The sequence below is a fragment of the Pempheris klunzingeri genome, chromosome 10 (genome assembly GCF_042242105.1).
Source record: "Pempheris klunzingeri isolate RE-2024b chromosome 10, fPemKlu1.hap1, whole genome shotgun sequence".
NCBI classification, from domain to species: domain Eukaryota; kingdom Metazoa; phylum Chordata; class Actinopteri; order Acropomatiformes; family Pempheridae; genus Pempheris; species Pempheris klunzingeri.
In genome coordinates, this window is record NC_092021.1 from 23447444 (window position 1) to 23591100 (window position 143657).

Consider the following 143657-nt stretch of genomic DNA (forward strand, 5'->3'; position numbering starts at 1 on the left):
GGACTTCCAGCCCAAACTTAGTGCAGATGTTCCTGTACACTCTTCCAGCCACTTGGTTATGACGTCCCATGTACGCGGTTCCTGCCTGCATCTTCCACCCTGCTGTCATAAGACTGTTTCAGGAGCATCTCTGCACAGCCTGAACCCAGGATCCTACATTCCTGCTCTGGTGCTGCCATGATTAGAGCTTCTCTGCTCTTTTTCCAGCCACTTGTAGGATTTCTCAGTCACCTCTTCTATCTGTTGGTGGTTCATGTCATGACGGTGCTCATCCCTCCAGGAAGGTTCATCCTCCTCTTCTGCATTATCAGCTTCCTGCTGCCTGAGGTTTTCACTCAGAAGCTCATCTTCGGGGTTCATCTTCCTGCTGATGTGTTTCTGGATCTTGGTTGTTTCGTCCTTGTATGCAAATGTATGCATATTAAATTATCCTACTGATCCTCTTTATATGTTTCATTCTAACCTCATCAGGACACTTTTCTCCATTTAGTCCTTATAATCACCATGTCTACCCTTTAAAAGGGACACAATGTTTCCTCCTGTCTGTCTATTTCTGATCATGAGGTGTTGTGACAAGTAGTTACAAGATGAGCACAGACTTCAGAGGAGGAGGAGGAGGAGGAGGAGGAGGAGTTCTTTGGTCTTGTCTTGGATAAAGGAGGTATGAAGCCTCAGAGAAATCCTGCAGAGAGAAGCTGACACGGCTCCAGCAGGAGGAAGTTCTTATTGTTGTGATCTTGTCTATGTGTTAGTAGTTTTTACACCTATTTTAATAATAGAATTGTGGCAAAGTAATACTAAAAAGTTTAAAACTACATTTTGCATTTCTAGTCATTCTAGTTGTCATAGTTAGTCGGTTAATAAACAAAAGTCAAGACTGTAGGTGTGAAATTAAAAGAGTGTAAGTGGAGTCCAGTGAAATGCAGGACTATGAGGAGTCGGTGTCGTTCCTGGGGACCTGGGGCCCCTTCCAGAGGAGAGTCTTCTTCCTGCTCTGTCTCACCAGCGTCCCATGTGGATACCACCTGCTGTCCGTCATCTTTCTGCTGGCTACCCCCCCACACCAGTGCCACATCCCCCACCACAGCAACCTGAGCCAGGACTGGATCCAGGCCAGCATCCCAGTGCAGGTCAGTCCTGTTGGAACTGATTCTTAATTAAGAGAAAAAATGAAATGACCTTTAATCAGTGAATCAAGTATTTTGAAATGCACCTTTTTAATTTTAATTCGTTTTCTGATCTTGCGCCATGATCATCAGAACAATATAATTTTTCTGTGACTTCCAAAACTGTTTAAAATCTCTGCTGAAAAATATACACACGTCGTGATGTGACAACGCTCTGGTTAAGGTTTTGTCTTCGTCTTGGTTACGTTTGGGCAACATTATGTTTTCCTACTTCCCTCAGGTTACAGGATCTTTATTGCCATGGCTACAATAAAATGACTGTTGTGTATCTCCGTCACTGAGGCTGATGGGATACGTTACATACATATGACGATACATACGAAGTGATTGACACTGTGTGATTCACCCCTAATGTGATTCGACACGATTTGACGTGACGCTGCACTTCAGTGTGGTACAAAGAGTTTGATTTTATTTCTTTGGTTGTTCTTAAGCAAACAGAAAATCATAAACAAAGTGAAAAAGTGTTACAAACGTATTTCAAGAATTAAAAGTAGAAGTACTTGTTATGGCTGCTGTCAGTGTTATATAAGTATAAGTTAAATTATTTTATTTGTTTGTGGGTGGAGCTCTTTTTCTCTACTTTGTATACGGATTGTTAATTTAATTTATGTTTTGGATAAAAATCTTTGAGGTAAAGAGTAACATAAGTATAGGTGTCAAATAAAAGTAGTGGAGTTAAGGGTATAAAATGTAGAGTACAACATGTTTTGGAGTTTTATAAGTATACATATATATAGATAGTATAAAGTATATATTAAGTATAAAACAGCAGAATTGATCCTTCTAGTGTTCTTTTACTTTCCAGCAATGTGATGTAAGTTATTTTTGTCTGGGTTTAATGTTAACATAGAGTTGAAGTTAAATTTAAAGTCAGGTGTTTAGTTTAATGTTATCAGATGTCCATGTTACATTATGCAGGACAGCAGTAATTAAAAATGGGCAGATCTAATTTCTTAAATCCAGTTGAGACACAAACAGCTGAATAAGTCCGAAACCTTGGAAATACAGTCAGCTAATAATTCAGCTTTGTACTGGATCCAGACTGGGATCCTCCTGCAGGTTAGAACTGGTCTAGTGTGGACTGATGTGGTCCTCGTGGGTGCTGTTCACCTCCCCAGACTGTTGTTACATCACAGCCTGGAAATAACGATGCTGTTGTTTCCTGCTCAGCAGGCGGCCGGGCGGCTGGAGAGGAGCAGTTGTAGCCGGTACGAGCTGGAGCTGGTGCAGAACCTGTCTGCACTGGGAACCAGACCCAGCCTGAACCTGGTCTACAACCGGTCTGCGCTGGGATCAAGTCCAGAGGTCCTCGTCTCCAGCCTGAAGCAGGAGGGCTGTAAAGATGGATGGGCCTACAGCACTGAGTTCTACCAGTCCACTGTAGTCACTGAGGTACTGAGCTGCTGTCGTTACTACTTTTAGTTTTTTATCAGCTCCCCGTTAATGTTTAGACTCCAGTGTCCTATATTAGGATCCGATCTGGTCCGAACAGCTTCTGTCTGTGAAACACTGAGGGGTCGTGACCTCTCTCAGTGGCCACCAATCATTGACTTGCCTCAGGCGGAGATGCAGGAAGCTGCCACCAGAAACTGGAAACGACCGGATCGGCGTCTCCTGCATTTGTGTCATCTACCTGTGAGGTGTAATGCCAAAACCTTTTGTTCAGAGAGTTAAGAGTTAAGAAGGTGTGCACCCTGCATGGCCTGATACTGAACGACCTTTATACACACGAATGCACATGTTTAATGCACTTTTTAATCAAATTATTTTCATGTGCAAATACAAAGAGGAAAAAAGAACATAATCTAATCTAAAATGACCCATTTATACATATTAAATGACTACTGAGCTCACTGGGCAAAAGTGATCAGATCAAGCGCACTTAATTAAGTGTAATTATGCTTCACTCATTTGGTTTGAGGACGCTGTTTTAATGATGCGTAAAGTAAAGAAAGAAGTATTATTCCTTTAGTGTTTTTCTTTTTTTTTAAGTTTACTAAATGTCTGTGTATTAGCGTCTTGTGTGTTCACTATATTGTCCATTGTTTCTTGAATTCATACAATAAGTGATTAAAGAGCAGGTCTAGTTCACATCTCCAAGTTTGTAGAAGTGCTTGTTTGGTTCTTGTGTGTAAGATACTTTCACAAAGCAGCCAAACTTCTGGCACAAGAAGGTAATGACCAGAGCAGCTCAGACCGGTCAGAGGTCACAGACGACGTCCAGACCAGCAGTCTGGACAGGAGGAGTCCAAGGGACGCTGGAGGTTTGGGGCTCTGAAAGCTGGACACCGAAGGATGGTCTCAAAGATGACTGACCGGAGTTGGATTCTGTAGGGATGTGTTGAGAGTGATGGGACATTTTAGGATCATTTATGAGAATGTGGAGACCAGAGGATTGCTTGGGCAGAAGACTGACAGAGTCTCAGTCACAGAGACTCATGACGAACAGACTCAGGATAATCACCAGCACAGGAACAGAACAATCAAGCACAGACAGATAAGGTCAAAGGACCAACTGCTGATGACCACATTTTTAATATGTTTAACGTTTGCTGTATTATTCCAGGTTGCATATCCAGGTTTGCCTGATATTTGAGTGTCTGTATCTGCTGCTGAGTTATTCTACCTCACACTTTTATGTCTTCAACCATATTTGTCTTCCAGTTTAACCTGGTGTGTGACGACCAGTGGAAACAGCCTCTGACCTCTCTTGTTTACTTCCTGGGGGGGCTGTGTGGATGCTTAGTGTCTGGACAGATCTCTGACCGGTAATTTTCAGTTTTACTTCAAACTGTTAGCTGTCAGCTGCTAAGTATGTTTAAAGGTTCGCGCTTCATGGGGAAAAAAAAAAATCTGCTGGATTAAAGATGTGTATCCTGAAATCCAATAACATCAGCGTCTCTCTTCTTGGACATTAACATTAACATCACCACGTGGTTGTATTTGTACTTCAGGTTTGGCAGGAAGCCCGTGCTGTTCGGTGCCATCGCCATGCTCAGCGTCTTCAGCAGCGCTGTGGCCTTCGCTCCGTCCTGGCCCGTCTTCACCGTGCTCTTCTTCATGATGGGCATGGGTCAGATCGCCGGCTACATAGTCGTGTTTGTCCTGGGTATGGCTTCTTCATTATTGGTATTCTGCTGATCTCAATAGATTACCACTGGAGGACAGGATAAGACCATGTGTATACTGATGAGGAGATGTTTACGAATCCATCTTCTTCTGTCCGTTTTGGCCTTGAGTGCTGTCAACTCCAAAATGAAGTTTTGTTTTATATTGAGAAAAGATAACTTCATCAATAATGCTGACTGTCACAAATCCTTCCTGATCTCTCTATTATTCATTCATTCATTCATCCCTCACTCTCCTGTCAATGCAGACTCTCCATTTCTTCACTGCCAGTTTGTCTTTTGCACTTTACTAAACATTTTCTTTGCTGTGTTTTCTCTGTTTACCTGATCTTGAGCCCCTGCCTGGTTGAGTTCTTCTAGTTTGTCCACCTGATTATGACCTTTGATCGCCTGATTACTGAATTAAAGATGTTGGAGGTTGCTTAGTACGACTCCCTGATGTTTTTTTAAACATGTTTGCTCCACAGGTTCAGAGCTCCTGGTTGGTTCCACCAGAGTTCTCTTCTCCAGCCTGGGCCTGCCTATCGTGTACACCATTGGTATGATCCTGCTGCCTGGCACCGCCTACCTGGTCAGGTACTGGAGACAACTGTCGCTGATCATGGCCGTGCCAGGTCTGGCCTGCATCCCCCTCTGGTGGTGAGTACATGATGTAGATGCACCTGCATCTTGTGTGCTGCTTCAACACTCCATACTTGAAGTTGTAATTTGTATGACATGAAGGAGGGAATGAAATCTGTGCAGAAGATGAAGTCGTCCAGATGTGGAATGATAACTCTACCTGCTGATCCAAATTTGTACCTTGAGGAACCACAAACAAAACACTTCTGCGAACCACATTCAGAAGAACCACATGAAAAAAACAAAGCCCTGTCATTCATTTGAGTAGGAACATGCCTTGAAGGTGAGCTACGGCAAGATATATAAGTTGAACCTGGCTCAATTTTTGCTGCGACACAATGCAACATAATCAAGATCAAATATATGCAAGTGCACAGTCCTGGTGGATTAATTTGTCACACGAACACAGTTTATCTGCTTCCTATCTCCACCATGGCTTGATTATTGAGAAACAGTCGATATGACGCACAGGTGGATGAACCAGGAGGATCCAGAGTCCTTCCCTGGTTTCTGTTTTCATCTGATACACAGTAGAGGTTGTGTTTGTGTCTGCTAGGCTGGTTCCAGAGTCTCCTCGCTGGCTGGTTTCTCGCGGCCGTTTGTGGGAAGCTGAACTCGTGCTGAGGTCGGCAGCTCTGGAGAACCGAGTGGAGGCTCCACATGTGATCTTCCCCTCGGTCAATGTAAGACCCTCTAACGTTAACAGACTTCCTTCACACGCTAAAGGCTGTTGTACTACAGCTGTGTCTCTCCGCAGGCTGAAAAAGCAACAAGCCAGAAGACGGAGTCCCTCAGCGTTCTGGACCTCCTGAGGACCAAAAACATTCGAAGTATCACACTTGTGCTGTGGCTCATCTGGTGCGTAAAAATGCTTTTCCACCACAAGGGTTTTCCCCTGGAATTCAGGAACTTTCCCTCTTTTAGCTGATAGCGAGATTGATTGGTTCGTCCATCCAGATAAAGATAAAGTATCCCAACAACTAGTCGTCCATCTCATTGTCCCCACATGATGATCACTAATGAGTTGGTTGAAACTCTGACCTTTCCTCCAACACCAGAATCAGGACAACGCTTTCTTCTCATCCAACGTTCAGATTATCATTCCTGCTCCCCAGAGGATGGTCACTTTAGTTCTTAATGACCACATGACCTTTCCTTTTGCATCACCCTCAGGACCAACCTGACATTTTTAGCTCTATTGCATGTAAATCTTTAAGAAAATATGTTGTTCTTTTCTGTCTGTTCCATCTTATTGAGATTTAGAGGGGCGCTAACATGACTGCAGAGTTTACATCTTGTTCTTTGCAGGTTTTCTATAAGTGTAAGCTACTTCGGACTGTCATTCAACACGTCGAGCCTCTATGGCAACCCCTTCCTCAACTACTTCCTGGTGTCGGCTGTTGAGTACCCAGCGTACACTGCCAGCTGGTTGGCGACACGCAGTCTTCCTCGCCGCCTGTCCTTCATCAGCTTCACCCTGCTGGGGGCGCTAGCTCTGCTCCTTATCCAGATCACTCTGCACAGTGAGTAAGACCAAGCTAGCTGTACTCCTCTAAAAGTAGGCTCTTTTTCTCATAGACTTCCACACATTCTGACCAGTGAGCCGGTGGAGTCGCCCCCTATTGGCCTTTAGAAAGAATGCAAGTTAAAGGCTCCTCAGCATTGACTTTACTTTTACGTACACTAATTTTTTACAGTCCATGATGCAAATGCATCACTAAAACAGACACGTAGTCATAGAAAAACAGCACTATGGTGCAACTAGAAGACTGCAAACATGATGCTCTGCTAACAGGCTAAAGTTGTACGTCCAATTCAAAAAGTCACGACTCCACCTGTTGATGAGCCATGTAGAGGACCTGTGAAGAAAAAGGATGAATTACAGAGTATTATTTGTAAGCCACAGTATTGTAATACAGTAGTATTATGAATAAAAGTGTAATTAAAATGTTAGGTGTTTTGATATAAAACCCTGTTTGGATTCTTACTATAGAAAAACATACCCACAAGCAACAGATTGATATTGTTTGTGTGTTCAAACTGCTAAAATGCTTTAACCTGACAAATCTGCCGAATGTGAAGCTGTTGAGGGAACAGTCTTCAGCTTCATATTGGTTCAGTGCATCTTCAACGCTTTCTTGATCACCAGCTTAAAGCCTTCGTCCTCCCTGCAGGTCATCCAAGTCTCACCCTGTCCCTGGTGCTGCTGGGTAAATTTGGCATTCTGGTCGGCAACGGGGTGTTGTACATGTTCACCGGTGAGCTCTCCCCCACAGTCATCAGGAACACAGCGATGTCGTCCTGTGCCATGTTCTCCAGGTTGGGGTCGTCTGTTTCCCCGTACCTGCTGCAGCTGGGTGAGACCTTTCACTGCATACACACTACAGACGATACTGCAGTAAAGGGCCAGTTCACCCAAACGACAGAACACATTTTCTCAATTGCTCAAACTTGAATCTAAAGATACAGAGTTTTAGTTTTTATGTGTTGTATTCTTTATTGTTCTTTATAGGACAAATCTTTACTGATCTGCTCTGGTTCTGTCTCCAGCTGTGTTCAACACGTTCCTGCCGTGGATCATTGTGGGCTCACTGTCGCTGCTCTGTGTTCTGCTCTGCGTCTTCCTGCCTGAGACCTTCAGACAGCCGCTGCCGGACACCATCCAGCAGATGCCGCTCATACGGGGGTCAGTCTGCAGTCACTTTTCACACCTTGCTGTCGGTGTTCTGCTCGGCCCAACGTGGCGGCCTCCTCCATTAAATCAAAGCAGTGTCTTTGGTTCTATTCGGGTGTCCCAACACTTGACTAGAAGGGAAGTGGAGACACTTTCGGGTCAGCTTTATAGGATTCAAGATTCAAGATGTTTATTGTCGCTCCGGTTGCACCAGGACACTTGTGTGAGCTCTGTTAATACACATACATATGACAGAAAAACATATATGAAAATAAAATAAAGACATATAAAGATACATAAAGAAACAGATATGGATAACAAACAACGAGTGTTTTCAGAGTCCTGTATCTCCTCCCTGAGTGAGACGGGCCGTTGTGTTGGGTCCTTAATGATGATTAGAGGTGTTCAGCACATGTTTGAACAAACCTTCATCAGCACATCTTTAAACTGAACCGGCTGCACTGAATCACCATCGTCAGCGAATCAGCAGCTTGTAGCAGTGGAGCTCCTCACTGGAGCACCATCGTCAGCGATGATAGACAGTACACGACTTCCTCTTTAAGAGCTTATTAAGAGACCACAGAAACCACAGAGACAATCATGGTGGGATAACTCTGTAAATAATGGGCTGCTAAGCCATTAATCTTAAGTACAGTGCTGGAGGAGGCTGGTTTTTATACTGAACTGAACAAACAGACTGAGCTGAACTAAAGACGGTCCTGGCTGTGTGAGCCGTGATGCGTTCACTTACATACTGAAGTGCACTTGAGACTTGACCAGGGTTTGTCTAAGACTTTAGTGACTGATTTTTAGAATTTAATGCCACAGTTTGATTAAATTTAAGGCTGTTTTGCAATAAAAGAATAAAAATGAAATCTGAAAATATGGTCCTACAGATACATATGCTGTCAGTTAAAAAGGAGAAGTACGACAAAGTGATAATAACTGGTTCAGATAAAGAACATTTCTTGCGATATGTTTATTAATGTGAAAAAATATATATGTCCTAAATGTCGCAGAGGAACTCTCACAGGATGACGATGATTTAAGACATTTTAAGACTTTTTAAGAGCAAGTTTAATAAATATCCTGTAAACTTACAGTGGTTATATGTTTTGTTAAATGGTTAAATGTCGTATTGAAAGTGTGAATGTAACATTTTGGTCAAAATACTAAGCAAATGAATCAAAATAGAAATGCAAACAGAGATTCTTGTCATATGCAGTGATTAGGGTAGATATAATCCGCAATTAATCACGTCAATTTACTCCACAGCTGTTTTTACATTTGGGAACGTATCATATTATCCTTTTTACATTACAGCCCTCGTGCTCCTGACGATTTGACAGTGGAACAGCACCAAACCCTCACAGACACACTCAGATCAAACTGATGAAGTCTTTAATTCTGTTGCACAATACTGCTCCCTTTGCACAAATGTAAAAAGTTGGAGTAGTCGGGCCACTTCCACTGTCACTCCCCCTTTTTAGCCAATTGCCATGAACATAAACACACACTTGACCGCACTTGATCTCTGAGGCAAATTTCAGCCTCTTAGGGGAAAAACTGTGGGGAAATTTTACTCAACCAGACCGATTAAAAGTAAAGTTTACCAGTTTGAAGCACACAACCATCACAAAAAAAGTGTTTAAAAGGCATATCTACACTGTAGACTCATCCATAGGATGAAAAAACACTGTAAGTGCAGCCTGAATGATGCTGCTCTGCTCTGACTTCCAGGTTCAGGTGGCCACAGGCCTCCACGCCTCCTCCAAAGGATGATGGGAAATCAGCTAAAGACCAGACTACTGCTCCTGAGATCATCTGCTCAACTCATCTATAACAAAAAAGAAAACTGCAGCATTGCCACACTGACTTTTTTTTTATCCTTTTGCTCTCAAAAAAACAAACACTTTGCTGTATACTTTTGGGTTCTCCAGTGATGCATTCACTGACACCTTATGTATTGCAATAACAGTTTACAGCCGGAGCAGAGTGCTGTGCAAGAGCAGGTCAACAAAAGAAAACATTGCAAAGCTTCACTGAAGATAGGGAGTCACATTATTTATCTATTTTTTCCTGTTACAATCAAAGGAAAGTGAGCAGGACATTAAAATCACCCAGCAGTTTGCTTCACTTGCTGTAGATCTTATTTACCAGGTTTCCACTTAAGATGATAAACATGACATCAATCAATCCCAGCATGTAAAAGAGAGCGGGAAGGAAAAAGAATCATAAATAAGAGGTGAATGTAAATTCTGTACAGACTTGAGGAGATTTATTTTCCTCCTACATCAGCTGCAATGCTACGTTACAAGATTCATAACTATAAACTTGAATATTTGTGTTTGTGTGTGTGTGTGTGTGTGTATTGTTCATCTGCTTCCAGTCGATCAAGTCGTACTAAAGATGAATGTGATGAATATATCTAAATTAAGTCATTCACAGCCTCTATATTCATTATTAACAGATTAAACTGACAGACAGTTTTACTTATGAATCATATTTGATATTTTTATTTTATTGATTATGACTGGCTGACATATGAAGTTCTTTTTTTTATTTTATTTTGAAAATAAATCTGATCCTTACTGTTGGATAGTACAGTTTCTGAGGGCACATGAACGCCTCAGTGGTGTGGAATCAGTGGGCGTGGCCTGTGGCTCCGCCCCGGGCTTTACCGGAACACAACCAAACAGGCCTTCAGAATAAAAGCATGTACAATATATTTTTTTCTAGACTTTTGCTACTTTACCTCAAATAAAGAAAAAAAACATCTGAATTCTTCATCCAGATCTGTTTGATTAAACTCTAATGCCAAAGCTGCCAAAACTTTATTATAGGCTGAGTTTAATTGCCAATGTGGCTACACACACACCCAGATAGTATATTTTGTGTTTTATGCGCCGCCTTTTATGTTTATGTATGACTTATTATTTTAACCTAAACCATGATCTTTTCCTAAACCTACCCAAGTAGTTTTGGTGCCTAAACTTAACCAAAATGTGGCTGAAAACAATAAGAGAAAACTGAAATATTTAAGTCATCAAAGAAACTGATGCATTTTATCATTGCTCTTACACGGGACTTTAATCCCTGAGTGTAAGTCCAGTAACTAAACCATTTATCCATCACGCCCACATCATCATTCTTTATATTGAATGACAGGACCAGGTGGAAATAGCTGAATAGCAGCTGTCTGACTATTTGCACCAAGGGGCAGGTTTGGCTAACTTTACGTACTGACAATAGCAATGAATAAAATACATTGGCTAAGCTGATATCAGTCATGAACAACACTTCTCACCTCCTGCATGAGACTGTGGGGGCCTGAAGCAGCTCCTGCAGCCACAGACTAGCTACACCCATCACATGTCCTTCATCCCACCTGCAATAACACTCATTAATTCAACGTAACACAGCACAACTGGTTATTATCACCATCTGTCACCTCTGTCACTATAATCACTTTACTCCATACAATCTGCAGTGTGAAATAATATTTATTGACCGTTTATTTACATATTTATGGAAATGGCAATGGCAATTTATTTAGCTAGTGCAACTTAACAATCCATAGGTATATCTGTATATCTACATATATGTGGGATGTTTATGGTGTATTTATGTTGATGAGTTTTTTATGTTATTTACGTCTTTTACATTTTTATGTTTATTTTTTTGCACTCTCTTTCCACTTGAGCTGCTGTGAATTTCCCCAAAGTATCTTATCAAATCTTTGTATGTATCAAAATAGAAAACATTACATAGAAATCGTACAAAATCTAAATAAAAACTAACAATAAACTTCAGATGTTTTTCTTTATTTATACATGAGGCTTTTATTTGGAAGGTCTCTCCGCCGGAAGTCGTGTTCTTCTTTTCTGCGCTTCACTGCGGCTGCGCAGAGCAGCGAGACCCACCGCCTGCTTTCTGCGCGTCTCCACTGTTGTCTGAGGAGGACGGACGACAAACCGAGGTCTTCTGAGTGTTTTTACCAAATGGAGAACAGGTCAGACATCCGCCGCTAAACCAGCCTGAGAGGAGGAAGAGGAGGAGGAGGAGGAAGAGGAGGAGAGGAAGAGGAGCTGCGGGAGAGAAGGAGGGACAGAGGAGAAGAGGAGGAGGAGGATTGGGAGGAAAAAAAAATCGGGACAGTAACGTTAAAATGCTGCAGATCTGACTGGAAGGTAAGAAAACCCGCCTGATCGATGCTGATAGGTGATCGATGAGAAAGTTGTTCGATGCTGAGCGGATCGAAGCTGAGTTTTCCGCTCCTGCATCCGCGGGTCAGAGGCGCAGCAGCCCGCAGCTGCTGAATGTAGGTCATTGTGTCTGTGGGCCGAGCCGAACCAGCCCGAGGATAACCGAGCCGAGCCGGGCCGAGCCGAGCCGAGCCGTCCTGCAGCTGTAAGCCAGGCCGCGAGCTGGCTGATGAGGAGGAGGAGGAGGATGATGAAGATGAAGCCATGCAGCAGGACTGACTGGTGCTGCAGTGCATCGTTTATCATCACTAATACTAGAATCACTCCCAGTAACACTGATAATGGATCAATAATGGAAGTAAATGAGCTGAATAGTTCAGAAAAATACTAAAAATAAAAGTTTTTATTAACAGAATGAGAAAACCAGCTGTCTAAGTTTGAGTATTTCTCTACAACAGCAACAAATATACACAACAATTAAAGTTTTATTCCGTTTATTAGTAGTTTAATTTGACAAACAGCACAAAACAACTGCCGCCAGGTTTTAATTCAAGTATTTAATTAAAAAAAATCTTGTTTAATGCATATAAATACATGACTTTGTGGTTTTTTACCCCAAGAATCACCTCAGGCACAAATGAGAAACGTGGATTTCTCATGTTAAATAACCAAAACTGATGCAGCTTTGGCTGAGAACGTGTTCATGTAGGAGAACGTCACTCTGATGACTGAGAAAATAAGTTTTTAGGCCTTTGAATCATTAAAAAATGAGCATTAAAGTGAGACTGAAGACTCAAACATGTTAACATTAGTCTGAACTAAGAGCCTAAATACTAAGATCAGCGTTAAATCTTAGTTTGAATCTTAGCAGTCACTTTACAAAAGAAGTACATATAATTATAAGATCAATACCACTCATATCCGTGCTTAAATACAATGCTGTTGCCATGGAGACAGTTAGCTTAGCTTAGCTTAGCTTAGCTTAGCGTAAGGACTGGAAACAGGGAAACAACTAGTCTGGCTTTGTCCAAGTGTAACTGAATCTGCCCACCAGCACCTCTGAAGCTCACTGAACACTCAACCTGTTTATCTTGTTTGTTTAATCTGTACAAACGTCACTGCTCCAGCCAAGAAATAGGCACAAAACCTCCTGCCAAACCTGGATATGTGGGCCGAACCGTGGACGTGGACTAGCTGTTCATGCTAAGCTAAAGTAGCCGCCTGGCTGTGGTTTCATATAATGAGCACAGACGTGACAGTGAAATCACCCATCACTCTTTAAATAATAAAAAAAAAAAACACAGTATACAAACCAGTGTCATTGATCGAGCAACGAAAACAAAGAGGGTTAAAACAAACACAGATGTTGAACCAGCATGTGTGTTTGTTCAGGTCACAGATTTCTGGTTTAGTTTCCTCCTGCAGTTTAAAGGAGAGCTGCATCTAACGGTTACATTCATTTAAAATTAATATCAAGTGATAGAAATGTTACCCGACTGATTTGCTGACTGACAGATTTTACTGCACTAACGCCCCGATTAAACAGACGGTAAATCACAGGCCGAACGTGAAGCCAAGAATCTGAGTCTGCAGGGAGAAATGCCAGCTGGGAGAAAATCCTTATGGAAAATGTCTGTGCTGTCTGTGTAATATTCCTTTAGTGCTTTAGCTGAGGTTTGTAGTGTGTCTCTGCTGCTGCAGTGATTTAATACTGAGCCTAAAGTCCTTTATTTTATCACATGACTTTCAGTGTGTTTGTCATCTGATCAGGGACATCAGTGGTGTATTTGACTGAATGTTCCTTTAATTGATGTTGAATGATATTCGCACAGTAACAGCAGTGAAAACAGAGTTTCCCGTTTGTTTTCTAACCCTGCAGTGACGGGTAGCACACAAAGCTGTGGGCTACAGCACAACGACTAGCGTCTGAGCCTGCTGGCTAGAGACTGAGCCTGCTGGCTAGCGTCTGAGCCTGTTGGCTAGCGTCTGAGCCTGTTGGCTAGAGTCTGAGCCTGCTGGCTAGAGTCTGAGCCTGCTGGCTAGAGACTGAGCCTGCTGGCTAGCGTCTGAGCCTGTTGGCTAGCGTCTGAGCCTGTTGGCTAGCGTCTGAGCCTGTTGGCTAGAGTCTGAGCCTGCTGGCTAGAGTCTGAGCCTGCTGGCTAGAGTCTGAGCCTGTTGGCTAGCGTCTGAGCCTGCTGGCTAGCGTCTGAGCCTGCTGGCTAGAGTCTGAGCCTGCTGGCTAGAGTCTGAGCCTGTTGGCTAGCGTCTGAGCCTGCTGGCTAGCTGTTGGCTAGCGCCTGAGCCTGTTGACTTGAGCCTGTTGGCTAGTGCCTGAGCCTGTTGACTAGTGCCTGAGCCTGCTGGCTAGCGTCTGAGCCTATGTGCTAGCGTCTGAGCCTATGTGCTAGCGTCTGAGCCTATGTGCTAGCGTCTGAACCTGTTGGCTAGCGTCTGAACCTGCTGGCTAGTGCCCGAGCCTGCTGGCTAGTGCCCGAGCCTGCTGGCTAGTGTCTGAGCCTGCTGGCTAGCGTCTGAGCCTGCTGGCTAGCGTCTGAGCCTGCTGGCTGGCATCTGAGCCTATGTGCTAGCGTCTGAGCCTGCTGGCTAGCGTCTGAGCCTATGTGCTAGCGTCTGAGCCTATGTGCTAGCGTCTGAGCCTGCTGGCTAGCGTCTGAGCCTATGTGCTAGCATCTGAGCCTGCTGGCTAGCAGTTCAGTGAAGAAACACTGTCCAGGGAAATAAAACGAAGGGATATTATACATCACATCACAAACAATATCATAACTTTGTGAGATGCCTGCTTCCTTTGGCCGTGTGAGACTACTGCAGCGTCATAACTTTTGGACCAAGTGAGGGCTGAAATGTTGTCCTCCATCTCTTTATAGCCAGCGTGGACATTAGTGATAATAACTGTAAATAAAAAGTTGTGTACATGTGTGTCTACAGATGTCTGACGTTACCATGGAAGCGACCACCATCCTCCCCATCCTCAAGAAGAAACTGGCTTTTCTGTCTGGTAGAACACACACACACACACACACTATGAGATAATCTCAGTGTACATGCAGTTTGCTCAGTAATCACATGTCTCTCTGTAGGGGGAAAAGACCGGCGCAGTGGTCTGATCCTGACCATCCCTCTCAGTTCAGATCAGACCAGCATGGAGGAGCTCAGCGCCACACTGGACTACCTGCTCAGCATCCCCAGGTACACACACACACACACTCAGTTGTGTTAACAAAAGACTGGTTTGTCTCATTTTTAAAGCCTTTGGCCATGTTTGGAGTTCACTTGTCTCTGAAGAGCTGCTGGATTTGTGTTTTGTATCTTGGCTTCATCTTAAGAATCCTGCATGTTCAGCTGTATGGTAAAAGACTTAAAGGATGATTGCAGTCTATTACAACTTGGGTTTTGGCCTGAATAAATGAGACGACCCTGACCTCTCCAACAGCGTTTTGAAGACACAAACACTTTCAGACTGGTGCTGTTGGGAAAGTCTCCCATAGATACTAACTATGAGAGTCCTCATCCTTGAAGACTTTTCTCACATAAAGGGAAAACATGAAAACCCACTCCTGAAAAGCATAATCTAAATCCCACAATTCAGCTTGTTTTTCTCTCATCATCTCCTCTTAAAAGAGGCCAAAAATTTTCCTTCCTGGCATTTTTTTTTTCGCTCCTCATCATGATGTTCTCTAACAACACTCGTTTCTGGCAGCTTGACAGATGATCCAGTCCCTGTTTCATTTGCGCTGTAAAAATGTCAGGAGATGATTTAAACTCGTTATCACCTAGCAGGATTTTATTTACACCAAAACAACATCAGACAAGCTGTTTTAAATTCCTGTTATATAAACTGGGCATCATCAAACCTTTAAGGCTGACGAAAGACACCATAACCCACCAGGCGATCTCTGCTATGCCTAACCATATGCTAAACTAAACATAACTCCAACTTCAGAGGGCACCGCTACGGGAAACTCTATCTGATGGGGAAACAAAGTTCAACACGACAGCTGCTAATGCCGCCTCACTTACAGTCAAGATGGCAGCGAAGATTAAAAAAACAGGGATTTATTCATGTGGTGTGTGCTCATACTTAGTGGATCATAACATATATCGGGTATGGAACTAATCTGTAGATGCCCTGGTTCAAAACCAGTTTTTGAGCCACGTCGAAGGTCAAAATGTGGCCTGAACAGACGAGGTAAGGCTTTTTTTTTTTTCCTAGCCGACTGCTGCTGTTGCCTTTTGCTCTGTGATGTCAAACTTGCGGCCCCAACCGGCCAGTCAAGAGGCGAGAAGAGTCAGCAGTCACGGACAGTATCCACTCAATAAGAGGAGTTTTTGAATCACAGCCATCGTGAGAGGTCGTTCAGCTTACAGGCATAAATGTGCAGAAAAAGATTAGACTGATTGATCCAGTAGTTTAAGAGATTAGCTGCGGACATACAGACACACGGACCAAATGCATGACCAAGTAATAATGAAATTTATTTGCAGCGTCAAAGCTACAAACAACCCATAATGCAACACACTCGCTATTTAGAAATAATATCTGATGCCACAAATACATAAAGTCATTCAGATCTAATATAATCCCAACTTTTTCAAACACAATTTCCAGGGAAAATGTCTTATTTATTTGGGCCAATACCACGTTTTTGGTTTTTAGTGTTGCAGCTTTGAACATGGTTTTTATCGGTTATGATGACATTTAACCGGCCAGTGTAAATGCTGAGACAGAACAGTAACTTGGCGATAGAAATGAACTCCCAGAGCATGAAAATAAGACCCGAGTCGTCTTAAACTTGAATTATCCTGACATAAATCTGCTTGTCGTTACGGTTTAAAGTCTGCTCCAACGTCAGCATTGCAATTAAAAGCTAACGTCTGATTAGGAAACTCATTTCTCCAAGATTTTTGGAAAAGAAGGAATACAACACACTCTCTTTTATTGGGAAGAGTCCGTCTGTGTTTGGACGATCTTGTTCTTTTAAATGCTTCCTCTCCCCCTCAGTGAGAAGTGTAAGGCTCGTGGTTTCACCGTCATCGTGGACGGACGGAAGTCTCAGTGGAACATTGTGAAGACCGTGGTGCTCATGCTACAGGTACAAACCTTTACAACAACACGGCTCCCAAAAGTGACACCCGTGGCTGCGTTACTCAGTCGGGTCGGTGATGCTGTCGGTGCCGTTTCAGAATGTGATTCCAGCAGAGGTGTCGCTGGTCTGCGTGGTGAAGCCCGATGAGTTCTGGGATAAGAAGGTCACACACTTCTGCTTCTGGAAGGAGAAAGACCGCCTGGGCTTCGAGGTGAGTCTCTCAGCTGCTGCTCACTGAACTGCTTTTCGTCACTGAGCTTTGCGGAGTTTAAGTTTGTACTTGACTTGAAAATGACTCGTTTTTGTCTCAACGTGAACGAGAGATTTTCGCACTTGAGCTGATCAGTGGTTTTCTCAGTCTGAGGCCAGTTTTTTATTAAGTGTGAAAGCCATTCATGGGCTCAGGTGACATACAGAGGTCAAATACAGTTCAGCTCAAGACACAATACATCAGGGGTGTCAAACATACGGCTGACAGCTGAAGACAAATTTCAGGTCGGTCATAATGTTTTGCAAAAAGATGGTTCATTAAATGTGAACGTTTTCAGAATGTGCTTGTACTTTTAGGGAAATTCTTTATAGGTTATTCTGCTGTGATTTTACTGGTCCGGCTCACCCCTGCAATACATGAATAAATGATTTTGATGCTTTCTTGCTGATTTATTTTGACACAGTCCAGAAAAACATCTCTGGTGAATCCCAAATCATTGGGGTTGTGTGAGGTTTGGTTCTCTTTCCCCCCCCCAGGAGTTTAACAACCTGTAAACTTGGGCTTAACATAGTCTGAACTTTTTCAAGAACCCTGTTAGGCTTTGGTTCGAGGTTTGTCCACATGTTTTTGCTGAGTTTTATAAACTGTGAGGCTGCAGATACACAGTATGTTCTAAATATGGCCGTCACGACCACAGAAAGGAGCAGTTGGGCTCAACTGTGGTGACAATACCTGAGTTTGTCTGGAGGCCTGGACACAAAGAATAAACAGGATGGAGGAGGTCTGGGCGAAACCAAACAATGGGCCATTAGACCCAGAACTTCCACTCATAACCCCACAAAACTGTAAAGAAACTAAATTAATAAGCAAAGTCAGAAAAACTAGACTACCAGACCTCCGTCCTCAAAACAAACAAACACAACAGGAGTCAGGAAGGCGGCTTCATCCGGGAGAGAGAGCATAGATATAGAAATGTAGATGACTCATTGGCCGTGGCTGCATGTTGTCGGCCATATTGGGGCAAGATCTGCTAGTGTGTATAACGAGAGACAAAGACTGTGACTCGCTTGATTCTGAACTGATTTTCATTGGACAGATAGCCGTGATTTCTTTTTTTCCAGACATGCTAACATGTACAGCCGTACAGAGCTGCTGGCGTGGCTGCAGACTCTTAGTGTTGTATCTGTACTGGGTGCAGTAAGAGGTTGTGGGTCTGTCCCACAGTGGGAAGTGGTGCTGAGATTTCTTGTAACATTCTTGCGTCCGCTGTGTCGACACCGTTACTCAGTTTGCTCCAGTGTGACCTCTCGTCTTTCTATAATCTTGTCTCATCATCTGAACTCTTTGAATGTGTGCAGTGTCCCCACTTAGCCGGCCACCTTTTGGCCTCCTCCCGCCAAACACTCAAGTGTTTGTGACTCGTTGTCCCAACATGTCCACACACAAAAGTGTTTAGAGCTGCTCTATGATGAAAAGCCTGCTGGCACACAGAGCAGCGAGGCCAGTTTGAGTTTTTTTTTTTTTTCAGAAATGAGAATTTAAACTGGGTTCTTCAGAGACAAATGGAGTGTGTCTCCAGTTTTTGCTCTTGTGTGGACAGCTGGGTCCAAAACACACACACACAAAAGAGGAGTTGGTGCCTGACGTCAAACTGAGGGAAACTTATAACCTTGAGCATCGTTAACTGTCCTTAGTGCTGCTAGAAACCTGAGTCAGGACTGATGGAGAGTGTGTGTGTGTGTGTGTGTGTGTGTGTGTGATTTTTCGGCCAGTCTCTTGCTCTATTACAACAGATGGATTTACTGACGGAGATCAGTAGTCACAGTGACCCAGATTCCTGCAGCCATGTTGGCTCTACGCTCGTTGTCACAGTAACCGGGGTCTGTAGCGACTGGAAAGTCGTCGCAGCTAAATAATCGATCACCGTCGGCGTTTGGATGACTTTATGTGTTTTAATCAAAGTGGAGGTATCGTTGCGTGCTGAGAGCAGAGGCTGATGGGGAAACTCTCCCTGTTGGTGCGTTCAAGGACGCTCCGACATTTAACCGCCGGCGAATCAGCAGCAGCAGCACAGTTTTCATACAAGGGATGCCTCAAAGTCACTTTATTCTGTTCACAATGTCCATGTTTGCTCACGTGTAAGTTGTGAGTTCCTAAACATGTTGATTGTTTGACTACTCAATATATTTTTAAAGAAGAAATCTTGCTGGTACTTTGATAAATAATTTGCTGGGACTGATGATTGTTTTCTATTTGCTGGAGGGGAGATTCCAGTTACAGTGTTGATATGTGACTCATCTAAACTATGGAGTGTGTGTGTGTGTGTGTTAGTGTGTGGATGTCACAGTGGGGTGTGTGTCGCACAGCTGCTCCATCCTAACATTTAAATAAACACACACGCTCTGAGTTGAGACAGCTGGAGGACAGACTCACTGCCAGCTGTCTGTCTGACTGTCATTTCATACAAACACACACTTCTATAAGTGCTTTATTGACTGATGTATAATATAAAAAGGCTAAAACATGCTGTATGTGCAGACAGACGCAGAAATGGATAAATGTCTGTAAAAGTATTGATGTGAAGTTTATCTTCATCCTGTGAAATCTCAGATCAGCTGAACACTGAACACACTATCTCCAGATTTAGAAAGTGCTCTGGGAAGCTGACGGAGAGGTTTGTCTTGTGATCCAAGACCTCTGTTGGGTAGAAACATACTCTGTGACGAACTCTGGTGTGTATAAAATGTAGAAACAGCCCTAAGAAAGGTCCTAAAGGTCCTTTGATTTACAAGGCAGAAAGTCATAAGTTAAAAGAGAGCTTGAAGAAGATTCTGCTTCTCGCTCAGCGTTAAAGAAACAGACTATAGTTATGTGTACCCAAAACGCCCTCCTTCCAATACTGAGTCAACCAGCAGCAGGACGGAGAAGCGAGGAAGGCAGGAAGTATAATGTGGAGAATAAAAAACTACCCATCATTCACTGCATTCAAACAACACATTGAAACCCACGAGAGCTCATAAAAGATGTTAGAAAATGTGTTGTTTGTGGACACATGAGGCATTTGAATCATCTGTGGAGGTCAAATAAAGTGTTTGTATGTGAGTCAAATATTGCTGATGGAGCACTGATGAAACATTTCTATGGAGAAGTTATGATTTGTCCTTCAAACTCACCAGTATTGTTGTATTTCACAGCTCAGACAATGTAATCATTGTGAGTGTTTAATGTGTAAAAGAATCACACTAATGATGTTTTATATTGAAGCTGACTGAGTGTAATTATCCAAAATATAGAGCAGCCACTTTAATGACATTAGACTGCACACATTATGCCTTCATGACCTGTAAATGTGCTCAGCTGTGGCTAATTATCATTAATTTCACGTGTCGGCCAAACCACAAAATGAAAGTCTGATTAATCTGCTCTTTGCACGCTGCTGTCTGTGCTTCCTGTCAGGTGATCCTGGTTTCGGCCAATAAGTTGACTCGTTACATCGAACCGTGTCAGCTGACGGACGACTTTGGGGGAAGCCTCGACTACGACCACAGCGACTGGCTCAACAAGAGGCTGGTCTGTTTGGATTAATCCATATGTTTGATATTTTCTGTAACTTAACAAATGCTTGTTGCCATGGTTACCTGGCACAAGGTCTGAGGATGTTTTTTTATTTTTTTTATTTTTATTGTTTTATTTGTTGCAGGTTTTCGAGAAGTTCACCAAAGAGTCGACGTCGCTGCTGGACGAGCTGTCGATTATCAATGAGAGTGACAAAACCAGCACGGTGGACAAGGACAAGTACGATCATACACACATGTACACACACACACACACACACACACACACACACACAGCAGCAGTCACAGTGTGTTAACATTAGACAGATGAAATCTAGAGCTGTGTGTGTGTCTGTTCTCTGCAGGTCAGCTGACTGTGCCCTCCTGCCGTCCTTTGACCCTGAGACTGTCCTTCAGACCGGTAAATATCACCTCGTCACTGAAACCCCTTTCAGACACGTTATGCTAATGAGACGGCCGTGAACAGAGAAACGGTGCCCAGGAGGCACACAGAGGAAACTTTGGAAGACTTGATTTGAATATCTCAGACTGCTGAGGCTTAATATTTACTTCAGATAAACCTCTGAGTACTAAACAGGATTTTCTACCATCTTCACCTACCAGGCCATTATGAACAGAGGGAATAACAGAAAATTAGTATTATAGTGTAAAATAAAAAATAAATTAATTTAAAATCAGTATAACAAAACTGTGACTGAGCTGATTTTATGTTGTTGAGGAGATTCCTCTCATGTAAAAGTATTATGTCAAACTCATAACAAACCAGCGTCCTATTTATAACTTGCTTACTCACTGTGTACACAACCACATATCTGTGTGTCTCCTCTCGCTGGTGGTCATGAGCGCTGAGAACAGACTGAAGGAACATAAACGTGGATCTGAGCGGCTAAAAGTTTCCTCGGCAGGTTGTCGGGCTCGCCGTGACCCGAGGGGGGGAGGGTCTGGGTGGAGAGGAGCGGGAGGTAAATAGACACTAAGGACGGATGAATGGCGGACGGCTGCGTCCAGTGTACTGAGCAGCCTGTGTCTGTGTGCTGGTCGGAGGTGAAAGGAGTCTTTGTCTGCGGTACCACCCTCCTCCCTCTACCAGCTCCCTTCATAATGTAACAGCATGTGCACAAACACTGGTGCATTATTGTCTCCGATGCTTTTGGATCTCAAGCCAACGCTCTCCCTCATCCTCCCGTCTCTTTGTCTGCAGGTCATGAGCTGCTGTCGGAGCTGCAGCAGCGTCGTTTTAACGGCTCGGAGGGAGGAGGAGGAGGAGGACAGGGAGGTGAGGAAGCAGCTGTCAGTCGAGCAGGTGTCGCTGAAGCTAGACAAAAATAATCCGACGCATCCACTGTGTAGTATCTCCCCCCTGTGAGGAAGCTGACGTTAGCGGCTCTGCCCTGCTCCTTATTGGCCTGAGGGAAGTTTACAGTCAAACATACTGTTTGAAAATATGATTAAATATATAAGATTAGGAGGCAAACAGTGTTGTGTTCGAATGAATAACGGTCCGATGTTTTTCCTCATCATACTCTTAAAGGTCCCATATCGTACAAAATGGCCTTAAGGCCTTTCCAACATAAATATACGTCCCTGGTGTGACTGGACGGCGCCAAAGACCGTCCTCCTGCTCCATCTTTCAGTAGATGTGTGAGGAAAAACGCATTTCCTCCAAATAAAAGCCTGAACCTTTAAACGATCACTATATGGGACCTTTAAAGAAAGGACTAACTAGGACAGCGCTTCTTTATTTACACGTCTTCTGCACGGATCATCGACTGTGAAAGGATGCTGACATTCAGACTTAGTGAATGATTCAGATGTCCCACTCTGAGCTTCACCGAGTCAGAGGACCTCTTTAATTACCAAATAAAAAATTGATCCTTATCTAAAATGTACTTATCCTCACCTGAAATGTGTCAGATATCTTTTAAACTGATACGTCCTTATCAGATTTTTTAAGTCTTAGGTATTTATATTTAACGAAATCTGGTGGGAAACCTGCAAACAGCTACAGCAGCAGAATAAAAGCGCATCGTTTTGCTGGACTATCACTGCCGTGTCTTGAGTGTCCTCTCTGACCTCCGACCTCCAGGTCCGGCCTGGTGTCCCATGGAGGAGGAGCTGCTGGCTCAGCCTCAGGTGATGAAGCTGCTGGACTCGCTCAGGGAGCAGTACACCCGATACCAGGAGCTCTGCAGGCAGCGGAACAAACGCACCCAGCTAGACGAGATCCACGCCAAGGTCATGCAGGTAACACACACGCCGCGTCTCCGTCTGAAAATGTGACCACAGTTTGGAAATTCTTACGTTTTATCCAGAATCTTAAATTCTTGTTTTTTTTTTTCTCTTTTTCAACCTTGAGTTTGATCCGTGGTTTTGATTTTATTTTTTTCAGCAAAATGCATCAAGACTAAAACATGACTGAGGCGTCATGATGTTAATGATCTTGTGAAAGCTGTAAGATTAAGCAAAGGAGAGATGTAAAGGGAGCAGCGGACATTATTGTAAAACGACTGCAAAACGTCCTGCATCACTGTCGGGGTTTGTTTATTACACAGCTTTGTGCTAAAGAAAGAAAATAGTAACTTAAAAATGATTTTATAGGTTTAAAAAATACAAACATTTTATTGCTTGCGCTATCAGAGCAGTACCCATATCAGAAACAACAGACCGTAAAATGCCATAAATGACCAAACAGAATCAAGTATTCAGCCAAGCCGTGTAATAAATCGTGTTAATTAATGAGCCCTGTTTCAGTTTGTATGTCAAGCTAAGCCGACTGATCTCTTGTTATATTTTATTTACCGGGCAGAAATTTTGAAAGCTGATGTGATCTTTTCATCCGACTGACTAAACGCATTCCACAAACGTCGAACTGCTCCTTTAATAATGTTCATACACCGTTTCACGCTGCAGTTTATCAAACGGGGCACGAATGTGTAAACGTGACGTCGTCCTCGTACTCGCGGCTCTCAGTTTAATCTACTTAAGCCTCCCCGGCCTTTGACCTTTGACCCCCAGAATCGGTGTCACCGCTCCGTAGCGCTGAACTAGACTCTAATGTGGTTACTGGGGGCTGATGGGTAACACCGCTGTCTTGAAGATGAGCCCCGGGGTTGCCATGGTAACGGCTTCATATTGGTCGCTAGCCTGGAGGATTTGAGGTGGGGTGGTTGGCCTAGTTCTTCATCGAAGTGTGTGTGTGTGTGTGTGTGTCTGTGTGTGTGTGTGTGTGTGTGTGGGCTCTTTAAGGCATCACTGACCTGATAAATACAATTAAATTACAATACACACACACACACACACACATCTGGAGCAGATAGGTCCAGATGTTACTGCACTGTACTGAGGAGTATTATGGTGAATATTTAAAATACATTATCACTCAGAATGATCTTATTTTGTAACACACAATATGTATTTTACATTTTTTTTATCAATAAACTTCTGTTAAACATTAGGTCACAACCAAACAAGGCACAGAAACAGTTGTCATTTACTTTAATTTTATTTTTAGATAGTTAGATGATAAAAGAGTATTGATTGTAAAAAGGCATACAAAGCTTCCATTAATTCCTGGTTTTATCAGAGGAACTTAAAGTTTAAAGGGCCACTCTTTTCTCTCCTTCGGTGTAATGAATAAATCTCTGGGATTCCCCTTTAATAGACTGTTCATATGTCAAGTTGTACATTGATGAGGTCTGTATGATCTGATTTAACAATCAACTTCCAATTTCACTTTTTCTATTTTGGTTGGCTTTACTGTAACATGTTCATGTGTTTGTGTTGCAAAAAATCTAAAGGAAAATGTCAAATTTTTTTTAGAAGAAAAGAGTTATAGACTGAAAATGTTGCTGTGATAACATGTTGGACCACATGTGAGAGACTAGCAGAGCCTGAGCGCCTCCTGCTGGTTGTTCTGCTGCACTGCAGCGCAGAGACTCGCTGAGACTCGACAGAGATCCTCACAAACCGCAACATGTCTCCTTTTTCAGAGCCGGACGTTTGACGTGTCTCAGTAGGAAAAGATTCAGTGTAAACAGTAACATGAATGGTGGTTGTTTCAGGGTCTTTTACTTCTGGAACCAGCCTCCCCCAGCTCTCCCTCTACGGGGGATCACCGAGTCTGATTTCTCTTTCTCTTCATGTCAGGTGGTCACCTGGCTGCAGGGTCCAGGTTCAGAGCTGCTGAAGACTCAGCAGGAGATCGGAGACTCGATTCGAGCCGCTCAGGCCCTGCAGCAGAAACACGAGGAGATCGAGAGCCAGCACAGTGTAATGCAGCACACACACACACACACACACACATATACATATCCATCTTCTCATCCTCCGCTCAGCAGGAAAGCCAATGAACTTGTTTCCCTACATGTCAAAGTTTTCTCTTAAACTAACCACAACTGCTACCTGAGCTTCCGGGTCGACTGAAAATCACTTTCACAGTATGTGGACTCTGTTTATATCAGTGAGAGTAGACGAAATATAGATAGTGATAGTAGTAGTGATATAATAGACTGATTTTGTTTTAACACAGTCTACTTAGAAAGCTGGTAAAGAAGTGTAGGTTAGTTCTGTTTCGTGTCACTGTGGGAAATGAAGACATTGTAGTTACAACGCTGGTCTGATTCTGTGTGTGTGTGTGCAGGAGTGGTTTGCGGTGTACGTGGAGCTGAACCAGCAGATAGCTGCCTTGCTCAGTGCCGGGGAAGAGGAGGAGGTGGCCGAGCTGAAGTCGCTGCAGCAGCAGCTGAGCGACGTCTGCTACAGACAGGCGGCTCAGCTGGAGGGCCGACAGAACGTCCTGCAGGCGGCGCAGAGCTTCCACAGCACCACACAGGAGGTGGAGCACACACACACACACACACACACACACACACAGACTGTATCAGCTGCTGTTTAGGCTGCATGTTCAGACTAGAAACAAACACAATGGCTGTTCTGTGTTTCATCTTTGTGCAGAGGAAGATCTAGGATGTGTTTAGCTTAGCTTAGCATAATGACTGCAGGCAGAGGGAAACTGCTAGCCTTGTCCAACAAACGAGAAAATATAAAATGCACAATATGATTTCTTGGAATTTCAGCAGCTCTTCTGGAGGTAAAGTGGTTGAACTAAAAACTAAAAACTGTATGAAAGTGGAAGTGATTCATTCTGAGTAATCAAAGCTGTGTGCCTCTGCAGTTGTCCCAGCAGTTGGACGGTCTACTGGGCATGCTCTGTGCTGACGTGGCTCCAGCTGACGGAGCTTCGATTCAACAGAACCTCAAACTGTTGGAGGAGAAGCTGCAGACAGTTGGTTCGTAAAATCTTATGGATTTTCATGATGGGTCGTTAAGTGATGGGTGAAGTAAAGTTCCTTTTGTGACACTAACCGTCTCTGCTCCACGCAGAGGCAGGTCTCACTTCTCTGCGTCAGAAGGGGGCCTTGGTGCTGGAGCAGATGTGCAGCCAGCAGCCGTGGGCTCTGGAGGATACAGAGAGTCCAGCTGGAGAACAGCAGGACAACATTCAGCACATCCAGGCTGTGATGGAGGAGATGCAGCTCCGCAAGCAGAGGTAACTTTTTTTTTTACAGCGGAGTTCAGCAGGGAGCAACTTGGGGTTTCTTTTGCAAGTCTTTCTGAAAGCCAAGACACTATATCTTAAAGCTCTGTATCTTTATGTCAGTGTCTGAAGTGTATCTACTACTAAACTAGATCATCAAACTTTTGCGTCAGATCAAAGCACACCCAATGAAAGTGAAAGAAATAGCCGTCATTTTGGTTAGTTCAAAGCCACCAGACTCCATTGACAAAAACAGTAATTTTACACAAGAGTTGCTGCTCTACTTCTGCCTCGATCAGTTAGTTTGTTTGTGTTTTGTGTGACTTAGGTGTCTTTAAAGGGTTAGTTATCAACCAACACAATATTTGTGCAACAGACAAAAACACAAACAAATTGACCAATCAAAGCAGCAGTAGACCAGCTACTCCCATTTATGCAAGGTAAAATTGCTGTTTTTGTCAATGGAGTTTGGAGGGTTTGAATAGCACAATGTAATGGCTGTTTCTGTCTATCCCTGTAGGGATGCTTTCTGTGATGTTGTCAGACACTAACAAACAGAGCCTGTCAGTGGCAAAAACAAGCACTTTTAGTAGATATGAGGCTTACGTTGCAGTCATTGTAGCTCATTCGCAATTCAAAAGTTTTTGGAACCAGTCGTTTCGTACCCAAAATATGTAAAAAAATAAGGCCCAGATTTAAAAATATATCCTTTTGACACTGAAATCAGTACTGCAGCACTTTATACTGGTGATGTGACTGAAGCCTTCAACTATATATATATATATGTGTGTGTGTGTGTGTGTGTGTTGCAGGTGTGAGGACATGGTGGACGTCAGGAGGCTGAAGATGCTGCAGATGGTCCAACTGTTCAAATGTGAAGAAGACGCTTTGCAGGTAGGACACACAACAGCAACAACAACACACACACACAGATGTACTTCCTGTATTGATGTGTGTGTGTGTGTGTGTGTGTGTGTGTTCCCTCAGTCAGTAGAGTGGCTTGGCGAGCTGTTGGACGCTCTGTTGAAGACTCACGTCAGACTGGGCGATGAGTCTCAGGAGACCAGGACCATGTTGGACAAACACAGGAAGTTTGTGGACGTCGCACAGGTGAGACACTTCCTGACTACTCCGTCTTTTGATCTATTGTTAACATGAAAACATATTTATACACATTAAACAATTTTACTACCTAGCTTCCGTCTAAATCTGTCTTCCCGTCTCCTCCTTCAGAGCACCTACGATTACGGCCGCCAGCTGCTGCAGGCGACCGTCGTCCTCTGTCAGTCTCTGCGCTGCACGACGCGCTCGTCCGGCGACACTCTGCCGAGACTCAACCGAGTGTGGAAACAGTTCAGCGTCAGCGCTGATGAGAGGCAGCAGAGACTGGAGCTGGCTCTGGGCTTCCACACCGCCGCCGAGAAGGTGAGACAGGGTGAAGGAGAGAGAGAGAGAGACCTCACTCGACGAGGAGGCTGGAGCTCGACCTGTAGTAGAGATTATGTGAACTTCCCTTCGGTGTGTGTTCTTACTGCGTTTCAGGTGCTACAGCAGGAATGTGTGGACTTAGAGCCTCTGGATGAAGCGGACTCTTTAGGGAAAACTCTGCTGGACAAACTGACCACGCCTGTTATCTTCCCTGATGGGTAGGTACACACTCAGACAGGTGCAACTGTTCCATTCAGCCCAAAAGAACTTGGCTTTTTTCTTTCTTCTTTTGTCAAACCATTTGATGAATTGATTTTTGTCGGGTTGTTATGAGAATTGAGAGCTGTTTCTCAAACTGTTTCTAAAATAAGTTTAGCCTTTAAGCCGACATAAGCGACATAACTGACATGTAACTGATCATAGCCCTTAAAATTCATCGATTAACCAGCTTTTTGAGTCCCCATAACGTGACTGTGTTGGCATGTTTGTGTCCTCACATGTCCTCACTCTTGAATCGTTGTTGCTCCAGGACCGAGCAGTACTTTGGGACTCCCAGCGACACGGCGGCGGCGGCGGAGGGCGTCAGAGAGCGCCTGCTGCTGGTGGAGGAGCGGCGGCTGCAGCTGCAGGAGGCGGGGGTCCATCGTGTCGACGAGGAAGGTGGGGGGGTGCTGAACGGGCAGGAGGCGCGGCTCGATGTGATCGGAGAAGAACTGAGCGAGAAGGAGGAGCAGGATGAGGAGGACGAGGAGGAGGCGGGGCACCAGGATGAAGACTTGGAGAGGCAGACGCAGGACTGCTAATGGACTGCTGATGAGGTTAAATGGAGCAGCCTTAATGAAGCTCGTGGACGAAGGGCTGCAGATTAGTGCCCACTGAAACCTCCGGAAAGCCCTCGACTTGGTTGCCTCTGTCTCACGGCAGCAGTGGGTTGTTCTGATGGTATATCTTCATGTTGAGACTACATTTCCCATCAGGCTCAGTGCTTACCCTTCCTGAAAGAGGACAAACACGCTGGATGTGATTTCTCTTTTGTTCGGCAGAAGCCGTCAAAGCTTTCCCACTGTTTGCTCCGGAACAGCAGCGCCCTCCAGCTGATTTTCTGCCATTAAGCGATCCAGCAGATTTCCTTCCAAACGTGACCCACTGGATCCCACGTGTAAAAATCCTGGAAATATTTACTGGAATTATTAACATTCATGTTTCTAAATGCTCTGACGATTGAGTGTAAAATAATCCGTTTGGACAAGAATGCTCCTCATGCTTGCCTAACACCGCCGCCTCCTTCCCAGCATGCCGCTTCTTCACCCGAGCGGCCGGAGCTTCCATGTCGCCAACGTGGCCACGACCGTTTCTGTCTGTGCCTCCTCTCACCTCCCAGTAGATGTTACTTTTTTTGTTTTTTTTGCTCGTGTTATTTCCGGCAGCTCTCACACGTAAAAGGACGCGATCCAGACGCCCCGGGTCCACGTGTGCTTGGTGTCAGCTGACCATCGCAGCGACCAGCAGTGCTGTGACCTCAGCACGCCGTACTCCGCTATTCTGGGTCTGAATAACCGAAGTACAGAGCGCCGAGGTCACAGACGGGGCGCCGAGCTGTGAGATGCAGCGTCTCCCCAGAAACCTCAACAGTAGTGCGCTCAAAAAAAGTGATCTAACCAACGTTTTTTAGTGCCTGTCACACAGATATTCCACCAATCAAATTACAATTTGGTAATTCACGCTCTCAAGTTTACAGTTTGTGCTCACAATTAAGAACCATTAATGTCAGTACTGTCGTCATGAGTGTACTAACACAGTTTTATTTTGATGTTGGGCAGAAAGGTGTGGATATCCTTCAGTGTTCACCACAAAGCAGGAGATCCTTTGAATGTATTTTACAACATAACGGATCGTTTCATTTTAAAAACTGTGACTCTGCAGCCATCTTCATAAGCAGGCTAAATATTTAATATATTAAATTGACAGCACAGATTAAGTAACGAGGGATTATTATTACATTGTGCACATAAATTATTTTTTTTCATATTTTGGTAACTACAGATTTGATCCCTCGTGGAAACACACACTGAGGAGATGAATGAATTTGTTAGCAGAAAGAGTTTCAGTATCAGTTCAGAGTCCAAGTTGACTGGACGTTTCTTGGTGGATTCATCTGTGGGACTTGAAGTCAACATTAATGAATCAGTGACCCAGAGGCTCCGACCGCTTCGCTGCTCTAAACAAACCCTCTGCCTTCATGATGGAAATCAGACCCGCGCCGCTCGATCCACTCCAGACTGACCCACGGGGACTGAGGTGACCTCTGACCTCAAGCGGCGGCCCAGTGAGCGCTGACACTGGCGGTGATCCGCCGACGTGGTAACACCGGATAGGACAGATTCCTTTTCTATTTATTTGAGTTTTTTTTTTAAAGCAAACCTCGCTGTGATTGGTTGGCATTTTTGACCAATAACTGCTGCTGTAAGTGTAACCGCTAAACGCTGCGTCTTTCTCTCTGTCCACCGACATCAGTGTGATCCATCATAACATCATCCTCTCAATAAAGAAGCGTTTTGAAGTTGCTGTCTGAGGTGGGTTTTTTTTTTTTCAAAAAACAAAGACTGACATCATGGTTCATCGATGAGGCTTCATCGACCTGCTGAGGCTGAGTGAAGCGTCACATCAGACCAGTGAGTTTCCAGATTTATGTGGTTTAATAATTAATTCCACTTAGCTCCGCTAAGAAGTAAAACCGTCTGCAGAGGGGCAAGTAGATTTCTGACCCACTTGCCCCCCAGAAGAAACTTTAATATCTGAAGATACAACAGAGTGATTTGTGTCTAAACTAGTTTACACATTCTTCTGTAAGCAGTCTTTCTGCTCTAACCTGATCTTTTAAATGTCATTTATATTGAAATAACCTGGTTTCCTTAATCAGGGCTAAAAAAGGCTCTAATCTGAAGTAGGAGAAACTCCAGGATGTCTACATGTATCAGCAATTTAAATTTAACATTTCTTTCATTTCTCTTTTAATGCCACAATTTAAATTTAAACAATAGCTGCAATTAAACTAAACAAATGCGACCATTTAGATGTTCAAATACCTGTTTGTGGTAAGGCGATCATGACGGTAGCTGGTTCAGTTAAAGAACATTTCGCCAAATACATTCATTAATGTGAAAAAGATATTTGTCCTTTAATTATATTAATCACAGCAACGGTCTTACAGGCGGAGACACAAACAGGATGTCAGAGACGTTTGAAGGCATTTTGGTCTTGGAGCTGCTTTTAGACCAGACTGACAGCATGCAATGAATAAATATAGAAGACACTCCCACACAGAACTTAAGGCTAGATAATACTTTTAAGGCCTTTTATCAGTTAATGAGAATTTAAGACATTTTAAGGAGCTGCAGCCTCCCTGAACTCCTAAATTTAAGACTCCTATTTTTTGTTTGGTTTAAGTGTAATTCCCCGAAACTAAAAGTAGCTCTCACTTTGAGAGAGGTCACACAGTCCAGGGTAATTCACCTTCCTTATCGTATTAAGAGTTAAACAGCATAATTCAATTTCCAATGAGTTTAAAAAAACTCGAAGAGGAGTAGAGACACAAAGGGCCCTTCAGAGAGTCATGGCCAGCTGTCCTGAGGAGGAGACGCTGCTGTTTTTCAGGACTAAAATACCTCATTCAGTGAACCTGGTTCCTCCAAATTTAAACACTGTTGATATTTGAACTCAACAGCAAAACAAAAGTATCTCTCACATCAGTGCGGCACTGGAGTTTGTTTTTTTTCCTCGGTACACACAGAGCGGGACACTAACGAAGTGTATTGAATTAGGTTTGCTGACTACACCTTTAATTTGGCGCGGCCACTCATTCTAATACAAATACACAAATACATGTTGTCAAATTCTGTTTATTTAAAAAATGTTTTTCGTCACTTCCACATTTTACTGTTCCAACTTGGGAATGTATTTTTCTATTATTCTTTAAATAGATTACATCATTATATAATACCTTTACATACTGACATTTGTACACAGAGAACATGAACCCAGCAGCACCATTGTTCCCTTTATTAGCTGCTGTCAGAGGAAACTTTACCCAAACAGGACCTCAAGTTTAACACCTAAACTTAAGGGACTGTCAGTCATTTCAAGACTACATCCTTCACTCCACTTCATATTTATGTTCACAACGTTGACAAATTAAGTCTAAAATAAGTTAAGAAGGAAACTGACATGAGAGTTTATGTTTGCCACCTTCCAGGATCCAGCGGTGACGTCGATGTACAGAGCTGAGAGCTGAGATGGTGCACGAGTGCGGGTCATCGCCGGGTCTCCTTTTCCATAAGATCTTTGGCTTCATTGATCTTAGCGGCGAGATACGGTGACCCACCTACACACACACACACACGCGTTACATTAATTGACTCTGTGATCACTACTTCAACACTCGACCATTCAAACATTGTTTAACATTAGCTAGTTAGCATGAGGTTGACCAGCAGTGTTAGTTTAAATGAAGGACTACAAATAAAACCGTTCTCATAAACAAATAAAGTTACAGTCCTTTGTTTAGGACATCATCCGTTTTATATGTGTGGTAAATCGTTCAGAGTTAATGGATGTTATTTGGTTTCCTAATGTGAAATAGTTATTTAAAAAAAATAAACAGGCTGTCCTGTACAGTTACACATACGTATAAATAAGCATCAACATCTACTTTAATAATTAGTTTGACCTTGTGTATATATTTACCAAAGTTAATGTGAATATAATGAATTGAGGCAACTTTCCTGTGTGAAAATGAATTTCAACATTTTAGGCATCAATAGAAAACAGCAGGTTTGGCTGCAGGCTCATAGACACCTGACTTTAGTTTCTGTCACTTTAATGGGGCAGAGTTTCAGCTTACCTTTATCTGGATGGTTCAGGACCATGACCCGCCGATGGGCCTCTCGTACCTTGGCCTTGGTGCTGGTTGGGCTGGACATAAAACAAACAACACACCCATGTGAGCAATCATCACATCCTGTGACCAGTGAGAGACCCACATTACAGGACTTGACTGACAAGTTAACAGATAACACACGGAACTATCTACTAAAGCGCTTTCTGTTACCTGATGCCGAGAACGAGGCAGGCCTCTCGTCGGGACATCTTCTGTTCAAAACCTCCTTTGTAATACGTTGAGAAAGCCTGAGGTGACAGAAAACAATTAGAGCATTAATCTGTAGTCTGAATCTCACGGGGGCTCATTCCAAAAACTTTGGGACAGACTTTATTTTGTTTGTTCATGTTTTTTCCCAAAAAATGTAGAATGTGAAGCAGTGCCAGTGTTTCTTTGTACCATCTACAGCTTGTACGCAAAAACTAAAAGCCTGAGCACAACACGGTACAAAGACTAATGAAAAATTAGATTTATATGCCAGAAAGCAGGCTGCATGCAGTGTTTTTCAGCTTTAGTTTGAATCTGAAGACCATCAGCAAGAAATAAATCAAGGTGTACATCACAAAGCCCTGGAATGGCCATAAAGAGAAAAAAAAAAAAAAGTATTGAGGCCCAATTTACTACATTCAGCACTGTGGCCATATTTGGATTCATTTGTGTGCACAAGATAAGTGTAGAGAGCGAGTACAACAAAACATTTCTCCTGAAATACAGACTCAGTCTGGGTGAGCCGGACCGGCCGTGAGCTTGTGCGTCACATACAAAAGGACTTAGCATATATGAGCATCACAGCAGGTGTACAACAGGTTAATCATTTACTCACTGATGTGGGCATCCTCTTGACTGTTTGAGAGAAGACTTGTCCAAGAGGCTTCCACAGCTGGAATGCATAGCGGCCTGAGTACCAAACACACACACACGAGACAGTTCAGTAAACAAAAACCTGAAAACAATACCGCACATGCACATCTAAATGTTACCACCTTGGCACTGAAGAAGAAGTTTTCTTACCTGCAAAACCTGCAGCAGCGACGCCAAGACCGACTGCTACCAGAGTCCCTCCCTGCCACCAGAACAAGACATCCAGCAGTTACCACAAAACACACACACACACACACACACCTGAGGGTTCAGCTTCAGGACGCTGGACGTGATCTACTGGCTGTTTGATAGTGTGATTTGTTTGTTACTCTGTGTATCAGATTAATGCGTCTACCTGAAGAGATTAATTGGATTCCCCTCAATGACCAAACAGCTTTTCCTCTTTTTTTTAAAACTTCATTTAATTTTCTCAGGTTCAGAAGATTAATTTGAAAGTTCAGTTATATAATTAAATTGGTTCAAATTGTCAGTCATCAGGTGAAAAACCTTTTAATAGAGAAAAAAAACAAACATACATATAGAAGTATGTATATAAGCTACTACAAATAAATGCAAACAGCAACAGATAATTTGCAAAATGATTTGACGATTAGTAATTTATATTCTTCACTGCCTTTAAATAGAATTTAAAAGAGAATAATTGTTTCAGTTAAATTCAATAAACTTAAATGAGTATTTCCAGAAGTCAGTGGATGAACATTGGATACTAAGAAAGGGAAAACTGTGATATGAGCTTCATAATAAATCTGATCACACTTTTGGCCTAAACAAATACTTAATAATGTCCCATATTGTGCTTTAAGTTTAGTGACTAACCAGCTTGTGTTGTTTCAAGACTAGTTGCATAATAATCATTACTGAACAGTCTTGCAGAGATCTCATTATGAGTTTTCCATAATGCTCATCTTCTTCAGAAGTAGTCAAACCACATTTATCTACTACTGCAGACTGCAGACTGAGCATCAGGTGTGAATGCAGCACAACATCTTTTACTTTTGGCACCATAATATACCATAAACATGTAAAGAACCTTAAGTGATGTGGAGGAAGCTAATTTACATTTATTATTTCACAACTAATCATCATACTGTAATTTGTGAAGCAACAGAAATTTAAATGACACTAAAAAAGTGATATATAATATTAATAATCCAGTCATTAGTGAGGTTACTGTGGAGTTTAAGTCTTTAATCGTTATGAGGACTCATTAATCAGGCTGATTGATTAATGTTAAGTGTGACAAGCTAGCTAGGATGAATGCTAACATTCAGTTTAATTGGCTCGTTTGAAAGGTTCCCAGTTGATAATAACAACTGTACGAGATTGTCCTGAAAGCTGACATGTGTCTAACTACTGCAAAACATTATTATTATGATATTATTAAACATTTATTTGCTTACTTTAGCTAATTAGTTCGCTAATGCTCCTGATGCAACAGCAGCGGTGTGTTAGCGGTCATTCAGGTTAGCAAACACACGCGTTAGCAGGTAAAACACCAGACTAATTTAGTTTAACTGACTAAACTAACCTCCTCCGGGTGGAAACAGATACTCACCAGCCGTCTGTCTATCTCTGCGTCGCTCCTGACCTTCGTTTTTGGGGAATATTCAGCATCTCGCATAAAGTCTCCTCCATCCACGGTCACTGCGCCGGTGTTCGCCATGTTGCCTCGGAAACGTACGTCACCGGGACGTCATAACATCCGGTTGTAAGATTTCAAAATAAAACTAAAGCAAAGCAACTTCCTGTGTAGTGTCAGCTTCTCTTGGAGCCTCTGAAAGTCAGACATATTCTTACATATTTTAAGTTAAGTGAGTAAAAACGGCACCACTTACCGTTTATATGTTTTTTATTTCTTATGTCTTCTTTTTTCACTTGACACTTTTCTTCAGTGTAATATTTGTATAAGTTCTCCTTGTTCTTGTGAGGGTTTCCTCCCACAGTCCAAAGACATGCAGGTCAGGTTAATTGGTGACACTAAATTGCTCTTAGCTGTGAGTGTGAATGGTTGTCGGTCTATACGTGTCAGCCCTGTGATTGATTGATTGATGATCAGTCCACGCTGTACCCCACCTCTCGCCACAACAACTAGATTTCACACTGATTGATATGGATTCAGTCTCAGCTGTAGGCCTTTGTCAGCTGCTGGTGATCATATCGTCACCCCAAAATCACAGAAATCAGCTCTGTCAACTTAAAAACTTCCCACCCCATCAAAAGTCCCATCTGAAAAATGTAAATTCTTGGACTGTTATTATTTTCTTTTTTATTCTTTCACAAAACAATAGATTTTTATTTAAAGGAGAAAATAATCTGTGTTTAATCTCTGTACTGGAGCTTTCAATCATATTACATCCTCCTCATCACAATTGTAGATGTTCAAATTTCCATTTTTACTGAATATTTCATTACTGAAACTCCACTGAAAGTCAATAATCAACTCTGAAGCTCAGCTGTTTGCCTCTTTTGTGTAACTGATATTAACAGTGATTATGAAACTGTTTTGTTAGACATATTCCTGAAGTTATTCTGGTCCCCACTGGATAAACAATCGTTGTTTCATATCTTCATGCCGCTAGATGGAGCCATTGAGAAATGAACCATGTGGTGGTGTAAAGCGTGTTTGTGCTGCACAGAACAGGAGCTACTACTATTGTGATGAATATTGAATTTAGTGTGTTGAGAATATTGCTGCAAGTTACCAGTATTCAGTGTCACGCTTACATTTTATACATTTGTGTTTGCGTGGACGTTTTATTTGTATCTGTTATGTTTGTTTTGTATCCGCTTGTGTTACTTTATTACTCTTTGTGTGTTCTTCTTGCATCAGTCACATCTGCTACATGTTCTTATTTATATTTGCTTTTATCTTTTGTCGACTGTTGCGCCCGCACGTGTTTGTGTGTTTTATTTGTTTGCATTTGTGCTTGATATGAGTTTGTGTTTGTGTTTCTCTTTGTACTTGCATGTGTGTGTGTGTGTGTGTGTGTGTGTGTGTACAGGTGTACTTTGTGGCCCTTGTGGACCCTCGACATGATTAGGGATCCAGCAGGAGTCTCGGAGCAGGGAGCAGCGGGCACAGAGGAGCTGATGGAGTCCTGAGCCTGGAGCTGGTTTCTATTGTCCCCGGTAATTGGATTTGGTCCGGGAGAAAAGATGGCTGTCAGTGAGAGGCTGCGATCATTAGGTGTGAATGAGATGTGTTGTGCCAGGGCTGAACACACACACACACACACACACACAGATTGTTATTGTGCTGTGCTGTTCAATAGTCACCAAATACACACACACACACACACACACGTCTACACTGATCCAGATAAAACTGAAATTACTGTTTTCATGTCAAACACCATTCTGCCCACATGTGTTTTCAGATCATTTTCTGGAAGCTCTCCGTCTCATTGAGACATTAAAACAGGACAACAGCTAAATCTCTTCCTCCTCGTCCCCTTTACGGACCCCTGCCACAATAAAACAGCCAAACACAGTAAGAGAGGATGTTTCATGCAGGAATCTCAGCTCCTTAAAGCAGGTTATCTGTCCCAAGTGACCATATAAAGTTATTTCTCTAAAGTAGCCCAGTCCTGGTCAGATTAGCTTTCAGACTTATTATCATCCCATGTCTCATAATCAATCAGTCTAATCTTTTCAATTTAGTGGCAGCAGTTTGTCCTTTTTTTGGTCCATTGTCAGAAAGAGTCTGGTGTTTTACTCTTTTATCCTTTCGTTTACCTGTTGCAGCATCATGGGAGTTTACAGCTCTGTCTGGATGCTCAGTGCACTGCATCTTACAGGGGAACTCCACCGATGTTACACATGGAGGTGTGTTTCCACAGGTGTTGGAGAGAACTGCTGCATATGTGGAAAAGCTGCAAAAAAGGCTTTCGTGATCCCTTAAAGAGTCTCGAGTCAAGTGACGTCACTGGAGTCAGCGTCAGTTGGACCTGAAGAGTTTGAAAATGAAAAAAAGTCTGTGTGGATTTAGAAAGAAGGGACTGAACCTGACCTCTCCGGGCTACATTAGCCGCTACGTTAGCACAACACACGCAAATCTCTGGTTGAACTGTCAAGTTGCATCGTTTGTAATGTAGGAAAAAGAAGTAGAGCAGATAGAATAAAGAAAATATACTGTTTTTTTTCCTTCAACAACAGATTGCATCTAGAAAAAATGCTGCAAATAAATAAAACACAAGCAAATTAAGAAATACATCCAGTCTAAGAGCAGAAAGGTGTCCAATGTTCATCCAACCAAAATCATAAGAAGCATTAAAGCCTCACAGGGAAATAAAGGAGGAGACTCCACAGGTGAATGTGGTAAAAATCAGATATCACCATCAAACTTCTCCTGTTGATTACTTCCATTGAGACAACTGTTTTGGATGACAAGTTTTCTAAAATTATATGTTTAAAGATGTAAATGAGGCATCGTCACATTAAATATGTGATAATTCACATTAATTTCCAGAACAGAAGTCTGAAACTGAAACACTGGATAAGATCAGGTGTGTTAGTTAGTTAGTTTGCCATGTTATTAGGAACAAAATGTCATGTAAATGTATGAATAATGATGTGAACAAATCCTCAGTAAAAACCTTCAGAACATAGAGAGGAATAAGAAAGTTTGTATCTGTTGGTGTTACTGAAGTGGAAATACCTGCCTCAGAGAAATCTACCGACAAAGTAGTCAAATAAACACCTACAAGTGCATTTGGGATGTTTTCGTTTCACTGGTCATCAGCAAAATAACCCAAAATCTCAAAACTGACCTGTGCATGAAAAGCAGTGTTTCTGCACATAGAGTCTGGCTGTAAACAATCATCAGGTGCACATGTGGATACTGAAACAGCCACTGTTCATACTGTCCCTCCCCAACATGTAAGTAACGGGGGGCAAAATCCACCATCCATCCATCTTTGCTAATATGTACTCCAAAGTTTGTCCTGTTTTTGTTGCTGCTGAAGCATCATTAACTTCAGATAAACTTTGAAACGTAAAGACAAGACCGCCAAATTTTGTCCCCGATCGCTTAATCTGAAATGTTTTTTTTTTTAAAAGGAGAAACAAGTACAAGCAAAACCTGCCTCACTGTTCAAATGGGCTCCTGACACTTGTTTTAAATCAAGAAAAACTGTGAATGTGTCCTTTAAGCAGCACTAGTGTTGCTTTCAAGTGTTTTTAAAATTATTGCCCCTATTAAACGCCTCAGTTCAAATACAGACCCATAATGCATCTGTACACAGGTTGCATTAGAAGAGAGCAGATTATTTGCATATTAAAAAATATTTGTGTGTGTGTGTGTGTGTGTGTGTGTGTGTGTGTGTGTGTGTGTCCTCAACTTAAGGGAGGGAGAAACATTTACTGAACACACATACACGCATTGCGTTTCCATGGGAACCAAGCAGCCACTCTGCTCTTCAATGAGTGAGTCGAGGTAGATGGCCATTGTGTGGTCTGTGTTTGGGGGGTCGGGGTGGCGGTTCGAGAGGGGTTGGGTGGAGGGTGGAGGTTGAGAGGAGGAGGAGGGGGTGGCCAATATTAAACAACACACTAGACAGATGAAAGCACTGCACATCTTTAAATCTAATCATAATTTAGTCATCAGGGGGAGATGGTATGATCAAAATAAAGAAGGAAATAGGCAAGACTGACGGCACAGAGAGAGACCTGAGTGCACGAGTCAAGGGAAGGGGGATGTGAGATTGCTGTTAGATGGAAAATGATGGAGCCTCATGGGTAGAGATGGTCTTATACCTGAAGTTGATGCTTATTTGCTGCATCAGTCCCGATATCCAGGCACCGGCACTTAGCTTAAAAGGGTTTCTAAAGCTCAGGCAGCAGCCACACTGCAGCAAAGACAGAGGACTTAGTCATAACCAGTACCTGGACTTCCATTCATGCTTTTCACTGATGTAATATCATGACAAATACAATTACGATAGCTGAATGGAAATGGACAAAATATAGTTCAAATCTCCAAATATCATTTTTTTTCTCCATGCTGCCAATTTATGATTTATTCATGAACAAAGGGCATTTTTTAATACACTGGATGATGTCCCTGTTTTCATTTATTTGGCTTTTTCTAAACATATTTTCAGAACTAACAAGAAACAAAGAAAGAGAAGAAACATCAGCAGAACACTGAAGTCTATCAGTTTTTATCTGAGACGTGTTGGATTATCATCCTGTGAGATTACTGCAGATTTAGGCTGTGGCCTCTTGGTGCTTTATTTATGGGACTACTTTATGCTGGCTGATTTATTTGACTTTCTATTTTATTTTTATTCTTATTCTGTATTTCATTTTTTGGCGTCTTTGCTTGACACTCAGTGCTGTACTGGATTAACTGTCACTTAAGGTTGTTTTAAAAGATTTTTGTTAAAAAAGAGACTAGTTATTATTATTGTGGGTGTTTTTGTTGTGACCAGAGCAGACTGGAGGACGGCGCCCTCCAGAGGATGAGCTGGATAAGACCAGTGTTACTGGAGGACACTTTTTAAAAACTCCTCACCTTTTTAAAACAAATGTTTTTAGTAAAGACCTCTTTCACACTTTCAGCATGCCTCCGTTCTGACTGTGTTTTAGCTTCTGTGATAATGTATTTGCATGACTCTGCCTCCCTTGGACTCATTTCTCTGCTCACCTGCTAAAAGAGTCCCAGGCTCTACAGGTGGAGTTTCTACGACTCTGAGTCCCCTCACTCAGCGGCTGCTGACAGTAACACAGCGGAGCTCATTAGGGCGGCCCGGCCCTCCTCTCCTTCACCGGGCAAAACCTTTCAAACGAATTCAGACAAAGAGCATTCAGAGAAAGAAGGAGGAGGCGCCCAACCAACCAGGGCTTTCACCAATGGGCTTTTGAAAGCTGACAATGATATTTTGTGGATTGAAGCTTCTTATAATCAGTAATGTGTGTGCTGTTCTTTCTATGTAAGGTAACCTGTGCGTTATCATCCTATATTTAGTCCAGCATCTTTGCACTCTGCATCACTGCACTACTGCCCCTCTCACATCCTTTTTCATAGTTTCTTTTTACATAACAATGAAATTACCTGCATGTGTTCACTTACTGATTCTGATTCTATTCTTAACAAAATATCCACAAAACTTCATTTTTTCTGTATTTCCATTAGAATATGTTGAACAAATCGATTATGCCCGTGAAACTACATTCATCATTTATCATGAGACAACATTTCTGCATATGAAACAAGGCCTTCAAACAAGGCATCACATTTCATTGTTTCATTGTTGATTTCACAGTTTTTTTTTCTGGCTCAGTGGCGTAGTTTGCCGTCCAAATTGGCCCGATCTGGGGAGCCCCCCGGCTACTGCCAGTCCTGTTTAGCTCTGGCATTAAGCCTCAGCAGCTCTTGAGAGGTAGTTGACTTTTCTGTCACAACGCTGAAGAGGAAGGCTGTGACCCTGGATGAAGGCCCCGTGTTGAGGCCTCAGACAGCAGATTTGTGAAGCCTGCAGGCTGCTTGGACCTTCCTCACCTCTGTGTTAACACACCTAAAGGCTTGTATTTGTCCAGCTGGCAGCCAGTTTGGTTTGTCGGACATGTGGATGCTGCTGACAGGGTTTTTGTGCCCACAGCCGTGGAGGGTCTTGAGCAGATATGGTGGGCGATATCAGCCCGGCTCTGGAGGCCACTGAGGACTTTATCCACTGCATGGACGGGATACAAGGCGAAAATCCAAACCAAGACTAGCAGAGAACCCTGCAGCCCTCCAAGCAGCCAAAGCAGCTGGAGGAGGTGCTCAGTTAGTCATATTTTCTGGTCAGGGTTGACAACTTCAGCAGAATATGTTTTATATTTCAGATTTTTCAAAGCAGCCGCACCTTTTGCTTTACATTAACATTTTAAAAATAAAATACTGGCTCATACTTACTTCCCTAATGCACTAATTTCTAATTGATGTATCTAATAAATGAATAAAATTGCGACCACAGCTTACTGGATATAACGGAGTAATATTAAGCGGAACCTTTATCCTGTAGCCTCGGTTGCATTCAGGGCTCTTTATCGCCGACGGACTTGTCAAAATGACATAATGGTAAACACAGTAAGGTGAGTCTCGATTTATGTTTTACAGCTTGTGAACGGCACCAGTTGCACCTTAAGACAAAACCAGCACAGAGCCACCGAAACACGACGGTCACGACCTGATCGGTTTGATTTCTTTTTTTTAAAATCAAAGTGTCATTGATCAAGGATGGAGAGAGGAGGCTAGCGTTAGCTGCTAGCTCACTAGCCCCGGCTCACATCACATTAGCTGGGGACAAAAACAGGCCGTGTTCCGGCAGCTCTCAGGATAGTTAATCAGACGTATATACGAAGCTATAAACATTATATTTGTGGTGAGAAATTGGACGTATTAGCGAGCTGTGTCATGTAAAAGTTGATGTAAGTTAGCTGCCCGAAACGCTGACCGTGGCTTCACCTCTGCCACTGTTTACTGCTCAGATGCTGACTGTGTGTTTATGGATGAAGGAGCAGAGACAAACCACAGCACGGAGGCTTTAATCCACTGTGGGGCTTTAAAAGTTTCTCATCACTGCTAGTTTTATTAAACTAAAGTAGCATCATGCTGTAACAATACTTAAGGAATTAAAGATGAGATGAGACGTCCAGCTGAGGACCAGTGATGCATTCAGGGTCTTCACGGAAGCTGCCAGTTAGTAATCACATTTTCCACTAGAACTTATTAAAATACACCACCTGCATGCAGGATATACACACATGAAAAACATCAGATAAAACACACAAAGATGTGAGTTTAATGCGGTGGTTAAGTCTGAGTGCATGAAGCAAGATGGGAATAAGTAAATGAAGCAGCAGTAATAATGGTTTCATGTGTGAGTATTAATATAGATGAAGGTGCTGAGTGGCAATGAGCGTTCAGCAGCCTGAGAGGAAGAATTATGATAGATTAAAGTTGAATTAAAATACACATTAATGCAGCTGATGGTTGTTGCGTCACATGTGCAAGTGCTTTCATTTACATGCATTTTTATTTTACATATTTTAAAGCCGTTCGAGGATGTTTTGTATGTGAACCTCACAGTCCACGTTGTGTTCAGGTTCTCTGTTTTTTTTTTTTTTTGTATGTTCGTGTCATGAGGTTTTATTAGTGGAAAAGGCAAAATGACTTCTGTGGTGAATCAAGTGCAAAACCTGCAGTTTCAACCTGAATATGAGATCAGAAAATCATTTCAAAGCTGATCAGATCTTTGTTGTGGGAAACGTAAGGTCAAATGAAACAGGATGTGTGCCTTTTTATGTACTGTTTGTTTCCGGCTTCCCTAAATATAGAAATCTTTATTTTAGTTTTAATAGAAAGTAGTTTATCTTAAATAGAATGAAAATACATTCTGTACCACGATGTCTAAATAACCCCAAAGAGAAGGGGCCTTTTTACAGAGTGTTCATGTATATTGAGTGAAATATAGATTATTCAAATAAGGAAATGAAACAAAATGACAGTTGAGTCTGATTAACAGGCCAAATACAGCTTAGGCAGTGTTCACATTAAGGCTAATCAGTGGTTAAGTCATTAATTCAGCTCTTTTCCTTGCAACAATCTCAGTTTTCAGGGCATTTTTTCCAAAAATCATAATTACAAAAGTATTGCAATGTGTGCTTTCCTGGCTAATGTTGGTTTTAGTGGCTCGACAGCATGTGTGAGTCAACAGGAGTTCAGTGGGAAGCTCGATGAGTAAGAAACCTGGATGACGACGCTCAGTTAGGTCAGAGCTGTGTCTGCAGGCGGATGATGTCATGGTAGATGTGTTGGTGTATGAACAAACAGCGTGTGAAACAGTACAGTGGATTTCTCCAAGCTGCTCCGCTTGTATTTTTGCACTTAGTGCTTTTTAACTGTAATGAATCAGAAGAGAATAGGATGAATAAATATTTGGCTCGTGTTTAATGTAGTTTTTGGCCCCTTTTATTATCCTCACACAAACATGCAAACTGTATTGCTAACAATATGTCATAAAGGGATTAGTGCAGTTATCTTATTTTTATTGTTTTCATTCTTTCCATGTATCATCTCAAATTAAACGGAAACAGCAAACAGCTTCAGTGTAATGTTGCTACTGTTTACCAGCACTAATTTTCTGACTGTATGGTCTTACTCGTGTGAGCGTAACACATTTAAGTTAATGAACGCTCAGATAAAATCCATAAAGAGCATTAAAATCAATATTTAGCATAATATCCTCATTTGTATATCCAACTAATACTTATGGGTAAATTGTTGATATTCAGTTTATCACCCTGCATGACTAGAAATTGAATTGTAGTGATGTAATGGCCTTTAAATAATTCATATGCAGAGAAAAGTAAAAGAGGCCGAGCTGTGGAGGAGAAGAAAATCAATCAGAGCGACTGAGCACAAATGAGAGAGAGACAGAGAGAGAGAGAGAGACAGACAGAGAGAGAGAGAGACAGACAGAGAGAGAGAGAGAGACAGAGAGAGACAGAGAGAGATAATCAGAAGAGACGGGCGGTCAGGCAGATGGATGGGAACCCCACCCAGGCCTGCTTCCTCTCTGCCCGCTCCGTCCACTGATAGATAAGCAGCTGAGGAGGAAGTCAAGTATTATTTCATCAGGGGATGTGAGGGAGGATGGCCGTCTGTGTTTGCTGAGGAGGAATCTGTGAAGCTCTGCTCTCAGTGTGGTGAAGATGCTGTAGGTGGGTTGGTAGTTTGATGCTTAAACTACATGATTCATGATCCTCTTCTCAAACTTTTGCTCTCTGCAAAGCGTCTGCTTGAATTCTAAGAGATAAACTGGGACGCAAGTCTGATTTATGTATAAATGACCCAGAGTGATTTTACTGTCGGCTGTGTTTCCATTCTTTTTTATTTGCATGCTTCCTCTTTACTGTTTCCTCTTTCTGTCTTCTCTTTGTTTCAGTGAAGCCACAAACTGCCTCCATTTGAAGACCTCTCAGCCACCAGTAGCCAAATAAATTGACAGACTTTGTCTTCAGCCCCTGAACATGTCAGTCTGAGAGGAGGGATTTTACTGATTTTTCTTGCCCGCAGTGTGTTCGTCTGGCTCAGTGGCGTAGTTTGCCGCCCAGATTGGCTCGATCTGGGGAGCCCCCCGGCTACTGCCATTCCTGTTTAGCTCTGGCGTTAAGCCTCAGCAGCTCTTGAGAGGTAGTTGACTTTTCCGTCACAACGCTGAAGAGGAAGGCTGTGACCCTGGATGAAGGCCCCGTGTTGAGGCCTCAGACAGCAGATTTGTGAAGCCTGCAGGCTGCTTGGACCTTCCTCACCTCTGTGTTAACACACCTAAAGGCTTGTATTTGTCCAGCTGGCAGCCAGTTTGGTTTGTCGGACATGTGGATGCTGCTGACAGGGTTTTTGTGGCCACTTTGGAAAACCATCTAGCTGTGAGACTCGTAGCTCAGAGGACGGCCCAGCCATGGAGGGTCTTGAGCAGCTTGATATGGTGGGCGATATCAGCCCGGCTCTGGAGGCCACTGAGGACTTTATCCACTGCATGGACGGGATACAGAGCCAAGGTCCGAGCCAAGCTCCGCCGGGGACCCTGCAGCCCTCCAAGCAGCCAAAGCAGCTGGAGGAGGTGTCCAGTGCCGCGCTGGGGAAGCTGAGCTCCAGCGGCGTGTGGAGCCTGCTGGCCGGAGAGCAGCCAGAGGTGGGGCCCTTAGGCCTGGCCTGGGCCGACAACTTCAGCGTGCTGGGGCTCGGGATGGGCTTGAGACACGGCAAGAGAAGCCGAGCGCGCTCCACCAATGACCTGGCGGCCCACACCAAGGAGTGCGCAAACAACACGGCCAACTGCTCGTCCAAGTCGGCCTTCAAGAAGGGACACAACCGGTCCAGGTCAGACGTCAACTACCGGCCGTCTGCGTACACAGACAACGGGCTGCCCACTGTGGACTGCAACACTCTGAAGAACATGATCCTCAACCACCAGCAAGATGGTGAGTTCACTGACACGATGGGGAGTCGTATATGTAGAAAGTGGCTGTTCGTGAGCCAAAATCTTTCAGGTCTGCAAATTCACTTATTGATCATTTTCCTATTTTGTCTCAGATTTGTATATTTAGCATAAATTCAAATATTTTACTGAAGGTTATTACGTTTTCTTCTTCATTTTTTGTCTGCAATATTCATTGGCAACAGGAGCGAGATATATGATGAAGTATTCCATGAAATGATAGAAACACAGTTAAGTCAGTTCATGTAGCCTAAAATAACAATGTCTCTGGGTGTACTTAGCCATTGCACTAATGTTTTAAATAAATACTCAGTTTTCTTCCTGCCAGTACTGGACTTCTACATGAATGTGATGTCTTACCTTTGTGGGACACTGTTTCTGAATACACATGCTGCTGTTGAGTTTTCTGAATGCAGCTTTTAATGCTGGAGGCACCACAAACAAATTTCCATTAACCTCCATTCTATTGAGGTGGTGGCACAACTCTCGTATGTCAAAACCTTGAGAAATGAAGCCCAAACTACTGCCACTAAGTCACTAAGGAAATTGTGTGTTTTCTAATTTGGGTGAAGTGACTTTTGACCCACATTTGATTTGCTTAATTGGGCGTTTGTGGCATGGAGAGGTGGAGGCGATTCTTAGCCAACAGGCCGGCCCCTACCTGTCAGAAACACGCACACCTCCTCCTCCTGTGCCCTGATCGACTGTCCACTCGCTGGAAAGCTTTCAGCCTTTGAGAAGCTCTCAAAGGACAGAAGTCCTGGACTATTTGTGCCGCAGATCGGGGCATATGCTGTACTTATGTTGAAGCATCCTCAGAGAAAGCAATAATGACAGAAGATGATGATAACTTGAAATGACACAGCTGTGCTATGACAGTTAGTATTCAGGCAGAGAGCCCAACACACACACACACACACACACACACACACACACACACACACACCATTTGTTTGTGTATTTTGGCCATCTGAAGGCCTAAGGAGATCCTAAGGGATCCTGAGGGATAATAGCCCGTAATCCTGTCAGCAAATGGACTCAAATGAGGCGAGAGAAGAGGCAACCCAATTACCGGCCCCCGATACGGACAGGATTATTTAGTATTAGCATATGTGTGAAAAGGCATCAGGCTATTTAGTTTGGCTGGATGTGCGCTGAAAGGAGAGAAGTAGGAGAAGGAGGACGGCAGACGGCAGAGTGATTTAGCTCGGCCTCGCTGTGTCTCTTCATTCGCACTGGAGGAAGAAAGTGGCTGTTCCATTAGCGAGCTCAGGCGGGGATGTTTAGACGGTGGAAATGGAAATGATGATCATTATTACATACACTATAAACATATCTATTTAACCCCCCCTCCTCAAGTCCCCTCTCTCAAGCCCAGTTCCTCCACCAGAGGTCTGGGAGTCTGAGGGTCTTGCTCAGTATCTTAGCTCCTGAACCTGGACTCTGCTGCAGACTCTCTGGTCACAGCCCCCAGTGCTCCCAGTGCCCCCATCACCTCTGGCACCTCTGTCGCCTTCACTCCTCACATCTTTTCCAGCTCCTCTTCGGTATTTTTCCAGCTTCTCGTGTTCCTTAATTCCAGATGTTGCTGTAGCTCTGGAGTGCTACGTCTATCACCACTACATGTATATGGAGACTTTTATTCTAAGTCTCTTACGCTGTATCAAGTCAAATCAATTTCATTTATATATATATCATATATTTATATCCATTTAGACCCTGAACTCGGACGGGGAACTATTCCCTCAGTTTTCCCTAAATATATTTGACATGAGCGGATAAAGCTGCTCTGTTCATTCACACTTCCTCTATGTTTCAGTTCCTGTTGTGTCTAAACTTACTGTAATACATCAGTCATGACGCACATATTGTTCCCCACAAAATTCTGGCTTGACTCAACATGAGGATTCACCACTGTGCATGTGTGTGCGTCTCACACACACACACACACACACACACACTCAAATGCAGCAATTAGATGTTGTTGCTTCTGTAAAAAAATAAAATAAATCTCTAAATTTAACCGTAGATGTAAGTATGTTTCTCTGTGCATGTTAAAGTCTAAGTCGGTCTAGTGTTTAGCTCTGCTGCACCTCTCACCCAGTGCATGCTGGGATAGCTTCAGCCCACATCCAGGCCCTGACGAGGATAAGTGTTGGGATGCATGGTGTAGCTGCGTGTGGCGGCGGCAGGCCCCTTTTTCATTTGCAGTCAGTGGGCACTTTGGTATCGAGGGGGGGGGGCGACCGTGGGAGTCGTGTTAGATTGTAAAACAGCAGCTAATATTATGATTGGCTTCCTAATCAGAGGGTGAGGCTGCTTTATTTCAGGCTGAAGTGAAGGCGTCTTAATTGACTGGAGGGCAGCAGTGCTGGATAGTTAGTTTGCAGCGCTGAGAGAGGAGTGTTAATTGTGGCTGAAGGCTTGCGTGTGTGTGTGTGTGTGTGTGTGTGTGTATTAGACTATAACTAGAGTGCGATGTCAAAACCTACCAGGTGGAGTTGAAGGCTAATTGAACAGAGCAGTTTTCTTCGCCACAGTGCCTCGTTCTCATCGCGACCCTCCCGAGCGCGAAGACTGCTAATCAGCCCAACTTGATTCCGGCTAAACTTATTTGCATATTCATTTGTTCGCTAAGCAGAAGGTTTGTTAACATGCAAAGTCGGAGGCCCGGAGTGACGCCATGTCCGCTGCTGTTTGATAAGATTGATGAGGCACTTGACTCGCCACCGTTCAGTTAACGGGAGGTGTGAAGGGTTTAGCTTTTCCTTTTCCCTCCTTGATTGATTTAGCGTGTTATAAAAACAAAATGCAATATCTGCCAATTAGACGGGTGCGGGTGGGGGTTCACAGCTAAATCAGTGTGTGGGATTGGTTTAGGGGATGGGAATAGGTGACTGTAGGATTTCTTAAGTAAACCTGTCACCCTATTACATGACATCTAGATATAAAGGTTAAAACTGGGCTGAATTATGCTGAAAAGGCTTTTACATTTTATTTAGATGTCTAGGTATCGACAGGCTCAAACTATTGAAAACATGTTCAAATATCGTAGACGGATCACTGTATAAGTAATGATCATATATAACCTAGATAAACTTTTAGTTTATAAGCAAACATACCACCTTATTGTAGATGTGTATGTCTTTAAACTCACAAATCACAGCTCAGAGGATCCGTCACAGTTGATTAGTTCTCAGTCTTTGTTGCTGCATCTGAAGTCCTAAAGCTTCACCTTTTTACCACCACTCTCACACCATAGTTTCCTGTTTTTGCTGCCTTGTTCTGTGCAGCAGGTGCTTCTCTCTCTTCCTCGTTTCAGTGGCGACGCGTTGAGTTTGGACCCAAAACTGAACTTTCAGGAACGATGAAATGTTTGTCCAGAGTGTGGTTTCTTTGGGTGATGTGAAACGCTGGGTGCTTAAACCACTGAAGTGTGACTAAAGGTCCCAAATGTTCAGCCACAGGTCACTGGCATTTGGTGAAGTTTGTTTTTCGAATGATTGGGATGCCTGACAAGCTGAATCATCATCAAGCTACACCTCAAGTTTGACCTTTGTGTGCAGTTCAGAAAGTTTGTACAAAGGCCCGTACGGACTCCAAAAAGTTATGATTTGTTGCTACAACTGATTTAAAGTTTTAATAAGAACTCTTGATACTGTTTTATTTAGTACTCTTGCATTGACATTCTCTTTTTGCTCTTGTTTGCGGTGCCTTTTTTGTGAAAAGCGCTGGCTGACTAAAGGTTATTATCATTATTAGTGCCCAGCAGTGCATCAGCAGGCCCAGACTGGCTTTTCTCAGAAATACTGCAAATGTGATGGTGGATGCAAAAAGAAGTTGCAGGACAGTGAACTGCAAAAACACATGTTTGCTTTTTAAAAGTGTGATTGACACAGATTTGAGTTTATTGTATCAAAGCATTTTTAGCTGATTTACAGCTGTGCAAAGTTTCTGTTTTATATTGAAGGATTATCTTATATTTACTGGTGCTTACTTTGATGGGAAGTTGAATGCAAATGCTATGTTTACTCAGCATATCTGTCCCAAAATATGTTTAAGTATTAAAAATCCAGTATCAATCAGCCTCTAATCTTTAAGTTTACATACATCTTTATGTTAATCAGTCACGTAACTTCTTTGGATGTCTGGTATCACATAGGTCAAGTTTTGGTCAATAGGATGTATTTGTCGTTGGCTGGCATCTAGCCAATATGTTTTTTTTTTTTTTTAGGTATTTTTCAGGTAGGGCAGTGAATGCAGCACAGCTCCTAACAAAGGCTGTCCCAGTTTGATGTCCTTGCAGAGGTCACGCCTGTTATCCTCCTGAGCCTGAACCCTCCTTTATCAAGGAGTAAACATGCTGTAATCACAAAAGAGACAGAGAGAGGAAAGACATAAATGAGAGTTAAACAAACCTCCTGAGCAGCAGGCAGTGAAAGAACGGACAGAATGGGCCAAAACAGGGGGAGGGTGGAGCTCCTTCAGATTGGGAAAGTGGGACAGTTCACCCAGTGGCCTCTTTAACAGCCTGTTTCTGCTTCCTCTGTGATGAGAAAAGTTCTCAGAGGGGCACCCGAGCCCGGCTATCTCCTACCAAAATACCAACGTTCATGTCAGATTAGATACCTCGTGGAGGAAACCATCTAGATTTAAGGTCCCTGGTTAATGTTCTTACGATTCAGGCGAACTGAGAGTAAACAAACAACGCAGTTCATTTTCATGCCACAGATCGAGTCGTGATGTCCACAAATGTAACTCAGAGTGATCCAAATGTGTCCTGAAAACTCCCAAACTGTTATAGCTTTAGATGCACTTCATTAAAGCCTCATACGGAGACCCAGAGTCATGGCAAAAAACATGAGAATGTCCACAGAAGTTTCTCCCACCACCTCTGCAGCATCATTGTAGAGCTTAACGCACTAATCCTGTGAAGTGCTGTTGCATCCGAAGTGTAAAGCTCATCTGGAAGTGGCGTATTTGGCAATTTACTGGCTAAATGGTCATTATTTAGAAGGTACGGATCAGTGGCTTAGAGGTGGATTATGGTGCAGGAGTGGTTAGAGAAGCTGGATATTATGATCCCAACTCATTTTGCAGCCACACCGGAGCCTCTCAGGACGGTGTGGTGTGGCTTTAGGTGCAGCCACAATATGCACAACACCATCGGTGAAAAGATGGGGCTAAAAAGTAACACGCTGCATTGTTTCGTCCCTCTAAGGGCCGCACCGGCATAACTGATCTGTAAAGTTTCATGTCACCGCAGAACCGTCAGTTTTCAAGAAGAGAAAGGACATTTTCCTACAGCTCCAGCACCCTACAGCCATTATCTTAGAATAGAAGGAAGTGTGTCTCCTAAACAGTCATTTCTGAAGTGGCTTATCAAACCAATTCTGGATAAAAAGTTACCTGTAACATGACATTTGCTGTTGATTGTTCATATAATGTTTCTATAATGACTGCACTAAAAATATAAGACATACTTAAGTAGAAAACAACTTTAGCAATTACAGAAACATCCAAAAACTAGAGCTGCCAACATCCAGGAAGGAAGAAGCTGCAAACTTCCCAGAGCAGAACTGTTAATCTACTGTGGGGTGACTGTTTGTTTGTGACACGGATCCAGTGATGAGGTCTTAGTACCAGAATATCAAAACAAACAAGGCACATTTTTTAGAAATAAATAATAGAATCTGACTTGTTATTTGTGTCCACAGGAGATTAAATGAGCTGTACCTGTTAATTCAGAATAAAACTGTTTGGTGATCATTACTCATCTGTGTCTGGTTTCCCCCTCCTCCTCTGTATCCTCTGCCCAGCTGATAAAAGCAGCAGTAGCAGTGTGGTGAGGCGTGGTGAGATGGAGCAGCGTGAGGGGCCCCGGGGCCGCTGGACACCCTGCCACGTGGAGCTGACGCCCTGCGAGCTCCGGCTGTACACCCTGGACAGCAGCGCCAACCGCCAGCTGGGCACCGCCTACTCTCTGTCACACTGTCAGAGCGTCATCTCGCCAGCTCCCTGCAGCCAGCCCGGCCAGATCACCCAGCCCGCCGATCAACGCACGCTCCAGGCTCTGTTCTTCAACAGCACGCACCTCCAGCTGAGGGCGGCCAGCCAGTGGGAGGCCATGGAGTGGAGACTGCTTATATGGGAGAAGGTGCAGGCAGCCAGACCCGTGAGGCAGGACAACCGCCAGCGTAAGACCGGAGTGGAAAACCAACAGGTCGTCAAATTTCCCGCACCCATGTCGCCCTCCTCGTCGCCCTCTCCGTCGGGGCTCGACACCAGGCCTGACGGTGACGGCGACACCCCGACCTCAGCGGAGGCGTCACTCTGTCTCCAGCCTAATTCTGGCCTGAGCAGACCTACCACCCTGCCTCTGTTCACCCAGCGCTGCCAGGACGTCCTCAAAGCAGGTCTGCTCCACCAGCTGGTGGATCAGAACAACTGGCAGGCCTTCACCTTCGTCCTGACCAGATCTTCTCTCCGGGCCTTCCCCACCGAGGGCCGAGGGTCCGTGTCCCAGCCTGTCCTCCAGTACTCGCTGGCCTCCTGCTTGGCCACGCAGCACGACCGGGAGCCAGAGAACGGAGAGCCGTGGACAGACACGGGGGACTGTTTCCAGGTAGTTTTCCCCAAACAGGTACTCAGACTTCGGGCGGACGATCGCATCAAGGCAGAGGAGTGGGTCGAGGCGCTGCGGGAGGCGGTCGGAGCACAGAGGCCTGCCCGGGAAGGAGAGGGAGAATCGGGAGAAGGCGCTCCAGGCCTCCAGGGAGTGCTGCTGAGATCCAAACCGTCCAGGGAGAGGAGACAGCGGGAGGCCCAGAGAGCCAAGCGGCAGTCAGTCACCACCAGCTTCCTCAGTATTCTCACCTGTCTGGCTGTGGAGAAGGGGCTCACTGCTCAGAGCTTCAGGTGTGCAGGTAAATGACCTCCCCACACACACACACACACACACACACACGATACCTTTATAGCTGTTGGTAGTTATCTGTTTTAGTGTGAATGGCCCTTTATAGTCAGATTTAAGCTGAGCACAGCTCACAGCTTCAGGGTCTGAAAAGTGAAGCCAATGTGGAAGAGCCTTAAACCTGCACTCCCTCTAACAGCCAGCAGGGGGCGACTCTGCTGGTTGCAGAAAGATGTCAGAATGAATGGAAGTCTATGAGACAATGAGCCGACTTCTCTCCTGATTTATTAGCTCAGTCAACGTTTTCCTGATGAGTTTATGGTCTCAGTCGTTAGTTTACAGTCTTCTTCAACACAGCAGGATGTTCATTCAGTAAATTAAGGTCCCATTTAGAAGAAAATAGACGATAAAGTAGAGGACGCTTTGGGGGGGGGAAGCTCATCTGTCACTTCTGGGTCCAAAATCAAGATGGCGACCGGCGTTAAACCAAGATGGCAACATGAGCCTATGAAGCAGCAGCCAACAAACCAACGGGTGGCATCACGTTGGCTTCATCCACGTCTTTCATACAGTGTACGAGCACAGAGAAACTTTCCCCTCCGGTAGATGAATGTCTTATTTGATATGAAGCCACGATGTTTGAAGTGGTTTTATTATTTTTAACCTTCTTATTAAACATATATATGGAGGATGTCGTGTCTCTGCATCTACCTGAGCTTCTCTGCCAGTGGTTTGTGGCGTTTTTTTCATCTTCAGCCTGAACCCCTTACAGCCTCTCTCCCTCCTTTTATTATTATTATTACTCCTGTTCGTCTCCATCCCAGGCCCTTGGACAGCCCTATAAATGGCAGGCGGTGCTTTTACTCTCCCTGGGTGTGAAACGTGGGCTTCCTCCCTCTCTCTCTCTCTCTCCCTCTCTCTCTCTCTTAGGAGGGCTTTGAATAATCCCCGCTCACCTCCTTTTTTATTTGTAACAACTGGCTTATTAATGCAGGGCTGTTTGAAAGGCCAGCTGAAACAGGAACAAGGACGGAGGCCGTCTGGGGGCAACTGATGATAATTGGTATGCTTAAAGCACCGGAGGAGAGGGAAAAATGGATGAATGAATGAATGAATGAGAGCGAATGAAAGCGGCCTGGGGATGCAACAGTGGTCAGGCTTGATCGTAGTTGTTTGATTGAAGGGTTTCTGGGTAGAGCCGGAGGGAAGGGACAGCTGGATACGTCCATTTTCTATACAGAACACACCTCTGCTCACTCAGTCTGTTTATTTCCCTCCTTTTCTTTCTTTCTCCTTTCACCACTTCATTCAGACACACAGCTTTTCCCTCTTTTTGTCCCCCTTTCTCACTCTGCACCCCCCCCGTCATTTCTTTGACTGTATCCCTTCTTAGCCTCCTGCCGTGTTGACTAGCAGGTCCAGAAAAGTCTTTTTACACCGTTCGAATTCAATTCATTCATGTCCACACGTGCTTGTTAGAGTTTTTTATTATCAGGGAGTTGGTCTTAAAAAATCATTCTCACCAGCTTTAAAAGAAGAATCAGAGATTTAACTGTTTTTTCTGGACATTGTCATCATCTTCTTCATCTTCTTCTTCTTCTTCGTAGCGCGCCGCCTCCTCTTTATTGAGATGAGGCCAGTTTTTTTTTTTTTTTTGTACAACACGTCAACAATTCTGTGCTAAACAAATGAACAAGGCTCTGTCACGCTGTCAGAGCAGGATGTTTGAAAGAAGACTGACCTTCTAGTCATTTCTGAAATGAGTAGGTAATAAATTATGTATCAATCAAAAGTGCTGATATTTGCTGATTCTCAGATGTGAGGAATTAGTGTCTCTCTTTGTCGTCGTCACTGAGTTTTGGGCTGTTGGACAAATATTTTCTCTATTTACTGACATTTTATAGACTAAATATTTAATGGAAAACAGTCCTATTACCATATAAATCAATGAAAAAAAGATCATTGTTGCGGCTCTACTGGTTAATCTGTGCCATCTGTCTATTGTGATGCACTTATTGTGTTATTGTATAATGATTATTACACTGACACGTGGATTCAGATGGACGGCAGATGGACGACAGCCTCACACAAACAAACAGTCCAACTGATTTACAGGACGACAGAATGAAACATGCTTGATGATATTTTGCTACGAAGGTGTTGAAATGTTAACAAAAAGATTAAGAAAAATGTTTTTCGTGCTGAACAAATCAAGAATCTGACACAAAATACTGGCTTGAAAATGATTTTATTGCTTCTGCTATCAGAACGGTGCCCATAGCAACGATCTCCTAAACAGAAATAACCAATCAGAACTGAGTATTCAACAATCAAAATATAGTATTATACTTATGTATTTTGCATAACTGCATGTTTTCTCCTGGTGTGAGGAAGCTACGTAACATCTGCTTCTAAATTCAAATATTTTAACATTGGACAGCAGGATTCTCACCTAATTCTACCGTCCTGCTCTCGTCCAATAAAATGACATCCGATTCGCTGCCTGTCTGAATCCATGTGAACGCAGCATTAGTCTTTTTTTTTTTTTTTAGAAATGAAACTACACGCCAATGAGCTGTTTGTAGTAGGAACCAATGGGCTGAGTGCCGCACACAGGGGGGAGGGAAGTATTTAGGGACGGACTGAGGTGCGTCCCGCCTTCTCTCTCCGCCAGGCTTTGGATGGGAAGAGCTGAATAGTTTGTGCTGCACCAGTGAAAAGTTTGGACACACTTTGAAGAATCTAAAGAATAAAACATCTTCTGGATTGTTTAACACTTTTTTTTATTCACCACATAACACATAATGTGTTCCTTCATAGTTTCGATGTCCTTGATATTAATCTAAAATGTCTAAAGTGTCCAGACGTTTGAATAGTACTGTATATCCTGTGTGTTCTACAGTCTATGGTATGTTGGTGGTAGACGTTCTGAAACCATTAGCTGATCAGTCCATTAGCTGATTGGTTGGTTTTGATCTTTTCATGGTTGTTGTTGAGCAGCAGCCTGTTTCTTTACCGTAGCACAATATTCACATCACTTTGGCTGTTTTGGTCTCTTATTGGTGAATATCGGCAGTTGGACGACTTTGTCTGGCATGTTTTGGCATTTTATGTCTTGAGGAAGAAAAAAACATTGACACAAACTGCATCCTGCCCGACCTGCACACCTGACTATGGACGGTCAGCGCTCATTTTGGACTCCCATAAGCTGAACTCATCAAAAACATTCAGATTGGGTTGTTAATGCGTCATGGATTATTCATATACGAAGCCACTAATCTAAACAAGATCTCCTGATGGAAGCGACCGCGGAGCCTAATGTTCAGTACGCTACTTTAGTGTCCGCTGGTTTCTCTTTGAACTTGTTTTAAGTCACCCTTTGCATATGCATGCTACGTCCGTCCGTACATACAGAGCGATTGGTGGTTTAACATCAAAATGTAAAACGTATTCAACAAATTACACATGGGAATTGCTGCGGTTTTGATTCCTTTTGAAGGAAACGGTTAGTGTTCGTTTGAAGACCGTGACACGCCATCGTCCCTCATCTCTCACACACACACACACACACACACATATATACACACACACACAGTGCAGAGTGCAGAGTGTGTCCTCAGGTTTGGTGACCCCTGTTGTTGCACTGGTGCACATTCTCAGGCCCCCGACAGACCATGTGAATCTGTTGGACGTGGGGTTGGGGGGGTGGGGGCTGAAGTGGGAATCAGCAGATATGAGGAATCGAGGTAGTAGGAGGTGGGCTCACATCAAAAGATGGACAGTTTCTCTCTCTCTCTCTCTCTCTAACACACACACACACACACACACACACACTGTCTCATAGTACTCTCCATTTGTGCACAATTTCATTCGAGTGTTTGGTCGGTGTGAATGAGACACATCAAAGCTCAGGCTTCTCCTGTCTTTTCAGTTTTAATTCAAAAACATGTACATCTGACACACACACACGCACACACACATGCACACACACATGCACACACACACCAGGGTCCTCGCTGAGGTGTGGTGGTTTAAAACCAGGGTCGGGCAGATGAAAGCGTGAGCCCCTTTTTGCCCTGATGTCATCTCTCTCTCTCTTCCTGTGTCTGGATGTCTCTCCATCGCTCTCTCTCTCTCTCTCTCTCACCCCGGGCAGGTCAAAGTGACCCTCTCTCACTACAGAGAGCCGCGGTACAATCGGTAGACCTTTGAGCTACGTTTGAATTCCCATTCATCTTTCCCTCTGTCCCTCTTTCTCTTCGTCCCAGAAAAGAACCATAAAAGATCAGAGGCGAGTGGAGGAAGCCGCTGTTACTGTGTGCTGCTGGTGGAGGAAGTAGTTGGCAGCAGAAAGTATTAATAGTTACTGCTTAGATTGATAAAGCAGGGTTGCAGTAGCTCTGACGGACCGAGAAAATAGTTTAACATTGGTTGAAGTTGGTAAAATGTGGTTGAGATGGTGCCTTTACTTAAAGGGAGTGTCTGCGCTTTATTTTAGATGCACGTTTTGCCGTAAAAAGTTTGGCAACAAACAAAAGAAAAAATAATCCAGTGTCAGATGCCACATAGAACATAAACTAAACATCATTGCCTGCAGGTGGCAAAGTGTCACAGCTGGTGTTGGGCTACAGTTTCTATTTTCATACCGTCCAATCAGAGGCTCCGAGGAAGAGCAGGTCCTCCACAGATCAGAGGCTTCGGTCTCACATTCAGTCCACATTCAGTCCACATTCAGTCCACATTCAGTCCACATTCAGTCCACATTCAGTCCACATTCAGTCCACATTCAGTCCACATTCAGTCCACATTCAGTCCACGTGTTGAAGCGAATGAATGTGTGTTCCTCCTCCCATCAGTGTATGAATGATGTGTGAATGTCAAACACCAGAGAGGTGCTGTATAAGTACGCACATGCAGTACAAGTACATTTAGCAGGACTGAAGGTACTTGATATAAGCTGATTTCATCCATCTAAACAGACGTGATGCACTATTTTGGAATTTAAGCACTGACCTTGATTTTAACGTACAGTTTAATAATGTTCAGGATTTCTAAGCGTTGGTGGGAAAGTTACTTATTATTGATTATTGTGAGCTGTTTGTGGGTGAATACATGCATCTCCACTGTTTTTATTGTTACTGTTCTTATTATCTCAATAATTATGTGTGCTCGTAGTGGTTGTTTCTATTTAATCTGTCTATTGTGTGGCATTTTTTAAATAATTAGTGACGTTAGAATTACATTTGTCTGACGGAGCTTTGAAATAATAAAACCTTTAAGCTTTCAGCTAGCAAGACGGTAAAATAAACTTTTATAAAAGAGTTTTATTTAAGATTATTTAAACATTTAAAAAAGTCTTTTAAATAGAAATGTCTCTTCTGTTCAAACTACGGCTCCCTTTTAAAAGTCTGCGTGATTCACAGCATCACTTTCTGTTTAACATCGTTATCGTGTCTTTAATATCTCAGCCCAAATCAAATCCAGCGACTCGGAGCCAAAGTTTCGGTGAGCAGACGTTTAGAGATGCAGCGTGTCGGGTCCATGGAGAAGAGACGGAGAACTGGCTCGTAATTAAGCCATAAAACCTGAGAGTAGAGTATTTCTTACTAGTTTAATCACTTGATAGAGCACAGTTTATATAGTTAGTTATCTGTATGGACAAGACAGCTGCTGTGTTTGTTTTCTATTCATACAACATCTTTGTTCTGCCCTTATTGGTTCAGTCTACTTAAATGTTTGCTTTCTTCACTGGTGAGAATTCCCGCACAGCGCTCTCTGATTTCAGGTTGTTTTGCTGCTTGTTGAGGGTTTTGGTCAGAATCAGGTCAGCGTCAAATTTATGTGCTTTCTGTAATTTTATCCTTCCACAGCCCCACATCCATTATGTGCTGAGGCTTTGCTGCTTTGTTTCACTGTGCAGGGTATATTATAGACTCTGGAAGACGTACATTTACCTCCGTGTGTGGGTGTGTCCTCCTCATGATATAGAATTTGAGGTTAAGGTTAAAGGTTGTTATTTAGTTTGCAAAACGCTTTCAGGCTCCGTACGTATGAGTCTTTGTTCCTCTGCTCCCAACAGCAGCAGACCAAAACTGAGGCTACATTTGGCCCGAGCGCCGGCCTGGTGGTCAGCTGTTTCCTCGAAGTGACACAGTGTTTCTCTGCCTGCTGACCAGCCCCTCCGCCTGCTGGCTCCCAGTCAGCGGCCTGTGGTTGTTTTTCAAAGAGCATCCACCCCAACAACAGCGTGAGCTCACTGCTGTAATTAGCCTACACATATGTATTTCATCATGGCTCCTTCAAATAGATAAGACTTTGTTGTTTTTTCCCATCTTATCCACAAGCAATAATTTCAACCTAAGGAAAAACCAACATCCATTGTTTGAACTTTGGAAAGTGGTGAATGAGGATGCTGATAATTTGTGGGTCAGTGCAGTGTTTGGCTCTTCAGTCAAGTGTATTAGAAATAGTGCAAATGACAGAACACATGTGGAGGAGGTCTGACTCCTACTAATCATTCTTAAAGGACACATGTTTTGCTCATTTTCAGGTTCGTACTTGTATTTGTGGCTCCTGCCAGAATATGTTTACATGCTGTAATGTTCAAAAAACACATTGCTTTTCTCTTACTGCTCTGTTCGCCCTCTTTCTGAACGCTCCGCTTTAGCTCCTGTGTCTTTAACCCTTACATACTGTTACATTATAAAGGTACCTGAGATGCCTTTTCAGTGACATGGCAGGAAGACTTGGTGTGCATAGGCTATTTAGACATCCTAAATAGATCTGTAGTTCAAAATGTGGTATAGACACTTACTATGAGGGAATTCTTGGACCATGCTGTGAAGGCATAAAGTATGAACAGTATGTAAGGGTTAAGGCCACCCTCACGCATTAGCTGCACAAAATGCTAACGGCAAGTTCATCAGGCTGACAAACAGAAGAAAACACTGCTTCCAAGTGTGAAACCATGTCCCCGTATCCATCCATTCTGGAGCTCGTTCTGTTAACGGTCCTCGTTAAGAAAGCAGCCCTGAGTAAAGTAACACTACGCACACACCTAGCAGGAGTGTTTTGCTGTCCAAAACAAAGTAAATCCACCAGGTGTTCACTTCCTCAGATGGTGGGAGGACATCAGACGCCTGCATGTGACGTCTACACAGAGGGCCAAATCTAAAACGGAGCATTTATACACACATTTACTCAAAGACGGAGCAGGAGAACCTTTTCTGATGATGAACCTAAGGACCTAAACTGATGTTAAAAAGACATTTAAAAGTGCATTTTGCACAATATGTCCCCCTTTAAGAGAAATAGTGAAACTACAAGCCGAGGTCATTTAAAGATGTCCCTCCGCCGGACTTTTTGTTTGCTTAAGCATTGATCAATAATCTGAACCAGCTGAGTTGATTATTAAAATGATTGTTAGTTGTATTGCTGGCTGATTGGTGCTCCAACATGAGTGTTTTTTCAGATAAACAGGAGTCCTGCTCTCAGCGCTGATTAGTCCCATTGTCTGTCTCTTTCTGATGTCAGATTCTTGTCTAAGATAGAAAAGTGGCTGGACTAAGTTCTCTTTATTGTCTGCCTTCATCTGCCCTTGTTTGATCTCACTCTTCTTCTCTTTCACGCTCTTCCTTCTTCCCTCTCATGTCTCAATAGCTTTTTACTCATTTTCTATTTCCCCCCTTTCAGCCTGTGCTTGTTCTCGTGCTGAAGCACCACCGACAAACAGGCCGACACACGTCTCTCTCCCTCTGTCCTTTTTCCCTCTGCAGCTCTCCGTGCCTCTATTTTCCAAATCCTAGATAACAATCTTGTGTTTCTTTTCTTCTCTACCTCTCGGTGCTCGCTGTTTTCCCTCCATGTCGTCTGAGATTGTGTGGATAAGGGACACCTGTCGCAGTGCTGCGGCGCTCAGCTGTTTGTGTGTGTGTGTGTGTGTGTGATCACGAACCAGGTCCGGGTGTTTGGGTGAAGGATGGACTTTAAAGAGTCCAGAAGACAAAGCAGATGGCGGGGCAGCCATCGGGCTGAATAGAGCCGAGGATCTGTTGGTCTTTTAGGTCGACAAAGGACTTTCTTATTGAAGTCTGCTGTGTTGTGACTACTGGAAGAAGCAGCGCTCTGTTATCTGAGGGATTACTCCAAATGAATTTGGCAGGCAGATTCGGGCAAACATGGATGTTGATATTAGAAGATGCGCTGAAAAAGAACTCGTCATAATGAGATGGCTTATCGTACACTGACTCCTCTAAAACGAGAGACCTGAGATAGAAAGATAAATCATTTAAACAGGACTTGTAACCACAAAAATACAGTATGCAAAGACTTAAGTTTAGCCGTGTACGTGTTTATGGCTGCACCTAAAGGCAACACTCAGAGGGTGGGGGGGTGAAAAGACGGCAGGTTGCACCAACAGTTGTTTAAATATGGAGATAGACTTTGAGTTTCTTCTGGAACACATTCAAGTCTTTGTCACTTTCATTTCGCTTGAAACACCCTGACGCCTTAGGTTTCTTTTTACTTATATAGCTGTTATTCCTGTCCACTTTAAGTATATTATTAATAATAATAATAATAATAATAATATACACATCGTCCCCAATAAATCAGATTATAACTCAAATGAGCAGGTGGAAGAGAAACTGTCACAACACAATGTTTTCTATCCCAACTGGGCTGAAAATGATACCTGTTATCAGAAAAAAACACCTAAACTTTAGGATTAAATGGGTTGTATCTGCTCTTATGGGTCAACATATTACCCTATTGGGTTGAGAGTACCCGTTAAACTTGTTAAACTCTTGTTTATTATCTACAGATTTGTTCTCTGGATTAGTGCGGTGAGGGGCAATAAACTGACACACATTAACTCCAGAGTTATTTGTTCTGCAATCTTTGTGTTCTCCACATCCTGCTTCCCGCTCCAGCAGGCCGTTAACACCTAAAGCCGACTTGTGCAACACCTCGGGGCTAATTAGCACAGAAATAAACACACAGAGGGGATCGTATGGATCTCTTTATTAACGCCATCATTTGATGACATGCAGGGTGCACAACACATCAGAGATGACACCTGCTTGTTGCTTATTAAGATAGAAGATTGTTGTGTAGGTTTGAATCCCACTTTTCTAATGGTTTCCTTATGATTAGAGGCTTTCAAACACTGTAGAGTATCATATTAATGTTTATCACTGAGGTATAATCACACACACACACACACTTAACCAATGATCTCCTCCTCAGGCTGTCAGCGTCCAGTCGGTCTCTCCAGAGGAAAGGCAAAGGTCTGCTACTACAGCGGCTGGTACTACTGCCAGAGCTGCCATCAGGACAACTCCTTCCTCATCCCAGCACGCCTGCTGCACAACTGGGACACCAGCAAGCACAAGGTGGGAGAGCGCGTACACACAACTGTAGGAAAAACAGCTTTGACGGTGCGACTGTAACGCCAGCAGGGTGTTGTGGGTCTTATTAAGGGTTGTATGTACAGTATGACAACATTAGGGCACCACTGAAGCCACTTCATGTGGTTTTTAAGGTTAAGTAACTCTGAGCTGCTCCTCCAGGTGTCCAAACAGGCAAAGGAGTTCCTGGAGTTTGTGTATGAGGAGCCTCTGCTGGACGTCCAGCAGCTCAACCCTTGTCTGTACGAGCACTGTGAGCCGCTCAGCACCGTGCTGCGTCTCCGTCAGCAGCTCCAGTCACTGCGGGCCTACCTGTTCAGCTGCCGAGCAACCGTCGCCGAGGACCTCAGACGAAGGTAAGCTGGCGGCCAGCAGAACAAGTTACGCAGTTTTTCAGTTTAAAGCTCCGTTTTCCGACCTTTTTTGTGTTGTGAGCCCGTTAATGAAGAAGTGCCTGCCTGCAGACCATCATCGTAGGTGGTGAACGTCAAACGATTGTGATGAGATCACAAAAATAACATTATTTGTCAAACACACAGTCCCTCAGATTTGTCTTACAGCCTGTCGGGGGAGTCTGACCCCCAGCTGAGTCCCACAGAAAACACAATAGCACAACTGGATACAATTTAATCAGGAAGAAATGGGTGCAATCACGACGGTAATACGGTTAATTACCCTCAGTGATATGTGAATATTTAAGTCCCATTTAGGCGCCTGTTTGGGGCCAGACAGCAAGAATTTGGTCCTGTGCGCTTGTAGATTTAAAGGGATGTTCAACCAAAAAATAACAAAAAAAAGATGCATTAAAAAACTTTCTTGGTGGTTGAATAAATAAAAATATCAGCTTTTTTTGGACTGTAAAAAAACAGGGAAAATAGTAAGTTTTGGAGGCTCCACTGCTCATGAGCTACTATTTTAATGTTTAACATATTTGCTAAAATATTTATGTTCCACTGTTGATGACCAGACACTTGATTAGACAGACTGTTAACATCTCAGCGCATCATCTGTGTGTGTGTGTGAGTGAATGAATGTACAGTATGCCACAGTGACTTTTATCCACATGCATTCCTGTGTATATATATATATATATGCTGCATATACATAAAAGATGTGTGTCTGTGTGTGTGTGTTCATGTGTGTGATGGTCAGGAGGGGGGGTGGGTGACTGTTTATCTGAGAGGGGTCCCACACTGAAAGCCTTGTCTGTGAGCTGATGGATGCTCCCCGACACGGTCCAGGTCACTAATACACTCCAACGAGCCACGTCTGAGGGAGGATCCTCCACCTCAGCAGACAGACGGCAGTCTAGCTAATATTATATCATAATGATTCACCGAGAAAACATTTACAAGTAACAGAAATAATCTTATTCTGTGGTAGAAGGTAATTCCTGAGAAAAGCGATTATCTAGAGGAACAACAAGCATGTTGCTTCTGAAAAAGGAACTAATTCTGCTTTTTGGATGTAATTTTTTTTAAATGTTATCACCACAAACACTTTCATAGATTTCAGGTGGCATCAGGAATCTCAAAGACAGAGATCCGTCTCAGTAATTCGACCTGAAGCTCACTGTGACGTAAAGAAACAATAAAGTAGGCTCACTTCTGGCTTGGATAGTTTAGCTGACGTCACTTTTGGTCTTCGTTAAGAGTTTTAATGCCACACGATTAAAATGTTCTTTCTCTGTCCTGCCAAGTAGCTTCAAACCAAACCTACTGGTATTTTTATCGGCCTAAAAAAAAAAAAAAAAAAGAAACATATTAGTCAGACCCAGAGACGAGCAGCATCCTGGTGCTCTGTGTTTACTTCTGTCCCATTAGCTAGTGCCGGCTAGTGCCCCGCCACTTCCAAACACTGCAGGATTGATGAGGGCCATGGCGCTAAAACCTTCCCCGTGTCATCAGTCTCCATCAGGGGGGATCTGAAGAGAGATGCCTGTTGCATGCAGGCGGTGAGCTGTGGATACACAACTGCACACGCAGCCACACGAGGCACCAAAGGCTGTAAGTTAGAGAGCACTGGATGTTTGGTGAAGGACTTACACATGATCCAACAGCAGGTCAAAGGCTGTCTTCTTTTATTTTATTGATCTCATTAGTAACTGTGTTTGAAGGAGTGCGTCCTAATAATAATCTATTGTAAATGAAATGGATGTAGCCACAGTGATGTCACCCATCTCAAGGTTAACATTTCAAAAATCGCTGTCGCCATCTTGATTTTGGAGCCAGGAGTTGTTGTTTTTTTCCCCCCTACCTCTGATTGGTTAGGTTTAGGCCTGACTCGCCTCTGATTGGTCAGTCAGTAGGTAGTCCCGCCCTAAAACATACCCTGCTTTACTGTCCATCTTCCTCTAAATGGGACCATAATTTACTGAATGAACGTCCTGCTGTGATGAAGAAGACTGTAAACTAGCGACTGAGACCAGAAACTCATCAGGAAAATGTTCACTGAGCTGATAAATCAAGTGAGAAGTCGGCTCATTTTCATCATTGACTTCCATTCATTCTGACTTCTTTTTGGAGCCAGTTAGAAAGAATGCAGGTTTAAGACATCAGCATTAGTTTCAGTTGTCAGAGCGAGAAGCTGTGTCCACTTACTTATACAGCCAATGGTCCTAAAATTTCATACACTTGGCACGTACGTTTTGTAAAGATGATTTAAAACATTTTCAGCTTTATTTTGTTAAGAAAGTAGAGAGACAGGAACTGCAGGGAGAGAACCCTTACCTTGTAAGTCACCAATTACGGTTCCCCACACTTAAACCAAACCAATAAAGGGTCCCCAGGAAACAATGTCCAAACCAATTGTTTCGTGCCTTGTGTATCCTCGGGGACATTATTCTTGGTTATTTAGAGAAACTGTGTCAGAGTCTAGTTTGATTTGATCTTGAGCTCCGTGTGGGATTGTTTTCTCAATCATGAATCCACCTTTGTATGGTTTAGTTAATGTGGGCTCTAGGCTGCCAGCATGCACAACACACCACACCTGAGGTGGATGGAGCAAAGAGAGATGAAGTACGAGCTAGAGAGACGAGACTCCTCCTGTATGTGATGCATTTTCTCCAGATATTCGAGACAGAGATCTCTTGAGAATAGCAAACATGCATCATATACAAATGTCTTCTCAGTGTTTTCGTAAATTAGAAACAGAGTTGTTGAGATAAAAGGTTCAAGATCACGTTCATGTCGCCTAAATAAACTGGAATTCTATTTCTTTTTGAATATCGGAGCTTATCAATACTGCTTTCTTTAATAGTTAACCCCCAAGGCGGTCTGTGTGGTGTTTATAGGTCTTAAGTCTTTACAGTGTTTGCTGGGATGTACACGGTGGTTGTGAAGGTGTAGTAGGTGGTTTTGGGTAACTTCCGGTTCATAAACCTGGTCCTTAATCCACCTCATCAGTGGAAACGAGGGTTGGAGATAAAAACATTAACGCCACAAACGAACAGCGTCCAAAAAGTTGTACCAACACTTCTTTGACACTGAGTCAACACAGAGTGGACATTTTGAGTTTGGCAAAGATAAAGATTTTTTTTTGCAGAGATATTCTTTTGGTTTGCATTAGATTGTAATGTGTTTGTCCACCACACACACACACACACACACACACACACACACACACTTACCCTCCTTCAGTACACGAGTGATAACAGAATTTTAATGAAAGGTGTGTCTGCTGGTCAGGAAGGAGCTCCAAAGGAAAGTGAAATAAAACCCATTACACACTCTGAGGTCTTTATACAAACATTATCTGTTGTTGGCGTGTGTGTGTGTGTGTGTGCGTGTGTGTGCGTGTGTGTGTGTACGTGCATGAATCTGTGTATCTTCTGTTTGTAATCTAATCCTAAAATGTGTTAGTTCTCAAGTACTTTTATCAAGATCAGCACACACTCTCAGGGTGTGTTCACGTGGGCTCTGAACACACAACCAGTGAGGAGCCACTGTGTGTTTGATTAGTGCGTGTGTGTTCGATTATTGGGCCTGTGTGTGTGTGTGTGTGTGTGTGTGTGTGTGTGTGTGTAGTCTCATGAATGCTGATGTGGTAACCACTGGTAACGAACCAAACAGAGCAGTTTATCGGCGGTGCCTATCACCACGAGGCGTCTGGATCACACACACACACATACACAAACATACTTGTGTCTTGGTGACACTCATCGCAGCTCAGACGGGATTTAACACGGTGCCGTCCATCTTAGCCGTCTGAGAGGAGGCCTCACACACACACACACACACACACACACACACACACACACACACCAGAGTCATTAGATTGAATGCTACTGACTCTAAATTGATATTGTGGTTCTTATTTTGATGGAGGTTTGAGGCTGATCATCTCGTCGCTCACTGGTCAAAAACAGGAGAACGATGCAATAAAACTTCTCTCTCGTGTGTCTTTTCACAGGATTTTCCCCAGAGAATACCTGCTACAGCACATCCACCTGTACTCCATGGCTGACCTGCAGCAGGTACACACACACACACACACACACACACACATGCATGTACAGTGATGCCTTTTACGTGTCTAACATGAGCTAAAACAGAAAATCTAAAGTGATGTTTAAGATTAGAGTTTAGTTAGATGTTGGTTATATAAATGTCTTTATCTTAGTTCCAGACTTCCAAACTGCTTTAAATAAAATATTTGATGTAGTTGAAGGTTGTTCTGCTGGTTGGGGAAACGATCGGAGCCTCCGTGACGCTAAAATCGGCAACATTTTATAGCTCAAGTCATTTTTTTTTCAGAGTATATTTATTCATTTCCAAGCGGTCAGACAATAAAGGATGAGAGAGGATGACAGAAATATGTCCCCTCTTTCACAACAAGAACCAAAAATAGACAAAAAGCAGAGTAATCTGACCAAACGTCTAACAGGAGGGAGTTTATCTCACCGTTTTAGAAGCTACAGGCTAATGAAGACTTCCTGGCTATGCTCACCTGCTGACATTTGCTAGCTAGCCAGAAAATCCTGCTCTAGTTAAATTCTTATTCCGTGTTAGAAAACACTAGAAACGTGAGAAAATAGCTCAGTTTACGGTAGCGTGCTAATTTAGCATGCATTTTCTAAAAAAGAGTTACAGCTGAAATGAACATCGTAGGAGTTTTCCGTCTTTTTATTGGATTCACTGACGAACAGGAAACATAGAATAATGCCGGACTTTTCCTTTAAGCAAACACAACCTCTCCTTTGTTTCTTTGGCAAGTGTCCATGTCACAGCAGCGATAAGAGAGGGTGATACCTTCTAAAAGCCCAGTTTAGAACAGGCTGAGCTCTTTCAAGTGTCTCGATCCAGGAAAACAATGGTCTCCGTGGAAAGAATTCATATCTGGCACAGTGGAAGCCTTTAACTCTGCCTGCTCTGGTTTTTTTTTCCAATGTCAAGACGCCTCATTGTGCATTTTCACTTGTTTAATCAGCAGATTTTCTAATCAAACTGCAGCCTGCCTGCTGTTAATAGCAGAGAAAATGTTTTTTTAGCACAGATCATAAAAAAAAAAAAAGGAATCGCGTCCCGACGGTTCAGCATCCAGTCGCCGAGCTGCTTCTGGGGTCACAGTAAAGCGACCGCGAACCACTGAAAAGTTCTTTTGTTTGTCATTATGTTCATTATGTTGGACCCTGCCCCATTTTTTCCTCCTTTCACCCCTCTCTGACTCAGAGCTCGGCCACAGACAGACTCTCACGGTGAAAGAGATTGGACCCCCTCCTCCCTCCTCCTCCTCCTCCCTCCTCCCTCCTCCTCTCCCACACTGTGTCTCTCTGCTTCACTAATTGGTCACATTCAGAATCAACAGGCAGAAAAACAAAGCGTGACATCCCTCCATTCTTCCCAACATCCCCTTGGCCTCACACACGCTTAGCACATGTGTGTGTGTGTGTGTGTGTGTGTGTTCTTCACTCTCTGTTTCCCTGCTAAACTCTGTGATTTACTGCTAAAACCCAAACTGGTGATTTAGTGCTAATTTTAACAATAGTCCACGCTGCTCCCTCTCCTCTTTTCCTCCCCTCTCTCCTCCCTCTCGGAGATTCTCAAGCATCCTGCCTCTTAATTGGTTTTCCATATTAACAAGCTTGTTTCTTTTGATTCACCTCCTGAATAAAATGGCGCTCTTAATCAACGTGGCTTTTTTTGTTCCAGCGCAGAGGTCAGTGAAGGCTAAACTCCTCTGGCTAAACCCCCGGACCACACTAGTCTATTCACCTCCCGACAAACAGCCTCCACCCATATCCCCCATTAGGAGCCCGTTCATTTGGAGAAAACATACGTGTTTGTCTAAGGACACTCTGCCCTTTTCCTCCGCCGGTTTTAAGGATTGTTTCTAGGGTTTTGTGTGAGGACTAAAGTGTGTGTGTGTGTGTGTGTGTGTGTGTGTGTGTGTGTGTGTGTGCAGAGGGCTTCCCACAGTGACACCCTGGCACTCCCTCTATGCCAGGCATGCCTCTCCACTCACACAGAGGCCTCTTGAGTAAATGTTAAAAGTTCTCAGACAGATTTTCAGTTGTCTCCTCGTGGCTTTGAGCTCAGCTGCAGCTTTTAGCCTCACGTGCACAACTATGGGTTACATGACAGGATAGGACGTCCTCTAGGAATAAGACCCATCAGGGTAATACAGTATAGAGATAACGTCTGACTCAAGTGTTTAGGTGTAAAGATAAAAGACAGTGTCATTTATAGGAGGAGGTTTTTCCTGCCTAATATAATATCTGATGGGATTCTTCATTTTTGAATAGTTGTGAATCGGCGCAGTGTGATTAAAGATTGATTGATTTGTATTCTTGCCTTAAGGGGAATCGTACGTAAGGCTATACACAGTTCAACAGTAAAGCCTGGGACTAAGGTGATATTTAGATATGATGTTGTCTCATGAGTGACTCTGGCGTTGCTATGAACAACAGGAGCTCAGGGAAGCGATGGTGATTCTGCACCGTAATTAGATTTAAGTCATTTTCAAACATAAAAAAACAAACCAGAAGTTTGAATGAAGTTTTAAAATCAAGTTCTTGCCCAGCTGAAATAGTGAATTATTGTTTATTCTTATTTTCTTGTGTTAATAACTCTGGTTCACGCTCAAACAACTGTTTTGTTTACTTAAATTAATGTTAAACATGACAATCAGCTTTAGTCTTAGTTGATAACCATTAATAAATAAAGGGGGCCGGTAAAAAGGACTTTGGGCAAGTAGATTTCTGACCCCCACAGGCTTGTGGACTCTTTATTTGTACCAAAATTATTTCACATGTTTTCTGTGAAGATTATTATATGTTATAAGTTATATGACGAATAGTTTGAGGGCTTATTCCTCAATATCAGGTCCACCTGTCTGTCAAGGCCAAAACAGAAGAAGTCTTAGTTATAATCTTTAATGTACCAAAACTGTACACAACAGTGAAGGTTCCTTATAACAATTTAATAACTGAATGAAAACGTGCTCTCATGTCCAACTACCCATGATGCTTTTGGTTTATCGCTTGTCATGGACGGATATTTAAGTTTGTTTATTCACTAGAAAGACGTCTTCTGCTACAAACATCCTCTCATCTGGTAGGTTGCTTAAAAAATCGTGGAACCTCCGGATAAGACGGACTCCACCAGGCGTACGCTGACAAGCAACATACATCAAGTGTCCTGTGTGTGTGTGTGTGTGTGTGTGAGTGTGTGTGTGTGTGTGTGTGTGTGTGTGTGTGTGTGTGTGTGTGTGAGTTAGAGAGAGAGAGAGAGAGGAGAGAGGGTGTTATCCAAACAGAGCACACCCTGATCTTTCCAGCCATGTAATCCCAGCTGGCTTTCTAGTTTCTCAATGGAGTTGTGGTCGTGTGTGTGTGTGTGTGTGTGTGTGTGTATGACTGTGAGAGGGAGAGAGAGGGAGAGAGAGAGAGAGAGAGGGAGAGAGAGGGGAGAGAGAGGGAGAGAGAGGGAGAGAGAGGGGAGGGCAGACGAACGGCTGTTAAACAGCAGTTTTAGGGGATTAGGAGGTTTTGGAGCACAAAGACTCTGCATGGAGCAGAGAAAGAGGTTGATCTGGAGGGGGAGGAGCGTAAGAGGAGGTGAAGTGTGTGTGTGTGTGTGTGTGTGTTTGGAGGGAAAGTGGGTAAAGGATGTGAATACATCTGGAGGGTTTGTGCTGCAGGCTGCATATTGTGAATATGAATACTGTAAATGGACTTAACAGTAACTTAACACGTTGTTTCCCATCATTTTAAACTTGATATCTATCACATGTAAATATATTATTTCTCCTCTGTGTGTTTTTAGACGTAAAGCTCTCTGTCTGTGTGCTGATATTCAGGCTGACAACAGAAAGGCTTTGGTGATGATGGTCTTTAAAGGTCCCATATTGTGCAAAATGCACTTTTTAATATCTCTTTAGCATAAATATGAGTCTCAGGTGTATCTAGAGACCATCCTCCTCACCCACTGAAAACCTCCTGAATCCACCTTCGCTGTCCGCCATGTGTTTTTTTTTAATTTTTTTTTAATTCTCACTAAAGCCGACTTCCTCTAACATGGAGGTGTTGAAGACGAGAGCAAAGCTTGGAAATTGTTCTGTTTTTCTAAAATGGAGCGTTCACACAGAAATCATTAGAAAAATAATGTGTTTTTCAAACATTTAACTGTATAAACCTATAAATAATTATTGAAAATGAGCAGAATTTGGGACCTTTAATCCACATTCACGTTAATATTTGGCTTCGTTGTTGGAGGTTCCCGTCTGAACGAGCGTCCCAGTGTGACCCTGCTGGCCTGTGTTTCTTTGGTGCAGCAGATAAAATGGTCACTGAATATTTTACAGCAAATGGGAATTTAAATGAAAGACAAGATTTGTGAAATGTGATATTTTCTGATTCTAATTCAGCCTCTATGATGGAATATTGCATCCAAACACATACAAGAAGTCGTTTTCTTTGTATTCCCCCCCGTCCCTCTTTTTCCCCGTCCATTTACTTCTGTCACGCTCCTTCTTTCCCACCATCCCTCCAGAGTACCAGGCAGCAGCCAGAGCCGTGCTGCCAGTCGTTTGATTCTGCCCAGTCCAATTATAGAGGGCCTTAATTACTGAGCCTGTCAGCCTGCATCAGGAGAGCCATTCGTCATGCGGACTGGGCTGGACCGGGCTGAGCAGGGCCGCTTAGGTTTGCTGCGGGCTGTTCCGGGCCGAGGGGGACACATATATTCGTGTGTCCCTCTCGGTACCTGCCTGGGAACATTTATCATGTGTGCTTGACCTCAGTTGCAGAGCACCATTGAATCAGGGACAGTTATTGTGGAGTTTTCTTGTAAAACAGTGAGTTCAAGGCCAAGCAAAACATATCGAAGAATTTATTACCTAACAAAAAACATTTGCCGAAACCATTTAGATCTCTTTGCTCTCCAGCACCAGGTGCATCCCAGAGACTCGTCGACACAGTTGGTCTGGCCGGAGATGTAAAAGGCACAATGTCGGCTAAATCCCACTGGGAGCGTCTGTATCATGTTCTGGCTGCAACGCTTCTGCTGGAGCTGATCGCACCCACGTTAAAGTTAACGCTAACGCTTTTAATTAGAGACTCGTCAGGCAGAGCAGAGCAGAACAGGTGAGGCAGGCAGGAAGTCAGGTGAACAAACTGCAGAGAGAATTTGGTCAGTTTTTAAAAATAAATCCCTGACATGTTCCACCACCACGTCAGTATTTGCTCATGTTAGAAGCACAAAAATCCGGGAAAATGTCCAAATCAGTAAAATCTGAGAAAGTCAACTAATCAGCTAGCAAACGCTTCAGGTGGGATTTAATGGTGCGAGGAGGATGGAGCGAAACCAGAACGCAATGCCAGACGTTCCCCCGTGGGTTTTCAGTCCGTTCGACCAGTTTTCATTCACTTCATTCAAAGTGAACGATTGGTCGGTTACTAACACGTAGTCTGTCACGTCTCTCTCAGCCAAGTCATGCCAAGCATTTCTCTATAACTATAATCTGACACGGTGACGACCTTAACAGAGTAAAACATTGTGTGTTTGTTTTGCAAACTATCAGTGGCTACAGCCCTAATTTGTTTCCCTGTGTTGGATAATAGAAGAGAGTTGATCCTGTTTTTAGTGAGATATTGATGACATGATGTCACACGTGGCCTTACGGGCACCGTGTGGGTTATTATGGTCTGTGCCGTTAACCTCAGTGTAAAGCCTGATAGACTGTGGCCCTGATGTGTGACCTACTGTAAACAGGATCAGTCTACCCTCTGTGTTTGTGTGTGGTTTCTTCCTCCTCTCTCCATCTCGTGTCCTCCTCTTCTCCTCGTCGTTTAACGAACAGCATGAAGGAGGCTATAATTGGGAGGTCCAGAGCTCTGCCAGGTGGAAGCACTTGTATCTGAATACAGGCTCTTGCTCTCTCAAGATCTCTCTTGCATGTTCTATCTCTACCTCGCTTACTTTATTCTCTGTTTGTCTGCGTCTTCTACACGAACTCTCTCATTATGCTCATCGCTCCGTCTGCATTATTAGCATGATACGCTGCAGCTCTGCGACCATATTGAGGTTTTATTCCTCTAAGATTGTACAGAGCTTTTCTTCTCTGACTGTTTTTCTCTGTGACTCATCCACTGTCTGTTAAGCAGAACACAACCCCTTAGTTCTTAAAGGAACTCGCCAAGCGTTGCCATTAAAGGGCGTTCACCTCATTTACGTCTCCCTCCTTCCTTCCTTCCTTCCTTATCTCTCACAAGGCATCTTTAACTCAAACATTTGTGATTTTTTCTCCATTTGTTTTCTCCTTTCACTTTCTTGAGAAGTCTGTGAAACTGTGAATTTCATAGGATTAAAAAGAGTTAAAAGTTGCCACTGATCTCTAGTTTCTGCCCGTAAATTTAGTAACTCTAAATTGGCAACTTTTAATGAAATGCTTTCTAGGTTAATATTAAAACTGAATTATATCAAGCTGATAATCATTGATCACTATGTCGAACTGGACTTTCTGAACCCGTCATGCTTTACTGTCTTTTTAATTACCTTGTTCTAATTAATTGTTTCTACCGGTTACTTTTAAGATGGAGAACATTTGTGCTGCTTTAATAACTTTACACAATCCTGCCAAACTTTTAAAGGAAGCATCTTTAAAACTAGATTCCTTTATTTTAGCCTCCGATATTTCATCCACACTAATGCATATGATATTCTTAAACCTGGAAGGATCCCTACTAAGACAGACCTGCAAGATCCTTTTTTGTTTCACCAGAAACAGCCATTGTGTCTCGCTCTTAAAACCCACCAGACTCCATGGACAAAAACAGTAATTTTACTTTGCAGAACATGGGACTGGTTGGTGTTTTGATGCCTCAATCGCTTAGTTTGTTCATGTTACTGAGTGTTACACAAATGTTCTGATTGATCCAAACTAGCCCTTTAATAACCCCAAAGTCACACAATCACACAAACTAACTTACTGATCAAAACAGCAGTACATCAGCAGATCCCATGTAAAATTAGTGTTTTTTTCTATGGAGTCTGGTGGGTTTGCACAGTGTGATACAAAGGCTGTTTCTGGTTTGTGTTCTAGTTTGTGTTCAGTTTGCCGACAGCTAACTTTTGGAAGTCTTTGTTTTTGACCATGTCCTTTCCTCTGTTCTTCCTTGCTTTCTCTTCATCCCTCCCTCACCCCCCCATTCCTTCTCTCTCCTCACCCCCATCAGGTGATTGATGGAAAACTGGCTCCCTTCCTGTCCAAGGTGATCAAGTTTGCCAGCTCCCATGTTTTCAGCTGCAGTTTGTGTCGAGAGAAAGGCTTCATTTGTGAGCTCTGCCACAACGGACAGGTCATCTACCCCTTCCAGGAGAACGCCACCAAGAGGTACAGTGTGGATATGATTGATTTAGGTTTGATTGATTTAGTAAATTTAATTTGAGAATGTAACTGTAACATCTTTGTCAGAAGCAGTAATACAGAACATAGACAACAGAACCAGAGGTCACTTCTTATGACTTTTTCACTAAGATGTCCTAAAGGGTTCTACTTTAATTTGTTTTGCATCATTTTAGTTTTTCACATTTGACCGTGAGTGTTTTTCTTTGCCACAAACAGCCAGTGTACCAAGAGAGTGTACAGCAAAAGCGCCTGTATGGAAAAAAACAAAAACCAAACTACAGCACGCAGTCTTCGTGTTTCTCTGGAGACCGACACGCCGAATGAACTCTTTCCGGTGTAATAACCCAGCAGCACAGAGCCGAAGGGGAACTCACGGGGCTGAGGGGACGTGAACTGATACTACATCAGAAACGCTGCGGTGATGTCGCCGCCTCAGTAGCGAGATTTATTTTCGTTCGGGCCCTCGGGGCGCCGCTCCAGAACGGGGGTGTAGTGAAAAACTCTTGAGTTTGTTAACCCTGAGATGAGGAGGGGGAAACTCTGGGTTTCCAGCTCCACAGAGAGACGTAGCGTAAGCACCGGCTCGGTTACCGTGTTAGTTCCCGTGGTAACTGACCCAGAGTTACCGTGGTAACTGACTCTGTGAACTTAACCTGGTTTTCTTTAACAAAACCAGAGTTTTCTCTAGTTTTATTTCCTCATTGATTCAGTCAGTATCAAAGCACATGTAACAACATAGAATATATATAATAAGACCACATAATGTCAGAAATGTCTTTATTTTATAAGTTATAGAAGTTATTACATATTGTGGTGGTTATTACAGAAGGTGGAGGTGAATGGAAACATGGCATTTAAACAAAAATCATTTGCAAACGATGCTGACCTTTGACCTTTGACCTTTGAGGGATATTTCAGTGCTGTGAGCAGCATAAACTAAACTCCATTTACCTCCATTGCTGTCGATTTAAAAAAAACTAGGACACAGAAAAACTGCTAAAGCAAAGTAGATGAAGCGTCTGTGAGTGAGAGCCTGCTGCTGGTCGTCCACGTCTCGGACCGTTAACACAGTCCAGATCCTCGTCCTCTTCCCCGAAACTCCGAGAGACGGACAGCAGAGCGATAACGACCGATGCTAGAAGACTATCGCTCACATATGTGCACACTTTCCCTGTTGAGTTGTGCTTTATGACTTGCGGCGGAAGCGTCGAGTGTTAACTGATAACGTCTGTATCTACAGCGACACGCTTACTGGAGCTGAGCTGTAAAGATTCACTGAGCTGTTGGCTCACTCACTCAGACAGGAAATGAGCAACAAGTGGATATAAATCACAACCCAGAATTTTAATGGTTAATCGTGTCGTGTTTGTGATGAAGTGTATTATATTTGCAGTCCTGGCCATCAGTAGTAATAACAACACGGGTTAATCGTTAAGTTCAATCAGTCTTTAATGGTATAACACCAGTTCATCCATCGTTTATCCTTATAGGGGTCAATTTAGAGCCGTTAACCAGCATGTCTTTGGGCTGTGGGAGACACACAGAGCAGGTCAAGACCAAACTCTTTAATTAAGAGAAACGGCGATTCATGAATCCCACATGAGCAACATCTCGGCAGCAATGGCACCAAACCTTCCCCTTAAACAGGAAGAACCCTCAAACAGAGGTGGGCGGCGCTCTGCCAAAGACGAACCCATCAGTCCTTCTTAACGATGCCGCCATGTTCCCTGACTGCAGCAGTTTACCTGGTGAGGACAGAGTTATTACAGAGTGACTGACCCGCGTGTCGATCTTTGTGTTTGCAGGTGCGACGGCTGCGGCGCCGTGTTCCACGCCGAGTGCCGACAGAAAGCCCAGCCGTGCCCTCGCTGCGTTCGCCGAGAGCTCCACCACAAGAGGCCGTCCTCCTTCTGGTCGCCCGACGACGACGCCTCCGGGTGCTTTCACCTGCCGTACCACGACACCTGAGACGCACACAGACGTACAAAAGCAGGATGAGTCGGGGAGCCGCCGGGCCGTGACGCTGGACAAAACGCCTGTTTCTCTTGATTTGTGTGCGTCTCCAGGACAAAGTTTGAGCTTTGATGCGTTGTTGGCTTCGTGTGTGTGTGTGTGTGTGTGTCCACTAACACACACACACACACACACACTCCCCTTCGTCCTACTGTAAAGAGCAGGGAGAAAAACCCACCTGAAGAACTGCGGCACCAGGCTTTACAGACTGAACACCTTGTATTTTGTAGTCAAAGGTGTCCTCCTCCATCTTCATCCCTTTACCACGTCAGTATCTTCACTTGTTTCGTTCAACACGTCAAATCGCAGCTGAGGAACTCAGAGAAGTAGTTGGAACATTTCGGTGGTTTCTTCTAAAAGTTTAGTAAACTAAGTGATATTAAATTAACAAAACACTTTTGGTAGTCGGTAAAACTTTCTGGCTCCAGTTTCAAACAAATTGAGCAAACTGGAGATGTAAACGGTTCCTCTGGGACCACGTGATGCTTTTTGTTTTTGTCTCTGTTCATAAACTGAATGAATAATCGAGATAACAAACCATCTAATCTACGATGAAAATCATCTCACGATAAAGTGATGCTCCAAAGAAAACCGGTCAGGAATGAATGAAACGGCTGTAAAACGTGTGTGTGCACGTGGTGGACTGTGAAAATTGCGAAACGATCCTTTAAACTGTTTAACGGTTGGGGGGGAAAAAAAAAAGATAAATAAATAAATAAATCTCACTCCTGCAGCAGAATCCACTATTTCTCCATCTGTGGGTCTACTTTGTTCCAAACGTCCTGTTATGTTATCACAGTAAAATATGTTCACTTCTGCATTTCCTGTTTTGATTTGAACTCCAGGAGAGTCGCAGCTTGATTTAGTTCCTTTTAGTTTAGTTTGACTTTCAGATTTTTTTTTTGTTTTAAGGCTCATTAGATGTCAGAAAACTGCAGAGAGCTTAAAACAACATGGTTGAGGTGAGCAGCAGAAACACAGTGTTCAGGTCTTCGTCTTCTCACATTCAGTTCAGAGCTGAAACGATTAGTTGACTAATTGATTTGTTGGTTGGCACGAAATTAATCAACTATTTTGATAATCAAGTCGTCGTCTTAGAGTTTTTTTTCAAGCAAAAATACCAAACACCGGCTTGTTCCTGCTTTTTAAAGGACGGTACATCATCTTCATCAGGAGTTCCCCTTTAAATGTGAGAATTAGATTTTCCTGGTCTTAAATCACAATAAACTGAATAGTTTTTGGGGGTTTTGGACTGTTAGTTAGAAGACGTCACTTTTTTTTACTATTTTCTGAAGAGATTAAAAGAGATTAATGTATTTATTGAGGAAATGACAAGATAATGAAAATAATCAGTTTAAGCCTCAGTAAAGGTCCAACAGAAGTGGATTTAGTCGTGTTTGGAACAAATGGATCAACAGTGGGAGACTGGATTATACTATTGGAGGCGGTTTTATAAATTCATGTGGTCTTTTTTTTTTTTTTCCAATCGCAACAACTTGTCGACATTGAAAACCAAAATGCAAAAGTTGTCCAGTCAAGTCTTTAGGTGGACTACAGGCTTGGATTTGGGTTCGCTCAGGATGCAACTGGAGCCATCTGATTGGGATGTTTTACTAAATAACAATAATAATGATGATAATAATATGAAATTAATCCTCTTTCTGTCAGATCTCACTCCTTTTCCTTAAACTGAGCACTGAACCTTTTGTTTTACTGTTAAATGTAAACAGACTTTAATTTCAAAGGGACTCTGTCTGTCTGTCCGAGCTCATTTCTCTCTCACCATCACACTGACTGTAAAATAACAGAGGCAATAATATACTGTAACTTATTCTGTCATTGTTGCCTTTTCCCTCCTCTCCTCGCCTTCTTGTTGTGCTTTATTCATGCAGAATCTATCAAACACGATAGCAGCTTTAGCTTTTAGTATCTCTATGCAACCTAGATGGCCTTTATCGCCCACGGCTTTCATGTGTAAAGGTCTGGAAACCCTTTGGTTGACATCGTCTCTACACTGCTGCCCTGGCTGTGTTTCCATCCTCCTTTCATTTTACTGAGATGTTGGAAAAATATAAATAAAAATCAGCAAATAAAATCAACGAGGAAAAAGAATTTGATAAAATTCTGTATTTTTGTTTCAGAATCAGGTCGTGTTCTTCTTGTTTTGGTTTTTTTTTTGTGGAAACACGACTTTTAATTTTATTTTTTTAAACGAACAAACTAGTGTTTTCCCCAGCAGACATGAAAACGTTTTGGGAAAGTAAAAGAAAGTTGATGCTGCACTCCCTCATTTGTTCCAGCATCCATAAAAAGTTTGCTTCCAGCGAACATTTCAATCGATCAATCGTTACCTGAAGACACTTTATGTTAAAGCTTCTAAATATGGAACATAACGAGCCTGAAGAACTTTTAAGGATGTTTGGGCGTCATTACGAAGTTTTGGACTGCAGCTTTAAAGTTCTAATAACTTTGTTATAATTCGGATGTTGTTTCTTCCCACTTTTATTTCACAGCCAAACTGATTCTATCTTGATTTCAGCTCTTTGCTCGTCTGTCTTCTCTTCATCCTGGTTGTTTTGGGTTTTTTTTCCAGCCTCTTTGAGCCATAAACTTTGAAGGGAATTTACGTGTGAATAAGCTGCTGGAAGCGGCGCCGGACTGACAAACTCCACTTCTGGGTTTATTTGAGAATATGTATTTTTGTGACAAGCAGAGATCAGACTGACAGTCATCCATGTTTCTGAAGCATGCAGGACACGGCAGCCTGAAACTAGTAACCCAGTGTAGTTTCAACCAGGCAGGAGAAGAGCACTGATGTCCATTACCTTTGTTTTTGTTTTAAAACCGGCTGCCATGTTTGGTTATTGTTGACTGATCGTGCCTGCTGATAAAAGAAACTAATGTGGAGGTTATAAAACCGTATTTTTAATAAGTATTTGTTTATTTATTTATTTTAAATCATGCTGCTCCTTTGTGTTCCACAGGTTTTTTATTTATTTACTGTTATTTGTGCTCACAGATTTGGCCTAAAACAAAGAGACCTGAAGCAAAGCCACCATCTGACCCTCTAAGTCATCAGTGTTTCCTCTAGTAGACATTACAAATGTCACACATGACACATACAGGTGCATTGATTAGTGAAATAAATGACCAAGTCTCATCTTTCTGCTATAAAACTATCAAAGTGTCAGATTTCAGGAAGCAGCACTCTTTCCTCTTATTGTATAAAATATAATATGCAACAGTAAAATATGTGTAACATCTTTATATATTCAGTTTTATATCCAAATGTACTTAATTGAAATACTTCTGGATAATCATGTTTAAAAATGTCTAACATCTAAAACTCTTCTGGACCTATTTTTAGTAATAAGTTGATCAATTTGCTGAAGTTTTCTGTTGGAACGTGAAATGAAATCAGACATAATCCTAATGTTCGAGGCTGTTAGAGGGGTGTAACAGGGTGTAACAGGGTGTAACACACTGACCTGACCAAACTTGTGTGCACAAATTACCAAAAGAATCAAATTAAAGTACCCAGGCAGCTGCAGCGCTCTGTAGTTTGTCTCTCTGTAGCTGATTTGTTGACTTTTGCATCTGGTCACTTTAAAACTTTTAGCAATTTCTTTGCTTGTTTCATGTTTTCATGCGTCATTTCACCCGATCAAAAGTGCAGGTTTGTGTTTACGTGATATTTTTATTTTTATTTTCTGCATTTAGAAGTATGAATATGATTCGTTGTTTAAAGTCTAAGACTGAATAATGTTTACTTTTCTTTTGACTAAACTAAAAGTACTAAGATGAAACCTTGAGGCCATTTTATGACTGAAAATTAGCGTTGATATTGTTCACTGAAGTGTGTTTACAGAGCAGGAGTGTGTTTATGTCGCAGGCACATCATGATCATCATCACCGTATGTTTTACTTGACGCGTTTGGAGAAGAATATATTGTACAGTATTTAAGCAGAGTAACGGGACTGAAATTCTCTCTCTTTTGCACTTTTTAAGTTATTTTTGAAGCCGTTGTTTCTTTTCGTCGCAGCCAAACTCTTATGCAACTACAGGGAGTTGATTTTCAGTTTTTAATCAGCCCTTCCTCCTGTCTGCTTTTGTTCCAATTTGTCTGCTAGCCACTGATGCCAATAAAGACAAACTTCTTAATAGTGAAAGTGTTTGAATCCTATGTTGAGAATTGTTCGGATTGTTTGGATTTTCTCAGCGTTTATATTCCTGCAGGTTTATTTGAGTTGAAGAGTTACGAAGCGAAACACTCGCAGTAGTGTCGGCTTGTGAGCTAACAGCCAAAGCCACAAAATGGAGCCGGTGAACAGTAATTATCTTAGAAAAGGTAGAAGAGAACAAGCAGCACTGAGGATATGAAGACAAGTGGATTCTGCAGCAGGAGTTTCAATCAATGTTTGAGGAGGAGAAAAAAAACGCCACCAAAACTGAAAAAAATAAGAAGGAAAGAAAGAAAACTGCTCACCTCAACATTCACCGTCAAATCTCCAAAACATGCTTGGACGCCGTCGGCTTCACGTTGGCGTCCTCCTCACAACAGCTGCCTCTGACCAAGATTTTGATCCATTCTGCGTCGTCGGTTCTCCACTTACAGATCTGTAACAAAAGGAAAACAGTTTGTCAGGATATTTACTAGTCATTCAGGACGGGTTCATGTTTTTTGGACCTCAGTTACACCAAGTGTCCCTTTCATGGAGCCTTTAAATGTTAAAAGCTACCAGTGTTTTACTGCTGATTACCACATCTGGACGGGATAAAGTCATTATATTTACACACAAACACAAAACGTTCTGGTTTTTGCTCTTATTCAGAAGAAGACAATATTCCCACTGAGCTGTTAATAGATTCTTTGACATTTTCAACACGTCAAAATATGGAACCACTTGTACCATTTAGCTTCTTTGCAAGATCTGCATTGAGATGTTTGCACGTCTGTCAGGATGTTTTAAGTGAGTGTAGCTTCTCCTGCCAAGTAGAAGATTTGAGCTTTTCGTTTGGACAGTTTGTAAACCTGTGGATAATTATATGCAATCTACATGCAAAGCTTCATGTTAAAACCGTAATGGAGACGCGTTTTCCGCTGGTCAAAGAATCCTAATCCTAAATCCTGAATTTAACTGGCAAATCTCACGTCTTAATCGGAAGATGCTACTTCGGAATAATTCGGAAAATCCAAAAGGGAATATCCTGATGATGTGACCCCGGATCAACTTCACAATATCATCATATTCTGAATAATAATGGAGTATTAATGTGCATTTCGGTCCCGACTGAAACATACTACAGAATACTAGACATTCATTATCCCCTGAGGATGAATCGACGAGGCCAACATTTGTGGTTTTGAATGAGGCGTCTCGTCGACCATCAAGCGGATTGAGGAATTTTGAAGCACGCATTCAGGATGAGCTGTAAAAACTTTGGTGCTCGTCTGACTTTTCTTCCAGCGCCACCATCAGGACAAGTTTCTAATTTGTCCAGTACTTTAGTTTTAGCTCACGACAAGACAAAGGACGTCCCCATCAGCCTCGGCTATATTAGTGTTGTGATGTTAAGCGTGCTAACACTCTAAGACTAAGACGCTGAACAGTTCACCTGCTGAAACATCAGCATCTCAGCAGAAGACCACCCAGAACTCGCGGTGCACAAATCGAGTTATAGAAACCAAGGGGAGCCAGAACCCGTCTGAAACACGCCAGAAGGATAATTACACCCAATCCAAAGTGAAGTCGACCCAAACGGACCTAAAAAGGGAGGAAAGTCGAACACTGGCTGCAGCAGCGTGATGATAATGAGCAGCCACAGCGGGAAAGAGCAGGGAAACATGAACCGCACTCTTCTTCTCCTACAGCGGACGGCAGCGCCACATCTGATCCACGCTCTATATGTCTATATGTCTATATGTCCTAAAGGCCCAACGCCCATCTACTCCACTGCATTTAGCCCACAGCTGTACGACTGATAGGGTTTAATAAGTTTACAAAATATAATGCTTAAGATTAAAAAGATGTTCAGAGTGTTTTTACATTAAAATAAGTGTCCTGTTACATTTCTGATCAGTTCTTAACACACACGTGGTTTAATTTAAACAACTGAGTCTCAAAGAGGTAAAATTACCTAAAAAGAGATTAAAAAAACAGCTTAAAAGTGAAAGTACATTTGTGTAGCAGAACTTTTTTAAATTTTAATAACCCTCAACATTTGTTAACTTATCATCCAGAGCCTGATTTATAGAATACTGTATCACTAAAAACACGATGAAAACTGTTTTTTTAATGGCTGACAGTATAAAAACACTTGGCTTTGATACGTTGACAGAATGAAACGAGTATTAACTTGACGGCTTCATCCAGTGTTCAGATTTCTGTTCTGGACGTTTAATTACACAACGTCTCATTTGCACAGTTAAACATAAAACCTCTGAAAACTTGTAATTAAAAAAAACGAGTCTCTTAATGTAAGTTGGGGAAGTTTCATGCTGATGACGATAAGATAAATGTTTTCATCCTATTCACCTGGAGTCTTCCCCCTAAAGTAGGATTTTAAATGCAGGACTTTTACTTTTATATCATGGTCTTCCTCAGCAGATGACGTTTTCCCAATTGTTAATATAAACATTTCATTCCACCTGCATCTAAAACCATCTGACCAGCCTCTAGAAGCACCTTGTGGTGACAGCATTTCGAGGCTGAGAATGAAACGTCCAAACGAGTTCAAAGTTTGCCGAGATGACAAACGCTAACGTGTCAGTTTGCGGCTGGTTGTCAGGTTATGAGCTCGGCCTCAAACCGAGCTGAGAAAAAACACAGATTCATGTGAATAAAAAAAAAAAAGGTGCATGTAAACCTGCCTGGGTGAATATGCATATTGTCTGAGAGAGCGGGGGCTGAATCTTTTGCCTGTGATGTATGTCGAGCAGAGGGCAAATTGAAGCTGAGTGTCGACCGCGCTTAATTGTCATCGCCAATTAGTGCATTGTGGGACGCCCACAATGGATCAACTGTAGCGAGTAGAACGAAGTCCTTTGTGCTTCTCCAATGGCCCGCGGGCCAGTCAAGACTCATTTAGGACCCGAACAACGACGGAGCAGAAATGCCAACGAAAATGAAAACAAAAGACAGTTTAAGGAGAAAGAGAGGGCGGGAGGAAAGAAAAAGACAGGAGCAGGAGGAGGAGGAGGAGGAAGGGGGGAGGTGGACAACGGTCACAGAGGAGTGAAGGACCGGGCCTCTGCTCTCCTAACAGGAGAGGAGGATGTATGGCTTTGACACACACACACACACACACACACTTGTGCTTCTATCTTCGTGAGGACCCTCATCAACATGATGAATTCCTCAGCCCCTTACTCACCCAGCCTTCACCATCACAGCTGAACTCCAGCTCGTACTCAGACTTTAACCTAAACCCAACTCTAACTGGAACTGTGAAGCCCAAATGTCCTCACTCTGTTGGTTAAATCCACTCTCTCTCACACACACACACATATATACACACACACACACACACACACACACACACAGCCCCCCTTCGCTGACATTTAGCGAGCCACCACACAAAAGCTGGCAGGGCCCCAGTGTTCCCAGTGACCTGGTTGTTCAGGGGCTCGTTTGACCACGTTGAGGCTTTCAGCAGGTTTGAGTCGTGCAGATCGTCTGTTTGCTTTTGTCAGTGTTAAAGGGTAGATCCACTGTTTTTAACCCCCTTTCAAATCCTTACTAAAATGTGTTCTTTGCAATCAATCGCAGGTTAAAAAACAAACAAAACAAACAGTCCAAAGAGAGAATCACTGCATAACCAGGACTTTTCAAATACTACTAATATTTCTGCGTCTCCTTTTCCTCAGTCTCCTCACTTATCTCTCAAACTTGCAGTTATCACCCGACTCTGCAGCTCCGCTCGGCCTTACAGAACTTTACAGAGAGTTTCAGCTCATGTTTTTAAGCCGTCCGACCTGCAGCCTCACCGCTTCACTCTCAGCGTCGGTTTTCAGCGGAAAAGCTCTAAAAACTCACTGCACACGAGCAGACAGACACAGTTAGCAACTAACTGGTGAACAAACTGGAGCGTTTAGCAGCTAAAGAGCCAAATATTTCCCTCAGGAGTTGGTGGAGACCAAATACAGAGCTAAAAGAGAAGGAATATTGGATTTAAATGAATCAGGAGGACACAAATTAATGATAAATCTCTGTAAATGTTGCATCTGTATCTGCTAACAACGTTTGCTGTATCAACTTCATCAGGTATTAATATGCTAGTGTTGTGTTTTCACTGTATTTCCACAATGAAAAGTTGACCAAAAAAAGGTAAATTTGCTGATGAAGATCATGTGATCTGATTGAAAGCTCTAGAGGTCTGACTAAATGGAAGGAGGTTGTTTTAAAGGAGACATATTTTCAGGTTCATACTTGTATTTGGGCTCCTACTAGAGTATGTTTATTCTTAGCATGCTGTGCTCATAACTTCCTCATCTCACTACTAGAGCTAGCGTTAGCCACGTAGCAATGGTGGAGGTGAATTAAGGTTTTCAGTGGGCGGGACTGTCGGCCTGCTGAAGGGCTCGAGGAGGTCACATGACCGAAATCTAAAACAGAGCTACGAAAAGATGGAACAGGAGAAAAAGAGGATGTTTTACATTGAAAATACATTTAAAAAAGTAAACTTTTGCACAACACGTCCCCTTTAAAAATGAATGCGAAGCGATTCAATGAAGCCAAACACACGAGGGCTGAGCTACACATCAGCTCCGCACCAGCAACACGACTCGGACAACAAAAGCAGACGTGATGTTTGCTCACTGTGACGGATCACCTCAGTCAAACAAGCTCCGAGTCTCTGCATGTTAGTTTTTAATGCCTTGCCGACATGAAAGCGGCTGCCTGTGGGGCTGAAAAAACACAATCTGCAGAACGCTTTGGAAAAATGTTCTGCAGCAAAGTTAACATCATTTGTAAGTAAATAGTCTAAAGGTGTGTTCAGGCTGAACACAAAGAGGTTTGAAGGCAGCCAGATTACATCAGGACGGTGGAGAAACGCGTGGCGACGCCAACAGACAGATCTGTCTGCCTGTTGCCGCTCAAATAAAACACGTGTGGAGTTGCTCAAAGAAGTGGCCATTTAGCCAAAGATGAGACCACGAGAGCAGTAAAGCAGTAAAAGTGGAAAAAAGAGAGTCGACAAATCGGCACAAGAAACACTTTGAATAAATTGAGCTGAAAATGATCCGTCTGAACGCAGGTTTAAAGGTGATAACTACATGTGATAAATGGCCACAGAAGAAGGTCTGTGAAGTCTGATAAATCACTAAAACAAGACTAAAAGTTTGAAAAATACTGGATTATCAGATAAAACAGAGTTTCTCAACCTTTTAGCTCCCAAAATGACTCCAGCATGTCGTCTCATGAATCTGCTCACATCACTCTGCAGCTCTGCTTTCAAGACCAGGAGGGAAAAGAAACCTGCTTTAGAAACAGACCTGGACCAGTTCTGGGTATCATCTGATCCCACGTGGAGTCCTGATGCTGTTGGGCCCTTTAAACATTTGAAGTGACGGCGATGTGACGTGTATCAATTCTGATAGATACACAAAGATGGGTGGTGCTTCAGACTTAAGTACAATAGCAAACACACACACACACTTTATTAGTTTACTTCATGGTAAAGGTTAAAATTGGTAGGCTAAGGTAAAGAACTCTGTAATTCATTATGTCAGTCAGCGTCCTCACAGGTGTAGAGGTATAATATCTGTGTGTGTGTGTGTGTGTGTGTCTGTGTGTGTGTATCCCATGGTTACCTGATCAGAAGGGATGCAGGTCAGGTCTGCTTGTGTTCTCGCACCAGTCTTAGTCAAACAGGCCGGGCACCTGGGAAAATCACCACAAGTAATCACATGTGTGTGTGTGTGTGTGTGTGTGGGTACATGTGAGATATTGATGACGTCCAGGCTTCACACACAAACTCGCCACTTGCTTTCATTTATCAAAGTAACCTGAGTAAATCAGACCGAGAAAGACTTGTCATGGCTGATTTGTTTAACACACACAAACACACCCTTTGCGACCTTTGTGCGATGTGGGATATGGCTCTGTGTGTGTGTGTGTGTGTGTGTGTAAGAGAGAGACAGAGTCATGAAATCATTTATGGATCTTACTGATTATTTAGGTTTTGTTGTATTAAAACATCACTACATTTATTCTGACCACGTGTTCAGCTTGATTGAACCTCAATATTTTTTGGTTCTGACTAAAATGCACCTGTACGTCCAAAGTATTGACGTATTGATAACTGTTTGTTTTTTTATTATTATTGTTCCTTTTCTATGAAACGGTTGTTTCTTTGAGCTTCCATGTTACATCAGTGACTCACTGATGTTTGACTTTGCACAGCTCACCTCGGCACACAGCTGTGTGTGTGTGTGTGTGTGTGTGTGTGTGTGTGTGACTTGATCTCCGCCACTTCACACTTCAAGCACCTTTCATGTACACCAGCCACACGTATAGATGCCACGCACAGATTTCAGAACGAGACCCGCCGGATTCAATAAATGACCGAGTGATAAGAGGCAAAGAAACCTGCCGCCGGTCTGACGGGGAAACAGCAGTGGGATCAAACACTGCTGCTGCTGATCACTTTCTGAATGACAGCAGCTTTAGAAGAACTCCACTTTAACTTGTAACTGCTTCAGTGCTTCAATGCTGATTGGACTTTACTAGATATACTGTTGAAAGCTCTACCTGCAGTGTTTTGTGACCTATAATGGTTAAATTACAACCTCTTTTTAATGTTCTTTCTCTCTAACATGTGTTATAATATGTGACCTTACTGTTGCAAAACTTCCCTACTCATTAATCTTATTGTTTGGTTTTTATTTTTGCATCTATTAAAGTATTTCTGTGGAGTTTCTCCGAGAGTCATGAGGGTTGTTTGTTATACACACTGTAAAATCTATTAAGGCGACTTTGTAATTTGAACCAATGCAAATATAACTGACATGACGGTGGAGGACGAAGGTGACGAAGAACTGAGGTCCTCTCTTCACCTTGGCAACCGAAAAATCACCTGTACCTGGCTTTATGTCTGTTGTTGGCGTTGAATTTAATGCGTCAGTCCATCAAGTCCTGTTGCCTTCAGTGGGAGCAGAGCCAGTAGGAAACGTCCACGAGCTGCCTGTGGATGTTAAACACAAACTGATATCGGCTCCAGTGATCACGCTGTGTATTAATGCTCCTCTGAACACACACCTGGGCGAGACCATGACGCTGAAAGGGCCCCTTTAAAGATGAAACTCTACATTGTGTCCTCACACAGGAGCGATAAGACTGAAGACAGAGCTGATTGTTTCAGACTAATTAATTGTGTAAAATGGGCAAAAATACTGGACAAAAATGTGAAGAATTAGAGCAAAAGAATATTCACCAGGTGAAACATCTAGGGTGAGTTATTGTAGATGTTTAAAGTGTGTGTGTGTGTGTGTGTGTGTGTGTGTGTGGTCGTCTGGTCAGAGTGTCAGTGGGTGGAGAGACCTTATCAATCATCTGATACCTGCAGGCTCTCCTGGTAAACTCCTACCTCTTAATGCAGGAAGTCATAAATACAACTCACTGATGCGTTCAGGTGCCGTTGGTGGGAAGAGTCATGTGTGGATAAATAAGAAAATTCAGATCAGGACTGAGACCAGAAGTTGAGTCATTAAATTTAACTGCAAATAAAACAGCTAAATGTACTTAAATCAAAAGTAAAATCACTTATTGTGAGGTTTTATTATTATGAGGCAACATTGAAGCAACGTTTAAATGTTAAATGGTTTCAGACCTCATTTTAACTAAATACTGTATTTAATAATACAGTCAATAATGTCAAAGCTGGTGCTGAAACTATTGGCTGATTAACTAATTAAAACAATGGATTTGCAGAGAATTAACTGCCAAGAAGTTTAATAATGACCAACATACTGTTAAAGTCTTTCAATAGAACAGAAATCCTTTACAGTAAAGTAATTAAACTGCATTACCTGTTCTTTTAGTATATTTTTTAACTTTTAAACTTTATTTTATTGTTTGTTGCTTTATTTTTTCCTCATGTTGTAATCTTATTATACATTATTCTATGTTTCTCTTCATTGTGTCATCGATTGTAGCCCTAATGTCTTTCCTTGTTTTATAGAAAACACAAATTGATGAAGGTGATGAAGGTCCAATAATTAACTGTTTAAATCTGAGTTTTCTTTAAAAAAAAAAAAAAAAGATATTCTTGATGCTGATTTGTTTTGGAAAAAAAAAAAAAAATCCAGATTTTCCTTCCCATACCTGCACCGCCAGAAATCTCCTCTGTGCTCGCACAAGGAGGGGGGAGTGGTGACATTTCCGACAGGCCGTGAAGGCAGCAGCCCTGTGTGATGAGGAGGCGCTGCAGCTTCAGGAGCGTGTTATTCCGTCCTGGAGCTCAGAGAGGTCTGCAGCGCAGCCGCCGGCACCGCGGGACAAGTTTCCCCCCTGGAGGAGTGTTGTTGGGGTTTATTTTGTTTTCCCGCAGCGGAAGCACACATCACACTTTCTCAAGTCTGGAAAGAAAAAGCAAACATGCGCCTGAAAGCCGCTTTCAGGTGACTGCAGGAGGCGTCAAGTGGATTTTACACGTCGGGATCCGAGAGTCTGGACACTTTTAGACATTTTTGCTCACTTTGGAGACTTTACTTTTTATTTTCTAACTCCGAGAGTCTCAGGATGCGACTTTTTCTTGCATTCGCAGCAAACGGGTCTGAACATGCTGCAGGGTCGTTCCGGTTACTGGGACGTGACCACCGGAGATGAACTTTCTCCGTAATGATTGCAGGAGCTCCGGTGAATGATTGACAGCAGAGGCTCGCCTGCTGCTCTGCGGACCTGCACGGACAAACCGGATTTACCGTCCGGAGGGTTCAACTGGTTTTTGTCTTAATCATTAAGTGGATTCTGGTCCTGATCGATCCGGAGGAAGGAGGAGAAAGTTTTCATCCCGGTTTCCAAGATGAACTCGTGAATTAAAACCACCTGCTGCAGCCTCCTTCTTCTTCTTCACTACTATTATTACTTCCTTGTTTTGATGACATTCAGTTCATAAATAAGAGCAGCTGATCTTTATTCTCTGCATGGCCTCCACGGTGATGCTCCCTCCGTGCAGCCCGGTGTTCCCGCGGCCCCTCGTGCTGCTGCTGCTGCTGCTCCGGTGTCCCGGTGTCACGTTAGGAGCCTCCAAAGATCTGGTGTGTGAGCCCATCACTGTGCCCATGTGCAGGGGCATCGGCTACAACCTCACCTACATGCCCAATCAGTTCAACCACGACACCCAGGAGGAGGTGGGGCTGGAGGTGCACCAGTTCTGGCCCCTGGTCCGGATCCGCTGCTCTCCGGACCTGCTCTTCTTCCTGTGCAGCATGTACACCCCGATCTGCCTGCCGGACTACCGCAAGCCCCTCCCGCCCTGCCGCTCCGTGTGTGAACGGGCCAAACGAGGCTGCTCCCCCCTGATGAGCCAGTACGGCTTCGAGTGGCCCGAGAGGATGAGCTGCGAGCAGCTGCCCCAGCTGGGCGACGAGACCCTGTGCATGGACCAGAACAGCAGCGAGACCACAACCCTGGCCCCGCCGTTCCCCAAGCCCACCCCTAAAGCTCGGACCAGACCGCCCAGCCCCCCGCAGTGTGACAGGGAGTGCCGCTGTCGGGACCCCCTGGTGCCCATCAAGAGGGACCCCCACACCCTGTACGGACAGATCCAGACCAGCCTCCTGCCCAACTGCGCGCTGCCCTGCCACCAGCCCTACTTCTCCGCTGACGAACGCGCCTTCACCAGCTTCTGGGTGGGACTCTGGTCGGTGCTGTGCTTCATCTCCACCTTGACCACCGTTGCCACCTTCCTCATTGACATGGAGCGCTTCAAGTACCCAGAGAGGCCCATCATCTTCCTGGCTGCCTGCTACCTCTTCGTGTCTTTGGGCTACATCATCCGCCTGGTCGCGGGTCATGACCGTGTGGCTTGTGGCTCCAGCAGCAGTGTTGGTGGCGACCAGCTGCACATCCTGTACGACACCACCGGTCCTGCTCTGTGCACCCTGGTCTTCTTGTTGGTGTATTTCTTCGGCATGGCCAGCTCCATCTGGTGGGTGGTGCTGTCCTTCACCTGGTTCCTGGCTGCAGGGATGAAGTGGGGCAGCGAGGCCATCGCAGGATACTCTCAGTATTTCCACCTCGCTGCCTGGCTCATCCCCAGCGTCAAGTCCATCGTCGTCCTGGCCCTCAGTTCTGTGGACGGGGACCCTGTGGCTGGGATCTGTTACGTGGGGAACCAGAATCTGGAGAACCTGCGTGGGTTCGTCCTCGCACCTCTGGTGGTTTACCTCTTCACCGGCTCACTTTTCTTACTCTCCGGCTTCGTTTCTCTCTTCCGCATCAGGAGCATCATCAAACAAGGTGGCACCAAGACGGACAAACTGGAACGGCTGATGATCCGCATCGGGCTCTTCACGGTGCTGTACACCGTCCCCGCCACCATCGTGGTGGCCTGCCTGGTCTACGAGCAGCACTACCGGCCCGGCTGGGAGCGAGCCTTGGCCTGCACCTGCCCGTCCGAGCGCCAGCGTTCGGGCGTGGGTCCAGACTACGCCATCTTCATGCTCAAGTACTTCATGTGTTTAGTGGTGGGCATCACCTCAGGGGTCTGGATTTGGTCAGGAAAAACCCTGGAGTCCTGGAGGAGGTTTGTGGCTCGGTGCTGCCCCTGCTGGCCGCAGAAAGCCACCGCCCCCCCCTCCATGTACAGTGAGGCCAGCACTGCTTTGACTGGACACACCGGAATCGGGCTGACATCAGGGATCTACCACAAAGCTGCTCCGTCCCATATATGAGCCGACCGGCACAGAGGAGGGTTTTTAGGAGCGCTGGTGGTCACATATTCTGTGCTGTCACCTCTCTGAACCCTCACATGAACCGAAGCAGGACCCAGAGTGTGAGAGCGAACACACACCTGCAGGACCACGTGCTTGTGCATCAGCTGTGCTCCGGATCCAGGTCTCACAGAAACATGACAAGATGGACCAAAAGATCCAGCCTGTAACAAAGGGAATTAAATTAAACAAACAACCTGCGTAATGGGAATTTAAACCAGAGAAAGTCCAACACAGTCTCGACTTTTGCGCAATCTGACTCTCCATGGATCCATCACACACGTTTCTTCATATCTGCTGAGCACTGAGAGAGAAAACCATATTTATTATTGTATATATATATGACTGTAAAAAAAAATGAACATTAGTTGTATAGTGTGACATGTTTAGTTTGTAACCAGCCACAAAGCAAAGTGTGAGACACCTGAGGAGAGACTCTCAGTCTGCTTTGAACCGTAGAAGCTTGTGTGTGTGAGATCTGGTGCGTTTTGTGTGACAGTAAACTGATGACACCAACCTTTTACCCCCATCTGCTGGTTCACGGTGGATCTGCTCACATCAGGGACGCTCAAACGTTGGACCCCTAACAGATGAAGTGTCAGACCACAGAACCCTCCGCAGAATAAGGTTTTACACCAAAACTGTCTAAAAAAAAAGTGGTTAAAGTGTTTGAAGAGTTACTTCTGAAGTCTGAAGTTTGTTGTGATGTCAGTTTAACAACTAAAGGACCCTTAAAAAGGCCCCTGGACCTCACTTTGAGAACCACTGCTCTGATGCTAGGGTCACATACTGATAGATTTGTTAAAAATGTATTGATTTATTGATTAGATGCTGAAGACAGTTGTGATAATTAATTATCAAAGTGTTTAGTTTCAGCTGTTATCAGTTTTCTCAGTTTTACTTTGGCTGTTGGTGGAGAAAACGGTGTCTCCATGATTTTCTTAATTTTTTGATTGAAAATTCCTAATTGCGTCCCCATTTATCTTTTATCGTCGTTATTTTTACCTGCTGTCTCATTTATATAAATCCTGAGGATGAGACACGTTGACTAAAATCTTAATGACTTAACCAGGTTAAATTATTCCTGATGCTACCAAACTATAAACTTTTTTAATTGGTAGAGGAAACTAAATATCTGCCGGCTAATTCACATGCAGATTTTCTTTATTCTTCTATTATTGATTTAATATTTTGGCGGTTTTGGACTGTTTGTTGGCCAAATAAGCACTTTGAACAGGTGTTTTTATTGTTTTAGGCCATTTACAGCATCAACAAGCACTTTAGGAAGATGCAGCTTTATTATAGGAGAAAATCTTACCAGCAGGGATCTGTGGTCTGATGTGGATCTGTGGTCTGATGTGGATCTGTTGTCTGATGTGTATCTGTGGTCTTTGGGGGGCTTGACAGCATAAAGTGCCCCCTTACAGAGGTCACAGGGAGTGTTTCTGCTTGAAGAGTGCAGATTAAATGGTTTTACTGCCACTAAATGTGTGTGATTTGGTGAAAATGAAGCACATTCACTGTTTTCTGCCCCCCCCCCTCCTCCCTGCTGTGATGGTCTGTGGTATTTTCAGTGTTGTTGGCCATTTGTGTTGTTTAGACTACTGTGTGTCCACATGCTAGACGATATCTTTAATTTATTAGCCTGATTTGTGTGAGTGGATGTGACCGCACGAGTGAGGACGAATGCCAGTAAGTGTTGGTAAAGACCGACATTTAGGTTTATTTGTCAAAGTGTAAAATCTGCTTTATTATTGATAGAGTTCCTCAAAGGATTTAAAAATAAATATTGTAGATTTTAATTCATATTGTGGAATTAAAACTGAGTTGATCTCGAGTTTGGTGCCCGTCTCATCTACGCCTGTGTGTTTCTGTACATCTGCCCCAACATGTTAAACTTTTTTTTACGTTTTTTTTTTGTTCTAACTTTAATGGTTCATGTGTGCAAGAATAAGGATGTTTGTTTAAATGTCTTGCTTAAAATCAAGTAGAAGAAACTAATATTTGTTCAATATCTTGATTTAAAAGTTGAATTTGCAGGCTGCAAAGCGGCAAAAACAGTTATGATCTCCACATCAGGAAAGTTGAGCCGTTTAATGGCGGAAATAATGACGACAAATCAAAAAAAAAAATGGATGCACATCAGTTACAAGCTCTCACTCACTCACTCGCTCGCTTCACGCAGGCTCCTGTTTTCCTCAAGTGACGTCACACTGGTGGTTGCTCGCTTGTAGCAGCGTCCTCCATCTTTAAACCAGAGTACAAAGGAATAACAAGACACTCGTCCGTTCACTCACACCGAATGTGACTCTGGAGGAAGCAGGAATTCTGATTATGTGCCTTCATGATGATGGTGAAGAAGAAGATGAAACATGGGACAGCAGTGAATTTAGTCCACTTGGTTGCAGAAGTGATTGTTTTTTTGGATTTGTTTTTTCCCAGAGCCAGGAGTGGAGGATATAGGACATAGATAAAATCCTCTATCACAGTTAAGAGTTTGTACTTTTAGCTCTACATCAGTGTAGGTCATGATCTGGTAAATTTGATTAATGGCTGTTTATTGACAAAATGGATGATCATGTTTGTTTCTGGCTCCTCCAGCAAATTAAATACAGATTACATACTTTAAATTAAATTAGATTAGATAATAAAAACAATCACAGCACATCTTCACATTGATGCAAAACTCATTTAAAATTCAAAATACTGTTACTAAGAACTCCTGCTTACTGATTTACACCTTTGATTAAAGTGACCAAAAGCAACAAGACATATTAAAGGGAGATGCCACTTTATAACACAATCTGACATCTGACAAACTGTTGTTGTGTCAGTGCACATCATCATATCATCCAAACTTATTTAATCTATTTATTATGGGATTAGAAAGACATTAGAAAATACCAACAGTTGTCAAAGTCACACTGTGATGTCATTAAACAGAAAGTGAGTATTAAACTATTAGTTCTGGATGCAAACATGAAGCTACACCTGATATTATTCTGACAAAGCTGTTTCACATCCTGGTCCTAAAAGGTGTGTAGGATCAAAGCCGTCTGACAAACCTTTGCATTGACTCCGTTCTGTTTAAATGCTCTGTGAATGGTAGTCAGAAGCTGTCTGACTACAGCACCTAAACTTTGTTGATATGGACCAACAGTGAGAAGGACTCTCTGATTCCTTCATATTATGACAGCTGACAAGTTTGTTTCATAAACTTCTACCACTTATTAATTAAGAGAGGAAACCACAATGAGGTCTAATACTTACAGCTCATCCAGGAAATGGTTTAGCCGCGGTGGTAAGACGGTAAGATGGTGGCCTGTACGATCGCCACACTGAATATAAAGACTTCTTCTGTGCAAAACAAGCTCCTCTGCTAAAGGTTCATGTTGTATTTAAAGAATATTCACTGTTTTCTGGTGATGTTAGTGGATGTTGTCTCGGTTTCAGACGAGTCGTCCCTCCACCTGGCTGCGGTCCGGTCGCACTGGTTCAATCAGCCTCGATGGCAACAGCACACGCTGAGGTGGTCACGGCTCACACACACACACACACACACACACAAGTACCACAACATATCTTTGTTACATGATTAGTGTTTATTTAAAATACTCCATCTGCAAATGTTTTTCTCTCAATTAAAAACAAGACAAATTTCACAGCTAGTAGCCTACATAGTAAGCAAAAAGGAGGGGAGTGTCCATCGGTCTCTTTCCCCCCCTCAGTATCTATGTAGTTTGTTCAAAAGCTCTGGTCTGATAATCTGTTGGTGGGGGTCAGGATGGAGGGATCTGAAGGGACACAATACTGAGGCTGGACGACTGTGGACCCTACCTACATTTTGTCATTATGTTGGTCTAAAACTGCTTTAATCAAGCCGCTCGGTGGCGGCACCGATCCAGAATCTGTTAATGGCTCATTTCTGGCCAGCTGAAGCGTATCTGAAAAGTGAACCTGACCCCAGATTGGCACTCCTGGTTCCCGCACAGCAGCTGACTGAGGGTTTGTTTGCGTCAGCCAACTCCTGCGGAATATTTATACTTCAGTACGTCAGCTGAGACGAGCTGTACGCGCCATCCAAATTAGACACATGTAGTTAATCTACTGAAATCGAATCCAGCACCACTGGAATTAACAGTAAACAAGTCTTTTTTTTTTTTTTTTTACACTCTCAAATGTAACTTTTGGTATTAACTCTAATTTACAAGGAACATTTTGCATTGGATGTGATAATGAGCCAATTAAAGGATAAATCTGGTGATGCTCTATAGTTTCTTGTTGTCTGCCAATATAAAAATATTAAAAAATACTTAATAAAACTATAAAAAAGTCCCCAGCAAACACACCATCTCCTCTAGTTTGAGTGATGTTTGCTAAAAAATACAGCGGTGGAAATAACTGAGCTCAGTTTATATATTTGTGACCCACATTACAAATGTATGTCTTCAGTAAAATCAACAGTGGGGAAGTCAGACAGGACAGAGACAGACTAGTTTTAATCTGACAACAACTGTACTACAGAGTAACACCAGATTCATCCTTCAAGAATAATTCAGATAATCCAAAGGCTAACCCTCAGGGATAACTGCAGCAGAGAGATTCCTACTTAACACTTTCTCCTGGAAATAAGGGACAAGTAGGAAATAAATAAGGGATTTAAAAACATTAGTTGTGTGGCGAAGTTTCAGGTCAACGCCTCAGTTTCAGGTTGAATTTGTCAATCTCGCAGCTCTGCAGCCGTGATGCAGATTACCGTTTGGGTCATACAGCAGCTGTAACTGGCCGAATCCTGCCTTTTGTGGCCGTGTTTGTCCGAGGGTGGCCGTGGGTTAGCTGGGCTTTGGAAATCGGAGGGCAGGTTTCTGGCCTATGACAGCACAGCGTTGGAGTGTCGTATACCGATCAGGTTGTCTGCGCTGAAGGATCGTCGCATGGCTGCTCGGCTCAGGTCCTTGTACTTGTCCTCACATAGTCTGGAAATGGCCTGGATGGAGAAAAAAAAATGAACAGATCATCGTTTTAATCAAGTGTTTGAACTCAGGAGTCTGTAGAACCATAAAATGATAAAGCAGCTCTGGTTGGAGTTTACCATGTGCCTCTGCTCCTTTACAGTTTAGTAGAGAATTCACTGTATCTGTAGTAGAGATGCACCAATAACACTTTTGTCCAGACCAAGTACAAGTACTTACATTTGGATACTTGCCAATAGCAAGTACTGAGTTCTCAATATCACCATAACAGTACACAGTTTCTAACACTACTCTAATACACTTGATATTGAGTGGAAATGGCGATACTACATGTCAAAAGAGGAATTGTTACAAATGAATATAGAAGTAATTATTAGTAAAGAGTGTGTTTGCCTTCCTTTTTATTTCATAACAGGCAAAATAACAGCCTGCTTGGCAGAATACATAAAATTAATGACCTGTGAAAGCCAATCTGCACCAAAAATGTGTTAACCGACCGCCTGACCTCCTGCTTTGAAGCCACGGGCCACTACCAACAGCACTAAAACAGATTTAAGGCTGCTGAGTGCTGCTCAGCTTGGCAACTGCGTGACAGCTGCCTTTCACCGAGTACCTGAGCTCAGTAGCTGATGTGATAGACGATACTGATGTACTCTGGTCGGTAGTAATCGCTGGTGAACTGGTCGACTTTGCCACAGCACACACCAGCTATAATACACGTGTTTACAGGTGCGTCATAATGAGACACACTGATGCTGGTCCAGGTCTGCGGAGGACAGCTCACCTCGAGTTTCTGGGCGCGCTGGTTGTTGAGAGGCTCCAGTGGGAAGCTGAGGTTGTTATCATCAGCCAGCTGCCGCAGATCAAAGTAGTACTTGGCATAGACACTGGCTGGCACGTTGATATTAAACTGGAGGAGTTCCAGGAAGTGTCGCTCCATCTCATTCCTGGAGGGTGGAAACAGACCCAGGGTTACTCCAGACAGTCTAAACGTCTGAGCCGAGTCTAAACTCTACTCTAAAACATCTTCGAAGGCGGCGTGTTGCCAAAGCGAGCTCAATGGCAGGTCGAGTCAACAGCAAATCACATGTCGAATCTCTGCAAATCATCTCTAAACCTTCCAGCTCAACTGAACCACATCTTGACTGTATTCCTGAGCTTTTGCTCCATCTTGTTATTCAAAAGGACAGCAGGTGTTGATTTTTATGCTTTATCATTCATTCTTCTTCATATATTTACTGAATATACTAACTTATTACAATTCTTTAAACAATCATGGGTTTTCTGCTGCTGTTTGTTGTATAAAAAAAAACGTTTATGAAGAGAAAAGTCACAGTAAATACAGTAAATACTCAAAACAAGAAGATAACCACAGTACTGATAGTTAAAATACCATGAGATCCTGAGGAGACTAATTAAAAATGCATAATGTCAGACGACGACTAAAACTTATATAAAAAGTGACTAAAAGACGTAAAACTACCTCTATTCTCTAAAGACAAAAACATTTTTCTTCATCTGTAGTTTTGCTCTTGTTCACCTGTGCAGCAAATCTCAACACAACCTCGTGCATCAGTTACTGTGCACCGACTTTGAGGTCTTTCAACATGGGAAGTGCTTCTGCAGATGGAAATTAAATCTGTTCCACAGAGATCAGACATACACACACACACACACACGGGTAATCAGACATGTATCAGTATCACTGTTCATCTTTTCTAGACTACAACCTCCATCATCCTTCCTCATCATCACAGCCATGAGAAAAGCTAAGGGAGGTGGTTGTCAAGGAGACAGCATCTGGGATGCTTTGTTGGTCAGCAAAGGTGGTGAGTGTGAGTGTGACTGTGTGATGTCTGGTCTCCCCGGGCAACTAATGGAGTGGGCGAGAGCCGGGGCCATTATGTAGAAGCAGTGAGAGCACTTGAGACCCTCCCCTGCATTTCTCTCTGTCTGCCTCTGTTTCTCTCTCTACCCGTCTTCCCATCCCTCCATCCGGACCCGACCGGGCTCACAAAGACACTTCAATGGCAGCAAGGAAAACAGAGCAGAGAGTGAGCAGGTCAGACATATATGAGAGGGAGGGGAGAGAGAGTCAGAGAGCGATGGGGGTTCACGGGCAGAGAACAAGCATGCAGGCAGGGCACACATCTATCCAAATCACAAAAACCAAGGAGGCACTTTCAACCTCCTACACACACACACACAAAGCAATCATAGGAAATAAAGCCTGAGTGCTACGAGTGCAGCCCCTGGCCTCTTCACTGGATTGTAGCTCGAGCAACAGCAGAGATGCTACAGCGTCCGTCTGTCCCAGCACTTCCCGTCTTCTGTCTGTGTTAAGTGTATTTTTGTTGTTATGTTTCCCTCAGGTTGAGAATTTACTTATGCGGCAGGTTGCTCGGTGTGTGTGACCGGTGGGTTTAGTGATAAACTAATCAAACTAAGGTCTCTGAATACGTTTCAGGTTCCCCCTGTGACACCTAGTGAGCAGAAGAGATTTAACATGTCCGCGGACACAAGAATGCCTCCAGCCACAGATTTGCACCCCGTCGCAGATGTTTAATTACTTTTAATAAAGTGCCTCAGGGCCAGGGCTGTTAATGTGTCGGTTTAATTTGAAGTAAGATTCAGTATTGGTGAAGTTGTGTATTTTACAAACCGGCCTTCTGTGACATCACTCACCGCATGGGTCGGGATCATCATCCTCAACCCCCCCCCTCCAAGGATTTTAGTTCTCAGTTTTAAAGAATTTATTGATGAAAAGAAATAATCACAGCAAAAGTTGGTAAAGTACGGCTGCTGAGAAAACTTGCCAACCTCCAGACATCACAGGAGACCAAACCTCATCTGGGAATTTGGGGATCTTGACTAGAAAATGGTTGATTTCAGAGATCGTTTTCCTGCATATTCGTCAATTTATGGAGTAATTCTGTTGTCAGAATGTGAGGTTGGACAGGTTTTGGGGAAATAGTGTGAACGCACCATTGCAGCATCATGAATTAATCAGATGTTGGCCCGTCCGCTGGACTTTAACTAGACTAAAGAATTAGTTGCGACAACGCTACCATTGTTGAGATGACAGTAGAGTTTCAGAACGATCAATCAAGTCCATGACAGATAACTCATTGTCCTTAAATTGAGTTTATATATCCAGAGACCATCAGAGTGTTTTCATACAGAAACCGACTCACATGTCCTCCACAGTGATGTCTTTAAGGATCTGGCAGTAGTCGACGTTCCACACAGCCTGGTCGTCCCAGACTTTGGAGGCCAACAGGATGGCTCCCAGGACAATGCGCTTCCAGTTGCCGGGGCAGATATCCAGCTCAGCGTAGGTCAGCAGGCGCTCCAAATACACCTGGAGGAAGAAAATTGTTAATATATCAAAATTTAAACCGGGAACTGAAGAAGTTTTGGCAGCTGCTTATCATTTCAGAGACACGGGTCAGATTAACGCTGGTGATGCATTCAGGTGCCATTCGAGCTCCATAGATCAATTTGGTCATTGTGTGACTCAAACTGAATGTGACCAGCTTGACTCAGCACAGGACGGCTTCACATTTGTCAGTGTACATGTATTGATTAGGTCTGTTCACTGAGCTTTACTGTTGTGATGTCTTTTCACAGTTAGGACGACATGCTACTAACGGCAACAACCACAAAATGTTGGTTATATTAACTGGGGCCAGCTTGCTGTGTTGCCAACAGGAGATTTCTTTTGCACTTTTGCAAGCTGGTAATATTATAATAACATTGCTACAAACAATGAACAAAAAAAAAAAAAAAACATATACAGGGATCAAACTGGTCTTTTAAATATCACATTTTCTAATGTAACCAAAAATCCTTCCACTCCTGAGCTCAAATCCTGTCATGTGTGTGATTTTAAAAAGACAGTTTGCAGGAGTTTACTGCCCTCTGGTGACCACCTCATAGTAATACCACAATACTTAACCACCAACTACATCCTCACACACACTCTGAATGTAGTTTCAGTAATGTCTTGCTAGATCACAGAACATTTATGAATATATCTAACAGACTACGGATAAAAGGACCTTTACCAAGACCCTGGCTGTGGTGGGTCTCTGCCTCTGCCACTTTTTACTAATATTAGTCATGTTATTATTATTATTCATGTATTCATTATTATCATGTAACTCACTGTCACCATGTTGCTCATTATTATTCATATTCCTATTACCAGTAATATAATTACTATTATTATTATTCTTGAATCCTTAATTTTTCATACTTGAATCGTTGAGTCTCTCTTAATTAAAGGACCTGCTCTTTTATAGAAAGTGTATTGAGATAACGTTTGTTATGAATTGGCGCTTTATAAATAAAGATTGATTGGATCTTGGACCGATATGGGATTCTAATAATCTTTCATAGACCGGAAGGTGATTTGGTAAATACCGTCTAGTTTGTACTGTTAAATTTAGACCATTTTCATGCCAAAAACATTGGAGGTATTCATTGTTCCAAGAGTTTTGCTCTTGGCAGGGTCAAAATAGAAAGAATTTTGTGGTCAGTTAAACCTCTTTTAAACACTTGAGTGAGTCTCAGGATTTACACAGTAACATTGTTCCCATTACACACTTTAAGCGTGTACACCACAGCAGACTTACTAGAGTGACGATGGCACATTCTGCAGTGAGCTGTGCAGCGCTGAAGAGCGTCCTGAAGAAACGGTAGATCAGTTTGTGCTCTGGGTCCACGCAGGAGTAGTCGTCTGGCACTGGGTCTCTCTGCATACGTACAATGTAATGTTATAGACTCATCTAGGAAAAACACGGACCATAAACTACAAGAAGTGTGAAGCACTGAAGGGACTCGTCACTTCCATTGTAGAGCTTCAGGGAAACAAGGACAAGGAAGTATATCTGGGTGAAATTTAAAACGCATCGAATGCTGGTCTCGAAGGCCACGACTACACCAGCTGAGAGCAAACGTTTAGCGGAAACATTCATTTCATGTAAATATTACTTTTTAAAAAAAGGCACTTGTGATATCGTCAGTATCATTATAGGTGTTGCCCAAGGTTTTGTGTATGATGCCATGTTCAGCTTGGAGTGGCCCTCCAAAAAACTGAGTTATGAGGGTCAGCAGTGCATCAGCTTCGCTTTGGAGACACCACTCGTGCCTCATTATAGCAAAATCTACAACTAAATGGAACATATTTGTATAAAAGGCCACAAGAGAGGATGAGAAAGTACAACTATTTAATTTGTTGGGTTTTTCTTGAACTGTTCACAGGCCGTTACGGATCACAGTCAATTACAGGGCAACGCCGAAAAATCTCAGTTTGAAGGACAAGAAGGAAGCAAAGTTTTCTATTGAGACTCCACTATGTTTCACATGGACGTGAAATTATTGGACATACATTTTCTATATTTATCCACACTGTATATACACTCAAGGGCTTAATAATGAACCATCTCTGGCATGTAGTCCAGGTTTTCCCAGCTATCAGAACCATCTTGTGGTTGCTCAGGCTGACTGGTTGGAGCTTCAAAATAACACCGCTGACGCAAAGTTTGAGGAAATCTCATCAACACACTCACCGATAAGGGGTGCAACTTCTCATCGAAGATGTCCAGTGACTTGTCCGAGTCCCTACAGGACGCACAATACTCCTGTCAGCATACACTAGTTAGAGCAACATATTGTTCCATGACTTAAATGATTAAGATCAAATTAAAAATGGACACATACCTGTTTTTGATGTGGTAGTATATTGCTAACGTGACACTGGAGGAAGAGAAAAGACAACGTGTTCATTAGTTTTTGTGTTTTATTACTTCAATAAAAACAACAGTGGGATAATAGCATGCTGTGTGTGTGTGTGTGTGTGTGTGTGTGTGTGTGTGTGTGTGTGTGTGTGTGTGTGTGTGTGTGTGTGTGTGCACATGTTCAACAAGGACGCCTCGTTTAAACAGAGATAATCCTGATGATGTGATTTTCCAGATCCACTGAAATAATGTCATTACAGAGGACTGCCCTAAATTAGAGGAACATCTGTTTTAATCACATATGCACTCAGTATTAGTTTGGGATTACCACCCAATGATGCAACAGGATACTTTCATGTGAAACACACAGCATTGTGTTTCTGTGTGTGTGTGTGTGTGTGTGTGTGTGTGTGTGTGTGAAATCCTCTCACCATTTAATTGTGCTTTTGAGGTTTGGCTGGCTGACGGTGTTGTCGTCGATGAAGATCGTGGAACAGGAGCTGTATTTCTTTGACAGCGGACCAGGTGACACCTTGAGACAATCAACAACCAACAACATGATGAGATGATCACAGGACAGGAAGTAGCCTTGATTGCTGCATTTATTTTGACCAGTTACATTTCTTAATATTTTTTGTTCTGAGATTTTAACAAGTCTGGCGTCATTTTCATTGACAGCTGTTTCCAAAGATTTGAACCAAGCCAATCAGAGTTTTGTAGGAAGGATTGCATTTAATTTAATCAATTTACTAGATATACTGGCCTTATCTAATTATTGAGCATTAGGAACAACTTGTATTTCACCGCCCTGTTTTAAGACTTTAATAATGTTGTCACAGGCTTTTTCCACAATAAAAGTCTGGGTTAACACTGAATAGAGATTCTGGACTTACTGAAAAATGATCAAATATGAAGATATCAAATTCAACACTTCAGCTCACATAAAAAATGTCTACTTTAAGAAGCATCACCTGATTCCTAGTGGGCCAATCTACCGTGTAAACTCGCCTCCTCGCAGCTTAGCGCAGACAATCAATTCAGCAATTAGATTTATGATCAACATTTAGATTTTGACACTTACATGACTGATATGATTTATGTGGTTGCTTTTCCTCTTGTCTCGTACTGTGAAGGAAGGGAAACGTTGGACAAAGTCAAGCTCGGAGCAGAGGTCGGTGCTCAGTACATGCTGCACTGCATCGTGTGAGGAAGCTTAACAGTCAGGATCAAATGCAGTGTTAAACCTGAAATGCTTTGCTGATTGTTTACTTGCAGCTAATTAAAGACATCTACTGTGTCTAAACCCATTGGTCTGACTGTTAGAGCTGCCTGTGGCTTCAGTGGGTATGTAACACACTTAATCCAGCTCTACACAGAAGTCAGCAATGAACATTTTCCTGCCGCTACCAAGACTGCAACAAGTGTAAAAACAGAGCCTAGGATTAAAATGTAATAACTGCACGTGTGTTAAACCCTGTAGAGCGGTATTAACCTTACAGTCCTTGAAAACACATCAGTCTTGTGTTTCAGATGTGTGCGTTTGCTCTTCAAAGGACTGTGGGGAAGTTCATGTGAATCACTGCTCTGTGTGTGTGCATCATGATGGGGTTGCTCACCGTCTGTCTGGGACTTGCTAAGGAAGATGGTGCTCGCTCTGGCGTGGTCCGACGGGTTAGACTCAAAGGCCAGCTCTGAGAAAACAAAAAGTGTATGTGAGCACTTCATACTGACAATCCATCAACAGTTTGTGATAAAGCCAACAGGAGAGAAGAGGACGCCATTAGCTGTCAGGTCAATCAAACAAACTGTTAAAAGCACATGGTACAAATTATCCATCATGAAGAACTGATGCCAACATCTTTGGATCTGTAGAAATCCAATCTCACAGCAAACAGGTGGCTGCAGTGCAGCCAACAAACATCAAACGAGACTGGAGATAAATAAAAGTTAACTTGTGGACTGACGGTGTATAAAAAGGAGCGCATGCCCCCTGAGTGTGGTTAAGGTTATGGTGCTAACAGGTGACAGCCAACCCCAGATGGAACAAGCTTTGTCCGCTTGGCCCCGTTATATTTGTGTTTTTTCACCGCTGTGAACTATTCAAAACACACACTCACACACACACACAGCGCCGCCATGTGCAGTGTAGCTCATTCAAACTTCTGCATTGTTGTTTTTAAGCAGAATTTATCTGAATGTTTTTTTGCTTGTGATGTGATAAACAATATTCATTTAAGGTGACAATGTTTGTTTAAAATTTGCTGATCAGTATTCTGCAGGTGCAGAATCTGTGTGAGTTTAAAAAAAAAACCAGACTGGACAGACTTCTCTTCAAAACATACATTTAAGTGATCAAGTATTATATTAACAATAAAAAAACGACAGTATTTTAGTTGGTAAAAACATTTAACTTAGAACAACAAACAGCCTTTGGCAGCATTTCATTTTGCACAGTGTACAGAAGACGATGTACAGCTTGATCCGTCCTCATTGTGTGCTTATTTTGGCTATTGTAGCAGGCTAACTACTTGTGGGTATTAGAGGATACTTTACAGATAGAACTGTAAATCTGAACAGCAGTAAGATGAAGACAGCACTGGCTTAGAGACAAGGATGACTTTGCAAGTGTTCTTTATCCAAATCCGTACAGACAGTGTGTTACATAAAGGACAGGGGATTAGACGATGGCAGCGTTTGTGCAGTGAGGACAGCAAGCAGACACATGACGAATGTCGGGAGGACCGTTGGACCAATCCTGACCCTCACCCTGCCAACAGCTGGTCTCACCAAACTTCCCTCACACACCGACATGCGTGGAATGAACAATGTACGCGTCTGGGTGTCACCGACGAGCGGCCATACTGGGACTGACGGTACAAAACTCAGCTTGGGAGAAATATTTGGGATGCTTCCCCGATTAGAGGCCTGTATCACAACATGAGTGAAACTGAGAACACGGCCTGTTGGGTAATCCTGGTTTACACTTAACGCTATAACAGTGGGTGTGGTTATGCTAAGTTGATGCCACAGAGCAGCAGTTTGTTTGTTTGTAGAAATTAACGGATATCCTGGTTAAGGCATGACCTCCCTCCCTCTCTCTCTCTCTCATTCTACTTTATTTGCCTCCCACTCTGCTCAACAATAAGCCACAGAGATAAAACTGCACTTGGGGAGAGAAATGACACTAATGAGGGTTTTGTTATTGTTTTGTTTATGTCTGACTTGGTATTGTGATGCCAGTGTGATCAACAGGATGCAGTGCCCAACTAAAGAGTGCCAGTAATGTCATCATCTTCTGTGCACTGCTGGCAGCAGGACGGCCATAAACACGTCTGGAAACTTGGCAATTGCAAGAGAGAGTGTGTGTGTGTCTCTGTGTGTGTGTGTGAGAGAGTGTGTATTTCCCTGCAGCACATCATCAGATTGTTGCATGCTGTTACAGATTGTCTGGGGTCCCTTAAGCTGACACAAGTAAGAGGGTGTGTCTGTGCATATGCGGATTGATATGGAGGAGCTTCTTCCTAATGACAGCCACTACTTTGAGATGAAACCTCCCTGTAAGCAAACATTTATGGGTGTGACACTTCATGGGCGCAAATACTGGAGAGGAAGGGACAAGTTCAAGCTGTCTTATGCTCACAGACACGTACCGTCCGGGACCTCTCTGTCGCTGATGTGCTGCAGGTAGGGCACGGTGGTGTCATCGCTCACTTCCGTGCTGGTCTGGAACTCCTCCAGCCGCTCAGCCGGTTGCCTCGACGGTAGTTTGGGGCTGGACTCGGGAGAGACGCAGCATGACACCGTGTTCCCCATTTGCAAACCGGGTGCAAGCTTCACACTATCGCAGCAGCCAAGTCCGAGTAGTGCAAATATTCGTAGCTAGCTAAAGTTAGCTCCCCACAGCCTCATGAACATTACCAGGCTACAGTCGGTATTAGCACGGCACTATCTTTGCGTGCTAAATCGCCGCTGTGTACCAACTCCCAGGGGTCGCATTCCTGTCCATTTGTGGGTATGTGGTGTAGCGGTCCGAGAGTTAGCCCGACAGGCTCACACCGACGAGGAAAATCAGCGTCGTCTGCTGTAGTATTTAAAATTATCTTCTGGTAACATCAAAAGGTTGTTGGTTAAAACGCAGGTGGTCGCCAAGTCATTCATTCATTCAACATGCTAGAGTTTCACTGCTAGGTGGCTAACTAGCATTTTAGCACGCTAGCTAACCTACCTGGTCGGCTCCGTCTGCTTAACTTTGTTCTACTCCTCATTAACTCCACTTTTTCTGCTGTCGTGTAAACACTGTTTGGCTGTACGAAATAAGCACGTTAAGATTTCAGACCGGCAAATCCTGGCAAACACATTTCACGAGACTTTCCAGCCAGTCCCACGAATGTCTGCTTGCTCTCCAGTCGGTGTGTTGCCAAATCGAGCCCGAGGCTTCTGCGGCCTCCAGGAGAAACCCGAGGTAAAAAGAGAAAAAATCAAAACTGTGGGCAAGAAATTCTCAATGAGGTCTGACTGACTGGGTCTTGTCCCGGTTGCTCGTTTGCAAAACAACTTTGGCAGCTGCTCCGGACTCCCCTATCGGAGGCTCCACCTCGTCTGATTTGTGCTGGATGTACTCCCAGCCACCGCCGCCATCTGTTGCCTGAGCCCACAAACGCTACTACTTGGCAGGGATATGTAGTAGCCCCGCCCAGTTAGGAGAATCCTTCACTCCCATTGGCTGAGAAATCAAAACAAGGCTCTTTCGAAGCCGCTCATTGGCTGGAAGAGCTGTCAGTTAGAGGCGATTTAAAGCGATGAAATGTATTTACAAGGCTACTATTTTTGTATTGACAACGACTCACACCCTCACCCTGTGAGAACTGAGGCCTGTCCTCTGCTGCAACAAACACATCCCTCCTCATTCAAGCAGTGGGACATGTGGGGGACCAGGGATGGTTGTAATCATATATAATTTTCTCCTGAAATATGTCAAAATATGCTTGAATTTTTCATACTTTTCTGTAACTTTGAGGGGGTAATATTGATAATTTTTTTTACTAGAATACATTTCTCAGACAGGTAATAGTGCCTTATTTATTCATATTTAACTTAAGCTTATTTTATTTAATGATGTGCACATTTTTACTGGTTTCACTGACTTTATTATTATTTATTTGTCCATTTTGTTGTTTGTCAATTGACTGCTTGAGCTACAAGACACCTGAATGATCTGTCTGTCTGTCTGTCTGTCTCCACCTCTATGGCATTAAAATACTGCCACACAGTACAACAGCAGTTGTGATTCCTGTAAGAAACCATCCTGTATAATGATTATCATACTTTTGATACTTAAAGTACATTATACTGATAATACTTATTGAGCAAAATTTGAATCCAGAACTTTGACTTGTAATGAACTTATTTATCAATATGAGCAAATGTTTTTCAGCTTTCTAGTATAGGTAAATGTGGGAGTTATTTATTTGTTGTTAATATCTAGTTGTTTTACTAATAGTAAGTAGTATTGGCTTATTATTCAGGGTGTTTGCTTTATTTACATCAGATTTTGAAATTTCTTTTGCCAGCTATTTATTTACTTTAATAATTTTCCTATTTAACATATTTAGTTTTTGTGTAACTGATATTTTGTTTTGCTGTGTTTGTAAGTCGAGTAATAACGTGGACATAGACACTAGAAACACGGAGCAACTGGATGCCTTTTCTTTGGTTGTTTTAAAAAAAATTTACCTTTTAAATAAACAAAAAAAAAACCTTTATCCATCTGTCATGAATATATCATTCACATATGATTGATTGACAAAAAATACATTATCTTCAAGAGCAGTTTATTGCGACATTGTAAGAGTTTACAAAAGAGTGATGTAATGTGAACAGCACTTTAAAATAATGAGCTGGTATAGTTTTTATAAGGTGACAATGCTGAAACAAACAGTATAGAACACATCGTTTGGTGACCTGGTCTCTACAAGATACTATACAATACATGGCATTTTAAATTGATAACTTGTAAAATTGGCAATATATAAACTGATCACATTAAAAGTTAGAAAAATGTTATTATTACCGTTCTAGAAATTATATGTATATATTTTTGCACACATGGATATCACCCTGTTTCATGCACAAATGGGGCCCGTGGGTATAAACTATTCTGGCACAGACATGAAAACACTTTTGGTTTTGTTGGAAAGATACCGTGTAGTCACACCACAAAGTTGGCTATATCAAATCAATAGAAGAAAAAGATTATTACCAATGTTTTTTTTCAGCACCAGCACCAGATGTGTGAATTACAAGAGGTGGAAATTTCACCGGTAACTAAACGTTTGAGTGCTACCTGTCCTGACACACAGCGTCACACCCCTGGCACTGGTTAGTCCTGAACAGTGATTCTGTCACATTTACAGTTTCCTCTCCTCTAAAACAAGCTTTACTGTCAGTGCGGCGAAAGGTGGGGATCATCAGACTTGTGGGAGGAGCTACAGTACATGCTAATGTGTCGTGGTCAATACGGGATGATTCATCCATCCATTCACAGACTTCTGAATTACTCAGAGTTTGAGGTGCTGTGATTTTTTCAGCCTTTACTCCTCTGCACATTACAAATACATACTGTACAATATCAAATTGTTTGAAACTAGAAAAATAAAACCGACAGAGCTACCATGAAGTGATGACCTTTTACAAACGGATGACCTAAAAATAAAGAAGAAACAAACTCTAATTATTAGAGTGACCATAAGTGCCCCCCAGCCCCCAGCATTTCCTCTCACCTCATGATTGAGGTACTGAAACTCATTTGTCTAACACAGGAATAGATTTTCGTCAAAATAATATTAACTCAAAGTCCACTTACTCTCTTCTGGAGCTTTCAATCAAATAAACCAGAGACTATATTTAAACTCCCGTAGACGACCACCTGTCATCACCTGACAGAAGTACTTCATCATGTAACGATGAAGACAGTGAGATGAGTTTGAGAGCTTTAAACTGTTAAGTGGACATCGAGTTAAGATGAATTTGTCAAACTGCTGCTTCTGAGGTGAAGAATGAATGTCGATAACTGTGAGTACGGTAAGCTGGAGGACAAACTGAGAATTTAGAGTTTCTTCAACAAAAATCACAGAAAGTCTCTTTTAGTTTAACAGATTTAGGTTGAGAATTAACCACCTGCCATGTTTCTTCACACTGGGACATATGACAATAAGAACACAGTCAAAAACAGTCAAACTTGTTTTTTTTTTAGTAAAATAAACGCAGTGAAGTTACAATAAAAGAACCATAAAAAGGGCTCCAACTGAAAGAAAAGTTGTGCTTTCGTCTGACGAACTGGAAGATATAAAAAAACAGTTACCGGAGATGAAAACACTTAACTAAGTAAGAACAAAAGTGTTTGTGGTTGAGCTTGAAGCCAACAAGGGTTCTGCTGTGCAGTTTTCAAATAAACACGATAGATGTCGTGGACCCCAACTGTTCTCAACAGACTCGCTCTTCTCTACACATAAACACTGTCAATCCCTAACAGCACTCTGAAATATAACATCTTCAATAAAGGCCTTTTTCTCGTACACTTAGCTGCCATGACGGTGGTAGGCCTGGTGGATCACATGAATACACACGCACATTGTCTTCTATTATACATTAACGTATGTTACAAATATGCAAAGTTGGTTTCGTACAAGCCATAAGAACATTTTTCATATCAAATAAACATAAATACATAATGTCTACACATGCTGTAGAGTCTATGTACAGTAATATAAAAAAATAAGCAGACAAATACGTACATGTATCTTCTCAAAAACCGCGCACAGTCCCACAAAAGTGATCTCTTTTCAACACAACGCACACCTTCATGGATTATTGGCGTTAAACTCGTGTAATTGTAACTCACATCTTCTGGAGATTTCACAAAGAACCCAAACTTGCTACACATTTAAAAAAAACAACAAAAACACACACACACACACACATGGCTCTGCAATCTCACACGATGTCTCTATCCATATTTCATCACCGTATGACAGACGCAGCAAAACACACAATAATGTAAAACACTGAAAAATGAGATGTCATGGAGGCCGACAGTGGCTGTTTGACCTAGAATTTAATATTACTTGGATGTGGAAAAGATACGTGTCTGTTCTACTCAACACATTTTTACCCTTTCAGACGTCACTCTCATCTGTTGTGAGACAACATTTTACTCGCCCAGTTTTAGAGCCAATATCTGGGGACACAGCGCGCCACAGGAGCGGTGACTAGTCAGCAAACCCCCACTTATCTAAACGTGAACACACCTGAATGTCCATTAAAATTGTGCTTTGCTTTAAATAACTACTTATGTTAAGCAGTAGTCAGTCAGTCAGTCAGAGTTGAATCACTACGTTGAGATGTTTTATCTAAAAACTAATAATTTGGTTGCGATAAAATGGCCCCTTGTGTTAGGAATGTTGGCCAAAAACTATAAAAATGTGGCCCCAGGTTGTAAAAACAATAATCTCTCTTTAAAACTGCATCTCATCCTGATAATAATCTCTGACAACTGTCTGCGCTGGAGAGGCAGAAAACAAATGAGTGTCTTGAAAAGTTCATCCCTTTTTAATGGAAATGATCGCGGCAGTGCCACACACAGTTCAGCTTCCTTCGAGATCGGCAGTTGGTAGCATCTTTAAAAATGTCTTGTTTTTGTACCCAATTAGTTGTGGAGTCGTAAGTTGGTTCAGGACGTGGATCCAGCAGAGATTCATTCAAAGCCTCTAACTGCAACTGACTGAGCGTGCCGGACACAGAAACATCCGAGTCTTAACTGCTGTGCAATTTGTTTTCAGGATAAAGTATGTTCTGAAAATACTGTCAAATGCAGCATGCAGCAGATAAACATATCAGCTAATGTCACATTTGTAATATATTCAATAGTATTTATAACAAGGGTTGTTTTGTGTCTTGTCGCTGTTTTGGCCAGTTTACTGTTTAACACTGAACTCACCACAGTGAATGTTAAGTTACACCACAGGAACAGAAAATATTAATTGATGAGTATTTGGCAGGTGTAAAACACACAGGACACCATGAACATTGTTCTGGTCGGTGATGTGCAGGTAACTAAAACAACAGTCTAGATGCTTAAAGGACAAAGTCGGACGTTATTGCTTCCATGGTAAACACAAATAATCCACTTTAGTCCAAATGAGGAGGCCAATAATATATGAAGCCATGTTCTTTTTGTTGTTGAAAGACGTGTTAAGGATAGTTTTCCTTTGTTTCTTTCACTGTGTTGCCAGACGGCTGTGAGGAGTACAGTGTTTAAACAGGTATTAGCCAAATCTCCGACAGTAAGACGCAGGCTGATAGACACAAGTGTGTGAGGCAACATGCTAACTGTTGACCTTTTCTGTGATGCTGCACAGGATTGTGGCTGATGTCTTAGACTATGAAGCTTCAGTTAGCACTTCGCAAGTGTCTATCATTGACCTGGATGACAGTACACACGGCCTACGGAGGAGAAGGTAGTTTAAGCAGAACTGGATCAGGATGACTTCGTCAAAAACAGCCAGCCGTGTGCAGACTGAAGGCCAGGCAGGCAGGATCAAACCGTCAAAGTATTTGAAAAGAACTGAAATGCTACTTGGCCCAGCTCGGTGTTCAGGACAGAACTATTCGGATTTATGGCAGTAAAGGTCTTTAAGTGCTTTAAGTTCTTCAATTAGTGTCTTGTTTTGGTTCTCCAGGACGGCCACTCGGTTCTCCAGACACTTAACATACTCCTTCTTCTTCCTGCGACATTCACGGGCTGCCTCTCTGTTGGAAGGACAGGACACAATTTGTTTTCCTTAATCATTTTTTTTGGGGGGGGGGGGGGGGGGGGGGTTTGGGGGCACTTTGGGGGCATCATACTGTCTGTTTTTAATTAAATGCACCTACCCCCGGCTGACTTTTAGGCTGGCCTGTTAAACCGTGTGGTGACACATACGAACCTTCTGATGCAACAGCAAAGCTACTATTGAAATCAGACATACAAAGACACAGAATCTTCCTCTGTTCATACCTGTTCTTCATGAGGCGGACTTCCCGTTTACGGGTGACCTCCTCAGTAGCACCCTGGGTGGGGAGGGCGGGGGAAGAGGCCATGACCACCCCGGGTGCGATGGTGCTGGCGGGGGCTGCTCGGATCTGATAGGCCTGGACGTCACCGGACGCAGCTGAAACGTGCGGTTGGCAGAGAGTGGGTGATCGATTTTATTATTTTATAGGGAGAATCTACCTTTAATCAGCTAGTTTGCTGACTGAGAACTGCAAATGTTTTGGTCTTTACCATCAAACAGAAAACCGCCTTCAAAAAGTAATGGCTGTAATTGCAAAACAGCACATTCTCACCTTGGACCACCACCTGGTTACTGGGAACCAGTATTTGCTGGCCGTCGCTGGTCTGTGCATACTGGAGGATGGTGGCTCCGGGCTGGGCGGCTGCCGCTGCGTTGGTCATAGTCAGAGTCTGGAGGCCCTGGACTCCATCTGTGCCATTATTGGCCAGCTGAATGGCTCCACCCTGTGTGATTGCAACTTTATGTTTGGTGACAGGGACAGATGACAAGGAGGAGAAGAGAAACAGATGACAGAATCAATCAAATCAAAGAAAAGGAAAATACAAAAGAAAGAAACACCAGCAGAAATGTGTTACGACTGCTTGTTACTGTATGTGCAATGATTCAGTGCAGCAAAATGTCTTTTCAGCAAGCACCAGCTTTCAGAAAATATAGATTTTCAACTATTATGGGTGCAGTCCAATCTACTGCCGGCATGATTTACAGCCATAGCACGCTCATTAGGCTAATTGTAATGAGCAAGCTAAAATGAAAGCTCACTGTATGTAGCCTAATTAGCAACACATCTTCAAACCAAGCCACGTTTTGGAGACTTGGTGGTGGAGCGGCAGCACCAACCTTCTCTCTCCAGCCAGGGGTTAAATTAGATTTTGTCATGCTGGGCATCCCTGGGTTCAGAGGATTTAGAAATTCTGTCAGTGTGCAGTGGACTTATCCAAAACCCGGGTTTTGTATGCGTTGGACACATCCAAAGCCACAGGAGTGCACAGGCAGGGCGTAGTCCGGGTCAGCCAAAGTCTTAATGGTGCCCTAGCAAAATCTGATTAGGGGGGCCGCCTGCAGGCTGCTATATTAGATTATCTGATAATATATGCATGTATACAATCTACAGTATAAGCCTGCTTAGCATTATATTTACAGGGACAACAATAATGCAATATCACTGCTCTACTGTAAAACTTATAAACCCATTATTATTAGTCGTAGCTGTGTAAACTGGCTTACACCACACCACTGTGTGCACTGCCTGACATGTTTTTACCCTTCCATGGTTTATCATCTTCAAAAAGAGAGGTCTAATGTTCATTTGCACTTTACCACTCAGTGATACAGCACTAAATGACATACTGGTAATGAGCAGCAAAAACCAAACTGCAGGATAGCAAAAGTATGACTCCTGATTAAAGCTACCAAGTTAAAAACGAAAATAAACATTTTCTAAAGCTTCAAAATCCGTTATTGTTTCGCCGATTGAAAGGAATAACCGAATGAATGGGTGGTAAACGGCCCCAGTCTGTTTCCCAGCAGTTCACAGTGAGAAAAAACAATGAAATTGTAAAAACCTTCTTTATCTGACTGGAGTTCAGGTTTGAAAATGGCGTCCATTAGTTTCCGTTGCCACTCGTTCTCTTTTGGACGACGAAGTTCGTCCGCATTTTCTGATATCGTTCTTTCAAACAGCTCAAATATTTCACCGGCAGCTGCAATTAGTCTCCGGTTGACAGAAGCTCTAAACTTTTGAACTGTTGACATTTTTTTACAGCATCTTCTCCTCCAGACACTCTCTGTTTAAAACGGGTCAATCTGGCATGACAAGCGTTGCTAGGTTACGTTCGGGTCTACTTCCTGGTAGCGTTAGCATGCTAGGTTAGCTTCATTCGGCATTTTTTAAATGAAATGAAATGGGTTTATTCTTTGAGACGTTTTCACCTGCCGAAACGTTCACCCACTAATGGAGCCAGGACCCGGGACCAGAACCACCATTTCACCCGTTAGGTTGTGGATCGCTGTTTTGAAGCCTCGAGTTTGGCTTTACGGACGTCGCCATCTTGGATTTTTGAAGCCAGAAGGGACGTTTGTTCCACAAAGACCACCTCTGATTGGTTAGTCACGACGTAGTCCCGCCCCATAATATACCCCTCTTTATCTCTTCTATTCTTATATCAATCAATCAATCAATAGAGTAAGTAGCTAAGCAGCTGCTGTGTTCGCAGTCCTGCCTCCCACTGCTTTGTATGTTTTAGATGTTAGATAGATCAGCTCGATAGATCAGCTCAACATCAAGCTCCAAAACATAAATGAACACCATTTTAAATGACTTCTATAAAAAGATAAAATAAAAATAACAGTGATGTTTTTAGTTACTAAAAAAGAACCAATAACGAGAGTCTTTAAGAGAATTAGCATGAATAAAATCCTAAATCTCTAAACTGTGTGAAACGACCTGTGATGTCTGAGCAGTGAGCGACAGTAGTGATGGGAATTTGGGCTCTTTTTAGAGAGCCGGTTCTTTCGGCTCGGCTCCCTAAAACGAGCCGGCTCTTTCGGCTCCCAAGTGGCAGATTTTTTTGTTGCTTCAATGAATTTATTACCAAATTATGTGTAAAATGAATTACTAATGTAAAAAACACATTATATAGAATATTTATTGTTTATATTGCTTTATTAATTTGAAATTATTTAATTTTACTGGGGTCATGGAGCTCTGGGCTGCAGGTCTTGGTGGCTGTGGTGTTGTCCTGGATGATGCTGTAGACATTGTAGGAGCAGTAGACACACTGGCACCTTCATTAACAGCAGCTTCCTTTGCTTGTCTTTCCTCCTCTAACTGAATTGATGGGTGAACAGTACACACATGTCTGTGCAGGTTGTTTTTGGAGCCTGATATGAAATTTTAATTTTGCAAAGTCTGCACTCTGCCCTCCAACTATCAATTATATTAAAATGTGTTCTGTCGCTCATGTTTCTCACCTGTCCTGCCTGCAGTCTGACTATGTAGCAGTGCTCTCTCACTCTCCGTCTGACACACAGACACTACCACACATCTTGACCAATCACAGGCGGCTTTAACAGAAAAAAGATGAGAAAAACAAACATATCGGCTCCCGATCAGGAGCCGGCTCCCGTCGCAGAGCCGGGTCTAAGAACCGGATCGTTCACGACCGACACATCACTAAGCAACAGGTGGAGTTCACCATGCCGACTATGACGCTTGTTAAACCTACTGTATTGGCCGCTGCTGGTCTGGTAGATGGGCGTGGGCACAGTAACGGTGGTGATTGCGTGTGTGGCGGAAGCTGCAGCAGAGGAGGCGTCCTCCTCGGCCCTTTCCTCCTCGATACGAGGGACAGCCGGTGCGTCGGACGAAAGGTCGTTCAGGATTTTTCTGTCGGGACGGAACAAGTGTGGGGGTTATTTGCACTGACAAACCAGCCTGAGCACACTGGTTTAAACACGTTTTAGATTTCAGACACTTATGCACCAAACATTTGCTGCTTCTTGCTTGCAAGACGAATATCAGCACAGTTTACGACGAAGCCTAGCCTGCAATGAACACAGCTTGTTATGGAAAGCAAAGCAAAGAATGGGGAGAAAATTACAAAAAGAACTGATTATGTGGCCTATGAGCAAGTAAAAGAAAACAGGAGTTTGTGTTTGAACTTATACTTTGTGTTATTAATTTTAAAATATTCATAGTAGGTGAATACTCATGGGAAAACACTACTGACAAGACAAAAAGGTGCCACACACACACACACACACACACACACACACACACACACACACACACACACACACACACACACACACACACACACACACCTGTACGAGGGCCGTCGTGACAGAATCTCTCTGCGCTTCTGAGAGTCAGTCACACTGTCTACTGACTCCTGTGAATCCTCGCTCTCTGCGATGGTGGAGATCTGGAGCAAACAAACAAACCAATAAACCAAACAAACCCTCTAACTTCCAGTTCTTCATACTGCAGCCAAATATGACACATGTAACAATAGTATCGTGTGTGTGTGTGTGTGTGTGTGTGTGTGTGTTACCTGTACAGCCTGGACCTGTGGGGACTGGATGACTGACGGCTGTGCAGCCTGGATGACGCCGTGGACCTGAACCGTCTGTCCGTTGGGAAGCTGTACCAGCGTTACTGTGGGACCTGTTGCTGTGGCGTGGCCTGTTGCCATGGATACCTGTAATCCAGAAGTGATGTGACCACACTGTTATGGTGTTTTTAAAAAATGTTTGGCATCAGCAGGACTTTTCCACTGAGTTCACTGACCAGAAGCGGTGGTAGTAGTGGTAATGTCATCTGTTACCTGTGCCAGAGTAGCGATCTGCGCAGAGGTGATCTGGTGGTTCTCCGTCTCCGTCACAGCAGTCTCCACCCCCTGCTGAGCCTCCACTACTGACTCCATCTTCATTGGCTGAGCTGAGGACGAAGGTTAGAGGGGAAGCTGTTAAAAGCTGAACTTTTGTTAAGCAGCAGCAGCAGAATCACAACCATCTAACATCTAATAATAACAGAGGGACTCACAACATTTCAGATTGTGGGAACACTTTGGGAACATCCCCTGAGCTTAGGAAAACAATTGTAGTTAATTAACCCTTTAACGTCCTCACCAAGAAAAAAGCAATGAAAAAATGTATTCTTTATATATTTTATTTCCTTGGGGCACTAATTCCAAAATTCTATGTTTTTTTATGAACAGACATTTTTTGAAATATTGGCCTCTACCAAACGGTTGAGATGTCGTATGTAAAACATGTTTTCAATAAGATATAGTGAGTCAAAATGTGCTCTACCATATGGTTGAGCAGAAGGTTAAAGGGTTAAGAAAGTTATAAAGATTATAGTTATAAAAAATGCAGTTGAAATGCAGAGGGAAAAGATTTTGAATGGGAGTCACTAATAACTATAGAATATTAACAAATTAAATTGTCTTATTTCAGTTTGAAGAGCATTCCTAGAAGATCTCCACACGTTGTTCCACCTCAGTAATGAAAAATATATCTCAGGAGTTCACACAGTACATAATAAATCTGGAAACACAACCGGAAAATGTCCCCAGAAGCCTCTTCTGCTATAAAGTTACCAGACTGTCTGTAAGCTCTGATCAGATGGTGAATCATCGTCACCACAGGAGAAAAACATGTGCATTTTGAGGCAGTGTGAACCATAAACCAAGTGTTTGTCAGTAAGAGGATCATCCTGCTGCTGCCTGGGACGCTGTTTTCTCTGTTTGGGACAATAGCAAAAACACTCATTTTTAATCATATAGGAATGTTTGCCTCACCTCAAGGGATGTTCCCACAATCTGAAAATGTTGGGAACGCCCCCCGTTACTCATGAATATAACATTTTTATTGCTTTTCCGAGCTGGTTGCTGCACCGCGGCGGTACAGTCGTAAAACTGACTATGAGGTTATGGGTGCTGAACTCAGAAATGTGCGCACGTGATCACAACGTCTTCATTTGTTCGTGATAACTCATGTGATGAAGCATGAAGGAAAAAATGCAAGAAATGTCACAAAACCGCTTCTGAGGCACTTTTAAACAAAACCAGAGCGACGGACAGGAGACGACTGCTGTCTGTGGTGGCTCTTGCTCGCTGATTAGGCCACTTAGTTCAGAGTAGCTCAATTTCTGCTGCGACCACATCCATCAACGTCTGTTACACCATAAACCACAACATGACCTGTTTTTTAGGCTCAAACTGAGACAACTGTGACCCACTGAACCTCAGCGTGATGTTTTTTTATAAAATAATAAAATACATTTGGATGTGTCCCATGTCCTAAGCAGGTATGGAAGAACCCATCTGTGTACTCTGCCTGTAAGAGGCTCTGACTTAAGACAAGATATTTCTTCATTAGACAGAACAAGAATAAAACAATGAATAATAAGTGAACAGTCTATAATGATGTATTGATATAATGATAATGAAAGTCTATAATGAAAAAAATGGCACCACTACAAACATCCGCCATCGCATTTGGGCAGAATATAAGAGGAAAACATTTGTCAGACCAAACAAATGAGTATATCAGCATGAATGATGCTTTTAATGACCGTCCCCAGTCAGTTAGCACAGTTAAACAGCTAAACACACATCTGGAACAAACTCCCAGAAAACTCTCGGCACTTTAAAATCAAGTCTGAGGACTTTTCTGTTTCATCAAACCAAATACTTTCATTCATCTCTTGCACTGCACCGTTCTTCTTTTTCGGTTTAAGCTTGTTTTTTTTTTTTTTATTTTCTATCGTCTCTGCCATCTTTGTGTACAAATGTCCTTTTAGAACGTGTTTCTGCACTTTGCCAGGTGCTTTTAATGTTTTATGTAAAGCAAGCTGTGATTGCCGTGTTGTTGAAACGTGCTTTACAAATCAACTTGCCTCGCCGTCACAATCAGGTTTTAGTAAAAGAGGCTTTTTGTTCTCTGTGCAGTAAAACCATGACGGGACACTGTAATGAAAACATTCAAAAATGTAGTGCTGACATTACTATTTTTTATTCCCCCGTGAATATTGTTCCTATTTTATACTTCCTCATATTTAAACTGTACATATTTTTATTTCTCCTCCTGTTTATATTACTGTCCATTCAGTTTATTGAATGCTCTACTGTAACCTCTCTGTCATGGAGATAATACAGGAATATCTTTTTCTTATCTTGACACCCTGTTGGCTAATTGGCTCATACAAACTGTGATCCACATCAGGGCACATTTATTATCTTTGTCTAAATTTAGAATAGACTATAGACTATTACACTAATAATCACATATAAGTAGTTTAAAGTCAAACTAAACAATAATAAATCATGATTACTGTGACAAAGAATGTGCCAATTAAATGAAAATGAAAGAAAACAATAAATTTCTGTGTTTTCTTTTATTAAACTTGAAAAGTTTAACTGTAATAATGATGCACTATGTTTATATTGTGCCCATCTAACACCGCCCACGCCAGTGCACCTCATGCAGGGTCGCCCATGTGTGCATGGAGCTGCACACACGGTCACCGTCGCTGCAGAGATCGCGGTGAAGCGGCTCTGGGAGGTCTGAGTCAGCCTCCGGGCGCTCAGTGATCTCACACTGTGCGTAGCGTCTCTCCGCCGCATGATTGGCTTTACACATTTCTCCCTCTGCTTTTCAAAAATCACTCGGGTGCTCGGTGTGTGACAGCGGAGCCACATGGCCGGGCAACGCCCCCCTCCGAGCCGAGCAGAGCAGAGCACACCGGCCCGGCCACATCCCGGAGGGAGGCCGGGTCGGTCGGGCGGGAAGGAAGGAAGGAAGGACCAGGAAAAAAAAAACAAAAAAAACACTCAAACTTCAAACCACACATGCAGGAGACGAAGAAACCTGCAGGCCTGAGTTCGTGTTTGCAGCCAAACGCGACGGCCTGCAATGGCCGATTTCTGTGCGGCACAAATGAATGGAAGTAAATGGGTGCAGGATTATTCTCATCATTATTATTCTCATAAACGCAGAGGTGATTTAAGCAAGTGTGGACATTATATATGATCGAAATGAGCAGCTAATTAAGTCGAGCAGGTAAAGAGGGGTGCATATTGCGGATGGTGCTTTCAATGCGCCGTTCAGGGGGAAAACTGCGCAAACCTGTGCGCACAAATCTGTGTTCGCTACGGCGCCGTTTTGACAGGTGAGTGTGTGATCAGCGCCGGAGTCCCGTCACAGCTTCTCACGTGTTAACACACTAACTGTCCCCCAAGGATCCGCTACCGGAGCCGCACATTTGCTCCGTTTCTGTCAAACAGCCGCAGCCTCCCCTCCCTCCATCCTGCTACAAACACACCGCGGCGCCATGATCTCTTTGTTTCCTCCGGGCCGAACCCGACCAGACCGACACTTCCTACGGCCGCGTCCCGTGTCTCTGCGCCCCGGACACCGCTCCGTCCTTACCGATACAGACTCCCTTCGTCACTCCCGGGCCTCCGGAGCTCCACTTTTATTCTGGCCGACACGTAAGAGCCCGCGTCAGGCTACACCTCCGCCGCGTCACCGGGAACAACAACACGGAGATTGGAGAAGGACGAGAAAGCAGATGGCGACACTGGCCGGAAATGGCCGACGGACGAACGGAGAAGGACGGAAAATACCGAGGAGAGGCGAACGGTAACGACGCCCTCTTGACCCGTGAAACGTTTGGCAAAGTGACAGAAAATATAATAATAATCATAATAATCATCATCATTCTTCTTCTTCATCCTATTATTATTATTATTATTGTTATTAATGTTTTTAATTATAATATGAGAATGTAACCAGAACAACAGGACTCTAATAGGGTCATAAGAGCTGTGGGCTCCTAGTAACTACAACTTAAAGGGTCTCTTCACCATCACATAAAACTGATTTTTATTTGAATGTGGTCTTGAACGTTTTGACTTTTCAGCATAGATTTGAGTAGTCTCCAACAGTTTGTGTCTGTGAATTACTAACCACCATTATTACTATGTATTATGATAAAACAAGTTGCTGTTGTTTTTCAATGTAAGCAAAGCAAGCAGTAGCAATTCATCTCCTCTATGTGGAGGCAGTCGTGCCAGAAGCAGATATCTCTGCACACATATGCTAAGACGACTGTGTGTGTGAGACAGGCTCCCAAACAGTGGAGAAAATTGTGATATATATATATATATATATAAAATAGTAAGGCTATACGTATAATAGGCCATATAGTTACTACTAGATAGTCTAATATTCTCTTTTGTGGTGGACAGACCTTTTAAATTTCAATCATAACATCTCACTATTGATATGTATATACAATATCTGCTGCACTGAAAAGACCAACATAATACTGCATTTATAAATATGAGTGTAAAGTAAAACGCTACAGGCTCACTGATGAACCATCTCTTGATTTGCAGTTTACAAGCTGCAGGTACAAGCTTTGTCCAACACTATTCACTCGTGCATTTTCTTAGCAAATAGCACAAGAGTAAATAACATCAGTAATGGATAAATTCCATTTAGCAACTACATTTTGTGGGTCTTGATACTGTGCATGCTCCCTCACTGTCACACTCTGACTTACTGGGACACCTGAATAGAACAGAGCCATTGTTAATGTCATTACTCACATTGCATGTGTTTTACCAGAACAAGCACTGAAGCCATTTTCACCACCAGAGGGAAGCATGTGACCATTTTAATGCACACAGCAGCAGTGATCTGCAGGTAGACCACACTGGAATATATGTGTCGCTTAAGAAACATAAAAATACTCTTGAAAGTTGAAAGAAAATGAAAGAAAGATAAAATACAGCACCTCAGGATGGGATGCTCAATTAAACTGTGGTGCACGACTCTTTATAAATTCACAACAAAGCATCCACATTCAAATATGACAGATGACTGTGATGTATGAAAGTAGAAAGCAGAAATACAACATAAGCAAAAGCACCATGTGACTAAATATGGAAGGATATGGACAATGAGCTTGTATAGATATTAACAAAAAATAACCAAGAGTCCTGATTTTAATCTCCCCAGATGGTGGCGCTGTAGAGCTGTGCAAACTCTCCGGCCATGTGCTCCTCAGTCTCTGCCTCCCCTCCTCCTCCCCAGCGACAGAGAGGAGAGAGCTGCTGGTGTGTCATCGCGTAGATATGTGGAGTTTATCAAGGCAATTCCTTTTATAATCCTCCTGATGCTCGTTGCCGGTGTTTTATCTGTTTAATAGCATTTTACTGCCACACGCCATAAAAAACACCCTTTTTATTGTGACACCAAACACATTGTTTGGGGAATTGACCCTGCCTGGGTAATGAACAGCAGTGAATTTGCAGCCAGTTATAAAAAACACCCAGCAGGGGAGGAGGGTGCAGGGGCGGAGGAGGGGGAACAATTTTGACCCGAAGAGGAGAGGAGGAATATTTTACAGGAGGGGGGAGGAGGCTTGTTCTCCACGTCCCATTAGAGGTTTCAACCTGGCTGATTTTTAGTTGTTTTCTGGTTTCGCGGGATCGTCGTCCGATAGTCAACATTAACTGAATTATGTACGGAAAAGAACAGTAGCAGGTGTCACGGCAGATGTGCAAAGCTGAAGAAACCAAAATGAAAATTAAAAAAAACATAGGAAGAGGCAACAGATTGAGGAAAAACAGGACAAAAAGGAACAAATGAACACAGAGGCTTGGTAAAGATCACAAGGGCTCATTGAATGGCTGAAAAGTGAATCAGATGCTGGTGGTCTTAACCAACTAAACACCAATGACACCACTAACGACGAAACACCAAATGAAGGGATATTCTCTGGAAGGTGTTTATCCCTCCAGCAAAGTTCTTGGAGAATCTATTGCCTCTTTTCCACTGCATTGGTTTTTCCATTAGCTAAAGTTGGGGCTTGTACTACAGGCTGTGTAAAAGAAGTGATTGTAGCTTTCAGGTCTGAAAAGTGAGACCAATACTGAAGAGTACTTAAACCTGCCTTCTTTCTAATAACCTGCAGGGGGCGAGTCGCGAGATTTATCAGCTCAGTGAACATTTTCCCGATGAGTTTATGGTCTCAGCCGTTAGTTTACGGTCTTCTTCAACACAGCAGGATGTTCATTTAGTAAATAGATGATAAAGCAGGGAAAGCTTCAGGGCGGGACTAACGGGGGACTAAACAGGCATGTCATGCCCGAGCCTAACCAATCAGCAGCGGGGTCTTCTGGTTCTGAAACCAAGATGGTCAAGACGCCAAACTCGAGGCTTCAAAACCGCAGTTCGCAAACCAATAGGTGACGTCATCGTGGCTACGTCCACTTCTTATATACAGTCTCTGGATAGTACCGAGCCCCTGTACTTATTGTTTGGTATTACATCTGTCGAGGTTCCAAGCAAGCTGAGCCGATACGATAAGGTGGAGTGAAAACACTGCAGACTGAACACTTGCACGACATCATTTTAAATATCTAAGCTACCATCGATAGCAACCGCACTTTCTTTATTCACTTGACCCAGATTGAAAAAACAGCAACCTCCGAAACCACATAATTGTGGTCAATTATCAAAGTGCAGACATATCAAGGACGCCATCCCTTTGATGTCCTCTGCTATCACAGTAGCCCCTATAAGGAATAGGGCAGTGTGAAAGGTGTGTAGAGCATGTGTGTGTGGTTGAGCGAGCGGATCAGAGGGAAAGGTTAACACTGTTTTCAGCTTAGCAGTAAATGCACAGTGTAGGTTAGAGTTAGTCAGTGAATAAACGTCAACACTGGTCTCTATTGCTCATTGGTGCTATCTGTAGTGGAAACGACATCGAGAAAGCTGGAGCTACAAGCTGAGCCGTGATATGCAGTGGAAACAGGAGCGTCAAAGCTGTTTTAGATGCTTGTGGAGGACCAACAGCTTGCTGATGGCTGATGTCACAAGTTCTGTATTCGTTACCACTGGACAAGAATTATATTTCAGCACTGGTGTTTTAGTGTTTCAGCTCCCATCCAACTTCGCGGCTCTGTAACGGTGTCACGCTACTTCATCCTGCCGCTCCCAAAGGGCAAGAGTCCCACTTCCTGTGATCGCTAGGTGGTGCTGCCACTTAAACATGAACAGATGCCGTTTTTTGGGGGGCATTTGGTGAAATGACTGACGCTTTTGTTGTTCTTTGAGGGAACAGACTCACAAATGAAGACGTCCAAGTCCTTATTAGGCTTTTGCAAGAGGAGGACGTTCAGAGGGCGCTGGAGGAGATACAACACACAGCCAACAGTGCAGGAAGCTATTAAAGGATGAAACCAGATTACAGGCTCCACCATGTGGACCATGTGCTGCAACACAAACAAAAAACTGATGATCAAACTATATGTGATCAGTTCTGACAACAATAGGTTCTGCATTAGCATGTTTTTCCTTATCTAAATAAGATGTCCAGATACAGATCGAATGTATAAATGGAGAAATATTTTTACCTTGATCATTGAGAGTGCAGTCGTGCAACACTTCTTCTCTGTATGTATTTCAATAAGTTAAATCTGGTCATGCTCACAGATAGCGAACAGGTGAGCGTTCCACTGCCAGCCTCACATTTCACATGTTCGTGCTTGACATTTTTTCACGAGCAGTATCTCTGTGTCTGTGTTCTGCATTTTAGGCAGACGAGGTTTTTCAATTTTCACTGAATTCAAACCCCCGCTGCTCATTTTCACCAACACCTGGAGTGTTTTGACACTTTCACAAGAAGCTGTGAAAGGTTATCTTTCTGTTAAGATCTTGTTTGGGTGTATTTCAGTGGGGTTCAGCAGCATGTAATTGTAGCTGTCTGTATTACAAAAAAAATAAAAACAGAGTGAAAATCATCATGAAAAATAGATATTTGGGACTCAATAATAGACAGAGAATCACTTATTAAGATGGAGATGTAGTAAATTTATGACCAAAAGAGTGTAGGGGAATATTTTAAAGAGGGAAGAGAAGTGTGTTCTCCATGTAGAAATAAAACTGATTCTACATGCACACACACACAGACAGACACAGAAAGAATCAATAGAAGCATTTGGTCTATTATCATAAACACACAGTGTGTGTGTGTGTGTGTGTGTGTGTGTGTGTGTGTGTGTGTGTGTGTGTGTGTGTGTGTGTGTGTGTGTGTGTGTGTGTGTGTGTGTGTGTGGGAAGAATGGTGTTTTTATCTCCAGATGGTTGACTGAGACTTGGCTGGTTGGTACAGAGTCAGAGAGAGAAAAGCAGGCAGAAGGCGTCTTTTCTACTTGAGCTCGACTGAATGTGTGTGTGTGTGTGAGTGTGTGTGTGAGTGTGTGTGTGTGTGTGTGTGTGTGTGTGAGTGTGTGTGTGTGTGTGTGTGTGTGTGTGTGTGCGCCACGTCTGCCAACCTGCCTGCCTGTGTGTGTGTGTGCATGTACATGTGTGTGTGTGTGACTGACCTTGAGGAAGGAGGCTCAGTTGGAGCAGTGAGGGACTTTTGGAAGGCCTCCCCCCCTTCACCTCCCTCACCCCCCGCTGTGCCTCCCCCCTGGGTAAAGAACGACTGGCTTCTCATCCTCCTCCTGTCCTCTCTTTTCTTCTTCTTTCTTCTGCCGTCCATTTTTTTTCTCTGCTCTTTTTTCTGCTTGTATCTACTCTGCTCTCCTCTCATGTGCTCGCTACTTCTTCTTTTTTCTCCTCCTTCTTCTCCTCTCATCTCCTCCTCATTCCCCTTTTATCTCTTCCCTTTATTACCTCTCCTGATTTCCTTTCCTCCTTCATCTCCTCTCCTCTCCAGCTGTCTCCTCCTCTCCTTTCTCCCCCCCTCCATCAGTCTCTTCTTTCTTCTCTTCTTTTATCACATCTCTTCTCCTCTGTTCTTCACTTGTACGTCCTCTTCTACCCTTGTCTCCTCTGCTCGTCTTGTTTCCTCTCTTCCTTTATTTAATCTCCTCTCCTCTCTTCTCCCCGTTGAATAACTGTGGACTCCTCCAACAATCCTTTTCAGCAGCCAAGGTGCTCTGTATGAAAGAGAGGAGAGGAGAGGAGAAAAAAAAAGAAATACAGACACGTCTAAAGAAAAGGAGAGCAGGGAATCACATGCCAAACTAAAAGCTCTTTGAAAAGCTTTGGAGACTGCAGGATGTCCGGGGGGTAATTTAAAAAACCTGCCACGGGAAACGGTCAAAGAGAAGGTGTGACAGTCTGTCTGCAACATGCTTCATATTCACAAAAGGTCTGAAAACAGCACTTTGATTCCTTCACAGCACTTGTATCAGCATGTTTCAGTCTGTGTTTGACTGTGTTTTCTTTCACATGATGTGGTTCTGGTCTGTTGTCCCTTCAAATAATGCCGTGGATGTGGTTTCTTCACAGTCTGTTTGTTTGCTGCTGTCTAGTCACAGGCGGAAACGCACTTAACTCACCTTACTGAGTGTGTCTCTGTCTTCCACTCTGGCACTCTTTGAAATCACGAATCAGAGTGAAAGGGATGCAAATTAACATCTTGGTAGCGTTACAGACCTTAAACGACAGCATCTACTCATGCAGAAGTAGAAAAAAGAAGCAATCAGTAGAGTGCAGAGCTCCAGCAGGCGATTTCTGCTCCATCCAACCAACCTAACCTGAAACTATAACCACTGAGAGCTTTACAAGGTGTCTGTTTAACTTTTTTGTTTTTTATTACAACCTTTGGTGTGTTTTGTAACTGTAGCCTCAAGCTGTATCCACCTTATAATATAACTGTTTCAATAAAGAAAAAAACAACAGGGATCTGTTCGTGTTGTATCGTATGCAACTTCTGTGGATCACAACACGTCAGGTGTGGAATTAATGTGCAGATTCTCCGCTTCAAAACAAGACGATTTGAAGAGGTCAAAGGTCGTCTTTATATGTCTGACAGCTCCAAAGCTGGAACAGAACGAAAGCTGCCTGGAAACTGATATCAAACACAATGAAAACACTGATCAATATCATGAAGGTGAGTTGTAACAAGGATGCAAACTAAATAGCGGATCGTTCACTTCATGAGCAGCGACAAAGTGACTCCTCAGCGACACTGAACGCACCACGCATTATCACATGACATACTGTACATCTTTCTAAAATGTTGTCACCTTGAAGGGAACCAGACCGTGAAATTCAGGTCTTTGGCCCATAGATTCCCATCGTCCTCCCTCTCACTCCCCCAGCGTCACGCACCCCTCTCTCTGCTTTCTGAACTGACGCACGGGATCAAACTGTGGGGGAGATTTACTGTTTACATTCCTCTGTCTGCACGGCATGCTTACACACTCCTGTAATCAACTTGTGCCAACGCATCCATCTGAAGTCCCGGCCTGCAGTCGTCCGCACGAAGCGCAGGATGACGTTCACACACTCGCCTTTTTGTCTGCTCCATCCGTCTTCTCCTTGTTTCCGCTGTGACCTTTCAGAGAGTCGAGGAGGAGATGAAGCAAGAGGAGACCTTTAGCAATGGAGCGCATCCTTACCCTCTAATTATTCACTTTGTTTCACTTAAAACTTGCTGGGAGTGTTCACTAGGTGGACTGGTACACCCCATTCATAGTATGAAGTCTACATTTTTACATATACTGTTGCTATAGCAGCACATACACAGTTTAGAATAACAACATTTAACTTCTGATACACTGGCTCCTTAACTTCAGGCGGACAAAAGTAATTTCTTATGATCCGTGCAGAAGAAATGGAAACAAAGGGGACATTGTTTTGTCCTTAGGATGATAGTATTTGCACTATTGTAGGAAAACAGTTGGCTGTTTCTTTCTAACAGAGTAATGTCCTTCACTGTTCACTAGATAGACTGTTCTCCTCACGCTGTGTTCACACTACAAGCAACAAAGCTGCAAAACGACCAAGTGTGACCAGCTACACTGACGCTGAGTCACCACTCAAGCGTTGCTCAAGCGCTCGTTGCTGTGCCATCGTGAGCTTGTGCTCCACATTCATTTATGAGTATCCTTAATAAGCCAGTAAAGCATGATTTATTAGCAATACATGGAAGTTAGCATAGTGTCAGCCAGCTAAATAACACACCACCACAACTTGCCCTTGTGCTTTTAAAAATGTGCATCACATTCACGTCACATTCTCCCACAGTAGTTAAAGCTGCGTTTTCTGTTAGCGTGAAATAAAACTGCTACGGTTAAATAACACGGGGGAAATGGTTAATGGTAATAGTGAAACACAAACGTTTGATCGATTGACGCTTCACTTTGTCATTCAAGAGCGATTTAGGTATTATTAAAGCAGGTCAGGATGTACGGATGGATCAAGAAAACAATGGACGATCTTCAAAAAGAAATTATTTTAAGATGTGACAATACCATGGTTAAGGTTTGGTTAGTTTTAGGCACAATCATTCAATTTGCCTTGTTAATGTTAAGGGACCTGTTTCATCATAGTTACAGTGCTAAATAATAAAAACAATGACTGTCAGCTGTAAATGGCAGACAAAGAGTGTGTTTCTCTGACTAAAGCTTCATGTGAACCACTAGTTACTGGTGCTAATCTATGATTGGACAGTTGCTGTTTGGGGGAAGAGTTGATGATAAATAGATAAATGGTAAATAGACTGTACTTGTATAGCCCCTAGTCGAGTCTTTTTGACCATTCAAAGCATCGTAGCACTACAAATAAATCAGTTCATTTCTTCAGTAGCCACATTCAGCCGTTTTTTAAGTTACTCAGAGCAACAAACAAGCTTGTTTTTGACTGTCTGTCCTCAAAAACTCTGTACAAGCAACTGCAATAAAGGAAAAAAATGACTTTAAATCAGTTCAATATTACTCTCCATGAAGCAGGATACCTGATCAATACCTATATCATGCTAAAACGACAGGCATAGCCCATTTACATCCAAATAGAGTGGGTTTTTCCACTTCTTACATCCCTGATTAGTATATTCTTGTACTCAGAGGCAGCAGGCTTCTCATTTTTCTGTCTGTGCATCCTCGTTTCTACATTTACTGTCTGGGAAGAGCAGCTCCTCATTTCCCCCGAGCAGAGACTGAGTGCATGCAGAGGAGGAGTGGGAGGCGAGAGGAGGCGAGCGGCAAGGCCTTAGCAGGGCTATTTTTATGAGGCACATAATAAAGATATGGAGATGAAGCATCTATATGCTACCTGAGGACTTTCCCTCTGCTCCCAGTCTGGCCTGACAACCTCCTCTCTTGTTTCTGCTCCTCGGCTCCCGTGGAGGATAGAGAGAACAGGCTGAGATGAATGAGAGTAATAACCCCACTGTCAAGAGAGCGAGCAGTGGGGAGGGTCATGATGGTGTAAACACCAGAGCGAAAGCTTGCAGGTCTGTGGTTCTATTTTTACTACGGCACAGGGGGAGGTGGAGGGGGAGGAGAAAGTGGGATGGAGGGAGGGAAGAGGAAGTGGTATGAAAATGTGAGTTCTACATTATTCATGGACCCAGTAGAGGAGCATGGACGGCGGCTGGGACACCTTTCACAGCCTGCACACACATTTGTACTTATATAAGAACGCTCATCGACATGACACATTCCCCAGCCTGTAGAATTAAAGGGGGATTTCGCTGATTTTACACATTAAAAATCAACTAATCATACATTAAGAATAAATCAAATGTGCTCACGGGCCACTCGTGTGACAAACCCACAGTGAATGATCACAACTCTGTGTCGGCTTAACAGCACATTTACTGAATGGTTCAGTCCCTTAACAGCAGTTAGCAGCTAGCTAGTGAACAATAAGGAACATTTAGCAGCTAAATACACAGATCGGAGCTAAAGGGAGAACGAGTATTGGACTCACACTCATCAGGTGAACACAAACACACAACAATTTTTGCCGAAACATTTTTATAAACTTCTGGCGGAAGTTTTTCTGCCTCCAAGTGGTTAAAATGTGCTTAATGTAGCTTTAAATGAGCTCAATCCACAGAGTTTTGAAGGAAGCTTTGCCAATATTTAAGGTTTGAAATGACTTGTAGGTACAAAAAGTTTTCCAGTATTGTAATTGTACTGTACTGTACTGTAAGTGTCTGACAACTTCAGAGAAAGGATCCTTACATAGACAGTCCCGTATGATCCCTTTTATTTGACCAGAAACGGCTGTTATATCACTTGTTTCAGTGCCACCAGACTCCATTAACAAAAACAGGAATTTTAACTCACAGAAGCTGCAGCTTTGATCAGTTAGTTTGTCTGCGTTATTGTGTGACTTTGGTGCTTTAAAGAGTTATTTCAGATTGGAGCTACTGTGTTAAAACACCAAAGTCACAGCAACTAGACCAGCAACGTGATCCTGACAATATTAGAGATGTAAAGTAAAATAAAGCATCTGTGTGTGTGTGTCAATATATGTTATATGTATATGTTTTTGACCACAAACTGTCATATATGCACCTCATATTTTACAGCAAGTTTATGGATTTATTCATGTTTATATCAGATAGGCTGATATCCTTGTACGACTCTGTGTCACTGTCCTGCGCTCTGTGTGTGTCAGTGTGTGTTTGTTCATGGACGCCATATTATTTACATGGATGAGTGACCTTCACAGGGTCGTGTCACGCTCAGTAAAACCCTCTGTGCTATAACTCTGCACAGTTTTCAGCCCTGGACTCCCTCTTTCGGGCCGGCTCTTATATCATGTTTCTTCACAATGGAGCTTAAAGATCAGCTTTGTGTTACACACTGAAGTCTCACAAACGCACATGGCAGTGAAGTTTGTGGTATAAATAGGATATAAATGTGATGTGATATATTAAATATACTCCCGGGTCCCATGAAAATTAATGAAGAACAGTACAGAATTGAGAGACATTATCCAGATGATAGAGGTAGAGAAATATAGAGGTAGATATGTATATACAAGAAAATCATTCTTCCAAGGAAACAGTGAATCTTCTACTGGGAATGTCATTGTGCACTAGATGTACACATATAAAGCCCCATAATGAGGCAAATTGTTGTTTTTACACTTTTTTTTTTACAGATGAAATATGGAGATAAAACATATTGAGCTTTAGGGGTGCTGCTAAGTTGAGTTTGTTACCTGTCGACAGAGCCAGGTAAGCTGTTTCCACTGTTTCTACTCTTTATCAGAGACTGTGTATAAGAAGTGGACGTCGCCATCTTGGTTTTGGGGCGCGAAGACCCTGCCTCTGATTGGTTATGTTTAGGCATCCCCTGCCTTATTGTCTGGTTTACTCTAAACAGAGCCATCATTTACTAAATGAACATCCTGCTGTGTTGAAGAGGAAATGGAACTAGCTGCTGAAACCATAAACTCATCAGGAAAATGTTCACTGAGCTGATAAATCAAGTGAGAAATCATTTTCTCATTGACTTCCATCCAATCAGACTACAATCAGCCGGCATCATGTTCACGGTACAGACATGAACATGAAGAAGTATTTTCCTCAAGATGTCAGTCTGCTCATTTAAGGCAGTAAAGCGTCATCTTGTGGTGCCATTAATATAAAGCAGTGATATTAATTAAAGATTTGAGCAAAGAGAAAGACTTTGGAGGAGACTGCGGTAAATTTTTAAATATTTCACAGATTAGCAAAAATAAAGCCATCAAAGCTTAACTATTAATATTATATGTATTTGTAAGAGATTAAGGATCTTTTAATATTCTCAAGTAAAAGACAGAATTTAAATTGGAAATATTCTAAATGTCTTGTGCATCATTTTAGATGCATTTCAACATTCAACCAGTATTTTTGTATGTCAGGAAACTTTAATGTGAATATGAAGTCACCAGTGTGTGTGGCAGAGATGTGTCTGATTAATCCTGACTAAATTAGGTATTAACATGATTTTAACAGTGAAATGTGATTTATTCACATTTCTATATTATCATATATTTATATGATTTATATTATTTACCATTTTTCCACTATGTCAAATTTGCCTTCATCAGTATTTGCCCTCTTATCCGTATCTGCACTCTCGAGTTATGAATTAATTTTATACCATAATGGGTCTTTTCATGATCTATGATTCATTGGTGGCTGTGGTGAAACTGTGGTGTTGCGCCACCTGTCCCGTCACCTCTCCACTTAGCTCAGCTCACCTCCAATCGACCCTGGGACCTGAGCCGACATAGCAGCAGTGTCCTGCAGAGACACTGAAGACAGAGAGACAGAGACTGAGGCAGAGACGGAGAAGAGATAAACAGAGGATGTGAAATCTATCTGCAGCCGCTCAGCTGCTGGCCAGGATGCTGCTGCTGTAGCATCCTTAATCTGACTGGCAAGGCCTGATGCTGATCTGACAGCTCCTGCTGATGTACTGTGGAGAGAAGAGATAGGCGCTACACACACACACACACACACACACACACACACACACACTCATCATCTTGTTGGAATGACCCTAAATCCCAAAGACATTTCAAAATTTGAGCAACACTAAAATCCAGACTTGTGGTACAATGGAGGAGGGATTATTCCAAATTCCAAAAATTATACACATTTATTATAATTGATTAATGTATCTATTAATAATCATGCCAAACTCCTGCTCCTTAAAGGCCAACAGGGTAATATCTAGTCTTAAAATCTTAAGAAAAGAAAGTAACCACACATTTCACTGATATTGATGGTCATGTTGAACTGTTTCATGTGAGGAACACAGATTTCTGGGCTTGTGCGGTGATTTTTAGCTGTATGTCACTTACCAACATCAGCTGCTAATTAAACAGAGACAATACTTCCAGGAAATAAAACTAACATTCTGTGTAATGAAGCTAATGAGCTCTCTCTCTCTCACACACACTCACTCACACACACACTGTATGTATTGGAGGGGTATTTGGTGACATGACACAAGGTAATAATACATGTTTGACTTAACTGACTTAAATCAAAGTTTAAATTCATGCAGCAGGACCACAGTCTGATCTGATGTCCACTGAGCTTCCACCAGGGCAGTTTGGGAATCAAATGCACGGCTCGAACATGTGACGGCGGTTTAAACGTGAAGGTGGCGTGTCGTTGGGTGTCACGCGACTGCCCTGCACCTGCTCGCTGCTGCCTGTGTCACTGATGCTTGGAAAAATGTAATGAAGCAGATCGCCAGAGCGGAGAGAGAGCAGACATGCAGAAGAGTATCTTCATCAGTTTCCCCTCGTCCTCCTGTCAGGCCGGTTTTCTCCTGTGTCGCCATTGTTTGTTGTTATGAAGGTGACAAACCGACCTCTTCCTCTCACCGTTGAAAAAGAATCAACGAATCAGTGAAATTTTCCTCATCGAAAAAAAAAATCCCAACATTTCATCCTGTGTTTCTATTTATTTTCTGTGGGATATAACCAACCTCAGCTGGGCCTGGAGTCTGGTTGCCATAGTAACAAGATGACCTAGGTTTAAAAAAAAATAAATAAAGAATTAAATGGTTTTCTCAGTTTGGCGTCGACCGGTCTGCAAAGAGCCTCGACCTCAGCCCCATTCAGCACTTATGGGCTGATTCAGAGCGCCGACTGTGAGCCAGGCTTGTCTGTTGTATTTTAGTAATGTGCTACACAGCATTCACACATCCATCCTAAAGGTGTAACATCAATGTTGTTCTTTTTCCTCTCAAAGTAAATGTCACAAATTCTTTCTCTACTCCACTACACTGTTTATCCAGTTTATCCTTCACATATCGAATAACCTGTTTACTTAAGCACACGTAAAAGCACTCAGGCACCTTTATCCATCTGATTAGGACCAATCAGCAGTCACGCTTTTAATTGGTCTATCCCGTAAATTAATGTTATTTTCTGTATTGTATATTTCTGAGGAAAACATCACAATAATGTTTTTGAAGCACAACACACTGACAAATATAATGATAATGTTACATAAAGCCACACAAAACAAAATAATGCATAATCAGTAGTGACAGTCCCACAGCCCTGTGATCCTTTTTCTGTCGTGTGTGTGCGTGTGCATGTGTGTGTGCATGTGTGTGTGCACGTGTGTGTGTGTGTGACTGGAAATAGCAGGTGACTTGTTTTGGTGCTGAGCCCCATATGTGCCATGTAGAAGGGAATACATGTGCTTGTGTGTCTATCTGTGTGTGTGTGTGTGTGTGTGTTTGTCTAGCTAATCATGTGTGGCTGAGTGCACTCAACAACAACAACACCCCATCACCAGACAGACAGGCTGGCCGGCAGGGACCCCTGTCCACCATCTGTGTGTGTGTGTGTGTAAATGACAGACAGACACACTCACAGACTGGTGGTAGTGATGGTCTGGTCTCCACCTGTCCCCCCTGTCATTACCCGGGAGGTGATGGAGGGGAACAGAGAGAGGGATGAGGGAAGATGAAGAGGCGGGGGGGAAAGGTGGAGGGGAGAAAACAGGAGAGATAAACAGAAAAAGAAACGAGACAGAATGAGCAGAGACCTCAGTGTGACGTAGTCGCAGGTGAGGAAACCAGAAAGAGACGTTGAGAGGCTGCAGAGAAGACTCGATGTGACAGAGACAGAGAGACAGGATGAAAATGGACAGACTGAGATGTAGATGGAGAGTGAAAGGACAGATCAAAGAGGAACGATGAGGGACGGTGAATGAGGAGAAGAAAGTTGAGCAGTTCTAAAATACACGAAGAGGCCCAACAGTCTGCCGAAGAAAAACAAAAAAACAGGAGGAGGAGCACAGAAAGTCAAGTGTTGAGACAAAAAGCTGTGAAATGTGACAGACGTTAAGCTTGAAAGTGAATTTAATACAAAGAAAATACTAATAAAAAATTGTAACCTGTAATTTTGATCATAAGAAAATGGGACTTATGAAGCACTGACAGAATCACAAGCTGACGAGGAGTCTCATTCTGCTTTATCTAAGCTGTGGAGTTCCTCAAGGCTCAATTTTCGGACCTCTTTTATTTTCCTGTTTGCTCCCTTTAGATCTGCTCGACTGTGTCTCTTGTCATTGCTTTGCTGATGACATTACTTTATATATGACACCCTTTTTTTTTTAACTTAATGAAGTGGCTTGTACAATTACAAGCGAATATTCTTTATCCTCTTAAATCCTAAATCCTCTTTTTACTTTAAAGACTGCTTGATTCTGCCATTTTCAGAATCTAATCTATTGTAAAAAAAAAAAAAAAGGTTGTTGCTACTATTTTACTCTTTTACAGCATATAAATGTTCCTTAATTCCTGCTAACTGACTGTGTTAGGTTTAAAAAATATACTATCTGTAGTAGAAATGAGATGATAATAATGATAGTGACACTGATAGTGTTTTCTCTGGATATTACCGCGGTCCGGCTCTGCATCCTTGGTGTAAGAAACACAGTGCAGAAGTGAATATGGTTCTTACATATTGGTGTGATGAAGCAGTTCATTGTCCATCTGTTTTGTGTTTAACTCCCTCCATCTGGTGCAACTATGCGCTTACAGAACAACTAATTTGTTGTTTCCTCTTATTCAATGTTGCTTCACTCCTAGATCTTCAGTTCAGTTCACATTTTACATTTTACAACACCAAATATATTTATCAGTTTTAATTCTGACTTTGACCTTGGTACGGACTCCTGAGGGTTGGCTGTGGGTACAAATATGATCTTGCTTATTTTAGGTTTTCATTGCTGAAGAATTAATTATGTAGCCTGGAAAAATGAGCTGGAATGATCTTGAGACCTTGCTGCATAACTGGAAAAGATGTGACCCTCATCGGCCTCATGGTGGCGCTGTAAATATGGCCAAACAGGGAAAAGAACTTTGAAAGGCCAGCACACCTGGTCCAACTCAAGTAACTCTACAAAAAGCGTTTTTGACCATAAAAGACTGCAATGTCTAAACTTGTCCTGCACCATGTGCTGAACATACACACCAAGTTTCATTTGCATCCAATAAAAGGGGGAAGTTGTCTTCAGAGTTCTGGCCGAGTGCTCAGACTTAATTTTAGACAGACTTTAGCATTAAATTCAGCTAAAAGGAGCCTGAAGATGGCAACCAGCTCATTGCTGCTCGTGGCTTTAAAAGCATAGTTTGGATTTAATGCACAGAGGATGGCAGTCAGCGCTTCCGCAGTTTAGTGTTTACTTTTTTTAGGTTTTAGGGTTACTTTCCAAGCTCATTGTTGATTGGAAACTAAAATGCACATGATGTTGAATCAGGTTAGAAGCACAACAAAAGCTTGGTTTTGAGTTGGAACGTTAGATGAGTGAAGTAGCTTTGCAATTTGTCTTGGCAAACTATGAAATATACCCATTATGTAAACTTTGAGACAATATTTAACCATCACTGCTGAGACTAGTGCAGAAAACAATGAAAAACTACAAAGAGCAGCTTTATTAGTCATTACTGAAAGCTCTGTATTGTAGGAAATTGTATTTTCAGGTGTTAAATTAGCCCATCAGTAATCATGCACCCCCACTTTTAACTATGACAGGACGCCCATGATCACAGGCAGTGACTCAATGTACAAATATAACATCTGTACACAAGTGGGAGCAGTTTTACTTCAACAGCTTATAAGAATGAGAGGTAACCTTTAACGTATGCCTGTGCTGCTGTTCTTTTCCTGTGTTTTGCAGCTAGAGGGTTCATACAAGGCTAAAAAAGAAGTTTTCAGAGCCGTGGCAAAGCTTGGGAGCGCACACACACACACACACACACACACACACACACATATATACACACACACTTTTACAAATTTCCAGGAACCCTCCCATCCCTCAGGCTCACCCCAATTCAGATGTCATATGTGTATTCTCCCTGGATCAAAGGGAGGTCACGTTAATTAGCCAATTTCACACTCCTCTGCCAGCACACACACACACACACACACACACATGCTCCACTGTGACACAGACGTGTTAATTAAAGACTTTAGACCACAGCAGTGGGAGCCAATCAGCGCTCATCATTGAGGGTTATGACCCTGTTTATGATGTGCTGTTGATCACCAGTGAAGTCACATGTACAGTATTCTGAATTATACATGTTCGTATGGAGCCTGTAAAGTACGTCAGGGTGTCCAAACATAGACCAGACGCCATAACGAGGAGCAGAGAGGCGTCTCCTCTGTAACACCCTGCGTTAATGAGCGGATAAAATGACGCACGGAGGAATGCTGGATTCTGCCGTAGCTTCTGGAGTATCATCATCATCATCATCATCATCATCATCATCATCTGCTGGCATTTCTATCTGTTACCAGGCGACAACTTCCACTTGTTTGAGCAGTGATAATTATTCCAGGGCTAACAAAGATGATGCTGATACCATCCATCAATGCATAAATATCGATTGCTTGTAAGTGGTCACAGCATGAGCAGGATAATCAACTTTATTGCACGCAGTTATGGAAATTAATGCAGCCAGTAGAGGCACTTAAGACACATTATTTTCTTCCATGTTCTGCATTATTTTATTTTTATATAACTGCTCTGCTAATCTTGGATTGTTTGTCTATTCGTGTATATTTCTACATACAGCAAACTGCTATTATGTCGAAACTATTACCTTCTCCAGGCCTCTGAGACTCTCTTAACTAAGACTGAACCAACTATAACCCCCCTCCCTCCCCTAAGATCTTAGGAACAAGGCTACAAGCTTTTCAGTTTATTACAAAGTAATCCATATTCATCCAATATTTTTTCAGACAGTATTATTGCTGCATGGCGCCTGTTTACACATGTGCATATGAAAGACTCTGGAGGTTTTGGCCATCTGTGCGTGGTTGTGCGTCTCCTGCATGATCCACACCTGGTAACCACCCACCCACTCACACAGTCTCAGTGTGTATGAGTAAACTGCACCTGGGTGGACACACACACACACACACATTTAGAGGAGACAAAAACACACAGGCTCAGGCTTAAACGTTTTTTTTAAATTAGTTATGATCATCTTTAGATTCAAGCTGATATTTTCTGCCGGCGCTCAACATCTTTCACCATTTTCATGGCCCAAAATGACAACTAATCCTGTGGTGTGAGTGGGCTCACGTCCATATGAAAAGAGTCAAACTCCTTTCAGACTACATCAATAAACCTGATATATGCAGAATCCGCAGCAGCCAAGCTTGACTAACCCACACATCGCTACTCCCATTCCAGCACAGGCAGTTTGACAGAGAAAGTCCAAAATATGAAGAACACGCAGTATGTGGGTTTGACAAAAACATCACTTTGACCTTTCATCATTTCCAAAGTCTGGCCGTGTTTATGTATCTAATCTGGCAGACGTGATTTTTATCTCTCCATGTTTGTTGAAACTCTTAAGAGGTCCCGCGTCGTCCTTTGAATGCATTTCTAAAGTAGCTGCATCAACATTGGCATTTCAAGGTAATGTAGAGAGATTCACTTTGAAATATATCAATATACTGTCTGATGGAAGTGTGGGCCCTGATAAGGTGTGCAGTGGTGCCAAATATAAACTACAGCCTGAGGCATTTATACTTAAGGTAGGGGTTTTCAGTGTCGGGGTCGGGACCCCCTGAGGGCTTGTGTGATAAAACTGATGGCAGAAGAAAAAGATTTCCACATAAAAATGTTGTTTATTTGACTTTCTCAAATCGGTTTTTATTTCTCGTTAAACATCAGAGTGTTTTACCTGTTCAGGACTCTAAAGACTAATAAAATGAATCAATCTGACTAATCCATCTTTGATTGAATTCCTCACGGCTCATAAATACATACAACCTGGGCTGGGGGGTTGTTATTAGGCCTTACTGTTAGTAGGGCCACAAGCCAGAAGCAGAAACCACTGACTTATAGGTCAGGATTAGGGTTGGACTCATAGACACGCCTGATATTGGACTTTGATATTAGGAGTGGGAATAGGGACTGAATCATCTGCTCTCATATGTTTTAATATTTTACAGAGAATTCACTAATAGCACTGCAGCCAACATGTTTCAGCCATGATAGCAGTGTAGCTATAGGGATGTACAGACATTCATGAATACTAATTGTGTGTGTGGTAAAACCCAGACTGTTTATCCAGTGGCACTTACTTTGCACACTTCACCTCACACACTGTGACACTTGTACTTTTCAATCTGTACTTTTGTTTTAAAAAGGGACAGACTATTTAATTGTATTTTATTGTGTCTAAGTTTCTGTTCAATCTTGTATTTTAATATTTTGTATTGTTATGACGACCTCTGTACCGCACTCTGACACAACAATTTCCTCCAGGATAAATAAAGTCGGTCTTATTCTTATTCTTATTCTTCACGTTAACATTTGTAATAGAGTGAAAAGTCTCAAGAACAATTCCCATGATTTGGTTTATAACCAAACATGTGCCAAACTAATGACATCTCCACCACTCTAAGCTTCACCTTGTGTTTAGTCTTAATCAACATGCTAAAACGCTACACCGCGACGGTGTATGTGGTGAACATCAATATGTTAGCATGATCACTGTGAGCGTGTTAGCACGACAACAAGTCAATTAATCTTTTAGTTCTTATGATGTGGGAGGACAACCAACACAATATAGGCTATTAAACAAAAAAAAATCCAGCAAATAATAAATCAGAGCTTGATAAAATATGTTCGCTTGTCTATGTGGAGATTTCTTTTTAGATAATAAACATTTTGAAATTATTTCTAATGTGAAAATTATTCCTTCAGTGTGTGTTCTGTGGTTTGATCCCTGATGATCTGAGACATGTGCCCTTATAAAAACACTGAATAAAACATTGAATAAAACATCCATTGATACTGAAAGCTTCCATCCCCAAACATGAAATTGTTATGGGACTATAAAAGCTCACATCACCCTAAACCCTCGTCTTTGTGCGGAGATGAAGCCCCGCTGCTGAATTCCAGACATGCTGCCTCATTGATCCTGCCTGCTTTGCTCTGCTCTGTCTTCACTCATATTGCGGTGTTAAATTGAGTATAAATGGATGGCACCGTGCTGTTACATGAAAGGTCAGAGGTGAAACCCTCAGGATCCTAAACGGCCTCAAGCAGCTGCCGCTCCTTTTGACCCAAGGACCTTGATGAAAGAGGCTCGGAGGATGGGGAGAAAAGAAGGAGAACAAAAGGAAAGGAAAGGGAAGAGAGTGATGAACAATAGATCAGTCATGCGCCTTCAACCACACAATAATACAGTACATCTGTCTCTCCCCGTGCACGCGGTATAACCATGTACAGAATAATGCAGATACATTTTAGAAAGGATCCTTTTCTCTCAGATTTGGCCTTCATTCCACACTCAGCCGGCAGATTCCACCCCCAGGCTTTTCAAAAATGCTCTTCACAGTGAATACATTGCTGTCCTCGCTTTTCAATGTGAGCAGGAGAACAGAGCTTTTTTAGAAACACTGTTGGGAGGCTGTAAACCTTCAAATCAATGCACTCATGGCTAAATCATAGCAGCAAAAACAAACAACTAATAGGCCTATGGGGGAGACAATGTGCACCGGGGCCTCTCCACTTCCTGCACGGTGACTGAAGTGAACGTTGGCACTGGACGTAACTAACTGATGCACTTACAGAACTTACAGAAAATAGATTTAGGAGTTCCCTTTACCAAATGTACATTTACAAAAGAAGCCTAAAGGGAATCTGTCCCTGAAGGATAGTTTAATATATCCACTCACATGACGTGTGCACGTGTCAGCATCTGTGTTGTGACACGGAAGACGACACAAATGGAGACATAAGCTGTGAAAGCAGGTTTGGCTAAAACAGCTGTGATCTGTATTTATTTTCAAATATCTTTTAGCTCATTGTTTTAATTTTCTGGCTTGTAACTCTCACCGTTTTGGTTCACTTTCCCCACCTTCATAGCGCTGTTTTAATTACAGCAGATGGCTGCAGCAGGTAGACAAAGGTAATGACCGGCCGGTGATCATACCGGAGCAATTAGCTGCTGAAAAATCATATATTCCCCTCAGGAGACCACAAATAGAGCTAAAAGGAAAATGAACATTGGACTTGTTGCTCCACGGCGACTTGATGTGTAAACAAGCAGCTATTTGCAAACATGTTTGCCATATCAGTTTAAAAGGCGATAGACTGGTGAGCAGAAAGAGCTGCAGAGCTGTGACGACATACAGAGAAGGGCAGAAAGGCGGGTATTTCTACAGGTATTAGTGAGGGGCAGGTGTGCAGGTGGGCGTGGAGAGGTGGGAGCACACAGGTGGGGACTGAGGAAAGGATGCAGTGGCTGAAGGAACACAGCAGCGAGTCTGAAGGGGAGAGAAAAAACAGGAGACAAGAGGCCTCTCTAAGAGCAGGGGAGGTGTTTAACAGCAGGTTATGTACAAACAAGTCAATCATGAGAGCGCCCTAATCCCACACAGGTGTGGAGAAGGCCACACTTAAATAGGGGGTCAAACTCTCAGACAGCCACATGGGGCAAGTGAGGATGACAGTAAAGATCAGCGTATCTGTCTGCCTCTGCTGCTCCAGCCCTGTTCTCTCTCCGTCTGCTTTGGTTTGTTGTCTGGAATCTGTTCAGTGGATTCCTGTTTCCTTCATTTTAATTTCGACCCAAACCACGAAGCTACAATACTCTTCTTAGTAAAACTCCCTCCGCATCTCACATGTCACGTTAACTAGAATTCATCTACACACTCAAAAATCATCATGTCAGCACTGAAATGAGGAAACTGGCTTTTAAATATTACACTTCAAACAAGTGGAACAGCGTGCCGAAGCTTGTAAATCTAGTCAAGCTAATTAATAAATCTCTGTTGTTGTTGTTGATCTTGCTCTAACTCATTTTTCTCACGTTGTGTACGTTTTATAATCAGGGCGTCCTTGTAAAAGAGAACGTGCTCTCAATGGCCTTCCCTGTTTAAATAAAGGTTAAAGAGAAATAAATACAAATAAAAGTGTTTATTATGATTTAGTTGCCACCAGTGAATATTGTAGGGAATGCACTGATCTAATAAGGCCTCAGATGCAGGTTTTCACAGCTAATGAAACATAGGAAGAACATGTGTGGCCTGTACATCATCACTGACCACTGCTGAGTCCAGAGTTTTTGTTCTACTACTACTACTAACTGATCTCTGCATGATGGAAAGCTGTTTCACACCTAAACGGCGCCTTCAAACAGAACGGCGTTCGAGTTGATGTGGTATGTGACTACGCCTTCATTGTCGCTGTTCCACTTTGGACCAAAACCGTCCATGACTCATACGGCGGTGTGGCTGATTAAAGTTGCAGAACTTGTTCACAGCTCCACGTACCCTTTAAACAGCGGCGCACACCAGCAGAGCGAAGCATGGAGTCAGAACTCAGAACAAGGTTACTGAGCTGCAGGAGTATCAGACTGGTAATTACTGAGGCAGTTACACAAACACACACAGACTCTCTCTCTCACACACACACACACACACACAGGCATCTGTCATCTATGGGCAACTGGTGCCACGGCAGCTAGCAGCTAATTGGATCATTGTCTGGAAAGGAGAGAGGAGGAGCGAGGGATAAGAAAAAAAAGAAGAGGAAAGCAGGCTGTGGAGAGAAAACAAGAGATTAATGAGACCAAGAGCTCTCAGAAGACTGCTGGGCAAGGTGAAACTCACCAGGGATAAGTGCTGCAGATTCGCCTGTTTACTAGCAGTTATGCAAAAACAGTTTGTATATTATAACCATGTAAAGAGTCTGTTTCTTTATAGAAATCAGTTGTTGCCAGATATCATATGTGATCGTTCATCGTTCAGCCTAAAAAAAAATACCTTCCAGTGAATCCAATAACTACACACTGTATAAAATGAAAGTGGGTGCTTGCAGATAATTCTTCAGCCTCTTTTAGCCCATAGTTTTGCTTTAAAGGCATATTTACTGTCAGCTCAACCTCTTCCCAGCATGTGAGCCCACTGTAAACTACCTGCCAAACACCAAACAGCAGACAAAGTTGGGTGACAAGAGAAAGAACCAGATATTTTTCTCAGCAAAACAGAGGAGAGTGGATATTGGACTTACATTCATCAGATGGAAACAAACACGACTCCAGATGAATCACCTGGATGTTGGCAACGGTTGGCCAAAGACAGAAGCCGAAACAATAGGACGCAATAATGTGTTTCAGCTTATTCCAGAGTTCTTCTGCCCCCAAATGGCCTAAAAACAGACTCATGAATCCTTTCTGTCACTGTGAAACCACCCAGGGTATCACAGGTTAGGACTGGAGACTCTTGGTTGAAAGAAGCTGGTGTGATAATGCCTAACAGCTAATTAGCTTAGCTTAGCTTCTCTGAGTACACCTCTGAGAGGCATTGATTATCACACTGATGATCCCAAACCAAACACACTCTGTGTTTACAGTTTGGTGACAATTTCTTTGTCTGTGAATAGCCACAATTATGCATTAATCCAGATTTAATTTGCAATGAAACATCAAAATATATTAGTATGGCACCTTTTGAGTCTCTGGAGGGTGCGTTATCTCATTTATAAGCCAGCTGGCTACTTAACCTCTGCTTACAGGCGTTGTGCTAAACTTTGCTGAACATAATCAATGTTATCAGACCGAATTTTCTTGTTTCTGGTTAAGAATTTGGACTGAATTCTGTTTTAACTTATATAAAAGATCAGAGATGTGGCCAGTGATCCAGAGGTCTGTAACCAGGCTGTCAGTCTTTGCAGTGGATGAAAATGCTCAATACTCAATATTCTTACCATTACAGTGCATCAGATGATGACAACATTTAAATCAGGCCTTAAAACATTACTGTTTTCCAATAAATTAGAGATATAAACTTCCTTTTTATCTGCAGCTGTTTATCTGTTTTTTATTGTATTGTATTTATTGTATTTAAAAGCAGTTTCTTTTTAAACTTCAACAATTTATTTGCTTGTTTTTTTATTGTCTTTTACATGCACATTTAATGTCTCTCTACGTCTTATCTTTAACGTGTTTTTATGTGGGTTTTAAAGCTCTTTTAATTGCCTCGTGTGTGAATGGAGCCGTATGAATAAACTCGTCTTGCCTTGAAAACAATGTGACAAAGTGAAAGAGTTGCTGAAGCTACAGGGAATTATTACCTATTAGTCTCAAGCTGAGTTTTAGAGTTTCGGCTCAGCTTGTTTAGCGGTCCGGCCTGCAGCTTTGATGTTGAACAGTAAACAGTAAAGCTGTAGAAAAAGCTCTAAAAACACAACATGCACCACCTGCTCAGCACCAGACAGCACACAGGCAAACATCGTGGAGCATTCAGCAGCAAAAGAAAGCAAACACTGTCATCTCGAGAGACGGTGGAGACCAAAAATGGAGCTAAAAGAGAGTGAATATTGTGGTTGCAGCTGTCAGGTTGCCAGGAGTGACTGCTGGACGTTAAATATGTCACCATATCAACTTAAAAGGTGATGATATGCTGATGTTGTGTTCACAGCTTTACTCTACAAGGGGGTTTCCCTGAATGGCTGACCTTTTTTGTCGCACCAGGCCACATGTGTTGATCTTATTGTTGCTGAATAAAAAGAGCCAGTTTGGTTTGTGTGTGTGTGTGTGTGTGTGTGTGTGTGTGTGTGTGTGTGTGCGTATTTTTACTGGAAGCTGCAGTCAGGGGGGGGAATGACTCATATGGATAGTCTAGTGAGACAATGAGGGCCGCTGGAGGATATCTCTCTGCATGTGTGACCATGTGTGTGTGTGTAAGTGTGTGTGACACCATGTGTTTGTGTGTGTGTGTGTGTATGTGTTACAGTGCTGATTGAGGGAATGTCACAGAGCAATGAGAAGGAACCAGGCCAACTGCCACCAGAGCGCTTGCGGTCAATTTGGATGGACTGTCACAGCGGCTCGCCTCACGTCCACGTCGCCTCCTTCCCCCTGTTGCTCTCCAAGTGCTAACAGCACACTGTGTGAACGATCGGT

The 143657-nt window shown here is 42.8% G+C and overlaps 7 protein-coding genes across 7 annotated transcripts; 4 read left to right on the plus strand and 3 right to left on the minus strand.

The window, feature by feature from the left end:
* The first annotated feature begins 920 nt into the window (after positions 1-920).
* Positions 921-10395, plus strand: LOC139208734 (solute carrier family 22 member 4-like). The gene is made up of 11 exons (XM_070838464.1): positions 921-1130; positions 2364-2582; positions 3855-3958; positions 4145-4299; positions 4786-4957; positions 5496-5622; positions 5697-5797; positions 6248-6462; positions 7114-7296; positions 7490-7625; positions 9354-10395. The coding sequence occupies exons 1-11, from the start codon at positions 921-923 to the stop codon at positions 9454-9456; spliced, it is 1725 nt and encodes a 574-aa protein (XP_070694565.1). The 3' UTR covers positions 9457-10395.
* Positions 10396-11754: 1359 nt separating this feature from the next.
* On the plus strand, positions 11755-28604 carry sestd1 (SEC14 and spectrin domains 1). The gene is made up of 19 exons (XM_070837819.1): positions 11755-11803; positions 14765-14834; positions 14917-15025; positions 16839-16929; positions 17021-17134; positions 20591-20704; positions 20835-20929; positions 21054-21109; positions 21911-21985; positions 22796-22953; positions 24856-24978; positions 25349-25543; positions 25883-25997; positions 26092-26257; positions 27058-27139; positions 27233-27355; positions 27479-27670; positions 27788-27891; positions 28203-28604. The coding sequence occupies exons 2-19, from the start codon at positions 14765-14767 to the stop codon at positions 28474-28476; spliced, it is 2256 nt and encodes a 751-aa protein (XP_070693920.1). The 5' UTR covers positions 11755-11803; the 3' UTR covers positions 28477-28604.
* A 2972-nt stretch (positions 28605-31576) lies between these two features.
* dnajc15 (DnaJ (Hsp40) homolog, subfamily C, member 15) lies at positions 31577-35154 on the minus strand. Its single transcript, XM_070838327.1, has 6 exons — positions 35047-35154; positions 33621-33672; positions 33433-33506; positions 32781-32857; positions 32574-32644; positions 31577-32054 (listed from the first exon to the last, which is right to left on the minus strand). Exons 1-6 carry the CDS (start codon positions 35152-35154, stop codon positions 31984-31986), a joined length of 453 nt encoding a protein of 150 aa, XP_070694428.1. The 3' UTR covers positions 31577-31983.
* A 9784-nt stretch (positions 35155-44938) lies between these two features.
* plekhm3 (pleckstrin homology domain containing, family M, member 3) lies at positions 44939-75613 on the plus strand. Its single transcript, XM_070838451.1, has 7 exons — positions 44939-45461; positions 51298-52404; positions 61638-61783; positions 61961-62154; positions 66209-66272; positions 73473-73630; positions 75451-75613. The coding sequence occupies exons 1-7, from the start codon at positions 44939-44941 to the stop codon at positions 75611-75613; spliced, it is 2355 nt and encodes a 784-aa protein (XP_070694552.1).
* A 13224-nt stretch (positions 75614-88837) lies between these two features.
* On the plus strand, positions 88838-90558 carry fzd5 (frizzled class receptor 5). The gene has a single exon (XM_070837839.1). It carries the CDS (start codon positions 88945-88947, stop codon positions 90556-90558), a length of 1614 nt encoding a protein of 537 aa, XP_070693940.1. The 5' UTR covers positions 88838-88944.
* Positions 90559-94186: 3628 nt separating this feature from the next.
* Positions 94187-105124, minus strand: ccnyl1 (cyclin Y-like 1). The gene is made up of 10 exons (XM_070837840.1): positions 104962-105124; positions 102928-103002; positions 102393-102436; positions 101743-101843; positions 101295-101330; positions 101144-101195; positions 100208-100327; positions 98765-98931; positions 96355-96517; positions 94187-95584 (listed from the first exon to the last, which is right to left on the minus strand). Exons 1-10 carry the CDS (start codon positions 105122-105124, stop codon positions 95468-95470), a joined length of 1038 nt encoding a protein of 345 aa, XP_070693941.1. The 3' UTR covers positions 94187-95467.
* A 5849-nt stretch (positions 105125-110973) lies between these two features.
* Positions 110974-119476, minus strand: creb1b (cAMP responsive element binding protein 1b). The gene is made up of 8 exons (XM_070837811.1): positions 119359-119476; positions 115749-115861; positions 115476-115622; positions 115246-115346; positions 114648-114808; positions 111695-111880; positions 111366-111519; positions 110974-111118 (listed from the first exon to the last, which is right to left on the minus strand). Exons 2-8 carry the CDS (start codon positions 115851-115853, stop codon positions 110974-110976), a joined length of 999 nt encoding a protein of 332 aa, XP_070693912.1. The 5' UTR covers positions 115854-115861; positions 119359-119476.
* Positions 119477-143657: the final 24181 nt, after the last annotated feature.

Excerpts from the sequence above, each read along its gene's own strand:
- LOC139208734 (XM_070838464.1), top strand. The coding sequence starts at position 921 with ATGCAGGACTATGAGGAGTCGGTGTCGTTCCTGGGGACCTGGGGCCCC. Across the intron at positions 4,958-5,495 it reads GCCTGCATCCCCCTCTGGTG|GCTGGTTCCAGAGTCTCCTC; the intron begins GTGAGTACATGA and ends TGTGTCTGCTAG. Across the intron at positions 5,623-5,696 it reads TGATCTTCCCCTCGGTCAAT|GCTGAAAAAGCAACAAGCCA; the intron begins GTAAGACCCTCT and ends GTCTCTCCGCAG.
- sestd1 (XM_070837819.1), top strand. The coding sequence starts at position 14,765 with ATGTCTGACGTTACCATGGAAGCGACCACCATCCTCCCCATCCTCAAG. Across the intron at positions 24,979-25,348 it reads AGATCGAGAGCCAGCACAGT|GAGTGGTTTGCGGTGTACGT; the intron begins GTAATGCAGCAC and ends GTGTGTGTGCAG. Across the intron at positions 27,356-27,478 it reads AGTTTGTGGACGTCGCACAG|AGCACCTACGATTACGGCCG; the intron begins GTGAGACACTTC and ends CTCCTCCTTCAG.
- dnajc15 (XM_070838327.1), bottom strand. The coding sequence starts at position 35,154 with ATGGCGAACACCGGCGCAGTGACCGTGGATGGAGGAGACTTTATGCGA. Across the intron at positions 32,858-33,432 it reads TCAAGAGGATGCCCACATCA|GCTTTCTCAACGTATTACAA; the intron begins GTGAGTAAATGA and ends CTGTCACCTCAG. Across the intron at positions 32,645-32,780 it reads TGCCTCGTTCTCGGCATCAG|CCCAACCAGCACCAAGGCCA; the intron begins GTAACAGAAAGC and ends TTTTATGTCCAG.
- plekhm3 (XM_070838451.1), top strand. The coding sequence starts at position 44,939 with ATGGAGGGTCTTGAGCAGCTTGATATGGTGGGCGATATCAGCCCGGCT. Across the intron at positions 45,462-51,297 it reads CCTCAACCACCAGCAAGATG|CTGATAAAAGCAGCAGTAGC; the intron begins GTGAGTTCACTG and ends TCCTCTGCCCAG. Across the intron at positions 61,784-61,960 it reads GGGACACCAGCAAGCACAAG|GTGTCCAAACAGGCAAAGGA; the intron begins GTGGGAGAGCGC and ends CTGCTCCTCCAG.
- fzd5 (XM_070837839.1), top strand. The coding sequence starts at position 88,945 with ATGTGCAGGGGCATCGGCTACAACCTCACCTACATGCCCAATCAGTTC.
- ccnyl1 (XM_070837840.1), bottom strand. The coding sequence starts at position 105,124 with ATGGGGAACACGGTGTCATGCTGCGTCTCTCCCGAGTCCAGCCCCAAA. Across the intron at positions 103,003-104,961 it reads CGACAGAGAGGTCCCGGACG|AGCTGGCCTTTGAGTCTAAC; the intron begins GTACGTGTCTGT and ends TTGTTTTCTCAG. Across the intron at positions 101,196-101,294 it reads TACTACCACATCAAAAACAG|GGACTCGGACAAGTCACTGG; the intron begins GTATGTGTCCAT and ends TGCGTCCTGTAG.
- creb1b (XM_070837811.1), bottom strand. The coding sequence starts at position 115,853 with ATGAAGATGGAGTCAGTAGTGGAGGCTCAGCAGGGGGTGGAGACTGCT. Across the intron at positions 114,809-115,245 it reads TCACGACGGCCCTCGTACAG|AAAAATCCTGAACGACCTTT; the intron begins GTGTGTGTGTGT and ends CCGTCCCGACAG. Across the intron at positions 111,520-111,694 it reads TAACCAGGTGGTGGTCCAAG|CTGCGTCCGGTGACGTCCAG; the intron begins GTGAGAATGTGC and ends CGCACGTTTCAG.